This window comes from Salmo trutta, chromosome 4, assembly GCF_901001165.1.
Source record: "Salmo trutta chromosome 4, fSalTru1.1, whole genome shotgun sequence".
NCBI lineage: Eukaryota > Metazoa > Chordata > Actinopteri > Salmoniformes > Salmonidae > Salmo > Salmo trutta.
Genome location: NC_042960.1, coordinates 61,722,294 through 61,866,472, shown reverse-complemented (window position 1 = coordinate 61,866,472; position 144,179 = coordinate 61,722,294). Strand labels below are relative to the sequence as shown.

The window sequence follows — 144,179 nt, the reverse complement described above, 5'->3', positions numbered from 1 at the left end:
TATTTTTATTGACTTGGCCAAAGCTTTTGATACGGTAAACCATTCCATTCTTGTGGGCCGGCTAAGGAGTATTGGTGTCTCTGAGGGGTCTTTGGCCTGGTTTGCTAACTACCTCTCTCAAAGAGTGCACTGTATGAAGTCAGAACATCTGCTGTCTTAGCTGTCTTAGCCACTGCCTGAACACCTCCAAAACAAAGGTCATATAGTTTGGCAAGAAGAATGCCCCTCTCCCCACAGGTGTGATTACTACCTCTGAGAGTTTAGAGCTTGAGGTAGTCACCTCATACAAGTACTTGGGAGTATGGCTAGACGGTACACTGTCCTTCTCTCAGCACATATCAAAGCTGCAGACTAAAGTTAAATCTAGACTTGGTTTCCTCCATCATAATCGCTCCTCTTTCACCCCAGCTGCCAAACTTACCTTGATTCAGATGACCATCCTAACCATGCTAGATTTCGGAGACGTTATTTATACATAGGAAGGTTTGGGTGCTCTCGAGCGGCTAAATGTTCTTTACCATTCGGCCATCAGATTTGCCACCAATGCTTCTTATAGGAAACATCACTGCACTCTATACTCCTCAGTAAACTGGTCATCTCTGTATACCCGTCGCATGACCCACTGGTTGATGCTTATTTATAAAACCCTCTTAGGCCTCACTCCCCCCTATCTGATATATCTACTGCAGCCCTCATCCTCTACATACAACAACGTTCTGCCAGTCACATTCTGTTAAAGGTCCCCAAAGCACACACATCCCTGGGTCGCTCATCTTTTCAGTTCACTGCAGCTAGTGACTGGAATGAGCTGCAAAAAACACACAAACTGGACAGTTTTATCTCAATCTCTTCATTCAAAGACTCAATCATAGACACTCTTACTGACAGTTGTGGGTCCTTTGCGTGATGTATTATTGTCTCTACCTTCTTGCCCTTTGTGCTGTTGTCTGTGCCCAAAAATGTTTGTACCATGCTTTGTGCTGCTACCATGTTGTGTTGCTACCATGCTGTGTTGTCATGTGTTGTTGCCTTGCTATGTTGTTGTCTTAGGTCTCTCTTCATGTACTGTAATGTTGTGTTGTCTCTCTTGTCGTGATCTGTGTTTTGTCCTATATTTTTTATTTTCTATCCCAGCCCCCATCCCCGTAGGAGGCCTTTTGGTAGGCCGTCATTGGAAATAAGAATTTGTTCTTAACCGACTTGCCTAGTTAAATAAAGGTTAAAAAAAATTCAGAATATTAGTATATCAAAGTGGCGATAAATACACATTCTAAAGGCTTTACATTATAGCATCATCTAACAATAGCTTTCAGTGGAATTAAAATATGTCAGATGAGGAAATCAAATGCATCTTATTAAACGTTTAATTTATAAAGTCAACATTTGCCAGAAAACATATGCTGTGCGACTCCCAATTGAAATCTGAGCCTGAATTTTTGTGATGGAACTCTGTGAGAACAAGGTTGAGAACAAAGTGATTGAGACACAAGAAACAGCTTTGAGATGTGGACTCTGGATAATGCCTCTGTACTGTCAATGTAAAAACAACCAATTTAGAACATACATTTAATCTTATAATAAAGGTTATACCATGTTATGTCTCTTGATGTACAGTACCAGTCAAAAGTTTGAACACACCTACTCATTCCAGGGTTTTTCTTTATTTTTCTACATTGTAGAATAATAGTGAAGACATCAAAACTATGAAATAACACATATGGAATCAAATCTTCAAAGTAGCCACCTTGACGACAGCTTTGCACACTCTTGGCATTCTCTCAACCAGCTTTGTGAGGTAGTCACCTGGAATGCATTTCAATTAACAGGTGTGCCTTGTTAAAAGTTAATTTGTGTAATTTCATTCCTTCTTAATGCGTTTGAGCCAAGCAGTTGTGTTATGACAAGGTAGGGGGGTATACAGAAGATAGCCCTATTTGGTAAAATACCAAGTCCATATTATGGCAAGAACAGCTCAAATAATCAAAGAGAAATGACAGTCAATCATTACTTTAAGACATGAAGGTCAGTCAATACGGAAAATTTCAAGAACTTTAAAAGTTTCTTCAAGTACAGTCGCAAAAACCATCAAGCGCTATGATGAAACTGGCTCTCATGAGGACCGCCACAGGAAAGGAAGACCCAGAGTTACCTCTGCCGCAGAGGATAAGCTCATTAGAGTTACCAGCCTCAGAAATTGTCAATTAACTGCCCCTCAGATTGCACCTCACAGAGTTCAAGTAACAAACACATCTCAACATCAACTGTTCAGAGGAGGCTGCATGAATCAGGCCTTGGTTGAATCGCTTCAAAGAAACCACTACCAAAAGACACCAATAAGAAGAAGAGACTTGCTTGGGCCAAGAAACACTAGCAATGGACATTAGACCGGTGGAAATCTGTCCTTTGATCTAATGAGTCCAAATGTTTTATTTTTTGTTTCCAACCGCCGTGTCATCCGTTCATGCAGAGTAGGTCAACGGATGATCTCTGCATGTGTGGCTCCCACCATGAAGCATGGAGGAGGAGGTGTGGGCGTGCTTTGCTGGTGACACTGTCGGTGATTTATTTTGAATTCAAGGCACACTTAACCAGCATGGCTACCACAGGATTCTGCAGCGATACGCCATTTCATCTGGGTTGTGCTTAGTGGGACTATCATTTGTTTTTCAACAGGACAATGACCCAACACACCTCCAGGCTGTGTAAGGGCTATTTGACCAAGAAGGAGAGTGATGAGTGCTGCATCAGATGACCTGGCCTTCACAATCACCCGCACCAATTGAGATGGTTTGGGATGAGTTGGACCGCAGAGTGAAGAAAAAGCAGCCAACAAGTGCTCAGCATATGTGAGAACTCCTTCAAGACTGTATGAAAAGCATTCCAGGTGACTACCTCATGAAGCTAGTTGAGAGAATGCAAAGCTGTCATCAAGGCATGGCTACTTTGAAGAATCTAAAATATTAAATATATTTTGATTTGTTTAACACTTTTTGGTTACTACATGATTCCATATGTGTTATTTCATAGTTTTGATGTCTTCACTGTTATTCTACAATGTAGAAAATAGTACAAAATTAAGAAAAATCTTGAATGAGTAGTGTCCAAACTTTTGACTGGTACAGTATCTAAATGTCAACTGACTGGTATTTAGTGAGGGTCGCTATGAGATGATTGTAAAACATGATGGTTCATAACTGCGTCATAATTTATCAAAACAATGATTATCTTTGTAAAAATGGAAAGTGCATGTCAGTCACTGAGCTAAAACAGACACCTCATGTAACACTGCAACAACATACATTGATGTTTATTACATTAAAACACCATGAGGTTCACCTGCCCATGCCTCTGTCTGTGTATCTGTCTGTATCAGACACAATAGCTTCTGCTGTGTTGCATCAGGCATGGGAGGTAGGAGGATAATTAGGACCCCAGAGATGCCTCTCTACCACGCAAGAAGCGATAGCAGCAGACATGCTGCAATCCCCTGCAATCCTTTCACCACTCTGCCATGAGCCGCCGTTGCCTGCCGTTGCCTAGAAACAGGGGTCAAAGACCACCATGGCTACAGATACCCTGAAAGAGTGATGCATGGGAGGTAGGAGGATAAGAGCCAGAGATGCTGAGGAAAAGAGAGAGAGATGCTGAGGAAAAGAGAGATGCTGAGGAAAAGAGAGAGAGATGCTGAGGAAAGAGAGTGGTGCTGATTGAGAAACAACAAGAGAGGGAGAGAGAATGAAAGAGAGGGACAATGTCATTATCTATCCTCTCTGTCATTCTCTCTCCCACTCTTGTTGTTTCTCACTCAGCATCACTCTCTTTTCCTCAGCATCACTCACATGAGAATGGCAGCGGGGGACTACATATCTTCATCACGATCTGCTACCCAAAACAACACCTCACTGCAACAATAGATAAAAGGTTCATTTAAGTGACTAGTTGACTTAAGGTAGGATAGAATAGAATTGAGCATTCATTAGTGACATACAAGGAAGCCTATCCTCTAATCTGATGGATCTGTAGCTCCTTAAAAGCTTCTCAGCAGAACTGCATCTAAGAGCAACGGGGGATACATTAGGCAGTACGACTGGGTTTGGTGTGGTGCTGACTGAGTGCAACACATCAAAACACTCAACAGGAAAACATTTCACCGAAGCATCGGTCACATGAGTCACCTGCTGGGAAGCATTGCAAAGTCATGTCAGCAATTGCACACCTTTACACCATCCTGCTGGTGGCTTCATGTAGTGTGAGTGTGTGTGTCAAGGGGACATGCTAATTGATTTCTTCTCCAGGGAAGTAATTTCATCATACTTTTGTTTTTAACTCTTGTCTTACACAATGCTTGCAGTACAGTCTCTCTGAGGGTGGATGCCGTCTCAAAGGTATTTTCCCTGGAAATGAGAGTGAGTAAATCTAGGAGCGAGTGGGCAGGAGGGGGAAATGTGTGTACATAAAATAAAGTGAATAAAGGTATGAATGAGAGGGAAAGGGGAAAATACACTAAATATACAAAAGTATTTAAGTAATCTTAAAATTTGTGGATTTGGCTATTTCAGCCCAGCCGTTGCTGACGTGTATAAAATCGAACACAGAAGCCATGCAACCTCCATAGACAAACTTTGGCAATAGAATGGCCTTACTGAAGAGATCAGTGACTTTCAATGTGGCACTGTCATAGGATGCCACCTTTCTAACAAGTCAGTTCATCAAATTTCTACCCTGCTAGAGCTGCCCCGGTCAACTGTGCTGTTATTGTTATTTTGATGTGGAAATGTTTAGGAGCAAAAATGGCTCAGCTGCGAAGTGGTAGGCCACACAGCTCACAGAACGGGACCACCGAGTGCTGAAGTGGGTAACGCGTAAAAATCATCTGTCCTCGGTTGCAACACTCACTACCGAGTTCCAACTGCCTCTGGAAGCAATGTCAGCACATGAAATGGGTTTCCATGGCTGAGCAGCCGTACACAAGCCTAAGATCACCATGCGCATTGCCAAGCGTTGGCTGGAGTGGTGTAAAGCTAGCCGCCAGTGGAAATGCGTTCTCTGGAGTGATGAATCACTCTTGACCATCTGGCAGTCCAACGGACAAATCTGGGTTTGGCGGATGCCAGGATAACGCTACCTGCCCGAATGCATAGTGTCAACTGTAAGGTTAGGTGGAGGAGGAATAATGGTCTGGGGCTGTTTTTCATGGTTCGGGCTAGGCCCTTTAGTTCCAGTGAAGGGAAATCTTAACGCTACAATGTTAATGACATTCTAGATGATTCTGTGCTTCTGACTTTGTGGCAACTGTTTGGGGAAGGCCCTTTCCTGACAATGCCCCTGTGCACAAAGCGAGGTCCATATAGAAATGGTTGTTCGAGATTGGTGTGGAAGAACTTGACTGGCCTGCACAGAGCCCTGAGCTCAACCCCATCGAACACCTTTGGAATGAATTGGAATGCCGATTGCGAGCCAGGCCTAATTGCCAAACATCAGTGCCCAACCTCACTAATGCTCGAGGCTGAATGGAAGCAAGTCCCGCAGCAATGGTCCAACATCTAGGGGAAAGCCTTCCCAAAAGAGTGGAGGCTGTTATAGCAGAAAAGGGGGGACCAACTCCATATTAATTCCCATGATTTTGGAATGAGATGTTCGACAAGCAGGTGTCCACATACTTTTGGTCATGTAGTGTAGATAGGTGACTAGGTTTATGATGTGAATTGTGGACAATTTTTAAGGGAGTACAGTGAGTTATTCAGGAAGGTGCAACATTATACAGAAAATACAGACATCCTGGTATGGTGTAGGTTAAAACAGACATGATTCTCTGTCACTGACTCATGCGAGTTCTATAAATTGCATTTTTATCTCCAGCGTTGTGAACTTTCACTCCACTGAACACACCCCAGGTGACCACACCGTGCCTGCTTTGTAAGCACTTCGCCACAATGCTAAGGCGGAGACAGAAAGCCTAATAGTTTTACATGTAATGGCTGTGCCAACAAAAGGCATTGAATCTAAATGTGACAAAGGGCTGGACTCAATCTGTATCGCTGAAGCGTTATAGATTGCATGATCGAAATTTAAAAGCAATTTCTGATTGAGCCAACATATGCAGCGTTTACCGTGAATGCAGTCTCCGCTAACAGAGGAACGTTGCCTTTAAATTTCAATCACGCTTAAACGCTGAACTTCAGAGATACAGATTGAATCCAACCCAAAGTCCATATCATTAGTCATTGAAGTTATTGACATGAACTGACTTCTGTGTAATACAATGACAGACATATAGGTTTGGTTGACCCCACACAAGAGAGTCAAAGTATATACTCTTAATATTGTAGCTACACAGCAAATTGGCCAGTGTTACCTAGTGTTGATTTTCAGTGTTATACTTCTAGTGTTCATTCAGGTGTTAAATTAACCCCATTGTTGGTGTTAATAACCAGAGTTGAACCAAAACCACACCCATCATTAACATATTACCCAGCATGCTCTATTGCAGGTTGATTTTTAGTTGTTTTTGCATGTACATTGTTTGATGAATTAATCTTCTACAACTCAAATATAAATAACATACATTTTTCTAAACTAATCCAATCTGTTACTTGGATTTATTGCACCCGTTACTGAAATAGTTGTACCAGTTTAGATGCTTTAGGTAGTCTCATAACATTTTCTTCACAAAAGTTTAGTGATGTGCATTTTAAAAGTATTTTGGATGAGTTGCATCATTTGACTCGGCTCATCATTAACCACCTAGAACCATAGAATACATAAAACAGTAATAGGATCTAACTCATAATTCTATGACAAGATTCATGACCAAATTGAAAAGCTCAATATAATGGCCAAAAAGTAAGCCACCATTGTGTCAGATCATGAAATGCACGATCAAATCCATTTTTACCTTGTCAAATGATTAGATTGCCTGCAAAAAAATGTAAGGTTGTTTTTTACGTACTGCAAAAATGAGCTTGGACCAGAATGAAGTGCTCTCCCTCTATTTACTGTCTCTGCAGTGAGGATTCACAATCTTCAGATAATTAATTTGTAACTTTTTTGCAGATAATGGTTGTTTGAAACTCAAAAAGCAATAGTAGCAGTATGGAAATCAGGGATCCAAATGAACGGCTCTTTCACCGATGCGATTCGGTTCCCAACGTTCACCAAAAAGGGCCCCTCAAAGTCCCATTCGTTCGTGAACAATCCATCACTGCTTCCCAACCCGGAGGTCAGTCGTCCTGAATCCAGGATGCTGGTGAATAAAAATACATATTTGATATCCCCACTCAGGCTGGATTCCAATAGGAATTACCCATCATTTTGCAAGCCATCATAATGCAACCATCAGTTTCAGGCTACTGTATAAGGGCAAAACTAGGCTCTCAAATAAGGCCATATTACTTGTTGCATTGTGTTTAAGAATTTAATTTGAATAATAACATATTTGCTAAGGATCTCACTTGGTGAAGGGCACAGGACTGAAAATGGATGAATGCAACTAAGGCTCTGTCACTAACAAATAGTCACAGTGGGGTAAATACAACTTACTTGTGGCAAGGTACTCTTGGAAATATGCAAATAAGGCTTTACACAAACCAATGATTTACTTTAAACACTGGAAAATTTGCTGTGTAATCTAACATTTGCCGTTATAGCTAGAATGTTGAATTATGCAAGGGAGAGAGACTTTGTGACAAGGAAGTCACCGCTGGTCGAGTCACGAGTCATCAAAAACATGACTTGAATCCAAGTCTAGTCCCAGTGCTACAACACTGCTTTCCAGTAAAATAACCACACCAACAGGAGTTATCCTGACTCTTCACGGAATTGACATGGAAAAGCAGATGCTTAGTTGTGGCTTTTCCAAAGTCCTAATCATGTTAAAGTCAAGATTCAGTCTTTGAATGTTACACTGCTCAGAGATGCACAAAATCTATATAACATTCAAAGTGGGTGAATCCTTCCTTTAACCTGCTTAGGAACATTCAGAATGTGTTAAGATGAATATAGACAGTCCATTATGATTATGGTGTGAAACAAGGTTTTGTTTATTAACTACGGTATGATCACAAATACCATCGGCTAACAATAATTAGTTCTAAATACACCATGAACATTTCAAAACTGATACAATTCAAACACTTAAAACATTCACAATAAAAACAAGCTCCATAGGGCATGAATAAATTACATTGCTGGGTCAGTAAGTAAGGAATACAAAAGTACATTACATACAAGTTTAAAAACTATAATAAATATAAAATCAGTGCAACAGTCACTTGAGTGTTGAGATACAGTGCGGGTAAAATTTGATGCCAAATCCTATTGGCCTAGGACCACCTTTGTTCTAATTGACATAAAAACATGTTGCATTGCAACCAGTCAAAAGTCTAATGGAAAAACATTTATGTTCAGAGCTCATGGACCAGAGGTGTGGCTGATGTTGAAATGCTTAGCAGATTGGCCCAGATCTTCTCTCTGTGAGACTGACTGAAGCAGTAGCCAATGGTCTGCTCTGCTTCCTGGATCCTCCTTTGGAACCGGCCTCTGTCTCGGGCTAGCTCCTCCCAGGGTCCTTTGCGAGACACCTGCCGAGCGAAGGGCCAAGTACGCATCACGTGGACCTGAACAAGTAGTGAGAACCGCACCTAAAACATACAAAACAGGTGTCAGAGTAAGATAAGGTCTTCTTCAATCTCACATTATTGTAGTGAAGAATTTAACAGAATGGGCAGATTTAGTTCCATTTAAATATTATAATCCAGTTGTGTTAAAAGAGCATTTGACTGGAGTGTCAGCAGACTGACTCGCACAACACCAATTAACTAGAACTGAACTCTCTGCTGACTCGTATCACATGACAGGGTTAGTCATGACAACCTCTGTTGTCGCTAACCAACCATAAACAAGGGCTTGGGTGCGTGCTTATGAGGCAAAAGTGTCATACTGACTGACCTCACCATAAACAATACTATAAGTGGCATGACCTTTTTGTAATCACATACATTGGTTGTTAATACCAAGTTTTTCTGAGTAAATAAGTGGTTCTACCATCCTAACATTCAGTTTCTAATATTAAAGTATTGTGAACTGGATTTGTTATGTGTTCATGTTTAGCTAATACATCAAGTTTGAGCTGTAACTAGCCCATGTTTAGTTGTGTGTGTTTATATGGATGATGTGATAGGGGTATATTATGTTTAAGGTGGTAACAGAACTAGGACTATAGACTGAGGGATGTAGAACATGGAGAACTATAATAACCTTTTTTAGAGGATGGATGTCCTTGTCTTTCTGTGTTACTTTAGCTTCAGGTCTCCTCCAGGGCACCAGTGTAGTAGCTGGGTGGCAATGTTGCTTCAGCTGTCTCTTGGGTAGACAAGGCTTTGTGGGCCTGGTTGTTTGGGGGCTTTTGGTCCCTCTCTGCTTAGCCTGGCCGGGTGGTGTCTGTGTGGGGCAGCTGTGTGGAGTGAGTGGGTCTTTAGTGCTGAAGGCAGGTGGTTCTGTGGTTTTAGGGGATCTCTGGAGGCAGTTCAGAGGGTGGTAAACGTTGTTTTGGGAGAGGGACATCCATAGATGCTGCTCCTCATCATCCTCAGAAGAGGAATGGCCCACGCTCTCCCTCTCTGTGTCAGAAGAATATGAGGTCATGACTGAGGCCCTTTCAGCCTCCTGGGAGCGTGTAAGTGTTTTGTCTGTGTGAGGGACTGAGCTGACTACAGATGCCGTGAAGCACAGGGGGTTATATGGGTCAGTGGGGCTGGTGAAGAGCTCCCAGAGCCTCTCACTCTCCTCTTTGTCCAGGTCTGCTGCGCACGAACCTTCAGAACTGCCCCAGCTGCTTTCACTATCTGAACGGCTGCTCCAGAAGTTCACGCCACCGCAGGTATCTTGAAGTTCTTCGCCGGGCCTGCTGGATAAGTTACATTCGAGGCGGCTCCTAACACAATCTTCATTTTTTGTTTCCCCCATATTGGAGCAGCTTGAAATGCAGGCGGAGAAAGATAAAGGGTTGTAGGGGTCGCTGGAGATGGACAAGGACTCCCAAAGTGCTTTATTGTCCTCGCTCTCAAACTCACCCATGTTTTGGTCAACCTCCTTTCCCCAGTTAAGATCCATATCATCTTCAGTGGTGTCATGTCTGGGTTTGAAGTCAAACACTTTCTCCTTGTTCTTGCAACACATTTCATCTGAGCTGGAGCTGCTGTCAGTGCTGCTCATAAACAGGTTCCAGTCACCTGGAAAGCCCAGTTTCCAGCTGGGGTGGAGTCCAAGGCAAAGTCCATCTTCGCTATCCATTGCGGCACGGGACACAAAGTCGTCCACCAATCCGCAGCACAGCTCCTCAGCCCTTAGGCTGGACAGAAGGGACCCTGCGTGGGAATTCCCAGAGAAAGAATCACCCACGTCCCCACAGAAATTCGATAGGGGGTTAGAGCCAGCAAGCATGACACTTTCTTCACTGTCAAACAATGAGGAGAAGAGGAAGGATTCGGCTGGATTTGATGCCGTGGTCATGTGCTGGACGTGTTGACCAGTTTCATCCGTGATTCTCAGGTGGACTTCAAACCTGAACATTTGGAAAACTGAAAAGAATGAAACAAAAGATTAGGCTCACAATATCAAATTCCCCAAAAATGTCCCCTCTTTTTGCCTGATTTAACCAGACTATGGATTTAACAATTAACAAAAAATATGCCAATATTATGGCAACAATAGTTCCATATCCGGCATTTGTTACTTTGTAACGTCACTAGTATATTCTGCCCGTGTTCTAAAACGTAAGCTACCGATATATTGTTACCAAAGATAGTACAGTTGGGTTTAGAAACTGGGTCTGTTACTGTCGCACTGTATCAGGACACAACACAAGTTAGCAGTCTGACCAAGGCCACATTTCCCACACATACAAAATAAACAGTGAGGTTTCTGTTGCATCAAATTACCTGCCAAGAAGCTGTAGTAAATGACATGGACCAACACCCGTAGTTGTTCCCACAGTACGGTCAGTACGTGCTTGGTCCACGGTAGAAGCGCCATACCCCCGTCGCCAAACCTCTCCATCGCAGATCGATGAGAACCCTTCCTAAAATCAACACTTGATGCCATTTTTTCTTGAGCGATGTCCATGATTCTAGGAATTATCCTCACGTATTCTGATATTCCTCGTCTAAAACAAATAGATTATTCTCCGTCGTCAGTTTTCGTACTGTACGAAAAGGCTTCATTTTCACCAGAATGTATTTCTTTCGACCTATATAAAATCTCAAATGTTTACTAGTGGCGCCATACTTTCAGTCGTTCTTGTTGTAGCTAGTAGAGTGAATGTCAAATGATTGCGACACTGCCCTGCTATAAACAAGTCGTGTCGTCATAACATGATGTGATTGGACAAACAAGTCGTGTCGTAAAACATGTCATTGGACAAAGTAAGTGTCAGTTACACCCAAGTACCTCATTGTAGACACGCCCTCTGTTTCAGTGACGCACTGAAAGTGCCCGTAAATTCCCTTTACCTCTTTCGGTCAGTGTGAATTTAAATTTAAGACAGCACAATAACAAAGACAGAAGCTTTCACTATCCATTTCATGCCTTAGTATTATTCAATGGTGGGCTTCATAAAGCCAAACAAACTATTCTCAAACATTTCCTCTTCAAATAAAGACAAATTAATAATTGAATCCAAATTCTTTATTTCTCCAAAATGTGATGATTATGCCACCAGAGCAGAAGCTGTTGATGACTCACTGTAGAACAGAAACAGATGGAAATGATTAGAAAAACACAATTCTACTTTAATAAACCAAAAGTTTAACACCAAATAACCATGAGGAGAACACAACTGCTTTGCATTTCAATACCCAACATAAATCCAGTAAAGCACATTTTCATTTCAAGGCTTTACTTTAAAATCCTAAATAATGACTTTCACTTTCTAATCATTTATATCTGACCCCAGATCAGTCTATGTGAATCAAATGAATAGAGTACTGGAAATACCAGGAACTAAACCATTGGTTGGAGTGTTTATACCATACTGTTTGAAGGTGACTGGTAGAGTTGACACATTGCAGTCACTCTGCTAATTGACCTCCAATGTTCCTCTGGCACAAAATAAATCTAATCTCTTACAGAGCAGGACAATGAATTGTGCAGGATGAATGGCATAGACAGAGGCTTGATACAGTAATATAACGGGATTTATCAGGGGTAAAACATTTCCCTGACAGAGGTTTTGGGTACATACTACTTCCAGTTGGGAGCAAGTACTCTCCGGGTCTTATAGTAACGGGCCAGCCTGTGGATCCTGCTCTCGGTGAGGATCAGGCGGAACTTGGCATCCTTGTCCTGCAAAGAACACCGGTACAGATATTAGCATATCTAGAAACAAAAACCTTGACAATCGATTCTTGAAGAGTGTGAACATGACTCCTCCCCACATGCAGTACAAAAACACCCAGCCAAGAAGGGAGTGTGCTGTCCATGTGGCTCAAAATATGCTGTAATCAACATACTTTTGTGTGTGTGTATAATATATTTATATATATATATAGTGTATGTGGACACCCTTTCAAATTAGTGGATTCAGCCACAACCGTTGCTGACAGGTGTATAACATTGAGCACACAGCCATGCAATCTCCATAGACAAACATTGGCAGTAAATTGGCCTTACCGGAGAGCTCAGTGACTTTCAACGTGGCACCATCATAGGATACCACCTTTCTAACAAGTTAGTTCATTACATTTTTGCCCTGTTAGAGCTACCCGGTCAACTGTAAGCTCACAAAAAATGTCTGTCCTCAGTTGCAACACTCACTAACAAGTTCCAAACTGCCTCTGGAAGCAACATCAGCACAATAACGGTTCATCGGGAGCTTCGTATAATGGGTTTCCATGGTTGAGCAGCCGCACACAAGCCTAAGATCATGCGCAATGCCAAGCAATGGGTTTGGAGGATGCCAGGAGAACGCTACCTGCTCGAATGTATAGTGCCCACTGTAAAGTTTGGTGGAGGAGGAATACCGTTTTTTCCATTGGTCGGGCTAGGCCTTAGTTCCAGTGAAGGGAAATCTTAACGCTACAGCATACAGTGACATTCTAGATGACTAACTTTGTGGCAACATTTCAGGGAAGGCCCTTTCCTGTTTCAGCATGACAATGCCCCTATGCACAAAGCGAGGTCCATACAGAAATGGTTTGTCGAGATCGGTGTGGAAGAACTTGACTGGCCTGCACAGAGCCCTGACCTCAACCCCATCAAACACCTTTGGGATGAATTGGAACGCTGACTGCGAGCCAGGTCTAATCGACCAACACCTTACTAATGCTCGTGGCTGAATGGAAGCAAGTCCCCGCAGCGACGTTCCAATATCTAGGGCAGAATGTTCTAGTGACCAACTCCATATTAATGCTCATGATTTTGGAATGAGATATTTGACGAGCAGGTGTCTACATACACTACATGAACAAAAGTATCTTGTGACAGAAAAACGTTTACATCTGTTGGCCTACTTTGATGATTGTGAGATGTGGGTCACGTTGACTATCGGATGTTAGAGTAGCTAGCGCAACACACAATATTTGGTTCAAAGAAAAAGTTATGTATAAAATACATTACAGTAACCTGGGTATTGTTTATTAGACTCGAAATGGGGCAAATCGTTTGGAACAGAAAATGAAAATTGGGCATTCTTGTTGGACAAGCTTCGGTAGTACCCGTTTCGTTTCAAAATGTATGCTATGTTTGTGTGTGTAATGAACACAACACATGCATTCTGGTTCTTTCAAAACCTGCCTGACATCTGGTTACATGTCTTGTGTAGCTCATTCCCAAAAATGTGTCCCCTTTTCTCTTCCATAGACGTAGGCAAGAGCACCGTCTAGTAGTTTCTACCCCATAACGTTCACTTCTAGCAGATCGATGGAGTGACTTCAGGGCCTGAAGGGACAGCTTTCTGAATACAATGCAGCATAAGTAAACAAACCTCCAAAACCTTGAAGTAAAAACTCATCGGTCATGACTAGATTTCACCCATCAAATCAAACTTTTTCAAATACAACAAGTGTAGACCTTACTGTGAAATCAAGCCATATTTGATCAGCCATTAGCCTACAAGGAAGGACACATTTTTTTAATGTTATGTGAGCCTGCTCACCTTTCTGTTCCTCTCCAGATGCTTCCTGACAGCCACAGCCTTCTTGATGAGGTGATACAGGTCCTCTGGGAGGTCTGGGGCCAGGCCCTTGGTCTTGAGGATCCTCAAAATCTTGTTGCCGGTGACAAAGCGCACCTGGGCCACACCGTGGGAGTCCCTCAGAATGACACCTGGACACAGAGGGGGAGGAAGGAAAGGTCAGAGTCAACTGGGCAGTCAAAAGAAAATGACCTAAATCAAGGCTGGATGCCTGTCTGTTTGGCATGACAACAACACAGTCTGCCTATGAAGAAACGGACAGGCACCGGAGCTAGCCAAAACCCAGCTCAACAACTAGACTTTATATTGAACAAAGATATAAAACGCAACATGCATGTTTCATGAGATGCCATTTTTTATTTTTAAATACGCATAAAAGGTTTTGCATATCAAGAATCTGATTAGACAGCAGGATCATTACACAGGTGCACCTTGTGCTGAGGACAATAAAAGGCCACTAAAATGTGCAGTTTTGACACAACTCAATGCCACAGATGTCTCAAGTTTTGAGGTAGTGTGCAATTGGCAAGCTGACTGCAGAGCTACTGCCAGAGAATTGAATAATAATTTCTCTACCATAAGCTGCCTCCAACGTCATTTTAAAGAATTTGGCAGTACATCCAACCGGAGACTACGTGTAACCATGCCAGCTAAAGACCTCCACATCCAGCTTCTTCACCTGTGGGATCATCTGAGACCAGCCACCCGGACAGCTACTGAAATTATGGCTTTGCACAACTAAATAATTTCTTTACAAATTGTCAGAAACTGACTCAAGGAAGCTTATCTGCGTTTTCGTCATCCACACTGACTGCAGTTTGGCGTCGTAACAGACTTCAGTAGACAAATGCTCACCTTCGATGGCCACTGGCATGCGGGAGAAGTGTGCTCTTCATGGATGAATCCCGGTTTCAACTGTACCAGGAAGATGGCAGACCGTGTATGGCGTCATGTGGTTTGCAGATGTCAATGATTGGACAGAGTGCCCCATGGTGGTGGTGGTGGGGTTATGCAATGGGCAGGCATAAGCTATGGACAACAAACAATTGTATTTCATCGACGGCAATTTGAATGCAGAGATACCGTGATGAGATCCTGAGGCCCATTGTCGTGCCCTTCATCCCCCGCCACCACTTCAGTTCAGCATGATAATACACGGCCTCATGTCGCAAGGATCTGTACACAATTCCTGGAGGTTGAAAATGTCCCATTCCTGCATACTCACCTGACATGTCACCCATTGAGCATGTGTGGGATGCCCTGGATCGACATGTACAACAGCATGTTCTAGTTCCCACCAATATCCAGCAACTTCGTACAGCCATTGAAGAGGAGTGCTACAACATTCCACACGCCAGAATCAACATCCCGATCAACTTTATGTGAAGGAGATGTGTCGTGCTGCATGAGGCAAATGGTGGTCATATACCAGATATTGACTGGTTTTCTGACCCAGGCATCTGTAACCAACAGATGCAAATCTGTATATTCCCAGTCATGTGAAATCCATAGATTAGGGCCTAATGAATTTATTTCAATTGACTGATTTCCGTATATGAACTGTAACTCGGCAAAATCTTGTTGCGTTTATATATTTTTGTTCAGTGTATTTGCTAGTAAAAAAAAGTAACATTTTAAAAACATGACAGGGATATCACAAAAACGTCTGACGTATTTCCAGTGTGGTCCCAGAACTGGATTAGACCGTTTTTTATTTTAATGAGTCCCATAGGGCGGCGCACGTTGGCCGTCATTGTAAATAACAATTTGTTCTTAAACTGACTTGCCTAGTTAAATACAGGTAAAAAAAATAAAAACGATAAAAAATTATATATTTGTAACTACGTTATGGTCAACATGGGCTTTGAGTTGATGTGATCATTTGTTCCACTCAACAGCGCCGGTATATAAAAAGGTCTTAGCAGATACTCTTAAATATATTAAGAGTCTCTGGTGCTGTATTGGTAGACATCTCTAATATTAGTCAAATAATAATAGTACCTGGGGGCTAAGTCAGTAATAACTCTATAGAACAGACAATTCTCTACAGATAACCAGCCTAGCTGATATTCAGTTAAAGACCCACTATGCAGAAATCGCTCCAGCATTTCCTGCCTGCTACAATTCTAATAGTTTGTGACAAAATAAGCAAGTATAGTGTTGAGAATCATTGTACCATCGAAACCGCTGTGAAATATATTATCCATTACCAAAAATATTGTATTTTCAGCTGTTTGAAGCCAATGTACAAAACCAAAAGACGCTAAATCGAAACTTAACGGGAAGAATAGAAATTGCGCACTTGGAACCGATCTACTGCTTCTTAAGACTTGCTTTCAATTACAGATCTGTAACTCATTTCTATATGAATTTGGTCATGTCCCCCAAAAAGTTATATACTGCAGCTTTAAGAGTGATTAACACAATGCTTAGCATATTTACACATTTCCCCTTTCTGTATGCATGATTTCCAGTGTTCTTACTGTAAGTTGCTCTAGATAAGAGCATCTGCTAAATGACTTGAACGTAAATGTTTAGAGAACATTTTGTACAATCTAATTACAATATAAAGCACCTGTCTCCAAGAGCCCAGTTAAACATTTTATGTAATTCTGTGCTGGAGGTGTTCTCCTTGATTTAAACCAGATTGATAATATCAATACAAAAATCAATGTCAGCTCTACTTTTGTGTTAATTCCTATTACACTGTGGAGTACTTAACCTTACCAATCTGAGAGGGGGTCAATCCCTTCTTGGCCAGCTTGAAGATCTGTTCCTTGACATCATCAGAGGCCAGCTTCAGCCACTGGAAGAGAAGACCATAAGAGTATTATGGCCGATGATCACCTCACGCAACCCAAAACGGATATGAAAATGTTCCTCAATCTAGGACTTGAGTCGGAATAGGCTATTCCCGATTATCCGTCAACTCAGAGGCAAATCAAATGTATCAAAATACGTTTAGTTTATTCATAAATAACAGCTTTCCATCTCCAAGCTAATGCTAAAGCAGGCCAATGGAATCCAAAGTGTTTGTTGGGATGAAAAGCTGCCGTAGGAGTCTTGGAATAGAATGATCTGGCTGCTTTAGCGTTAGCCACCTAGCTTGCAGTTGGAAATGGTCTGGCTGCTTTAGCTACCTAGCTTGGAGTTGGAAAGCAGCGTTTAATTAAAGAACTAGGCATATTTTTTATAATTTTCATTTGCCGCACCGTACTAAAGCATAAAGCAACAATGTGCGACTAATGAATACCTCCCGGGACTGAGGAACCTTTTCATATCCGTTTGGAGTCAGTGTCCAGCGAGCAGACCCGTTACATATTGCTATTGGCTCCATACTCACCAAATACAGAAGCATTTCAATTAAACTTAACTTGTCGATACTTCATTCTAGTTTTGGAAAGTGGCTTATAAACTCCTGTGGCTAGTTGCCCATGATAACCAGGCAGTCAGAAAATGCGCCGAGTCATTTCATTTATTTTTTTGCACCATGCACAAATGACATTAGTAATTTAGCAGATGGGCTTATCCAGAGCGACTTACAGAAGCAATTAGGGTTAAGTGTCTTGCTCAAGGGCACAATGACAGATCTTTCACCTAGTCGGGCCAGAGATTCCAACCAGCAACCTTTCAGTTTCTGGCCTAACGCCAGAAACTAACCACTAGACTACCTGCTGCCCCAAATAAACATACTGCCATCGTCTTTTCCAATATCATCTCATTGATCAAGAGGAGCAGGTAACGACTCATAATCCAAGTTGCACTGTGACATGCAGTACTTTGGGGCGGACTCATTTGTGGCGGAATAATTTGTGGCACACCATAGAGAAACGTTTTGTCAAGAAAAACATTTACCCCTAACGCTTTGCAACTTGACATAAAAGCGGTTGAGTTGCGTTATGTTCTTAAACAGTAGTTGTAGTTAAATCGTCATCGCTCTGCTGCCCTGCTTCAAAATAATTATATTCCCAAAATATGCCAAGAAACGGAACTAAAACCTTTTTACGTCATGTTTCAAAGCAATTGGAGTAAACGGTTTCCGTTGCAAAACGTTTTGCTACGGTGTGCCACGAATGAATACACCCACCTTGATCTATGAGAAGAGATCCGAGAGAGATCAGATTGAAATCTGATTAAATTGGACTGCAACAGGTAGGTGTCCAGTCACCTTCTTACTTACCCGTCTTATGTAGATAGTAGACACTAGTTGCCTACATCCACTCGTATAGTAAACAGCAGACCAATATTGACCCAACAATATTGATGAACCGTTATACTTACAGTGGGGACACTTCGCCTGTAAGGCAACGCCGACTGGGACAAGCCCTTTCTGCAACAATAATTATATTACATTTATAAGTAAACTGTGTCTGTAAAAAAGTTGCAAAAAGTTAAGTGCGGTGCAATTCATTGGCTACAAAATAAATGAACCAACTGAGCTGGCAATAGCGAGATAGCTAAATCTGTCAAATACTAACTAGCCAATGGCTCTATTTTAGACAATACGACAAGAAAATGTAACCAGGGCGTAGGCCTGACTAACTCATTAATAAGCCAGTGATAAAAATTGCGTTGTGGATCCTTTAGCTTGTCGACTTTACATCCGACATGATTATGAATGCAGTGAAGTTTGTTGGCTAACTAACATTAGCTAGCGGCAACTAGCTTATTGCTGGGTAGCATGTTCAAACCAATGAATTGGAACTGGGGCAATTTCGACGTTTCAATGTGGATGTCATTTGTACACAATATATTCCCATTGTATAAATGGTAAATACATGGAATTTAGAAAATAAAGCTTACCCTGGAGCATGCATGCGACCCATGATGGCGGTAGAGGAAGAGAGGACTTCCACCCGACTGAAAGGACTTTGTGTCTGTGTGGGGAAATGACGTCAGATGTTCTTGAGTGGATAGCCACAATCCTGAGTTTTCTAATAGACATTGGATTTCAAGTAAAAATATATTGCATTTAGGGACAGATTAAAAATATTTATTTTTGTCAATAACAAAAAACAAACACTGTATTCTTACAACTCTATCATAAGTTTATACAACTGTAACCCCTGGCTTTTTATCCTTATTTTTTTTGAATTTTCTTTTAGGAACTTTATCTTTTGAAAGTCAATTCTTGTGATTATTATTATTTTTTTACTTTTAACGCTATTTTATGTTTATTCAGAAAAATATACACGTAGTGATGTCTTATCTTAAAAAATATAATTAAAAAAAGATACTTAAAAAAAAAAAAGTATTCCTGAATTTCTTTCTCAGCTAAATGAACCGCAGCCCTGCAACTTGTTTAGCTGTCAAGCTGAGGGATGGAGCTGGTGATATATCCACTCTCAAATCAACCCTATTTTTGGTCAGATGAGTAGTATAATTGTATTTTTGGGCTGTAACATGGAAAGAATGCTTGTCCATCTACACTCAAAAATATAAACAACATATTTCATGAGCTGAAATAAAAGATCCCAGAAATTTCCCATAAGCCAAAAAAGCTTATTTCTCTCAAATGTTGTGCACAAATTTGTTTTAAATCCCTGTTATTGAGCATTTCACCTTTCCCAAGATAGGTGTGGCATATCAGGTGACAGGTGTGGCATATCAAGAAGCTGATTAAACAGCATGAGTATTACACATGTGCACCTTGTGCTGGGGACAATAAAAGGCCACTCTAAAATGTGCAGTTTTGTCACACAACACAATGTCACAGATGTCTCGAGGGAGCGTGCGATTGACATGCTGACTGCAGAAATGTCCAGCAGAACGGTTGCCAGGCAATTTAATGTTAATTTCACTACCATAAGCCGCCTCCAACGTCGTTTTAGAGAATTTGTCAGTCCGTCCAACCGGCCTCACAACCGCAGACCACATGTAACCACGCCAGTCCAGGAATTCCACATCCAGCTTCTTCTCATCCGGGATTGTCTGAGACCAGCCACCGGACATCTGATCAAACTGTGGGTTTGCACAACCGAAGAATTTCTGCACAAACTGTCAGAAACCATCTCAGGGAAGCTCATCAGATTTCTGTACACAATTCCTGGAAGCTTAAAATGTCCCAGTTCTTCCATGGCCTGCATACTCACCAGACATGTTGCCACCCATTGAGCACGTTTGGGATGCCCTGGGTTGACGTGAACAACAGCGTGTTTCAGTTCCCGCCAATATCCAGCAACTTTACACAGCCATTGAAGGAGTGGGACAACATTCCACAGGCCACAATCAACATCCTGGTCAACTCTATGTGGAGATGTATCACGCTGCATGAGGCAAATGGTGGTCACAGCAGATACTGGTTTTCTTATCCACGCCGCTACTTTAAAAAAAGGTATCTGTGACCAACAAATGCATATCTTTATTCCCAGTCATGTGAAATCCATAGATTTGAACCTAAGGAATTTATGTCAATTGACTTTCCTTATAAATCTTTCAAATTGTTGCATTATTGCATTTATATTTTTGTTCAGTTTAATAAAATGTTTTTTTAGGCCAGTGGGCCTGTCTAATTTGGGTTTTTACTGCAAAATGATAATTGTCTGGCTAATAATGGGGGCAAAGGAAAGATAATTGTCCGATGTGTTAAATGCCGGGGCCGATTTCTGGTCCCAGTCTGCCCGACTCCAATGCATTTCATTGATTGATTGGAGTCATTGGACCCCTCTTGGATTACCTGAGGGGAATTGATCAAAGCTTTAAACAATTGACTGGAGTAAATTGTATCCAAAAACAATTGATCCTTGATTACAATAGTTTTGGAAACCTTGAACACGCAACTTAAATATAATTTAAAGATAATTTTACAAATACAAAAAAGGTACTTACTGTTAGCTGTTTTAGCACCGATTTCCACTGAGGTTTTGTGGAACAGCTTCGAGCCAACGTTCTTTCTGAGTTCCCTCCTAAGTTTCCATAGTTCAGGTAAATGTGCCATGCCTCTGTGGGAATCTTAAAACGACACACATTAAGGCTGCATTTAGACAGGCAGCCCAATTCTTCTGATCTAAGAGTGTCAGGACTATAGTACACATTGGCCGCACTGTGGTTACTGCTTCGAATGAGAACCCAAGGGTTGCCTGGCCCTTTGGATCCTCGAGAGATAATCAGGTGCATGGAAATACTAGCCCAACGTAGCAGGCGTTAAAGAAATGGCTGAAAATACAGGGGGCGCAGATCAGGGCGCCTATATGAGAATTCATCATCGACTGGGTAACCCTACCATCCGTTCTATTGGCCAATGTGCAATCACCGGAGAATAAACTGGATGAGCTCCGTTCAAGACTATCCTACCAACGGGACAATAAAAACGGTAATATCTTATGTGTCACAGAGTCGTGGCTGAACGACGACACGGATAATAAACATCGTCAGGACAGAACAGCTACGTCCGGTAAGACGATGGGTGGGGGTGTGTGTTTATTTGCAAATAACAGGTGGTGCACGATGTCTAATATTAAATGAGTCTTGGTGTATTGCACGCCTGAGTACCTCAAGATAAGCTGTAGATCACACTATATTTTTCGTAGCCATCTATTTACCACCACAAACCGACGCTGGCACTCAATGAGCGGTATATCGCCGTTTTATCTATGCATAGTCGTTTTACCCTTACCTACAGCTGAAGTTGGAAGTTTACATACACATACAAAAACTCATTTTTCAACCACTCCACAAATTTCTTGTTAACAAACTATAGTTTTGGCAAGTCGGTTAGGATATCTATTTTGTGCACGACACAAGTAATTTTTCCAACAATTGTTTACAGACAGATTATTTCACTGTATCACAATTCCAGTGGGTCAGAAGTTTACATACACTAAGTTGACTGTGCCTTTAAACAGCTTGGAAAATTCCAGAAAATTATGTCATGGCTTTAGAAGCTTCTGGTAGGCTAATTGACATAATTTGAGTCAATTGGAGGTGTACCTGCAGATGTATTTCAAGGCCTACCTTCAAACTCAGTGCCTCTTTGCTTGACATCATGGGAAAAATCAAAAGAAATCAGCCAAGACCTCAGGAAAAAAATTGTAGACCTCCAAAAGTCTGGTTCATCCTTGGGAGCAATTAACAAATGCCTGAAGGCACCGCGTTCATCTATACAAACAATAGTACGCAATTGTAAACACCATGGGACCACGCAGCCGCCATACCGCTCAGGAAGGAGACGCGTTGTCTCCTAGAGATGAACGTACTTTGTGCAAAAAGTGCAAATCAATCCGAGAACAACAGCAAAGGATCTTGTGAAGATGCTGGAGGAAACAGGTACAAAAGTATCTATAGCCACAGTAAAACGAGTCCTATATCGACCTGAAAAGGCCACTCAACAAGGAAGAAGCCACTGCTCCAAAACCGCCATAAAAAAGCCAGGCTACGGTTTGCAACTGCACATGGGGACAAAGATCGTACTTTTTGGAAAAATGTCCTCTGGTCCGATGAAACAAAAATAGAAACATAATAACCATCGTTATGTTTGGTGGAAAAAGGGGGAGGCTTGCAAGCCGAAGAACACCATCCCAACCGTGAAGCACGGGGGTGGCAGTATCATGTTGTGGCGGTGCTTTGCTGCAGGAGGGACTGGTGCACTTCACAAAATCGATGGCATCATGATAGAAAATGATGTGGATATATTTAAACAACACCTCAAGACATCAGTCAGGAAGTTAAAGCTTGGTCGCAAATGGGTCTTCCAAATGGACAATGACCCCAAGCATTCTTCCAAAGTTGTGGCAAAATGGCTTAAGGACAACAAAGTCAAGGTATTGGAGTGGACATCACAAAGCCCTGACCTCAATCCTATAGGAAATTTGTGGGCAGAACTGAAAAAGCGTGTGCGAGCAAGGAGGCCTACAAACCTGACTCAGTTACACCAGCTCTGGTCAGGAGGAATGGGCCAAAATGCACCCAACTTATTGTGGGAGCTTTTGGAAGGCTACCCGAAACATTTGACCCAAGTTGAACAATTTAAAAGGCAATGCTACCAAATACTAATTGAGTGTATGTAAACTTCTGACCCACTGGGAATGTGATGAAAGAAATAAAAGCTGAAATAAATCATTCTCTCTACTATTATTCTGACATTTCACATTCTTAAAAATAAAGTGGTGATCCTAACTGACCTAAAACAGGGAATTTCTACTTAGATTAAATGTCAGGAATTGTGAAAAACTGAATGTGGAGGAGTTAAAATTGAGTGCTACCTTGCTGACATCTAAAAGTGGAAGTCGCAGGCTTTTTTAATTTCCCCTGAAAAACGGAACATCCGGTTGTTGGGATATGGAAATATAGACCTCTCTCTAAATGAGAGTCAATATCACAGATTATATTGGCCCTTATCATAAAAAACTGTGTCACAATCTTTGTTCAAAAAACATTTAATTTGCTTTAGGAAAGAGGGATTACAGTACACACCGATTCATTCGGGTTAAGGTAACCAATTAAGAATAAATAACTGGCCATGTTAATAGAAACTCATACAGTCATTAAAATAGAAGATCAAGTCACTATTCATAGCGTGAGTGATGCTTATCATAATTGTCTTTGTTGACATTCTCTTAAAACCCCTCCTGGATGAATTCATTATTTCATCTTTAGGTTTGTAGGCAGCTCAGAGGAAGCAGTGCATCTCCTGCCCTGGATGTCTTCCCTTTTTGTGTCCAGATAGCTCCAGGTCAGAGTTACCGCTTGAGCACAAATCTAGGATCAGCTTACCCCACTCCAAATTCTACCCTTAAAACCAATAGGAGGTGAAATAGAAAAAAAACTGGCATTGGATCAGCATTGAGGCAACTTGTCTTCCCCAAAAGTGTGCAGTGAAAAGTCAAGTATTTACCATAATAAATATATGGTAGTGTGCATACAAGTGGGAGCCGACCGTTCCAACACCTTCTGATGCTTGTCCAGCACCCTGCTCACACTGAGAACTGTTGACATTTTTTCACAGAATAGATGTATTTTTTCAATTGGGATATCATAATTTGTTTTATAAAATACATTGCAATAAGGCTAAAGTGGAGTGTATAAGAGATTGTGAACACAAACAAGGCACCATGATCGGTTCCCCTTTGGAAGAGTGGTTTGCCATCATCAGTTCTTTTGGCATGTGATTGGGAAACACAAGAACACTCTCTTTCCTGGAGTCTGGTTTGTGATGGGCACGTTCCCAGACGTTCTCAGCTAGCTTAGCAGGAAACCAGACACTTCCTATTTGTTTACGTAGAAGAAAAAAAAAAAAGTAAAAATGAGTCACTATATATATATAAAAAAAAAAAAAGAAGTGTCAATCTATATATACTCTTCTGAAGGTAAGATGTTTTGGTCCTCGAATGTCAAAATGTACAAAACATTACAGCTCTCGTGTTATAGTTTAGGACAAACTAAATAAGTGGAGATTGTTTGCTACAATGAGAAAAAAACCTTGATTAGTGAGGGAGAGAATGGCCCCACCCAGAATAAACCCCTAGCCTCCATTTATCTAGGCACTTGTGTAGAGCTGAAAGGTCGGTGCTACAACCATATTGCTTAGAATTCTTTGAGATCTACATGAAGTGCCAAAAGGGGTAAGAGGCGGTTTCTGGACAGGGCCTTAAGGTGTAAGGGGCTAGGGGCGGTTTCTGGACAGGGCCTTAAGGTGTAAGGGGCTGGGGGCGGTTTCTGGACAGGGCCTTAAGGTGTAAGGGGCTGGGGGCGGTTTCTGGACAGGGCCTTAAGGTGTAAGGGGCTGGGGGCGGTTTCTGGACAGGGCCTTAAGGTGTAAGGGGCTGGGGGCGGTTTCTGGACAGGGCCTTAAGGTGTAAGGGGCTGGGGGCGGTTTCTGGACAGGGCCTTAAGGTGTAAGGGGCTAGGGGCGGTTTCTGGACAGGGCCTTAAGGTGTAAGGGGCTAGGGGCGGTTTCTGGACAGGGCCTTAAGGTGTAAGGGGCTGGGGGCGGTTTCTGGACAGGGCCTTAAGGTGTAAGGGGCTGGGGGCGGTTTCTGGACAGGGCCTTAAGGTGTAAGGGGCTGGGGGCGGTTTCTGGACAGGGCCTTAAGGTGTAAGGGGCTAGGGGCGGTTTCTGGACAGGGCCTTAAGGTGTAAGGGGCTGGGGGCGGTTTCTGGACAGGGCCTTAAGGTGTAAGGGGCTGGGGGCGGTTTCTGGACAGGGCCTTAAGGTGTAAGGGGCTGGGGGCGGTTTCTGGACAGGGCCTTAAGGTGTAAGGGGCTAGGGGCGGTTTCTGGACAGGGCCTTAAGGTGTAAGGGGCTGGGGGCGGTTTCTGGACAGGGCCTTAAGGTGTAAGGGGCTAGGGGCGGTTTCTGGACAGGGCCTTAAGGTGTAAGGGGCTGGGGGCGGTTTCTGGACAGGGCCTTAAGGTGTAAGGGGCTGGGGGCGGTTTCTGGACAGGGCCTTAAGGTGTAAGGGGCTGGGGGCGGTTTCTGGACAGGGCCTTAAGGTGTAAGGGGCTGGGGGCGGTTTCTGGACAGGGCCTTAAGGTGTAAGGGGCTGGGGGCGGTTTCTGGACAGGGCCTTAAGGTGTAAGGGGCTAGGGGGCGGTTTCTGGACAGGGCCTTAAGGTGTAAGGGGCTAGGGGCGGTTTCTGGACAGGGCCTTAAGGTGTAAGGGGCTAGGGGCGGTTTCTGGACAGGGCCTTAAGGTGTAAGGGGCTAGGGGCGGTTTCTGGACAGGGCCTTAAGGTGTAAGGGGCTGGGGGCGGTTTCTGGACAGGGCCTTAAGGTGTAAGGGGCTGGGGGCGGTTTCTGGACAGGGCCTTAAGGTGTAAGGGGCTGGGGGCGGTTTCTGGACAGGGCCTTAAGGTGTAAGGGGCTGGGGCGGTTTCTGGACAGGGCCTTAAGGTGTAAGGGGCTAGGGGCGGTTTCTGGACAGGGCCTTAAGGTGTAAGGGGCTAGGGGCGGTTTCTGGACAGGGCCTTAAGGTGTAAGGGGCTAGGGGCGGTTTCTGGACAGGGCCTTAAGGTGTAAGGGGCTAGGGGCGGTTTCTGGACAGGGCCTTAAGCTTGAGGAGGAAGGGGGAGGATTTCAGGCACCACCCTGGGGTGTTCCGCTGCCCTTAAATAGGTGTATCTCGGGAGTTTTCTTGATAAGCAGCGTTTCTCTCAGGTGGAGTCATCTAGAAGTAGGGCACGGCGGTCAGCTTGTACCACTTGATCGTCTCCTTGCTGAGGTCGAAGTCTTTGAGTGTGAGCGTGACGCCGCCTAGGTAGCAGTTCTCTCTGAGCGACTCGGCACTGAGCACGCTCAGTTGTAGCTCCCGCAGCCCCAGGGTCTCCTTGCTGTAGCCACTGTACACCAGCTGAGGAGGTAGTCAGACTAGTTAGCACATGCTAGCAGCAGGTGGCCTGAGTTAGCAGCAGTTTGTATAAGTTAGATCAGTCACACAAGCAGATCAGGAGAACAGTTACAAAGTGACACAGCAGGTCAGGACACAAAGCCGTTAACTATGACAATTTGCTACAGGGCCCTAATGGAAATGACCAACATGCTACACCGATTTCACTCACCATTTCGTTGAAAGTGGGGTTCCTGGTCTTCCTGGATATCTTTGTTTTGCGCTTGGAGGTTTTGTGGGGGTCTGGGAGCAGGTAGGTTTTCACATAGGGGTTAGGGTCTGTCCCCTCCTCAGATACCTATGAGCAGGCGGATGTTAGTTAATGGAGCATTAGCTAAGGCCAAACTGAGGATTCACGTTCGTAATTCAATCCAATACAACTTTATTCATCCCATCAGGGGCAAATAAATGTCCCTTGAGATATGTTTAATGGTAAATGAACCACCACGCTGCCTTTGCCCAATCTGTAAGGCTGAGGATAAGAAATTTAAATTCATTATAAAAATGCCAAAAGTTTTGAGTGGTGCGCTAGTTAGGATTGGGCCCTGTGAGCCACCGTACTCACCAGGTCCCGGATGTGCATGACCATGATAAAGAGTGTGCTGTTCCTGTAGGACACAGACAGCTTCACCTCCCCCTCCACTCTGCCGGAGGTGGGACTCAACGGTGGCGAATCTGCAGAACAAATCACTCTTTAAAAACTCTAGTGGCGACAATGGTCATACATAGAGTGGGCTCAGGTTTACCTGGTGCTCTGGCCGTCGCCTCCAATCCTTCCGTCTTGTCGTCTCTCGCGATCGGATGGAAGAATGTATAGATAAGATCACACTGATAAAGAGAAAATGATCAGTAAAAATGAAGTGCTTTGGGCTTTTTACTTGTGTGTGGATGGATAGGTGGATGTGGTGGTTAGGTGTGTGGATGGATAGGTGGATGTGGTGGTTAGGTGTGTGGATGGATAGATGGATGTGGTGGTTAGGTGTGTGGATGGATAGGTGGATGTGGTGGTTAGGTGTGTGGATGGATAGATGGATGTGGTGGTTAGGTGTGTGGATGGATAGGTGGATGTGGTGGTTAGGTGTGTGGATGGATAGGTGGATGTGGTGGTTAGGTGTGTGGATGGATAGATGGATGTGGTGGTTAGGTGTGTGGATGGATAGATGGATGTGGTGGTTAGGTGTGTGGATGGATAGGTGGATGTGGTGGTTAGGTGTGTGGATGGATAGGTGGATGTGGTGGTTAGGTGTGTGGATGGATAGATGGATGTGGTGGTTAGGTGTGTGGATGGATAGATGGATGTGGTGGTTAGGTGTGTGGATGGATAGGTGGATGTGGTGGTTAGGTGTGTGGATGGATAGATGGATGTGGTGGTTAGGTGTGTGGATGGATAGGTGGATGTGGTGGTTAGGTGTGTGGATGGATAGGTGGATGTGGTGGTTAGGTGTGTGGATGGATAGATGGATGTGGTGGTTAGGTGTGTGGATGGATAGATGGATGTGGTGGTTAGGTGTGTGGATGGATAGGTGGATGTGGTGGTTAGGTGTGTGGATGGATAGGTGGATGTGGTGGTTAGGTGTGTGGATGGATAGGTGGATGTGGTGGTTAGGTGTGTGGATGGATAGATGGATGTGGTGGTTAGGTGTATGGATGGATAGATGGATGTGGTGGTTAGGTGTGTGGATGGATAGGTGGATGGGGTGGTTAGGTGTGTGGATGGATAGGTGGATGTGGTGGTTAGGTGTGTGGATGGATAGATGGATGTGGTGGTTAGGTGTGTGGATGGATAGGTGGATGTGGTGGTTAGGTGGGTGGGTGTGTGTGTGTGTGTAAGTCACCTGTGTGACCTCTGTGGAACTCCTCAACAGGTTTTGAACATAACCGTTGAGCTCAATCTTCCTCTTGGCCGCCACGTCCTTGATGTGGGTACGGCCCAGCACCATCCTATTAGGGAACCTAGGGAGGGGATGGGGAAAGATTAGTGCACTAACCAGAAGGGTGCATCTGTGGTACAAGTGGGAGCTACCTTTGGTGTATCTCCCACTTTGGCTTTCTAAGGTCCAATAAGGCAGACTTTCAACCTTTACCACGTATTTTTGGGAACAGAGTAATGCTATGCCACTTCCAGACAGCCTCAGGTTCTAGGTTCTCCACACGTGTCTGTCTGTGTGTGTGTGTGTCTGTGTGTACCCTGGCAGCTTCCACAGAGGGAAGAGGATGCACAGCTTGTTGTGGAGCTCCTGGAACTCATCGAAGGTGCGGAAGAGAAACTGGGCCTCACTCTGCCCCTCTCGCAGGAGCCTCACCACGTACGTCTACAGGAGGTGGAAGAGAAGGAGGAGTTTTAGCTCATCTTAGTCAGAATTCCATTAATGTTGTGACTTCTCTATATAATCTGATTTACACAAAGAACTGTGTATGCCAGACTTGTGTTCTTCTGGCATCCTATGGGAAAGCTAGGCCCTGTCAGTGAAGGAACGGTGAGACCATGGTGTATGAAAACACATCAGTAGACATGAATATATGTACGTCTCTGGTTGGAGACTCACGTAGTGCTTGTCGGGGTTGTATCTCTTCTGGAAGGAGAAGATGGAGGCATCGCGGATGCGTCCCTCCTGCTTCAGCGTGTAGGTCTTGGGGGAGAAGGAGAGGATGGGTTCGTCATTGGACGGCAAGCCAGAGAAGCGCAGCTGGGCCAGGTTGTGGATGAAGAAGTTGAACTTGGTGGCCACGCTGCCCAGGCTGGATTCGATCAACCTGGAGGGAGGGAAAGAAGGTTCAACTTCAGACAAAAGGGAGTATGTTGTTGAATTAATCTATTACACAGAGGGAAAAGAGAGACAGGAGGTAAATGGTAGATAATATGGCTAATAGCAGCATTTCACATCAATGTTTTAGGCTAGTAACTGGGAGTTCTAAGGTGTTCATGATGTTATGCTGTGGTGATGTATACACACACACACACACACACACACACACACACACACACACACACGGGAGGCCCAGACACACACACACACACACACACACACACACTAGATTACTAACAGGGGGTGCTGTTTTGAAGCCACTGTAAATCCATCTTGGTACTCCACCACCATTGTAAAAACTATTTGGGAAGCTATAAAAATACATTCGTTTTTGCCACGTTTATTCTTAAGGAATCAAAAAAATATAAAACATTTTTGGGATGAAACATTGAATTTCACATTACTGCTATAGAAACACATTGAATAACAGATTCACTACATGGAATAAACAGTACCAAAAAAAATCCAAAGGAAGTTTGTTCTGAAGTGTCTGTCCTCTCAGAGATATAAGAATGATCAGGAAACATTATTTATCCCTTATTTTAGGTACTAAACTTTCTCCATATATACACTCCCATTCATTTTTCAAACTGGCACTGGGGATATTCAGGTGGGTCTTGTGGGCGTCCCATCATGTCTGAGAGAGTCTCAGCTTTCCATAGACTGGTCATATTAGTGTGTAGCCCAAACCGATCAGACAGAAGTCATACAAGTCTTGTCAGTGTCCTAGAGCAAAACGGAGAACACCATTGTGTTCGTAAGTCTCAGCTTTCAATAGATGATAGTTTGTAGGCCAAACCATTCGGACGCTACAGACATTTTCGTGAGAGACTGAATATCGGGATGTCTCATGGTCTGACAAACACCGCTCTAGCTCTGCCACCTTTCACCGCAGATGCGGAAGGGCGATATCGGCGGATTGATACACAGCCCATGCAAAAAAACACAGATCTCTAGCTTAGACAGATTTGTATGGGGATTTTTTTATTATGTTCGATTTCTAAGGGGGCGCAACCATGAAAGGCCAAGGGTTAAAGTAACACTTTTTAGAAAGTACTAATGTTACTGTCCTCACTACAACAAAAAAAGTATTTATATACACATGTAATTTTGTCCTTGAAGCATTTAAATGAAATAATATAGAATTCAATTAATTCCTATGGGGACTGCTTTACTGGCTTCAAAGCCTCTCATTAGCCAATACATAGTATCAGCAATCCAGGTATCATTACATTTTTCTTTTATAAAACCATTTTTAACAAAACAGAACATACAAAGACATCACACCTGCCCAGACCCTGTGGTGGTTATTTCTGTATTATCAAATGAGGAGAGGACAAACTTATCACACAAGTCAGAGTTATACTTAAACTAAATCTTTATTCACTTATTAATAAGGGAGCAGGTCAATACAACACACACATACAAGGTGAATTGAGTGCTTGAATAATACAGAGACCCAAGAACTGCTTAGTCTTGGTTGGTTCCACCCCTCCCCAGCAAATCAAGGCATCATAAGCTTCCCTGTTTTCTTCTTGTGGCCAGGTGTATCGGGTGATAGCGGACAAACAAGTGATAAGGGCAGTTTCGTTTACTCCCTTCTCCAAGCTAGCCTTCGTTCTCTTCTACAGTGAGGGAAAAAAGTATTTGATCCCCTGCTGATTTTGTATGTTTGCCCACTAAATGCAAATCAATTTTTTACATTTTTGACATGCGTTTTTCTGGATTTTTTGTTGTTATTCTGTCTCTCACTGTTCAAATAAACCTACCATTAAAATTATAGACTGATCATTTCTTTGTCAGTGGGCAAACGCACAAAATCAGCAGGGGATCAAATATTTTTTTCCCCCTCACTGTATCTCCCCACAGCTGTGCCCTTGGAAGATAGTAAATGAAAAAGGATGGGCTGAAGAACTGTGGTCACTTCTCAGAGGCTCTTTGTCATTTGCCGTGTGATCAGGTTACTCAGAAGCAGAGAGACATTGAAACAATACAGGTCTATCTGTTCCTCAAGCTTCTCTCTATCTCATGTCCTTGACCTCAAGACCAGCTGCGGGGAGTGAACGTGGATGAGAAGAACCATCCTCTCTCAGAAGCACAGCATTGGCACTAAAGAAATGTCTTTACAATTTGTTAAGCATATTAAATTGTAAACTATTAATATTAAACAAATCAGGTAAATAGTGATTTCTCTCACAACCCTTCTCCAGGGCCCACATTACTCTCTGCCACATGTCAAAACGCACCATAATGTTTCTATCCATCACCCACACACTTCCAACACTTAGATAAAGCATTTGACCTTTCCATTGTGTTAATGACGGAGGATTGGTTGCAGTCCAGGGTTTATATACATCATTGTTATGCTGCCACCAGCTGGGCATTGTGGGGAAAGTCGACAGTTTCTCACTATTCCATTTCAGCCAAGTTATATTTTATTTGAAACTTCCGATTGCCTTTTTCAAGTGAAACTAATTCAAGCTACTAAACAGAGTAAGAGTTAAGGATGTCTTCTTGTGCATTTAGCACCGTAAGGCAGAACAATGACTGTGACAGAGGCTCAAAGTGGAGCAGTGCACCTTGTTTCAAGATATTCATCAGAGAGTTTGTGGGAAAACAAACACTTGACAGACAGTACCTGGTGAAGATGATGGCCTCTAATATAATATATTTTGTTGAAGGTAGATTGCACTTCCTATTTGGCCTTCTTTTGAAGACTGCTCATTAAGAAATGCTAGCGGCCATGACTCAAGCCAAACGAGTTGTGTTGAGGTTGTGTTACGTTTGCATTTCGTACCCTGGGAGGTACTGTCGTTTGTCCCTCCTGAGTAGTGTTGCAAAATTCCTGGAACTTTCAAGAAATTCGCTGGTTTTCCCGAGATCCTGGTTGGAGGATTCCCAGAATCAGGAGGGAATAAGCAACCCTAAGTCACCGTCGCAACTTTCAGAAAATAGTCACTTAAAATAGTTAGAACTACGATAAATCAAAAAAATCTGTAATTAATTGATACATTTTTGAAGAGGTCTTAGTCGTGCAATTTTACATCTAGCTAATGTTTTTGGTGCAGTATTTCCCAAGTGAAAACATTTGCAGGAAAAACTAGACGGTGCACTGCATATAGTCAGTCGAGTCGGGAAAGTCTGGCTGCACGCTCAAGACTGATTGCTGAGAACAATAACATGTCTACAACTTCCTCATCAGCAGTCAAAGTATCGTAAATAAAGCACAAGCTACATGATGTTTATCAGTGCCCAAAATCACTAGCTGGCAAGCTAAGTTCCAACTCCCTGTCTGTCAATGAAGCTAGCAAATAGTAGCTAGCAAGCATATTGAGCAGCCAGACCACAATCAGCTTATCAAGTCCCTGGCGAGTGGCGACGTGTGCTTTAGTGCCATTTTGTTTTTTACAACTTTCTCACTATCTATTAATAACAGAGTATGCGTCTGTCTGGCAGTGTTTCATATCAGGTCGGGGGAAAAACAAGATGCTCGCAAATGGGTTTTGGAATATTGACAAGTTGCAGTTAGGTGTGTTCTGATTGTTTCAATCAGCCAGTGGCCAACCCATGAAGGGTTTAGGGCCAAGGGATATTTCAACATAAAATTGGCGACGTGTTGTCGTATGTAAACAAGTCAGAGGGGCTGCGTAATGGGCAGGTCTGTCTCACTCTCAGGAGGTTCTGTCTGCTATATGATTGGATAGAGCACATGCAGCTGATTGCACGAGAGAAGCAGCTGTTACTGGGCATGATCGTAATCCATTGTGACACAGTCACTCAAAAAGTGTTTTGTGCGAGAGACTTTATGACCAAAACAATCCTATTAACACTAGAATGAATGTTTCTGACCAGGGGTTGGAACCAGAATTATTTTCCAATCATTTAGTTCTGAACAGAACCACTTTTTTTCGTTCTGTTCCACAGCAAAAAAGTTCTGAACCGGTTCAACCCCCCTCCCCCCCAAAAGTAACGGTTAATATCCTTCCTTTCTGTTCCTTTTTGTTTTTTGGGGGGGGGCTTGACATTAAGTTACTTAACCAAACTTTGTGGATAGAGCAGCTTTCTATGGCGTGGGCACGTTATGCATTATCTGAATAAGGTAATGCATTATCTGCATTATCTGAATAAGGCCCACAGAATTATACCTACGGAGGACCGGCTTCTATGGAGGAACGTTGAATGTCTTTGTTGGACCAAAACTAGCTAGCTAGCAAGCTTGTCTGTAGAGAGGCACCAGAATAATAAAAGAAAAACTCATCTTACCTTTTTGTAGTTAATAAATCCAATGTGAAATGTGATAACTTTAGTATCCTTAACTAGCTTTGAAAAAGTTAATCCATTCTTCTCTAATTAAAAATATCTCTTCCCAATTTCTGAGTCACACTTGTAATATCAGTAATAGTCTAGTAGAGGGGGAGGGGCAGGAAGCTCACAGAGGCAAAGATTTTCAACTGGCAGGCAGACACTGGATTAAGTTTGAGTGACAGATTGAAGTCTTTGCATAGGCGCTTTGTTGCATTTTTTGTGTGACTGTAAACGTAAAATAACATTAATGACCGGTTCCCATGCTTTTAAAATAATGCTTCTGTTCCGAAACAGTATAGATCACATTCGTTCCCGGTTTTGATTCTGTTCCTCAAAATATTACGTTATTTTCCGGTTTGGTTCCTTGTACCAGTTCCAACCCCTGTTTCTAACTATATCTATGCCACATAGGCTGTTTAAAACCAGATAAGTTGGTTCATAAGGGTCAGTTGATCTTTAATATATGGTAATATGTGTCTCTATGTACCTCGTGAAGAAGATGGTGGCCTCTGCGTCGGTGGTCTGGGGCTGCAGAGCGTCGTATACATACTTCAGGTCCTGATTTCCCGTCAGCTCTGGTAGGCCTGACAATGTCATCTGTCAATCACACACACAATAATTTGTTTTGCTTTGAGACAGTAAAAAAGGGTTTTATAATTGCAAATGCAATACTAAATCATTTTGTTGTACATTATAATGTAACAAAAGACTATAAGAACCAATGATTTGAGGAAGGTAATACTTTAGCCAGCAAGGTTTGATTGGAGGCTAGAGTAGAGCATTTGAATCACTAAGGTACACTCAAGAAATTCCTTAGACCAAGAAGAGGGCTCAAAATGACCCAGGCAACAGGAGAGTAACCATTACCAGTTATTGACTGGGCTGGCATCACACTATTAAAAACACTTATTTCATGAAGCAGTCTCTGTGACCCATCCATCCGTCAGTGGTCCTGTGACTGATCCATCTTTCAGCTGTCCTGTGTACCTTGGCCTCCATTGGTGTGAATTATTTATCATGCAAACTCAAGAAATGCCAGGTAAATTCCTATAAAAGGCCAATGTAGTTGTACGACTTGAACTTGGTCTTAACTAGTCTGGTCCCAGATGTGTTTTTGTTCCATTTCCGACTCCTTTGGTCGTTGTCACGTTAAATGTTTGGCATGAAAACAACCATAGGAGTAGGCTACAGAGTACATGCTGATATGGGACCAGGCTAGAACTGGAACTTGCAGCAGAGTTTTAGTTATTACCAGGGAGAGCAGGTTGAGGATGAGGCCTGAGTGTTTGCGGATGAGGTTGTAGGCCTGGGAGCACAGGTCCACAAACAGCTGGAAGCGACTGGTGGGCCTCTCTCCCCCATTGATCACGTAGGCCATGTCAGAGGTAAGCACGAATGGAGCACGGTCCCTGGGAGAAGGGGAGGGAGAGAAAGGCTCAATAAAACATGGGACACATGTAACCTGGTTAAATGGTGAGCATAGCATTCAGTCTGGTTTAAAGCTGGAATCCTTAAATGGTGAAATTGCCACATCTGTTTGCAATATTACAACAGCTAAGTTACTACAAACAACAAACTAAGTTTTCTTCCCTCAGACATTGACGTGCGATAGAACAGCAGAATATCTACTGCACATGTTTATACCACGACACTCCTCACCTTCACTTCGTCAACAAAACAAAAACAACAGCGGTGGGGCGGACAGTGCCACTGTTTCCACCCACTGCAGAGTCCATCTTGAACCAAGCTAGGCCTACATGTCATTTTGTATGGACAGCTGAGAACAACATGCAACCTACTTTCTGTTTTGCCTCTTACTTTCTGGTTTCCCAGGTCTAAGTCAGAGAAAGAACACTCAGGCCCCATCTTGAGTACAAATGGTTCTCAGAGCACATGTCCTTGTTGTCAATAAACCTTTACTTCTAGTATTTTAACTAAGCACACAATTGACTTTTACTAAGGAGTGGGAAGAAACAGTAAAAGTTAGGGGGGAGGGAGTGTGCTAGAAGAGTAGTGGGTCAGATTTCAACCCATACTAGCACTGTTGCATGTGTTCTGGAGGAAGCAGCTTACCCATGCTAATACTGTTACAACGTGTGTTCTGGAGGAAGCAGCTTACCCATGCTAACACTGTTACATGTGTTCTGGAGGAAGCAGCTTACCCATGCTAACACTGTTACATGTGTTCTGGAGGAAGCAGCTTACCCATGCTAACACTGTTACATGTGTTCTGGAGGAAGCAGCTTACCCATGCTAACACTGTTATATGTGTTCTGAAGGAAGCAGCTTACCCATGCTAATACTGTTACATGTGTTCTGAAGGAAGCAGCTTACCCATGCTAATACTGTTACGTGTGTTCTGGAGGAAGCAGCTTACCCATGCTAATACTGTTACAACGTGTGTTCTGGAGGAAGCAGCTTACCCATGCTAATACTGTTACATGTGTTCTGAAGGAAGCAGCTTACCCATGCTAATACTGTTACGTGTGTTCTGGAGGAAGCAGCTTACCCATGTTAGCACTGTTACATGTGTTCTGAAGGAAGCAGCTTACCCATGCTAATACTGTTACAACGTGTGTTCTGGAGGAAGCAGCTTACCCATGCTAACACTGTTACAACGTGTGTTCTGGAGGAAGCAGCTTACCCATGCTAACACTGTTACAACGTGTGTTCTGGAGGAAGCAGCTTACCCATGCTAATACTGTTACATGTGTTCTGAAGGAAGCAGCTTACCCATGCTAACACTGTTACATGTGTTCTGAAGGAAGCAGCTTACCCATGCTAACACTGTTACATGTGTTCTGAAGGAAGCAGCTTACCCATGCTAATACTGTTACATGTGTTCTGGAGGAAGCAGCTTACCCATGCTAACACTGTTACAACGTGTGTTCTGAAGGAAGCAGCTTACCCATGCTAACACTGTTACATGTGTTCTGAAGGAAGCAGCTTAGACCCCCGCAGGTAACATTCTTACCTTTTGAAGCTGCCGAACATCTGGGCGTGGCCCAGAAACTTGCCAAAGTCGATGTGGAACATGTGACCGGTGGAGCGCAGCATGATGTTGTCGTTGTGGCGGTCGCAGATACCCAGCACGTAGGTGGCCACGCAGCAGCCCGCACACGAGTAGATGAAGTTCTCCGAAGCCTGGACACACACAGAGAGGGGCAGAGAGTCTTCGTCAGATACACTATCATGCCGAGCCAAACCAAACTGTGCTGGATTGGATTTCTTTGGTTCACATTGCCCTCTTCAGCACTGTTCCAGCAACTATGATGGATGTGTAACCAGGGCAGCTCAGAACAGCTTGACTTGGCGCCATTCAGCTCAGTGTGAAAAGCCTTACAGTATCTTGTTCTCAATCTAAAAGGAACTCGGAACTCTGAGCTAATGCTCAGTAGAGATCTGCATATATAAATTGGGACTTTCTGCTGAATCATGCATTGATATCAAGGACAAATCAGTGTGGAACATATGCATAATGAATACAGACAAGAAATAAAGAGTACAAGTCATATCATCAGTTATTCATCTTCACAACCTTACCCTCTGTAGGAGTCTGTGTTAGGGTTCAAAGGTTAGAGGGTAAAGTTTTGGGGTCAGACAGTTACCTTGTCGTACTCGTCCTCAGCAGGGTTGTACTTGCGGAGCCACTCCGCCAGGGGCTTGTCCTTAAAGGAGCCCGTCACTCCGTACTCCGCCTGTATTTTCCTCAGGGTGTCAGAGGACGGCACCAGCTCCACCATTCCTGGCAACACACATACAGAACCACGTCAAAACTGCAGGCATGGCATGAGTACACATTTAATTATAAATTAGTAAACCCGGATGTAATATGACGCAGAGCACCAAGTTCATCAGCAATCATCTAACAATCACCCATTGAAATATGGCCGTGACGGTGCTGTGGCATCCACTTTGAAGCTAGTTTTATAATGGCCAGAATGGTAGAATCAGAGCCACAGAGGTTGTGTTGTCATGGGGACAAACAGGTTTCAGTAAGTTTCCTTCAAATCAGAATGATTTAGCTGGTGATTTGAGTGTGAGTTCTAGTCTGTGTGTAGTACCGTTGTCTTTCCCGGTGGAGATGCATTTGAAGTTGACGATGCGCAAGTCCAGTCCCTCCTGAAGCCAGATGCGGTCCATGACCCGGATCATCTGCAGAGCCAGCATGTCCTGCCTCAGGTCTTCTCCCACCTAGTAGACCACACACACACACACACATTAGTTACCATTCACAGAGACTTATTCTAATATTCTCATTAAGGAGTTTCATTCCATCTGTGTGTCTGCAAGTCTGGTCAAACAAAGACTCCATACACATTCTATCGTCAGGGTCTGGTGTTATATTATGCCAGCAGGTGGTGCCGTTTCAACTATGAAAGACAATGCAAACGAGTAGTAACTGATCTCTTCCCTATGGGGAAGATAATGTACAAAGCAGCGTTGATATTAAGCTGTTATAGCATCAAAACACAAAGGGATCTCTTTAGAATGTATTCCTGCATTCCTTCAAGCTTCAAATACTCCAGAAGGAATGGTGAAGTCTGCTGTAAGTCATGCAGAGAATGTGTTCTAGAACGTGTCAAGGTATTTCATGGATTACTTAGTATTACATTTGTGATAAATTGCTTGTCTATGGAACTTTGCATCTTTTCAGAGACTCTGGCTCCATAGAAATAGGATCTAGTCATCTAATCTTATAGCTATTCTATTTGTATGTGTGGGCCCCCATTCACAAAACGTGGCCAGAATAGGAGTGTTAATATTGGATCAGCTATTTACAAGGCAAAACTGGTCCTAGGTCAGCACTCTCAATATATCCCAGGTGTGTTTAAAGTAGGAATGCTGATCTAGGATCAGCGTGTCCCAGCCACCCACCTTGAACATGACGTTGATCTCCTCTCCCAGAGGGTCGGAGTTCACCAGGGCCAGCTTCAAGGGCACCGCGTTGGAGTTGAAAAAGGAGCACGACTGTACATACACACGTGCGCAAACACACAAAGAGAGAGCCCCTGTGGTTAGTTATACAAGCCTTCCTTGGCCCCTGGGAGCACTAGCCTGCTTCAGGGAGACAACGGGTGGATTTTATTCAATGAGGGGGCATCGCCTTGGCTTGTCTGGTATGAGATTGTGGTCAGATACACCGCTGGGCAAAACATACTCCAACAACAAATACACACCCTCTCATATACAAACACACTTGCCCAGCGGTGAGAAACGTGGCCGTGCGGATGGAGCAAAACACTCAGACAGGAAAAGAGGAGCAATCGGGGACAGGGAAGAGCGCACACACACACACATACACATACACACACAGGCCCAGATATTGTATCCTAGTCAATGGCCTCTTACAATAGAGGTGGTGGGGGTAACTGATGTGACCTGTAGATGAAGTGCCAGTCAGCATTTGGATGGTAGAGGTTATGGTGACATCACCAGTCACTAGGACGACTACAGTATGTGTCAGGGTTTCCGTCAGGATGTACATTTACCGGACATCCATATGCATTTGGTGCGAAACACATTAGGGCGGCTACCCACAGGGCTCAAAATCAGATTTACATGATTGTAATTAGTCTTAACAGAAGAGAAATTAGCTTAAGCAAAACATTGCCCGTTGCGTCTTGGATAGAACTAACATGGTCTAGAGATTCCATGTCTAAGCAAAACATTGCGTCTTGATCCCTGCTATAAATTATAAATGAATATAATTAAAAAATAAAACATAATTTAGCCTAGAATAACAAGTCACCTACACAGTAATAAAAACAACTTCAAAATATAGGTGTATAAAATCATTTGAGAACAACCTGTCTTACAGGCTATTTGTATGAATATTTTCATGAATAAATAACACACAGCTGTTTACAAATACAATCTAGGCCTCTCTAATTTAATCTCTATGTAATTTAGCATCTAATTTAATTTAGCCTAGGCATTAACATTTTAATTAGGCCTAACAAATAACAAAACATGGCTGTCTACGAACACAAGGGCTGGCCAGTCATGGCTAGAATGGATCCAGCTTTTTTTCAAATTAATGTCAGATTTGACTTTTTGTAGCAGGTTAGGAGAATTAACGTAGCCGGTTAGGAGACTGAGGTTAGGAAAAGGGTTAGTGTTAGCTAAAATGCAACAAACAAAAAAATACTTTTGATGTTAATTTGACAAAAGCTGGATGCCTTCATCACCACAGCAGTGGAAAGAGGACACTTACGCGGCAATAAAATTAAGAAACTATATGTAAATGTATTAAGGCTGGTTCATTGAGCGAAAGCTTATTTTTGTGAAATGAGGCCATGCATTTATGAGAGCACTTGATTCCAAAGTTCAAATTTTATCTCACCCTTTACAGTTCTACTTGACGTTAATACATTATGCTTACTGTAATTTGAACTATCGTGTGGTCGTGACTCGTGTCATGTGGCTTATTGATAACAACTCTGTTTCCTACTATAGGCAGATGGCTGCCAAGTGATTGCAACATTGTAACTCCGCTGTGAATAGTTGGCAACAATGTTTTGTTTCCAAGTGCTACTGAATAAGCTCAACTGAAATACAACAATTGCGCATGACACAGATCATTACTCTAGTCCAGGGCTGCCCGAACCTCTTCTTGGAGATCTACCGTCCTGTGGGTTTTCAGTCCAACCCTCTTCCTGGAGATCTACCGTCCTGTGGGTTTTCAGTCCAACCCTCTTCCTGGAGATCTACCGTCCTGTGGGTTTTCAGTCCAACTCTCTTCCTAGAGATCTACCGTCCTGTGGGTTTTCAGTCCAACCCTCTTCCTAGAGATCTACCGTCCTGTGGGTTTTCAGTCCAACCCTCTTCCTAGAGATCTACCGTCCTGTGGGTTTTCAGTCCAACCCTCTTCCTGGAGATCTACCGTCCTGTGGGTTTTCAGTCCAACCCTCTTCCTGGAGATCTACCGTCCTGTGGGTTTTCAGTCCAACCCTCTTCCTGGAGATCTACCGTCCTGTGGGTTTTCAGTCCAACCCTCTTCCTGGAGATCTACCGTCCTGTGGGTTTTCAGTCCAACCCTTATTTAACACACCTGATTCTACTAATTAGCTGCTCAACAAGACCTTAACTAGCTGAATCAGATATGCTAAATTAGGGTTGGACTGAAAACCTACAGGACGGTAGATCTCCAGGAAGAGGGTTGGGCAGCCCTGCTCTAGTCTATCAATCCATTCCAAATCTTTATACTATACATGACACAGGGGTGGCATATGTTGGTCTTGCCTAAGGCGGCAGCAGAACTGCTAGAAAAGGGCCTGAGGAACACAATTTGCCTGAAATGTACTTGCGTTTGCAGAGGACATTGGCCTGCTCAAAGTGAGCTGCTGCTGTTGGACAGTTTTGACTTCCCAACTCCTTGGAGCAGCTTGATGCACACCAGCCTTGTTACCTTGTCCTCAAGAAGGAGCGATCTGGAGGCTGTCTTTACTCTGTTTTGAAGAAAGAATCCCCTCTCGGCGGACACACAATTGCAATGTATTTTTTCGGGCAATTTGACGGGCAACAATTTTATTTATCCGCTTTTAATAGATTTTTTCAAATAATAATTGGATTTATTTTTATTTAAAATCGTCCAAAAGCTGGCTAACAGACACCCTGGTATGAGTCATAGCCCATATGTTGTTGAGATGGTAAAAATTATTTTGATGGTCAAATGGGCATTTGCAGAGTGAATGGTCAAGCTTTTGGTCACTGTTTCCATTGGTGGACAATGGACTTACCTTGATGTTGAGTTGTTTGGCCTCTAGGCTGGGGCTGAGGGGCAGCCTGCAGCTGTTCCTCTGGAAGAATGACTGCACCCTCTCCAGACCCTCCTGGAGCACCACCTAGACACACACACACACACACACACACACACAGTTGAATTACTGTCAAGCAATTAACGTTTCGCAACACTTTATTTAATCGTTTAGCTGATATTTACAACGGAATTACAAGGTAAAAATGGAAACTTAAACATAATTGGTAAATAACTGGTACCAAATGAAATAAATGTGATTTTAACCCCTTCAGTCCCGAGACCCCAGCAAAAATCCTATTTTCATGAATCTGACTTTCATTTAGCTGCATGTCCAGCCCTTATATTTAGCTTCACAATTAAGTGTTTTATCATTTTCCTTTCAGGACAACCAACCAGGGATAAAAGTAGAACAACACAACACTATTTGACAAACAGTTGCATTCATGAGTTTTATTGAAAAATAAAGTCTGCTCAAAATGAATATACATGAATGCTGTAAGCACAGAAATGGTTTGCTCAGTGGGAAAATAATATCCAACTAGTCAGTGACAACTCTGTGGAGTTTGTGACAGCAACTGTGAACTTATTAAAGTATTAGACACTATGTCCAGGGATTTCCTTTGATCTTCTACGTAGAATAACCCCGTACCTTCTAACAACTCTTGTGTAGCGTCATAGAGCAAAACATGTTACATGTGCATGTTCATTGGAGTCTCAGCTTTTCATAGATAGCTTTTAGGGGTTTGTAATTGGAACCATTCTGTTTTACAAAAACATCTGTAGAGTCAAAGACCTGGCCCCGGGCCCCATCCGAGATCCGCCTTTGTCTCACAAACACCGCTCTAGCTCAGCCCCGGTAAATTACACAGACGGTTGGTTGGTACCAACGGATGCAGAAGAAATAGACAAAGTCTATAGCTCAAACTCACAATGTTTAAAAGGGGTTTGAGGTCCTAAATCACACAGGCAGGACTCATTGGGTTAACAAGACATCCCTACCATAAGTAAATACAAGATGAACAGCTGTCTGTACAATAAAGTGTTACCAAGCCCTTGTAGAGGCTCCCTGAGATATAGGTTGGACATTCTAGTAGTGTTTCTTAGCCCCATCACCTGTCGTGTGGAGCCCCCGGCCTGCCGGACCTTCTCAGCCAGCGCCCCCAGCAGAGTGACCAGGCGGGTCTGTTTGTCCAGCTCATCCCGGAGGCCGGCCCCACACAGACACAGCAGGGACCCCAGCACTTGGTCGTACCTCCGGCCAAACGCTGGGTCTAGCACTGCATCTCTCAGTAGCCTGGTGAGGGAGAGAGGATCAGAGTACAATGGGATCGGACAAAGCAGTTGATATCGCTAATAGCTCCGTATAGATTACTGTGGCTTTTTAGATACAATATTCTTACTACATGTAGTCCTACGACTGTTCCCAGCCTAGATACTGACTTATAATTCTCTGTTTTGGGTGTCCGGGACAAGCACACTACCTCCTGTTCCATAAAGGTCCAGACTACTTAGCAGAGGCCATGTATATCTATATACTATGCACTATACTACACAATATATTATGCTATATATTATACTTAATAAATAAGGCCCGTGGGGGTGTGGTATATGGCCAATATACCACGGCTAAGGGCTGTTCTTATGCACGACGCAACGCAGAGTGCCTGGACACAGCCCTTAGCCGTGGTATATTGGCCATTTATCACAAACCCCTGAGGTGCCTTATTGCTATTATAAACTGTTTACCAATGTAATAAAAGCAGTAAAAATAAGTGTTTTGTCATACCCATGGTATACAGTCTGATATACCACAGCTGTCAGCCAATCAGCATTCAGGACTTGAACCACCCAGTTTATAATATGCTATGTTATATACACTATGTTATATACTATGCTACTAGTTCAGTGGGTGGAGGCTCACCAGTACAGGTAGTGGGCGATACTGACGTTGCCCTGTGCTCTGGATAGTAGGAACATGACCAAGGCATTCTTTAGGTGACACTCAAACTTCAGGGCCTGAGAGAGCCAAAAGTACATGGACAAGGAGATGGGGTGAGAAAAGCATTCAGAGTCACTAACAAACTGATTTCCTGTGTGTGTGTATGTACACTACAGACTGTTTACCTGCACTAGCTGAGGCAGGTAGTCGGCCAACTCGTCATCACTGGTGGATTCGATCCAGCTGACAGCCACACTCCTCACCTCTGTGTCAGCAAACCTGCAGGACAGAAACAAAGACCGACAGAGTGACCTTCAACCCCTGTTCCTTACAGTAAAGTACAATCTGACTGTCTACCATTTATTGAACTATAGTCAAACAGGTGATTTAATTAGTATAGGTTACATTATCTTAGATCTCAAGCTAACACACACACAGAAATATAAAGACTCCTGTGATATCAACTTGCACCTCCCATTTTACAAATCAAACTTTTTTCTATTGACCATAAATCAAACTCGAGTTCTCTCAACGTCTCAAAAAAGTGTATCAAGTGTTCAAGAGAATCTGTCTGTCTGTGTGTCTGTGTGTCTGTGTGTCTGCCACACGTACTTAGAGTCAAGCAGCTCCAGGGCACAGACTGGTTGGAGCGAGGGCCAGTGATGGAGGAGGGAGTGGATCTCAGCCATGCTGCCCCAGTCCCAGCTGGGGGCGCTGGCCAGCACCTTGGGCAGGCTGTGTGTGTGGGCCCGGCAGTGGTGCCGCTGATCCCACAGCAGCTGGCGGTCGGCCCGCGTCAACCTGTGAGAGGAAGAGGGAGAGGCATAAACAATAAAATCAATCTTTTAGTTATTTGTATTTTTTTTAAACTTTTTTCCTCCCCAATTTCATGGTATCCAATTGGTAGTTACAGTCTTGTCTCATCGCTGCAACTCCCGTACGGACTCAGGAGAGGCGAAGGTCAAGAGCCATGCATCCTCAGAAACACAACCCAACCAAGCCGCACTGCTTCTTGACACAATGCCTACTTAACCCGGAAGCCAGCTGCACCAATGTGTCGGAGGAAACGCCGTACACCTGGTGACTGTGTCAGCGTGCACTGCACCCGGCCTGCCACAGGAGTCGCTAGTGCGCGATGGGACAAGGACATCCCTGCCGGCCAAACCCTCCCCTAACCCGGACAACGCTGGTCCAAATGTGTGCCGCCCTATGAGTCTCCCGGTCGTGACAGAGTCTGGACTCGAACCCAGAATCTCTAGTGGCACAGCTAGTACGGCGATGCAGTGTCTTAGACCACTGCGCTACTCGGGAGGCCCCCACAATCCATCTTTATTGATTGGTCATATAGAGACAATGAAAAAGGTTAATTTCGCTATTACAGCACCCCTCATACTGTACATACACATGACCGGCTGGGAGCAGCACAGGGTCCACAACAGAGCAGCGCCCCTGGAGCAAGTTTGGGGTTAAGTGCCTTGCTCAACGGCAGTAGGTGAGTCATAGGATGGGTCAAAACAGACCACTGCTGACAGGGTCATCACTATCTGGCAATACGATGGACAGCAGTGTGACATTATCGCTACCAATGCCAAAATGCTTCAACCTTACCCAGTCTAAAGCCACCCACTAGTTGGCAACGTACCCTCTGATGGTATACCCTTTATTGCACATGTTAGTACATCCTTTGTAACTTGGTCATCTAGAGACCATCCTGGGCGGCATGGGCTAGTGGGAGACCAGGCATGGGCTAGTGGGAGACCAGGCATGGGCTAGTGGGAGACCAGGCATGGGCTAGTGGGAGACCAGGCATGGGCTAGTGGGAGACCAGGCATGGGCTAGTTGGAGACCAGGCATGGGCTAGTTGGAGTCTTATACCAGCCATTTCCTTTCAAATCAGTGAAGGGAACTGAACAAGTGCACACTAGCTGAAGTCTCTTGTCCTAAGAGAATCTTAATGATTCGAAAATACACCCCAACAAAACAGACGGCAAAAGAAGAAGTTCAAACCACAGAAGGTTAACATGGGAGTAAAAGAGAGAACGCTCAGAGAAAGTTAAAGGGATTCGTGCCTCAGAAGAAATGGCTCTCTGTGGAGGCTGAACAAGACTAATGGATCTGGCTGGCAGCCTGGCAGAGGTTGGCAGTGGGTGTAAGTGGGCATTTATATGTCCACAGTTAAACGTCTGGGGGAACAGACACACTGGAATGAGAACAGATAGACGTCTATGGTCTGGGAGGACTGGAGAGTCATTTGGGGATGAAGCCTTGAAACTTCCATCATAACATCCTACATAAGAGTGTTATAATATGAAATTCGTTGCTATAAACCTGGACTTGGAACTACTCTCTGGGTGCAGGACAGGTACAGGGCACCAGCCTGCAAGAAAAACACAACTACACAATCATTTGTGCCAGGTGTGATATCTCTCCTAAACAGCTGGGGTTAATGTCCCCATCCACCCAGTAAGGTGTGATATCTCTCCTAAACAGCTGGGGATAATGTCCCCATCCACCCAGTAAGGTGTGATATCTCTCCTAAACAGCTGGGGTTAATGTCCCCATCCACCCAGTAAGGTGTGATATCTCTCCTAAACAGCTGGGGTTAATGTCCCCATCCACCCAGTAAGGTCAGTAGGCTGCTCTTTAACTTCATTGGTATATACTGTATATAACGGTCCTGAATTTGTTGTCTACTGTGGAACGTAGAACATAAAGCCAGTAAAGGAAAGGTAAAGATGCGTCACGGCAGCAGGAAAGGTAAAGATGCGTCACGGCAGCAGGAAAGGTAAAGATGCGTCACGGCAGCAGGTATCAGCTTATGACAACAGACGCAACAGTTATGATGACAAACTGTTATGAGACATCCATCATAAGGCCCTACATAACACTACTAGAATTGTAACAGTTGTCATGGCAGCTAGTATCAGCTTATGAAATCAGACCCATCTAAGATACAAACTGTTATGTAGGTAAGCTAACTTCCTTGCATAATGCCTAGCCAACTAGCTAGGGTCTTTGCCTAGACGTTGATTCATGAGTATATTTGGTGTCAGTAGTCACCACAGTCAGTGCCACCTTAATTTGTCCTCCTGTTGTAGCCTGTGTTTACTTTGGCTTAGCACCTAATTCACCAAACCTGCCCTTGATAAACAAATGCCCTACTGATGGGACATAACGTTATCTTTGTGTATTAAGCCTTATGCATAGGAACATTTGCATGTGCCCAATTTTTGGGGAATACCTTAATACCTTGGCTGGATCTCATTAGAAAGTAAAGAGAGGTTTACATCATCACTAAAACAAAGAAAAAAGCTACACAGTACAATATTGTGTCTTTAAAACTTAGCTGTTACCTTGTAGACAGGCCAATCCCCAAATAAGAACTCTAAGCAACAGTCCAACAGCGGAACAGTCCAACAGCGGAACAGTCCAACAGCGGAACAGTCCAACAGCGGAACAGTCCAACAGCGGAACAGTCCAACACAAAATCATTATGCGATACACACACCTGTAAGTCGAAATTCTTCTCCAATTGATATCGATCAGGATTTAGGTAAAGTTCTAGCCTGTTACATAAGTGGATGTCAAGCTAGGGGGGGGTTGGCCCTTACTGAAGTGCCCCAGTAACAAATACGTACCCGAAGGTGGAGGCGCGGCTGCAGAGTTTGTCCACCTGGCGGCGCAGGTCAGGGTCTAGCTCCTCCAGGGTGTTTGGATCAGGGCTGGGTCTCTCCTGGGGTCCCACGTACATCACATCCACCGCTGGGCTGGGGAAGTCCACCTGAACGGGGTCAGAGGCCATGGAATGGTAAAGGAATCCGCACACTAGGTTTGGTTTGTTCCTAGCAGAATTTGACTAGGCGAAGCGAATGTCTGTGCCTCGCTAACTCCCTTAAAAATACATTTGGTTGAAACATTTGAAGAAAGCAGTAATATTACTGTTTGTCACCTTTTTGAGATGCCATAGCAACAACATATAGTAACATTTCCTCAAATAGGTAGAATCAATCTAAGCTAAATCAAGAAATCTGTCATAAATGTGTACGTTTTTGCATCTAGCTAAGATGCTTAGTGCCGTGTTTCTCAAATGAAAAAATGTACATGAAAAGTCATCTCTCATTGGACAACAAACCCTTAATTGAAGAATCCCTACTGTTAACGAATAATCAATGAGTGGATGCATAGACATCAGCTACAGAATTTCAGGTGCCTCAAGAAAAAGTGTTGTGTGCTCGAACAGCCGGAAAAAACATACTGAATACTGCTGAACACCCAAACTAACAATAACGTCACAAAATATTGTCATAATATATGCGCAAACTGTTTGGACTGGAAAGCATACGGTAAGCTCTAGGTAGACACACACACACACACACACACTTATTAGGTCGCCACAGAAGAGGAAATATGTTTGCGTAAGGGGAGTGTGAGAGCAAGACCTTGGTCCGGTTTGAAATACTTATCAATAACAAATAAATAATAACAAATAAGCACCTTCCATTTTGTTGAGGTAAAAACAGATCTAACATGACTGAACAGGTGCTTGCTTTCCAATGGCTGAATCACTGATTGCTTTGAGGAAGCGTGCATTTAAACAGTGCCTGTACATTACTACATTGCAGAAGATCGACTTAAATGGTAAAGGCCGTTCCAGTAATTCCCAATTTTATTGTTTGTAAAATTTCACATTTATATGGGTATTCCCATGTGTGTAGAGTGGTGTTTGTGTATTTTATTTATTTAACTAGGCAAGTAATGTGTGTGTGTTTGTGTAGAGTGGTGTCTGTGTGTGGTGTGCATAGAGTGGTGTGTGTGTGTGTGTGTGTATAGAGTGGTGTGTGTGTGTAGAGTGGTGTGTGTGTAGAGTGGTGTGTGTGTGTGTGTATGTAGAGTGGGGTGTGTGTGTGTGTGTGTGTATGTAGAGTGGTGTGTGTGTGGAGTGGTGTGTGTGTAGAGTGGTGTGTGTGTAGAGTGGTGTGTGTGTGTATGTAGAGTGGGGTGTGTGTGTGTGTGTGTATGTAGAGTGGTGTGTGTGTGAAGTGGTGTGTGTGTATGTAGAGTGGGGTGTGTGTGTGTGTGTGTGTGTGTGTGTGTATGTAGAGTGGTGTGTGTGTGGAGTGGTGTGTGTGTGGAGTGGTGTGTGTGTGGAGTGGTGTGTGTGTGTGTATGTAGAGTGGGGTGTGTGTGTGTGTGTATGTAGAGTGGTGTGTGTGTGTGTATGTAGAGTGGGGTGTGTGTGTGTGTGTGTGTGTGTGTGTATGTAGAGTGGTGTGTGTGTGTGTGTGTATGTAGAGTGGTGTGTGTGTGTGGAGTGGTGTGTGCGCGTGCACATGTGGAGTGGTGTGGTCACCTGCAGTATGATCCTCTCAGCCAGGTTCTTCCTCCGGCTCCCGGCTGCAGCAGAGGAAGCCTGAGGAGACGTCCACAGACAGAGCAGCTTGGTCCCACTCATCAGCACCCTGAAACACACACCTAAGTATTAACACACACACACACACACACACAATATTCACACAAACACACCACCCTACAACACACACACCACCCTACCACCCTACCACACACACACACACACACACACACACACACACACACACACACACACACACACACACACACACACACACACACACACACACACAATTCTGAATCCCCAATAGACAGCTATTACACACAATTAACTCTTGTAATAGACCACAAGACTATGCCATAAAACACAACAGACACACAGAAATTGCACAACCACACTACTAAAATGTATGTGGTTGTGCATTACCGTCGAAAGTCAAATAGAGGCAGAGAGACTTTGCCCAGCAGCTCTGGTCCCTTGCGTTGTTTGTTGGAGTCTGGGGAGCCGCTGGCGTTCTGGTTCAGAACCCCGAAGAGAGAGAGAGTCAGCATGGACTCCAATGGAAGCAGGGCCACCGCCATTGGGAAGTTGATCCTGGAGAGAGAGAGATCAGTTTGAGAAAAGCAAGGCGCAGCATCGCTTATCTTGATCACATATTGAGTAGTTATTTGGGACGTAAGGTAATTTTTGTAGATGAGTGATTCTGCGCAGTCTGACTGCATATAGTTCCTCTCAAACACACAATAGCTTAAGTATGAATGTGCATCGTCTGTGATATAGAACGGTAGTGTGTGTTCCAGCTGGTAAGAGGGTTTAACGATCACATACTAAACATGTATGCACTGACTGTACCCTTAAGTTTCTTTGGATAAAAAGTGTATGCTATGTGGAATCTGTTATTATTACTAGGAACTGTATCCAGCGGTTGACCAAATGATACATGTATTACAAGGTAACAATCCTTTAAAATGTTGTCATGTCTTATCCGTTTGTATTATTATCCTGCTATGTTCGTGGTGTTGGTGACTGGGCCTGTGTAATAGATGCCAAGGAAATTTGACCCTAGTTGACATCTGACCCTAAATGGGAAACTCAATATTGGTATAGGCAAAGTTCAATACAACAATATTATAGATTAGATAAACACAATTAAAATTAGATCAGCCATTATTGATTTGGTCATTTGTTTCATGATCATGTACACATAAAAACAGAACAATATACAATTCAATTGATTGTGTTATGTATAATGTCTTGTCTAACGGTATTGTATTTCTATGGGTGGAGGGCAGTAGTGACGTACAGTTCGTCCCATTTGATGTGGTAGAAGAAGCTCTTGTAGGTGCCGACTTTCTTGGACTGGATGGGCTTGAACAGGTTCCGGCCATTGTGTGTCAGAGCACACATCAGGTAGTACTTCTCATAGCTGCAAAAGGAGGGAGGAAGGAAAGAGAGTAAGGAAAGAAAGGAAGGAAATTAACTAATTATTCTGGAGTTAAAATCCATCTTTGTACAGAGAGAAAAAAAAAAAGGTGTTAAGTTGGCTCTGTTTATTTTCACAGTTCATATTTTTTATGTAAGACATTTCTGACATTCCATAAGCTCCAATGAGAAAACCAGGCAGTGAACCATTTAGGATTCAAAAAGATTTCCTATTGCTCAACGCCATCTGTCTTGTGCTTCAACACAGCATGGTATGCATGCGTTCACTGTTGCTGGTGACATGATGCATCACTGTGCCGACAGATGGTGTGTGTGTGTGTGTGTGTGTGAGTGATAATACGCTAGCCACAACAGAGCAGAACAGTCAAACCTTAATGATGAGACAATTCCAGCCATGCCATAACGCTGGAGTAACTGTTAGTTCAAGACTAAATATTTCCAGGCAGCGTTTCTCGTTGTGTTACGGGATAAATATTTTCAGTTCCATTGATATGGAGCTCAGAAAGGTTTTCCATGCCTCCTAAAAAATGCACTATACATACAAAAGTATGTGGACACCCCTTCAAATTAGTGGATTCGGCTACTTCACCCACACCCGTTGCTGACAGGTGAATAAAATCAAGCACACAGCCATGCAATCTCCATAGACAAATATTGGCAGTAGAATGGCCATACTGAAGAGCTCAGTGACTTTCAACGTGACACCGTCATAGGATGCCACCTTACCAACAAGTCAGTTTATTAAATTTCTGCCCTGCAAGAGCTGCCCCGGTCAACTGTAAGTGCTGTTATTGTGAATTGGACACATCTAGGAGCAACAGCGTCTCAGCCGGGAAGTGGTAGGCCAAACAAGCTCACAGAACGGGACTGCTGAAGTGCGAAAAAAATAGTCAGTCCTTGGTTGCAACACTCACTACAGAGTTCCAAACTGCCTCTGGAAGCAACGTCAGCACAAAAACTGTTCGTTGAGAGAGTGTCATGAAATGGGTTTCCATGGTCGAGCAGCTGCACACAAGCCTAAGATCACCATACGCAATGCCAAGTGTCAGCTGGAGTGGTGTAAAGCTCGCCGCCACTGGAGCAGTGGAAAAGCGTTGTCTGGAGTGATGAATCACGCTTCACCATCTGGCAGTCTGACGGACGAATCTGGGTTTGGCGGATGCCAGGAGAACGCTACTTGTCCCAATGCATAGTGCCAACTGTAAAGTTTGGTGGAGGATAAAAAATGGTCTGGGGCTGTTTCATGGTTCAGGCCCCTTAGTTCCAGTGAAGGGAAATCTTAACGCCACAGCATACAATGCCATTCTAGATGATTTTATACTTCCAACATGGTGACAACAGTTTGGGGAAGGCCCTTTCCTGTTCAGCATGACAAACAGGTGTCCACATACTTTTGGTCATGTAGTGCAAGCTCTTGGACAATGCCCTATGGATGACGGGCAGAAGGAAATAGCCTGTTATTACCAGTGCCTCTCATTTTTAAACCCTCGTTGGCCAAGCAAAGACACTTGCGTCCCGGAACACATTTTGGACCTGCCTCCCTCCCACCAAGCCTGGGTTGTGGTCATTAGGCATCAAAAGGAAGAAAAGTGACCGAAACTGTCAGGGACTGCCAGTGTTTTCAAACATTTTCCACTGTGTGCCATAATGAACACAACCCTTGAGTGAGACAGTCAAAATGTGCCACTCCAAGTCTCCACTGTCATGCAAGATTGTGCTAACTGAATGGAAAAGGTTGGCTCAAGTCTGTTCCAGGAAGAAAGATGGATATAGATACAATAGAGCCGCGAAGGAATTGGATACGGTTGTGGAAAATGAGACGCGGAGAGAAACAAGAGGTGCAAGAGATCAAAAGTATCAGTTCTAGGGCTAAGTCCTTAAAGGTGGAAACTATAGTTTCTAGTGTCTTCCTTACTGCAATTAAGTCCACTTCAAATGATAGCACTTTTTTTTTTATATTGAACTAAAATATGTTCAAAAGAATTGCCAGGCCAATAAAGGTGTAATGCAAAAAGTGAAAGTTATACCAAATGACAGGCACTGACAAGTCCATTCAGAAATGGGCAAACAAAGTGATTATTAGGATGGGACTGGTCAGTAACGGTGTAAAGATTTTTATTTTTTTATTGGGGTTCTCTTTCTTGGCTCAGTTCATAACATACGTTCCTGGATGAGCAACTGTGCACATCTGCAACAGCAGAAGAGTCACTGTCCAATTATCGAGCAACAGCACCTAGCAGACATTCCAGCCTCCCGCAACAGTCACCAAATTTCATGACTTGAGACTCGACTTGATAGAAAATAAAATAATGAAACTTGACTCGGAGCCTCAAGACTCAACTTTGACTTGAGAAATTATCTGGCCATGTTTTCTAATGCTTTGTCACTCATTTTGTGGCACAGAGTCTACGTGGATTACTCTACACGCACCCAGAGACCATAGCGTCGCCCTTGCAAAAACACCTGCAACAGTTTGGCTAGTGAACCACACACTCAGCACTATGATTGTACCAGCAAACTGACAAACAGGTCGGGTGGTGAGCTAGCGTACAAATTGCTGATTTGCTGTACCGCTATAGGGTGCAGCACAATCAAATTATAGGAAGAGACGATTATTTATTATGGAAGATATGGAGCTCCAAAAATTGTTTGGTGATCAACAATACTTTGCAAGCTCATCAGCAATGGGGCAACAATTACTACCATAGACCTACTGGTATTTTGGTATGTAACAATTGCTTGACATGTTTAATTTAGTTATGCATTTTGCATTTGGAATTTGTTTAAAATGAATTATTACTGTGGTGAAGATGCACCATAGGCATGGCTCTTCACTTGCCCTCTCCAATTCTCTTGTTGAAATATTTACTGTTGTTTTCACATGTTTAAATGCATAGGCCCTGTGGTAAATCTATATTCCATCTAATACTACAATAACTGATAGCGTTTCATCATTCCATCCCCGTACCTTTCATAGCAACACGTAGACATTTGTTTCACGTTTGATAGGCTTACGATACATTTTCATTTAGCCAACCATTTCTTACCCTCCGAGTGGCGTGATGTTTATAGTGCACATGCACGTTAACAAAACCCATGAGGTAGAAGTTCTGTTCATTTATTTTTATTCAATTGTATGGGGTTTTTTTGTTCCCATTTCCCGGGTTATGTCCGAGTTCCATGTGTCTGTGTCCTCTGTCTCTGTCATTCTGGTTGTGCATAATAGGAACGTGCGCGCCTCAGTGCGCATGGAAATAGGCTACGTGGCCTGAGCTCTAGGCTTTGGAGTCAGAAGGTTGAATAAGATAAAATTGTTGTTCCATGTATGGATGTGTTGAAATCTCAATAATAATTAAGTCTGATTAAGACAAATGTACCAATGTGTGTGGAAATAAAGTTTTACACTGTAGAACCAGTTGATTGGCTGTAATTGCCAAGTTGGTAATTGTATGGTCCTGGAGGCCAAGTGCTTGTATTATGTAGGCCTACCTTTTAGAGCGCCTGTTAGACAGATTCCATTTGGTTTCTCAAGGGGAGGCTATACAGTCTTGCCCTCTACCGGTGTCCATTCAGATGGGACAGGTTAAAGGGATTCTCAGGTACATTTGTTTACATTTTAGCCAGTAGTCACAAAGGTACCGGAGCATGTCTTTAAGCCTGATACAGATGCTATTTCTTTTGGGCTATTGCCAGTGTACAGTGCATTCAGAAAGAATTTAGACCCCTTGACTTTTTCCATATTTTGTTACGTTACAGCCTTATTTTAAAATTGATTTAAAACAAAATATATAAAATCTAAGCACAATAACCCATAATGGCAAAGCTAAAACTGGTTGTTAGAAATGTTTGCAAATTTATACAAAATAAAAAACATAAGTATTCAGACCCTTCGCTATGAGACTTGAAATTGAGCTCAGGTGCATCCTGTTTCCATTGATCATCCTTGAGATGTTTCTACAACTTCATTGGAGACTGCCTATGGTAAATTCAATTGATTGGACATGATTTGGAAAGGCACACACCTGTCTATATAAGGTCCTACAGTTGACAATGCATGTCAGAGAAAAAACCAAGACATGAGGTCGAAGGAATTGTCCATAGAGTTCTGAGATAGGATTGTCTCGAAGCACAGATCTGGGGAAGTTTACCAAAAAATGTCTGCAGCATTGAAGGGCCCCAAAAACACAGTAGTCTCCTTCATTCTTAAATGGGAGAAGTTTGGAATCAGAGACTCTTCCCAGAGCTGGCCGCCTGGCCAAACGGAGCAATCGCGGGAGAAGGGCCTTGGTCAGGGAGTTAACCAAGAACCCAATGGTCAATCCTCTGTGGAGATGGGAGAACCTTCCAGAAGGACAACTCAGTAAAAAGGCACATAACAGTCCGCTTGGAGTTGACCAAAAGGCACTTAAAGGACTCGCAGACCACGAGAAACAAGATTCTCTGGCTTGATGAAACCAAGATTTAACTCTGTGGCCTGAACGCCAAGCGTCACGTCTGGAGGAAACCTGGCACCATCCCTACGGTGAAGCATGGTGGTGGCAGCAGCAGCATCATGCTGTGGGGGTGATTTTCAGGGACTGGGAGACTCGTCAGGATCGAGGGAAAGACGAACAGAGCAAAGTACAGAGAGATCCTTCATGAAAACCTGCTCCAGAGGGCTCAGGACCTCAAACTGGTGCAAAGGTTCACCTTCCAACATAACGACCTTAAGCACACACCCAGGAGTGGCTTTGGGACGTCTCTGAATGTCCTTGAGTGGCCCAGCCAGAGTCCGGACTTAAACCCGATCTAACATCTCTGAAGAGACTTGGAAAATAGCTGTGCAGCGACACTCCCCATCTAACCTGACATATTTGATTTGACAGGATCGGCAGAGAAGAATGGGAGAAACTCGCCAAATACAGGTCTGCCAAGCTTGGGGCGTCACACCCAAGAAGACTCGAGGCTGTAATTACTGCCAAAGGTGCTTCAACAAAGTACAGAGTAAAGGGTCTGAATACTTATGTAAATGTAATATTTCCGTTAATTTTTTATTTTTAATACATTTACAAACATTTCATAAAACCTGTTTTTGCTTTGTCATTATAAGGTAGTGTATAGATCGATGAGAATAAAAAGTAATCCATTTTAGAATAAGGCTGTAGCATAACAAAATGTTGAAGTCAAGGGGTCTGAATACTTTCCGAATACACTGTATATTTGGTAAATGCACTGGTATATTTTGGATGATATGGTGCTTTCACCATTGGATCACCAAGACCTGTAAATAAATCTACACTCTGAGCACATCAACTTGCTGATGTCATGTCCTTACGACTGCTACATGGTCCCCATTTTACAATTACATCATCAAAATGTGTTGTAGACAAAATCATGAAAAGGGTTGTCTATGTAGACTCAATGAACAGACAAAGATTTGTAACTGAACAAGTCGTTGCATGGATAGATTTTTTTGTTGTTGACTTGAGACTTGACTTGCTCTTAGAATGCACGACTTGGACTTGACAATAGTCTTGACCCGTTGTACTTGGGACTCGAACCTTGTGACTTGCTTCTGACTGGAATAATAGTGACTTGGTCCTACCTCTGACATTCACTACCAAACCTGGTTGAGGATAAATAAGACAGATGTGCAGCATAGCATCCAGACTTTGTAAAGTGCATATTGTATTTAGTTAATTATTGGACTGCTAGGTGAGTATGGGGCAAAGGTGGGAGGGTTATTTCCTGTTTGTTATTTTTATTATCAAACCCTCCCCAAAAAGTAGCTAGTAGCAAAACAATATGTTAGTAAACCGCTAGCTTGCTGCACTACCATGTCAAGCCAATAGGTGGTGCCTGGTACACTCACCTGCTGACCCAAGCGGCAGGGATGCCATGCATGGCGAACAGGGTGAACTGCAGGTGGTCAGTTGTGCCCGAGGCCTCCTTACTGCTACGCCCCTCCACAGGAGACTCCCCCTCGGCATGCTGGGAGATGGATGAGGAAGGGTCAGGGGAGGAGCTAGAGGAAGAGTAGGCGGGGCAGAAGGAGCGCAGGTAGAGCTTGGCCAGGTCGTAGACGGCATCCGTCAGGAAGCCCATGCTCTCCTCTACGGGGCCGAGGTGACCTGGAGGAGTCAAAGGGTATGGAGAGGGTCATGTTAACTCAAACGATTTGAACTATTTTTGTTGATTTCTGTAAGCAGGAAGTTGCGCCACTGTGTGTGATGATATTCTGATCATAGTCTTGCAAAGTCAAACTTTTAACGTGTGAAAAATGTGACTGTTGTAGCACTCACCATTTGCCGAGCCACCTGAGGATTTGGAGCCCACCTGAGACAGAAACGTAAACAGATATGAATGACAGGACTGGAATTCTACGCCCATCCCTTCAGAGAGCTGTTAGTTTAGTTTATTAGGATCCCCATTACCAACCGCACATACGGCAGCAACTTTTTATGCGTTCCATAAAACATAAACACATGACAAAGTACAGAACAGTTAGACAAAATAAATAAAAGAGTGATATATTGGAATAAGAACAGAATTACTATTTACACATTTCACATGTACATATTCTTATATACAGTAGAGTTAAATCAGATCTTAAGAGAAGGGGGAGGTGCTGTGAGAATATCTTTTATCCGTTTTTTTAAAGCTAAACTTTCTTTCCTCTGGTGGCAGAGCCTTCCACGATTACATGGCTCTATACATAACTGTGACGCATTAAATCTGTTTTTGGTTTGGGTACTTTGAAGAAACCCATAGTGGCATGTCTGGTGGGGTATGTATGTCTGCTTGAAGTGTATGCAAATAGATTATACAAGTGGTTAGGCATTTTTCTATGGGAGGCGCATAGTACTACATAGAGCTATGACTACATCAAGTAACTGATGCAAGCAGTAGAATCAGATTAAAAAAATAAATCTTATGGAACAGCAGGGTCTGTGACGACACACACACACAAACGCTAGCACTCTACACACGTACATTGAAATAATGTTGTAAGGTGGTATTATACATGTTGTATTGTAGATATGCAGTGCTGTAATAATATTACATGATTATAACATTAACTTCATGAACCCCATGAAGAGTAGCTGCTGCCTTGGCAAGAACTAATGGGGATCCCTAATAAACCCCAGGAAGAGTAGCTGCTGCCTTGGCAGGAACTAATAGGGATCCCTAATAAACCCCAGGAAGAGTAGCTGCTGCCTTGGCAGGAACTAATAGGGATCCCTAATAAACCCCAGGAAGAGTAGCTGCTGCCTTGGCAGGAACTAATAGGGATCCCTAAGAAACACCAGGAAGAGTAGCTGCTGCCATGGCAGGAACTAATAGGGATCCCTAATAAACACCAAGAAGAGTAGCTGCTGCCATGGCAGGAACTAATAGGGATCCCTAATAAACACCAAGAAGAGTAGCTGCTGCCATGGCAGGAACTCATAGGGATCCCTAATAAACACCAAGAAGAGTAGCTGCTGCCATGGCAGGAACTAATAGGGATCCCTAATAAACACCAAGAAGAGTAGCTGCTGCCATGGCAGGAACTAATAGGGATCCCTAATAAACACCAAGAAGAGTAGCTGCTGCCATGGCAGGAACTAATAGGGATCCCTAATAAACACCAAGAAGAGTAGCTGCTGCCTTGGCAGGAACTAATAGGGATCCCTAATAAACACCAAGAAGAGTAGCTGCTGCCATGGCAGGAACTAATAGGGCTCCCTAATAAACACCAAGAAGAGTAGCTGCTGCTATGGCAGGAACTAATAGGGATCCCTAATAAACACCAAGAAGAGTAGCTGCTGCCTTGGCAGGAACTAATAGGGATCCCTAAGAAACACCAAGAAGAGTAGCTGCTGCCATGGCAGGAACTAATAGGGCTCCCTAATAAACACCAAGAAGAGTAGCTGCTGCCTTGGCAGGAACTAATAGGGATCCCTAAGAAACACCAAGAAGAGTAGCTGCTGCCATGGCAGGAACTAATAGGGATCCCTAATAAACACCAAGAAGAGTAGCTGCTGCCTTGGCAGGAACTAATAGGGATCCCTAAGAAACACCAAGAAGAGTAGCTGCTGCCATGGCAGGAACTAATAGGGCTCCCTAATAAACACCAAGAAGAGTAGCTGCTGCCTTGGCAGGAACTAATAGGGATCCCTAAGAAACACCAAGAAGAGTAGCTGCTGCCATGGCAGGAACTAATAGGGCTCCCTAATAAACACCAAGAAGAGTAGCTGCTGCCATGGCAGGAACTAATAGGGATCCCTAATAAACACAAAGAAGAGTAGCTGCTGCCATGGCAGGAACTAATAGGGCTCCCTAATAAACACCAAGAAGAGTAGCTGCTGCCATGGCAGGAACTAATAGAGATCCCTAATAAACACCAAGAAGAGTAGCTGCTGCCATGGCAGGAACTAATAGGGCTCCCTAATAAACCCCAGGAAGAGTAGCTGCTGCCTTGGCAGGAACTAATAGGATCCCTAATAAACCCCAGGAAGAGTAGCTGCTGCCTTGGCAGGAACTAATAGGGATCCCTAATAAACCCCAGGAAGAGTAGCTGCTGCCATGGCAGGAACTAATAGGGATCCCTAATAAACACCAAGAAGAGTAGCTGCTGCCTTGGCAGGAACTAATAGGGATCCCTAATAAACACCAAGAAGAGTAGCTGCTGCCTTGGCAGGAACTAATAGGGATCCCTAAGAAACACCAAGAAGAGTAGCTGCTGCCATGGCAGGAACTAATAGGGATCCCTAATAAACACCAAGAAGAGTAGCTGCTGCCATGGCAGGAACTAATAGGGATCCCTAAGAAACCCCAAGAAGAGTAGCTGCTGCCATGGCAGGAACTAATAGGGATCCATAATAAACCCCAGGAAGAGTAGCTGCTGCCTTGGCAGGAACTAATGGGGATCCCTAATAAACACCAAGAAGAGTAGCTGCTGCCTTGGCAGGAACTAATAGGGATCCCTAATAAACACCAAGAAGAGTAGCTGCTGCCATGGCAGGAACTAATAGGGCTCCCTAATAAACCCCAGGAAGAGTAGCTGCTGCCTTGGCAGGAACTAATAGGATCCCTAATAAACCCCAGGAAGAGTAGCTGCTGCCTTGGCAGGAACTAATAGGGATCCATAATAAACCCCAGGAAGAGTAGCTGCTGCCATGGCAGGAACTAATAGGGATCCCTAATAAACACCAAGAAGAGTAGCTGCTGCCTTGGCAGGAACTAATAGGGATCCCTAATAAACACCAGGAAGAGTAGCTGCTGCCATGGCAGGAACTAATAGGGATCCCTAATAAACACCAAGAAGAGTAGCTGCTGCCTTGGCAGGAACTAATAGGGATCCCTAATAAACACCAAGAAGAGTAGCTGCTGCCTTGGCAGGAACTAATAGGGATCCCTAAGAAACACCAAGAAGAGTAGCTGCTGCCATGGCAGGAACTAATAGGGATCCCTAATAAACACCAAGAAGAGTAGCTGCTGCCATGGCAGGAACTAATAGGGATCCCTAAGAAACCCCAAGAAGAGTAGCTGCTGCCATGGCAGGAACTAATAGGGATCCATAATAAACCCCAGGAAGAGTAGCTGCTGCCTTGGCAGGAACTAATGGGGATCCCTAATAAACACCAAGAAGAGTAGCTGCTGCCTTGGCAGGAACTAATAGGGATCCCTAATAAACACCAAGAAGAGTAGCTGCTGCCTTGGCAGGAACTAATAGGGATCCCTAAGAAACCCCAAGAAGAGTAGCTGCTGCCATGGCAGGAACTAATAGGGATCCCTAAGAAACACCAGGAAGAGTAGCTGCTGCCATGGCAGGAACTAATAGGGATCCCTAAGAAACCCCAAGAAGAGTAGCTGCTGCCATGGCAGGAACTAATAGGGCTCCCTAAGAAACCCCAGGAAGAGTAGCTGCTGCCATGGCAGGAACTAATAGGATCCATAATAAACACCAAGAAGAGTAGCTGCTGCCATGGCAGGAACTAATAGGGATCCCTAATAAACACCAAGAAGAGTAGCTGCTGCCTTGGCAGGAACTAATAGGGCTCCCTAATAAACACCAAGAAGAGTAGCTGCTGCCATGGCAGGAACTAATAGGGCTCCCTAATAAACACCAAGAAGAGTAGCTGCTGCCTTGGCAGGAACTAATAGGGATCCCTAATAAACACCAAGAAGAGTAGCTGCTGCCTTGGCAGGAACTAATAGGGATCCCTAATAAACACCAAGAAGAGTAGCTGCTGCCTTGGCAGGAACTAATAGGGATCCCTAATAAACCCCAGGAAGAGTAGCTGCTGCCATGGCAGGAACGAATAGGGATCCCTAATAAACACCAGGAAGAGGATACAAATATTTCTTAAAAAGACTAGAAGAGAAGTAGTGAATTTCTCCTCAACTCTCAACCAAGGCTGCTCTGTTTTGAGTCAGCTGTAGCTTTGCTCGGACTTTCTTTGTTTTACCTGTCCATATTACCGAACATTAATCAAGATCGGACAAGATCAGAGCCTGAACAACTAGTAAAGTTGATGTGTCAAAAACGCAGAACATCATTTTATAACAGACATACCTCTCCCCAACTTTGTCAATATGACATGACCATAATAACTGATCATCCAATGTTACTCCTAGGAGTTCAGCTCCTTCAACCCCAGTTGAGGTTTAGGTCTAAGAGAATGCTTTGAACCAAATACAATGCTTTTGGTTTTGGATGCATTTAATTAATTACCCATTCTGACACTGACTAACGCCTTGCTAAGAGTCTCAGTGAGCTCACTGGATGTAGGTGCTGATGTGTAGAGTGTGCAATCATCAGCATACAGTCATTTTACCTTCTTACAAGACAAGTGGCAAATAATTAGTAACTGCCTTGAGGGGCACCACACTGTAAATATCTGATGTTAGAGAAGCATCCATTGAAGAGTACTTTGAGTTATATTGGACAAGTAACTCTCAAACCATGTGACGGCAGGTGACAAAGTCATAACCAGTAAAAAAAAAGAAAAAATAAGATTATCAATAACCAACTGTACTGAAATCTAACAATAAAGTTCCAACTAACATCTTATCCATTTATTTTAGCCAATCATCAGTCATCTGAGTCAGTGCAGTACAAGTTGAGAACCTTTCCCTATATGCATGCTGAAAGTCAGTAGTTAACTTAGTTAAAATAGCATTGTATTTGTTCAACACTGTTCTCCATCCATTTACTAAGAACAGTCAGCAAATTGATTGGATGGCTGTTAGAGCCAGCAAATGGTGCTTTACTATATTCAGGTAGTGGAATTACTTTAGCTTCTTTCCACACCTGCGAACACACACACACACACACACACACACACACACACACACACACACACACACACTCCTTTAGGCTTTGGTTAAAGACACGGCAAATAGGGTGGCAATATAGTCTGCTACCATTCTCAATAGTTTCCCCATCAAGGTTGTCTATACCTGGTGGCTTACCATTATTGATGGATAATAGTTTTTCCACCTCTTCTAAACTTGACCAAATTCAAAACAGCAATCTTTCTATTTCATTATTAGATTACTAGACTAAAATGTAAATCTTCTATAGACAAATATAATGGTTCACTGTTGTCACTTCACTTCTCATTTTGTACACTTTACTAGGTGAAAGTCATCGAAATGAGTGGCTACATCAAAAGGTTTTGTTAGTCGGTGCCCGGTAGTAGAGACGTGACCAACCCGTAGAGACGTGACCAACCCATAGAGACACACACACACACACATCATTGAACGTACCTCTGGCGAGCGTGTCCTGGGGAGGTTGACTGAGCGCTTGACTTTCTTGACTGCCTCCGTGATGGCCTGGGTCTCTACCTCATCCAGGGCACAGCACAGGTTCTTCACCATCTGAACCACCCCCTCCACAGTCTTATACTGGGTACTCTGTGGAGGAACAAAGTAATTGTTTAGAGTGTGTGTGAGAGCAATCTCTATTGAGGTACTCAACAATGCAAGTGACTCTTGAAACAGCACATTTCTTCCAGGAATCTATAGGCCTTTCGCAATTGTGTGTGAACTATCCATGCAATGCACAACACCCATTCAACACCTGATAGCAATTCTGCACCACAACCCCACCACACATGTTTAAGGCCTTCAATGAAGCATGAAAGAGGTGAATTAACTTAATAAATTACCTCATTCTGCAGGCAGATGTTGACTTGATTGTGATAGCCTTCCAGATAGTCGGCCAGGCCTTGTCTGGGGGGTGGGGAGCGAGACAGCGCGAGAATCAACAGATAGTTCTTGGGAATTCCAGATGGCCTTATTTGGCTCCAGACAATGGTTAAGATGATGCGATAAGAAGCCGAAAAAAGTTCCTACCTGGTGACCTTTTCCTTAAACAGCCTCTCCACTTGGCTCAGGTGCCTCTCCAAGTCCACCGGAGAGGAGTCATCTTCCGCCTGCGTGCACACAAACCATGAAACAATGAGATCTCACTGTGCTCTCACTCCAGTCTCACTAGGTTCTCAATGGCTGCAGTCCAAACACGTTATTATTACCCCCTCAGCCCTCGGGCTAGCCACTTTCCCTTGGGGGAATCCCCATTGTAACCGGATGGGGTTTGATTGCCATCTTAAATGGAGGTCCAATTCAATAACGTAGCCACCCTCGGGCCTCGATTTAGCTCAAGGGAGCAAGTGAAGAACTCTGATCACTTGTGGGGTTGACATGACCCACAATTCAACACAAACTGTAGTCACGTGTCATACACCGGTGACCGCGAAGTGTCATATTTAATCAACACATCTGCATTTTCGGCTATACAAAATGATGACACGAGCTTGCTAAAAAATATATATAGATGAATTTAGCATAGGCAAATTGGCTTAGTCTTGTAGTGAGGAGCCTATAAAAAAGTGTAAAGCTTCATTAACATATTTTTAGCAATTCTGAAATGAATTGGAATAAATTACCAAACTATACAACTAGCTGGCCAGCTATGGGTACCTGTAACTAGCAAGCTACCTGACAGGAGTTCTAGCTAGCTACGTCAGCTTCCTAGGTACATTAATAGCTTTAGGTTGGTTGTTTTTAAGCTCAACTTCAAGATTTCCACCAAGAACGTTGCCTCTCCGATCATCACTTTCCCTCGCTTGGGCAAGGCACATTTAAGGGCTGAGGACCGAGTTTGGACTGCAGTTTCTCTAGCTATTGATGTGAGATCTCTCTCTCCCTCCACAAGTCTGCCCGTCGATCTCTCTCTGCAAGTCTGAAAGTTTGTCTTTCTGGACGTCTGTCTGTTTCATTGACCTTCCTCCAGGCCTCTGACCTCTAGCTGGTATTTCTATGTGACAAACACACACACACCAAAGTGATACGTCGCTGATTGATTGGTTTGTTGGTTTGGGTCTTACCGATCGTGCGAGATCCCTTCTCATGGTGCTCTGGGAGAGCAGCTGGAGCTTGATCTCTGCCTCCCACTTCCTGCAGTTCTGTACATACTCGTGGCTGCCCAGGCTGTGCTTACTATGGAGAGGACACAGGACCATAGGACCAAAGGTCAATATGATATCATGGTCATTAAACACCAATCGGAAGAAAACATCATCAGGGACTACCTTGGTCCAAAAAGAAACGCTCATGTTCTTTTGCCTTTTCAATACGTTTTTAAATGTTTCCTGTTGCCTGCCCAAATGAACAACACCGGCAATAATATCCTTATGCTCAAAGAATTGTGAGGCACGGGCCCAGTTCCATTTTAGCCTTTAGGCCCTAGCCACCTCTCCTTTTGATATTTATAGATCTCAAAAAATGGAATGATGTCAGCAAAATGATGGCGGATCCACCTAGACATCCTATAGGCTATGGTGGGACTTCCAGCATCTTGTTTAAACTTAGCCAGTGGCTAAGCACAATGGTGTTCAATGGTGGTGACCTAGACCAAATGGAACTAGGCCATGGTCACTGACTTATCGGTACAGGCCAGTGGTGTATACGAGGACATTAAACCAAAGTTTAACATAGAACTGGGGCTGTGAAGGTCATAGAGTTTTGGATGACAATAATTGCCCCCAAAAAACAAAATGTATCTCCTCCACTCCTGACTGTATGTGCTGCCATGGAAATATCATTCTATTTTTAGGTGTGCTGCTGCATTGTAGGGGGCGTTGCATAGATCAGTGGTTCCCAAACTGTGGGGCGCGCCCTCTAGGGGAAGGGGTTGGCGGAGGGGGGGGGGGGGGGTGAGTGGCCCTCATGTCTTCAGTCAGCTGCTTGTTCCATCAACAAAAACGGTTACGGTTATTTCATTTTCTTGACCCATAACCGTCAGTTACACGGTTATACGGTAATTGTGCCAGCCCTATTTAGAACTAAACACTTAACACCCACTTAAAAGATAAAGAGTTCCCATGAATCTAAAGAGTGAGAGGGGGACCCGAATTGAGATGCTATGCTTAGCGGGGGCCGGGAGCAATGGAAACATCGGCTGAGTCTAATTCCAGCACCTTCTGAGGGCTTGCCAAGACCAGACAAGGCTGGGAGAGTATAGATAAACACACACACACACACACACACACAGAGGGGAATTTGTAGCTAGACACAAGGCGAAAAATATGTGTGCACGTATAAGTAGACACACAATGTGCCTAAGAAATCTTTAAAAGGGGAGACCTGCTATTGCTCAACCCCTCCGTTGTTTATTAGTAAAAGCATCCCCTGCAAAATGGTCAAAAGGAAACATTTTCCTAACACAATTAAAAGACAAATAGCTCCCTGCTTGTGGAATGTTGGCAGTGATCTCGATATCCTCCTTTTATCTCAATCCTCTCTCTCTGCCAGGGGACATTGAGGCAGGATTGTGGGAAACGCAGGGGTCAGTGAGGTTTCTGAGTATGTACAGGACTCACTTTTGCAGCACCTCCTCCTGGCCGCAGACCTTGAGGACGTAGCTGCTGATGTCCACCTGGTTGAGGTCGTCATGAACCCAACATAGGGCCTGCATGATGAGGAGTTCCACAGGAGAACTCACTATGGGGTAGGACGTGGTGGGTGGGAGAGAGCGAGAGGAGAGCGAGAAGAGAGAAGGGCGAGAGAGAGAAAAAGGGGGGAGAGAGGAAGGGTGGTTAAAGAATAATTGCATACACAGTCCTGTAAAGTGTATCCTTCCTTTTTGCCTTCTTTGAAGTAATCACTGATTAGACATGATGGGTGAGCGCCAGCCCTCCACCACAGGGCTTTCAACGGTCCACTCATTTGTAATCAGTGAACACAAGAAAGGAAGAATGCACATGTAAAGAATTTGAACAGGGCCATAGGCTGCATCTCACACTACTAAGGGGCATCAGGTATAAAGCAAGGTGGCCTTTGTCCATGTCTAGTCACAGGTAGGAGGGGAGCAGATTTTAATTAAAGGAGGGGTTTAGATCTAGTGATCCACGCAATAAGTAAGGATTCCAAGTCCAAGAGGCTCAATGGAATTATGTCCGAAACGATCACTCATGTAAAAACAGTCAATAATTGGCCCGACAGAAGTTTCATTTAAAAAAATACCGTGGAGGGCCTCTCGGATGGATTATACTCATACTTAACCTGGTCCCAGACCTGTATGTGCCGTCTTGCAAACTCCTATAGTCATGATAATGACCGTATAGGAGTTGGCAAGACATCATAAACAGATCTAGGACCAGGCTAATTCATATTTGTTTACCAAATTCATTTCATATTCCCTTATTCAATAAAAACAGTTAACCTAATCCAGATCTCAAGATGCTACAGTACTCTGTTATTGGAAAAGACTCATGTCAGCATGTCTCCTTCTAGAAAATGTGTGTGTGTGTGTGAGAGAGAGAGAAACCTGACACACAACAGATCTGCCACTTCTGGGGGGGTTACTGCCTTCTCCGTTTGATGCCAACACACACACACACACACACACACACACACACACACACACACACACGAGAAAGATCACCCCAGGACCCCAGGCTCTCCAGCAATAACAACCCCACACCCTACTGAGGAATGGACCGGATTAAGGCACCAATACTAGAGGGATTCAGAGCGTGTTCTGATTGGTCACGCCTCGGTAGTGGGTGGGTGCTGTGAGGTGGCTTTCTAGGGATCCTTGGGAGGCTAAAATCGTCAACGACCGAAGAGGGGGGCCTTTTGGTAGCCAGTTCCCAGATCTGCTGGTGCTGCCTTGGCTCCTGGTCATGGGAGGAGGCAAGACAGCACAAACAGATCTGGGACCAGGCAGGCATTTTGGAGGGTGTGTGTTGGAAAAAAAGACATCTTGTGTGTCTCTACAAACTCACACATTGTGCTGGAATGTTTGAGACTTGCGAGGTCACACACGCACACCAACATGGGTGTTGGGGGATTGGTCTGGTCTAAAGCAGGATTGGTGTCTATGATTACAGTACTAGTCTAGCAACACAGCAGGATGCTAGGGAAAAGGAGAACATAACAAGTGAGAGAAATAACATACCAGAAGATGAGAGAGTATGATGGCCAGTGCATTTCATAGAACTGCAGCAGAGTTAAAAAGAGATGGTTTGATTAAGGTGCCATCCAACACGCTCAAATCCACAAGACATCCACCTCAGCCAGTTCCCAGGGTTTCCCCCTCTCCCCACGCCAGGGTATCACTAACCTAAATCTTGCTGTTGGAGATTCTAGCCTAAGGAAGAAGTCATTTTCTCCCCGGTAACAGAAGCCAGCTCGGCTCTGATTGGCTGTTAAATACAGTAAGAGTGTCAGAGGAGAGCAGAGAAGCTGCAACAGTAGTAGTTGGGGAAAGAGTCATCTGGGAATGGGTTTTTTCCCCCGGTTGACTTTTCCACACGTCACATTTAGTGAGCTGGTAAAACGCTGGTGGAAGTGGAAGAAAGGGGCCCGGCCTACCTGACGACAAAGAGAGGAACGCCATAGATTAGAGAAGCAAGAGAGAGGGAAAGAAAACAACTTTCAGCCTGCTCTCCTTCCCTCCGCACACCTCTCTCTTCCTAGAATAGAGAACCGAAGGCCATTGTTCCTGTGTGCCGATATATATGACCTTGGCTTTTCCATTGTGGCCAATCAGGGGAATCTAAACACAACAAAGTGGGTCAGCACAATTGGGTAGGAAACCAGGAAGTGAACTGAGGAGCAGGCGGTGTAGCCAGCGAATCAGGCCTGGCTGTACAGTACAGGGGAAGGAAGAGGAAGTGGGACCAGTTAGTGAGGTACAGAGAGAGACTGGGTCAGCAGGACTGGGCATGCACGCACTCTCGGACACACACAACACGAAATAGCAAACGATACCAGTTTGTTTGGCACAGAGGGTTAAAAAAAAGGCAATTAGGACAGATGAAACACAGACATCATGTGAGGAAAGGGAGAGACACCATTTATGGCTTCACAGCTAGAGTCCTCAGTGGGGACAGACAGCGCCTAAGCTCATAACACAGTCAGTATTATCCACACACAAAAGGTTGGTGTTGATACGCTGCCAGGGCCCAGGGAGTCCAGGACAGACTCCATCAGAGAACTTGGTCACAGTGTGCGGGCCAAGAGAGATCAGTGACTGGCTTTGGAGGGGTTGCCTCGGGGGCAGAGCTACAAACCAGGGGTCAGCCAATGACAACGCACCCCCAGAGAGCGAACCAAAAGCCCTTTGGATGAATGAGAAGATAATATAGAGAGTAACTACTGCAGGACAGGGCTATAGAGAAGGTAGGGACAGGGGTATACAGAGAAGGCCTTTTGAGCGACACAGGGACAAGGGTATAGAGAGAAGGCCTTTTGGGCGACACAGGGACAGGGGTATACAGAGAAGGCCTTTTGGGCGACACAGGGACAGGGGTATACAGAGAAGGCCTTTTGGGCGACACAGGGACAGGGGTATACAGAGAAGGCCTTTTGGGCGACACAGGGACAGGGGTATACAGAGAAGGCCTTTTGGGCGACACAGGGACATACAGAGAAGGCCTTTTGGGCGACACAGGGACATACAGAGAAGGCCTTTTGGGCGACACAGGGACAGGGACATACAGAGAAGGCCTTTTGGGCGACACAGGGACAGGGGTATACAGAGAAGGCCTTTTGGGCGACACAGGGACAGGGGTATACAGAGAAGGCCTTTTGGGCGACACAGGGACAGGGGTATACAGAGAAGGCCTTTTGGGCGACACAGGGACAGGGGTATACAGAGAAGGCCTTTTGGGCGACACAGGGACATACAGAGAAGGCCTTTTGGGCGACACAGGGACAGGGACATACAGAGAAGGCCTTTTGGGCGACACAGGGACAGGGGTATACAGAGAAGGCCTTTTGGGCGACACAGGGACAGGGGTATAGAGAAGGCCTTTGGGGCAGGGGCACAACCTTTATGTGAGGAGAGGGAATGTGGCATATTACCACAACAACAAAACATATTTTAAAAAATGATAATAATACACTGGCTGTTCCGAATGCTGCTTCCTCCTTCAGACCTCTCATCCAGTGTTCTTATCTTCTATCTGAAGCTAAGTCTTAAAAAGGGAAATGCCTCAGATACAAATAGAAAAGTAAAATAAATTGGAGTTGGGCTATTGAAACCTGGAAGAGCTCCATTAAAAAAAAAAAAAATAGAGGCTAATTGATGTCATTGCATATAGTAATAACCTACTTTTATGGGTATAAAAAGGTGTCTTACCACGAAGCCTGCACACTCAGGGTCGCGGACCACTGAGCACCTATGTTTGGGTCAGGGTTGCAAAGAAACTTTCCTAAAATTACCAGGTTTTCCAGAAATCCCATTTGGAGGATTCCGTTTCCCCTCCTGATTCCCGGGAACTCTCCTATCGGGATTTCTGAAAAACCTGGGAATTTTGAGAACGTTTATGGGATTTAGCAATGCTAGTAGGTGCATTGTGTTATTGTCCTTACCATCGCAGGTGAAGGTGACAGGCTCCTGGGACTCGGAGATCTCGATGGACACCTTGACGCTGCAGCCATTGTCCCCACCCCCGTCCCTCTGAGGGATGACTGCACTCAGCACGTACCCCGGGTTGGTGTGGAGGTCATCATGGGCGAACTTTGACCTCAGGCTGAAAAAAATAAAAAAGCCAGTATGTCATGTTTACCGTTCATAAACTTCATATCCTTAATTCTCCTATTTGTATTTCCTTAAATTAGCTAAATCTAGAAGTTATACATCCATAAATTAGTAGATAATCCATTAATGATTCATTATCCTACTTAACTTCCCATAAAAAAATAAAACATGTATTATCACATACACTAGATAGGTGCAGTGAAATGTGTTGTTTTACAGGGTCAGACAGACATATGCCGCCCCTGGAGCAGATTAAAGTTAAGTGCCTTGCTTAAGGACACATCAGCAGATTTTCACCATGTTGGCTCAGGTATTCGAACCAGGGACCTTTCGGTTACTGGCCCAACGCGCAAACCACTAGGCTACCTGCCGCGCTTTTACTGCCCTGTACTTCCTTATGGGATCCAAAGAACTTCAAAAACGCTTCTGCTTTGCTGATATTTGTTGCACATCTGTGTTTATCGAATAGTGTGTGTAGTGTAATGCAGGTGTTCTCATCATGTCAGAGTGATTCCCAGAGCACATCACTGCACCCTGAAAGGACTGGAGTGAGGCTGCATACCGAATCATACAAACATTACAGCACACACACACACGGTGGCTTACGTTTCTACGTCTTCACAGAAGGCTACAACTTCTAGGTTCTGGGCTTCCTTCTCCTCCAGGGCGGTGTACAGTACTCTCCCAGGTCTCTTATCGTGCTGCGAGACAACATGGCGGACAAAACAGTAAACAACCAGAAAAACAGTGCATGGGCCAAAACACACATTTCAACCTCCATTGAGATAGTGTATAGGTTTACTGGTGTTCATTTCATATGGAATTAAATTGGTGTTCGGGTAGTCATGCATGTATTGTAAACAGATTGAAACACAAAAACTTGCACTAAAGACAGGAAATACAAATGAGCACCAACACTAAATTGGACCAATCCAGGAATACATTTACAAATGATACAAACTGACTGAGGCTCTATTCATTTAGTTTTGTGCATTTTTCCCAAAGTAACGGAGGTGTTTAGGAGTGGTGTATGCTGACGGCTCAAATAATGACACATTTTGATATATGAACGCATTGAATCCCATCGAGTGAATAAACATCAAGTCAGGAAGGGCAGAGACTGGGGCAAAAAGCTACACACACTAAAAGGACCACCCTAGGAATTGAGTTCTGGGATTCCTGGATGTAGTGTGAAAGCTGCCGGGAACAGGCAGGAAGTACGCCACATAATTTTACAAACTAGCCGTCTGACTGGTCAAGGCTAAGAATGCACAGGAAAGGAAACGTAACAGGAAATTACCAGTGAAAGTCCCGCCTCCTCTTCCTGGTCTGTCTTCCTGCTATGAGTTGGCACAACCGCACAAGAGGTGTGTTGGAATTTAGTGACATCACGATGCACACAGAGGATCGCTGGAATTTAGTGACATCACGATGCACACAGAGGATCGCTGGAATTTAGTGACATCACGATGCATGAAAGAGAAAGACTGATTCTGCTCAGAGGGAATTGGGGAGGGTTACAAAAATGCCTGGTACGCAGAGTCCCTTTCGTGTGTTGTTCCATGTGTGTTACATTTTAAACCAAAAACACAAATGTGTGATTTCTAGGACACTGACTAAAAGTTGCATCAGAGCACAGCTTTGCACTGAACAACATTCCACTATCAAAGTAATTGCACCTGGAGAGCCAATCACACTCTCCGTAGCCGATGGAAGACCTTTAAACAAGTTAACATTCAGAAGACCACAGGGCCAGACGAATTACCAAAGACGCATACTCCGAGCTGGCAACATTTTCAACCCATCCTCACCCCAGTCTGTAATACCTACATGTTTCAAGAAGACCACCATAGTCCCTGTGCCCAAGAACGCTAAGGTAACCTGTTTAAAATGACTATCGCCCCAGAGCACTCACATCTGGGTTGTTCGCCAATGGTGGAAGGGGGGCCATCCCCCAGAGTGAAAAAGTTTGGGAACCCCTGCGCTAGAGAACGTTGCCAGGTGGTGCTCAAACATAAGCACCAACACTTGATTAAACAGTGCGTAAACTATTGTAGAGGATTCATTGCATGAAGAAAAATCTGTTTTTTTTTGTCCTATAGCCTATTTTAGTTTCCCTTACAATAAAAATGTAGTCCTAAAGCCTATTTTAGTTTCCTTTACAATAAAAACTCTAATGTAATCCATTTTATCAACTTTATATGTAGATTGGATTAGTAATAGAGTTAATAGGAAAAGTCCAGTTACAGCTCCGTTTGACAAAGTAAAAATTAAAATGATGATAATAAATAATAAAACCAGCCAGGTGCACAGGTGAAATGAATTGCCTAAACAAAAGCACCAGCGTATGAACAATCGTAAAGGAGGAATTACATAAAAATATATTTGTGGAAATATATTCATGACAAGATATAAAAGCAATTTGTTGATCGTATCGTAAACTATTGTGGCCTTACACGCGTGCCTTTTCACATGAATCAATCTAGTCTTCTCTTTATGCTTTGGGTCCACAGTCAGCACACATTTTCGGGGCTTTGTGTGAGCAAGCCCCACAAACAAAATTGATTGAATGTCACAGTTTATGGGCCTTGTTTTGTGTGCACCTGCCGCACGCGTAGCATGGTCTCTCTGAAGAGGTTGCGTGGCATGGTCTCTCTGAAGAGGTTGCGTGGCATGGTCTCTCTGAAGAGGTTGCGTGGCATGGTCTCTCTGAAGAGGTTGCGTGGCATGGTCTCTCTGAAGAGGTTGCGTGGCATGGTCTCTCTGAAGAGGTTGCGTGGCATGGTCTCTGGGGAAAAAGGTCCACCCCATACCTATCATACCAAAATTACTCCACATTCCACGGACATACAAGATTGCAATAAATGCATTGAGTTCATCCATAAAACATGTCTCATGTACAGTTTCCTTTTCTGTGCGCATGAGCAACAGTACAATCTGATATGCTGCAACATCTGCATGTCAAACACGTCACTCCTTTCTACCCAAACCGTGCCATCCCTCCCAGACTCCCGTCTCGCCGTGCCGTGCCGTCCCTCCCAGACTCCCGTCTCGCCGTGCCGTGCCGTCCCTCCCAGACTCCCGTCTCGCCGTGCCGCCCCTCCCAGACTCCCGTCTCGCCGTGCCGCCCCTCCCAGACTCCCGTCTCGCCGTGCCGCCCCTCCCAGACTCCCGTCTCGCCGTGCCGCCCCTCCCAGACTCCCGTCTCGCCGTGCCGCCCCTCCCAGACTCCCGTCTCGCCGTGCCGCCCCTCCCAGACTCCCGTCTCGCCGTGCCGTCCCTCCCAGACTCCCGTCTCGCCGTGCCGTGTCGTCCCTCCCAGACTCCCGGCTCGCCGTAGCAGTTGGGATCACCGTCTGTTGGCTCGGTTGTTTTTCTGCGGCGAGACTCAGGCATCGGAGGCAGAGGCTCGAAGTAAACATCAGAATCAGATTACTTTTCATCGGCAACGTCGATTTCAAGCTCAATAGCCAATCCGCCATCCAACTCATCTAAATTCTGCAGCATTTGCAATGCTGTCAGTGTATCGATTTGTTTGGTTGGGCTTGCTATTGTATGGTTGTACTCAGCGTCTATAAATGGTATATAATTTCCTGAGTCAAATCAATCTTTCATAATAAAATAAGACCGCCCACAACTCTTCATCATTCTAAATTCAATCATCCTCTTCACCCTCATAATTCAGATCAAATTCAAATCACCCTCTTCATCATTCAGTTCATTGAAGTCACATGCACCATTATCAGTTTGTCAGGTTTCTATCGCGCATTCATTCATCGATGACAGAATAGCATATTTTAAATTGTATGTTTATTATGTTACTAGTTTTTGCTTTTATGTTACTAGTAGCCAGAGCAATGCTGCCGCGCGAGTGGTCATGTTCTGAATGCATGGACAGCACGGATATTCCTGGAAAAACTGACACTTGGAAATAGAGCTGCACCTCTTCAATTGAGAGAGTTATATGACAAAGATAAAGTCAGAGAACCAGCAGAACATGCTCTTTCTGATACTATATAGAAATCCTAACGTTTTACCTGCATGTGACTCTGAAGGAGGATTTGATAAAGTGATGCTCCTTTCCCTGCATCTGTAAATGACATCTCTTCATGTACAAACTGATAGGCCTAATAGTCACTCAGATGATTGTACATTTAAATCTTGTCTATAGGGTAACTCTTATGTGTGAAATGATTTTAGGCATAGTTTCGATGGGCCTGACCGGCATTGTTTATTTCCCGCTGATCAACTTGGATCGAGTCAAGGATGAGTGTTGCATTATTCTAAAGGCCTACTGCAACACACAGCATGTTTTCGTTTCCCTTACAATACATTCGATTAGTAATAGCGTTACAGTAAATAACGGTCCTGTAAGAGCTTCTTTTTACAAAAGAAAAACATAAGAGAATGGCATCAACCCGCAAGGCACACGGTCAAATTATTAACATGAGCGCCAATGCAGATAAAGAGGCATAACAAACATTACACTATTGTTGTTCTAAATTAAATCAACATCTTATGGCCCATTCCATCCATGTCATTCATTCAGTGGGCTGGTATCATTGGTGCATTCAGACCCCTTGACTTTTCCCACATTGTTATGTTACAGCCTTATTCTAAAATTGATTAAATCGTTAGGGTTAGGGTATCCCTATCCAACCTGACAAAGCTTGAGAGGCTCTGCAGAGAATGTGAGAAACTCCCCAAATACAGGTGTGCCAAGCTTGTATCATCATAACCAAGAAGACTCAAGGATGTAATCGCTGCCAAAGGTGCTTCAACAAAGTACTGAGTAAAGGGTCTGAATACTTACGTAAATGTGATATTTCCGGTTTCTAAAAACCTGTTTTTGCTTTGTCATTATGGGGTAGTGTGTGTAGATTGATAAGGGATTATTTTGTTTTAAATCCATTTTAGAATAAGGCTGTAACGTAACAAAATGTGGAAAAAGTCAAGGGGTCTGAATAATTTCAGAATGCACTGTATATTGTTTTTTAAAATCATTTATTGTTTTTATTTCGTGTCCCAATACCTGGGTGTATGTAGTAATGAATGAAACAAACTGATTAAGAACATTTGAGGTAAACAAAAAAAGAGAAACCTGTAATGGTTTTATCGGAGCCCCTGGCGAGACTGGTTAAGATGGTGCCCGACAGAGGCATAGTTGAGATGGTGCTACCACACACACACACACACACACACGCACACACGCACACACACGCTGCTGCTACTGTATATTATCTATCCTGTTGCCTAGTAACTTTACCCCTACCTATATGTACAGTACATCGCTACCACAATTACCTCATACCCCTGCACACCGACTTGGTACTGGTACTTCCTGTATATAGTCATGTTATTTTCTACTCCCTACATTCTACTCGCTGTTGTCTACAAAGAATGTGAAATAACATTTGATTCTACACTTCCATGTTAAGAGATCTATGCAAAATCTAAACACACACACTTAATGGCCAGCAAGGTAATGTCAGGTTTGTTTATAGAGGAAATCCCATCTTTCCAGTTCTTTATAATAACAGGATGTCATGGCTGTCTATCTGTAATTGATTAAATGAGCAGTACAATGGTAATGCTGTATTGCAACATAAGAGTCTTGTTCGTCATTCAGCGGGTGAGAACACAGCAGATTGAGCATTATTTTATGAGCTACTTTGCTCAGCAGTTCTTAACTTCAAACTGGACTTGTCCAATAAGAAAATGCTTATTTTAGTTTTCCGTTGAAAAGCATTTTTTTTTTAAGTGTCTGTTGCGGAGAACTTTTACAGAGACAAAAAATTTTTGACCTCAAAATAGTATTAAAGTGAAACATATTTACAAAGCAGTGTGCTAGTAGCGTCGATTTGGCTGAGACCCCAATCTCTCGTTCTCACCAAGCACCTTGTACATCCCATCTAGCCAGGCAAGCAAGGAGTGAGGGATTAGCAGTGTTTGTGTTTTTATACACAATCCATTCATTGAAAACAAACACGCAAAGATAATCCAATGAGGCAGGATGAGCGGTGTGTTCACTCACACCCCCCCACAGGACAGACACCGGGGTGTACAGTTAGACAGGCCTGTCTTTGTTTTCTCTGTTTCATTGTCTGACAGGGGTGGGTGGGTGGGTGAGAGAGTGAGAGAGTGTGAGAGAGGACGGGTAAGGCCCATGTGACTCACAGATCATTCATCTGATGTGGTTTGCTTTAGTCCACCCTACTGTTCTGAGTCAGGTCCGGTCTGCTGTACAGCTCCTCCGTCTTAGGTCAGTCTTAAGATAGTACAGTAAACCACTCCATTGTCCCAGGCTTGTCCAGTTCTGCTGCCTGTAGCAGTCCTAGAATGGTACCTACTTCACTAGCCCAGGTTATTAGTGGTTTAGTAATACTGTAGACTTCCACTGGCAGGAGTCTATGCTACTTTCTTCAACCTCTTCACTTTTCTTAGTTGGCCCTGGTTAACTATGTCAAGAGAACCAGCTGACCAAATTAAGTTTGACTTCTTCTTTCAAATCAGGAAGTTAATGATTTCTCTCTAGTTTAACTTCTACTGTGGCATTATAGAAATCTCATTTTTCAACAAAGGTTGCAGTTGTTGTCTAGCTAGGACTTCACCAGCTGATTCAGAGGATGCCATTGGTGTTTCCCTCTCAACCACAATTTTTACCCACAATGCACTTCCTGTTTGTTGAAAGTAAAACCGGGTGAGAGGTGAAGACAGTTCACTTGTATCCATCGTCACTCTGTAGGCCCATCGATACACCACCACACAGGGCGTATGGAAGAGAACAGTATGCAGAAGGAGAATTATACTTTGGTCATAACTGCGCCGCCATTTCCTGGTTTCTAAAATTCGAATAGTTCGCCTAATTTCAGTTTATATGTCACAAAATAAGCCAGTATAGTGTAGCGAATCATTGTGCCATTTAAAATTGCTGTGAAATATGTTTTCCATAACCAAAAATATTGTATTTTCAGCTGGTGTACAAAACAAAGTAAAAGATACTAAAACAAAACTTAAAAGAATGGGAACAATAGAAATAGCACACACAGAACCAATCTACTGCTTCTTAGACTTGCTTTCAATGAGAATAACAGATATATAACTCAAATGTCTTTGTGAATGTGGTCGGGTCACCCCAAAAAGTTTTTATTGGGAAAGGGATATACCTAGTCAGTTGTACAACTGAAATGTGTCTTCCGTATTTAACCCTAACTCTAAATCAGAGAGGTGCAGGGGGCTGCTTTAATCGACATCCACGTCATCGGTTAACTGCCTTGCTCAGGGGCAGAACGACAGATTTTTACCTTGTCAGCTCGAGGATTCGATCCAGAAACCTTTGTTACTGGCCCGACGCTCCTACCCGCCAGGCTATTGCCGCTTTAATGAGAGATTCTGGCAGAGGCGTGCGGAGATGTGAAAAGCTGTTAAAATGGAGGAAGACAGAGCTGAGGTGGCCTTTGGTTACATAAACACACATGCTCTAATTTTAAAAACGCCCATTGATCAACAGTCCCCACACACAGAAACAAGCACCATAGCCTGTCGTAACAGGCAAGTCCTAGCAGGTACTCTGCTGTGACGACACAGGCGTTCTGTGCGTACAAAAGTCATGACTTCGCAATGACTGAACTCTACGGTGCACTTCAGTGCTCTGTTGCAGATGGTGATGTCCCCTGGGCTTACTGCATGCTGGGAAGTCCTCTCGGCTTTCCAATACAAACTGCAGGGGTAGCTGGCCTGACTAAATGTTTTTTTAATTTTTTTAATCTGAGACATAACTGCTCGAACAACGGATAATGCTGGTTTGCTTGACTTTGCTTCTTCAATACAAGGGCCCGGCCCTGGGCTTAGCTACCACAGGTTGTCAAAAAAAAAAAAGAGAAAAAAACATGTGAGAAGAGACAGATGTAAATACAATTGTTACCTCCTGAACTAAGCTCACTTGTTTCATTTAATACAAGAGCAAACATTTCCACAGAAACAAACTCCACCTGCTTTGCAACATCTGATGCCAGCCCTTGAAGTGTTAGCAACAACAGTTTACTTATACCCAACCGCCGACATCCAATCTGTTAATCTGGAGGGTATGACAATAACAAAACAGCACTCTGGCTAGAGTAGGGAGTTGACTGCGATAGGCTGTGGGCCAGATTACTATGGGTCTGGAAACCGATAAGGGGTGTCTTGGTCTGAAGAAGGTAACACTACACCACTGTGCCATGCTGGTTGAGAGTTGTGCTTTGCCCACCAGCACTCTCACACACAGTCTTACACACTCGGCCTACATGAGAGCGCCTGCTGCCATGGCAACACTGGGCCGCTCTGGGGCTTGTCAAATGAATCTGCAGTGGGGCATGATGGGGAGATGTATGGGCTTGTCCCTGTTCAGGCTATAGCAACATTATTCCTGCCTGGCAGCTAGGCTAGCAAACTAGGGAGACACACAGTTAAGGAGACAGACAGACAGACAGACAGACAGACAGACAGACAGACAGACAGACAGACAGACAACACGTTATGTAACAGTAGTATGTCTAACACACAGACATAAGACAGGCAGCCATAAACAAACCATAAACATTCACAGAAAAACAGACATTCCACAACCAGACACAGCAGAGTGAACTGGACATAGTTCTCAACTAATGGTATATAGTCGGTGACAGACACATTGAAAAGGTTTTAGGTCAAATCTGATACATTCAAATTTCACAGATATTTGTTAAATCAAATTTTATTTGTCACATGTGCCGAATACAAAAAGTGTAGACTTTACAGTGAAATGCTTACTTACACACTAATAGATGAAAAGATAATAGTAACAAAATTAAACAACAATTAGCTATATACAAGGAGTAACGGTACCGAGTCAGTGTACTGGGGTACGAGGTAGTTGCAGTGATTGATCGAGGTAATATGTACATGTAGGTTTGGTTAGGTGATTGATTGAAGTACTAACTTCATCAAAAAAATAAACGTCCTCTCACGTCAACTGTGTAAATTTTCAGCAAACTTAACGTGTAAATATTTGTATGAACATAACAAGATTCAACAACTGAGACATAAGTTCCACAGACATGTGACTAACAGAAATGGTATAATGTGTCCCTGAACAAAGGGGGGGGGGGGTCAAAATCAAAAGTAACAGTCAGTATCTGGTGCATTAAATACTGCTCATGGACCGCACCAGATTTGCCAGTTCTTGCTGTGAGATGTTACCCCACTCTTCCACCAAGGCACCTGCAAGTTCCCAGACATTTCTGGGGGGGGGGGGGGGGGGGGGGGGGGGGGCTAGCCCTCTCCCTCTGATCCAACAGGTCCCAAATGTGCTCAATGGGATTGAGATCCGGGCTCGTCGCTGGCCATGGCAGAACACTGACATTCCTGTCTTGCAGGAAATCATGCACAGAACGAGCAGTATGGCTGGTGGCATTGTCATGCTGGAGGGTCATGTCAGGATGAGCCTGCAAGAAGGGTACCACATGAGGGAGGAGGATGTCTTCCCTGTAACGCACAGCGTTGAGATTGCCTGCAATGACAACAAGCTCAGTCCGATGATGCTGTGACACGTCGCCCCAGACCATGACGGACCCTCCACCTCCAAATCGATCCCGCTCCAGAGTACAGGCCTCGGTGTAACGCTCATTCCTTCGACGATAAACGCAAATCCAACAATCACCCCTGGTGAGACAAAACCACGACTCGTCAGTGAAGAGCACTTTTTGCCAGTCCTGTCTGGTCCAGCGACGGTGGCTTTGTGCACATAGGTGACGTTGTTGCCGGTGATGTCTGGTGAGGACCTGCCTTACAAGAGGCCTACAAGCCCTCAGTCCAGCCGCTCTCATCCTATTGCGGACAGTCTGAGCACTGATGGAGGGATTGGGCATTCCTGGCGTAACTCTGGCAGTTGTTGTTGCCATCCTGTACCTGTCCAGCAGGTGTGATGTTCGGATGTACTGATCCTGTGCAGGTGTTACACGATCAGCTGTCCGTCCTGTCTCCCTGTAGCGTTGTCTTAAACGTCTCACAGTACGGACATTGCAATTTATTGCCCTGGCCACATTTGCGGTCCTCATGCCTCCTTGCAGCATGCCTAAGGCACATTCACGCAGATGAACAGGGACCCTGGGCATCTTTCTTTTGGTGTTTTTCCAGAGTTAGTAGAAATGCGTCTTTAGTGTCCTAAGTTTTCATAACCTTAATTGCCTACCGTCTGTAAGCTGTTAGTGTCTTGACTGTTCCACAGGTGTATGTTCATTGAACAAGCATGGGAAAAAGTGTTTAAACCATTTACAAAGAAGATCTGTGAAGTTATTTGGATTTTTGTGAATTATCTTTGAAAGACAGGGTCCTGAAAAAGGGACGTTTTTTGTTGTTGCGGAGTTTATGTACATGTAGGTAAAGGTAAGCAGAAAGTCCGGGTTGCCGTTTAACTGTTCAGCATGGCTTTTGGGTAGAAGCTGTTCAGGAGCCTTTTGGTCCTAGAACTGCTACAGCTTGCCATGTGGTAGCAGAAAGAACAGACTGACTCGGGTGGCTGGAATCTGACAATATTTAGGGCCTTCCTCTGACACCACCTGGTATAGAGGTCCTGGATGGCAGGGAGCTCTGCCCCAGTGATGTACTGGGCCATACACACTGCCCTCTAACGCTTTGCCGTCAAATGCCGAGCAGGTGCCATACCAAGCAGTGATGCAACCAGTCAAGATCCTCTCAGTGGTGCAGTTGTAGAACCGAGGATCTGAGGGCACATGCCAAATATTTTTAGTCTCCAGAGGGGGAAGAGGCGTTGTCGTGCCCTCTTCACAACTGTGTTGGTGTGTTTTACTCACATTGTCCAGAACAGCTGGTGTGCTCATGCAAGGTTCAGTGTTCCTTGTCTCGAAGAGAGCTTAGAAGGCATTCAGCTTGTCTTGTAGGCCTGCATCACTGGGCAGCTCGTGGCTGGGTCTCTCTTTGTAATCCGTGATAGTTTGCAAGCCCTGCCACATCTGACGAGCGTCAGAGCCAGTGTAGTAGGATTTGATCTGCGTCCTGTATTGATGCTTTGTCTGTTTGATGGTTCGTCGGAGAGCGTAGCGGGATTTTATTTATTTTGATAAGCGTCCAGATTTGTGCCCCGCTCTTTGAAAGCAGCAGCTCTAGCCTTTAGCTCAGTACAGATGTTGTCTGTAATCCATGGCTTCTGGTTAGGATACGTACGTATGGCCACTGTGGGGACTACATCATCCATGCACTTAACCTCTTGGGTAGGGGGCAGTATTTTCACGTCCGGATAAAAAAACGTACCCGATTTAATCTGGTTATTACTCCTGCCCAGAAACTAGAATATGCATATAAATTGTTTGATTTGGATAGAAAACACCCTAACGTTTCTAAAACTGTTTGAATGGTGTCTGTGAGTATAACAGAACTCATATGGCAGGCCAAAACCTGAGAAGATTCTATACAGGAAGTGCCCTCTCTGACCATTTCTTGGCCTTCTATAGCCTCTTTATCGAAAACAGAGGATCTCTGCTGTAACGTGACATTTTCTAAGGCTCCCATAGGCTCTCAGAAGGCGCCAGAACGGGGAATGATGACTCTGCAGTCCCTGGGCGAAAAACAGTAGGGGGTTTGGATAGTGGTCGATCTGAGAACAATGACACGGGTGCACGCGAAGACACCATTTTCTTCTTTCAGTCTTTGAACGAAAACAACATCTCCCGGTCGGAATATTATCGCTATTTTACGAGAAAAAAAAATCGGATAAAAATTGATTTTAAACAGCGTTTGACATGCTTCGAAGTACAGTAATGGATTATTTTGAAAAATTTTGTCACGACATGCGTCCGCGGGTCACCGTTCGGATAGGGACCTGAACGCACGGACAAAACAGAGGATATTTGAACATAACTATGGATTATTTTGAACCAAAACATTTGTGGTTGAAGTAGAAGTCCTGGGAGTGCATTCTGACGAAGAACAACAAAGGTAATCCAATTTTTCTTATAGTAATTCTGAGTTTAGTGAACGCCAAACTTGGTGGGTGTCAAATTAGCTAGCCCGTGATGGCGAGCTATCTACTCAGAATATTGCAAAATGTGCTTTTGTCGAAAAGCTATTTTATAATCTGACACCGCGATTGCATAAAGGAGTTCTGTATCTATAATTCTTAAAATAATTATGTTTTTTGTGAACATTTATCGTGAGTAATTTAGTAAATTCACCGGAAGTTTTCTGTATGTTTGCTAGTTCTGAACATCACATGCTAATGTAAAAAGCTGGTTTTTGATATAAATATGAACTTGATTGAACAAAACATGCATGTATTGTATAACATAATGTCCTAGGAGTGTCATCTGACGAAGATCATCAAAGGTTAGTGCTGCATTTAGCTGTGGTTTTGGTTTTTGTGACATTATATGCTAGCTTGAAAAATGGGTGTGTGATTATTTCTGGCTGGGTACTCTCCTGACATAATCTAATGTTTTGCTTTCGTTGTAAAGCCTTTTTGAAATCGGACAATGTAGTTAGATTAACGAGAGTCTTGTCTTTAAAATGGTGTAAAATAGTCATATGTTTGAGAAATTGAAGTTATAGCATTTAAGGTTTTTGAATTTCGCACCACTCGATTCCACTGGCTGTTGACTAGGTGGGACGATTTCGTCCCACATACCCGAGAGAGGTTAATGAAGCCGGTGACTAATGTCGTAAACTCCTCAATGCCATGGGATGAGTCATGGAATATATTCCAATCTGTGCTAGCGAAACTGTCCTGTAGCTTTGCATCCGCCTTATTGGACCACTTCTATATTGAAAGCATCACTGGTACTTCCTGTTTGAGTTTTTGCTTGTAAGCAGGAATTAATAGGATGGAGTAAGTCAGATTTGCCAAATGGAGGGTGAGATTTGCATGTGTCTCTGTGTGTAGAGGTGATCTAGAGTTTTTTTCTCTAGTTGCACAGGAGATGCTGGTAGAATTAAGTTGAAACGGATTTCAGTTTCCCTGCATTAAAATCCCCGGCCACTTGGAGCGCCGCATCTGGATGAGCATTTTCTTCTTTGCTTATGGCCCTATACAGCTCATTGAGTGCGGTCTTAGTGCCAGCATCGGTTTGTGGTGGTAAATAGACATCAAGAGGCTCATAAAGGTGGTATCCCAAATGGCCCCCTATTCACTTCATAGTACACTACTTTGGACCATCATAGTCAACGTAAAGTAAACAAAATAGCACAATTGGTCAGGTGTCCTGCTTACTATGCCTCCGAGACAGTGGGGGGAAATAAACAAATGACGCCGTTTATATTTAAAGACAATCATCTCATGCAGAACGGAAATTATGGTCTTTCTGTGGGAAGAATGCGACAGCAGCCAATTGTCCTGTTCCGACACAGAGAAACACAATGAGACAGGAAGTGGGCTTTCTGGGAACGCCACACACACACAGGCTAGGCCTTTATTCCTTATTACTCATTCATTCTCTCATTACGAAATCTCTTTTCTGACTAAACCAGACTAAAAGGGAAGAGACACGGTAAATAAAAAGTGATAGAGTCATTGTGTATATAGAGAAGTTAAAACAATTCTGTGACCTCCCTTCAGTTGAGCTCAAACCCACTGACAAATGCTTTAGACAGATGGTTGCTCACTTATAGGAAAATGATGGAGGCGAATGGTATTTTGCGCCACATGCCTTCGGTCCTGTCCCAAATCTCAGAAATGTTTATTAAAAACAGACAGATTTAGAGTAGAAAGCGCATCTTTCCTCTCAAAAAGGATTAAAAAAGTGGAAGTATAGAGCTCAAGCCTTCACAAAGTGTGGGCAACCATACCAGACTACATGCTTTGGGAACCAAAATTGATGTTTTGGCAGTGCTGGTATGATGTGGGACTTGTTACCCAGTTGTTTTGGCTGGGCTTTGTTGAACCCCTTTAAATAATTTTATTGTGCTACAATCTTACCCATTTGTTTTGGCTTGTCACAAGGGCTACGTTTAGACAGTCAGCCCAATTCTGATATTTTTTTCCACTTATTGGCCTTTTGACAAATCACAGACCTTTTCACATCAGATCTTTTTCAGAGTTGATCTGATTGGTCAAGAGACACAATAAGTGAAAACAATTGAATTGGGCTGCCTGTCTAAATGCAGCCATCGTGTGGGCAATGGGCATTGCAACCATTACTGATTGCTTAGCTAGTGGTATTTGCTTTAGGGACAAACATTTAGGTTTCAGCAGTGCCGGTATGATGTAATTGATGTGGGACTTGGCCTTGCTGTTTTGGCTCGGCTTTTGATGAACGGACCCTTTAATATTTTGGTTGCGCTAAAGTGCTTGAACTACATTGGGTTATTTTGACTGAGCAATGCTAGAACTTGGTTATTTTGGCTGTGTTATGACTGCCTGTTTAGGCTGTGGTGTGGTTGTGTACAGAGTTGTTTTGGAGAGAGTTTGTATGATCGTCTTATGCAAGTACAGTACTAGACATACCTGATTGTTTGGCTTGTGCTGGGAAGAGGATTCTGGGATGGCGAGGGAGTGGCTCCTGGTGACCCCCGCCCCCACCGACAACTGCCGAGGCTGAGAGCGACCTGTGAGATGACCTTTCACCTCAGTTGGTGGACTGCTGCCGCCAGCCCCTCCCTCCGTCTCATCTAGGAGCACGGCATCCCAGGGGTCCCCGCCGGCTGGCCCTCCCACTACAGTCACGGTGCCGCTTGGTGCCGGTGAGGTGCCATCCTTACCCTCAGCTTTGCACCTGTTGAGCGGGTCCAGGTCCAGCCACTCGAAGTGGGTGACGGCAAGCGGTTCCACGGCAGGTGGCGGTGGGTTGGGCGCCAGCGACGCGGCACTGGTCGGGGTGGCATCCAGGTCAGTACTGGCTGACCTGCCGTTCTTCAAGTATTCCGAGGTGCTGTGGATTTTGTGGAAGAGCTTGGCCATCTCCGGGGTGACGGTGGGCTGCTGGAACACCATGGCTCCGGGCTGCTGGATAGGAGTGAAGGACATGAAGGAGGTCTGCGGGCCAGGCAAGCCCATGTAGGGCGGCATGGCTGGAGAAAAGCCATTCTGGAAGGAGCAGGTCTGGGGCTTGGGGAACGGAGCAGAGGGGAACATGGGAGCCTGATGGTGGGTTGGCGTGGACACGCCGGAGCCGGAGGGGGTGGAGAGGATGGAAGGCGTCCATTGGCCGTTGGGGAAGGGAGAGGGGCTGCAGGTGGCTTGGCCCCCCGGGTAGGAGGCGCTGAGGTTGAATCCCAGCAGCGAGGAGGGCCGCGAGGCCTTGCCACTGTTGGCCCCGAAGCTGTCGTCCAGCAGGAGCTTCTCCAGCTCCTCATTGGTCAGCTTGTCCACGTCGATGTCCTGGAACTTGTCCTTCTCCCCCTGCTTCTTGGCATCGGGGAAGACTATGAGGTCCTTCTCTGGTCGGCTGCTGGAGGAAGGAGTGGGCCTTGGAGCGGCAGTAGTGGTGGTCGCCGGGAGCGTGTGTCTCTTCTCCCTTTGTAGTTTCGCTAAGGCCTCCGCCTCCATACGAAGGGCCTCCTCCTTACCCACAACCCCCATGGGCTGGGCCACGTCCAGCTTGAACCCATTACCACTGGATATCTGGGCCATGATGTCAATTTGAGGGTGCCATATAAGTCGAGTTTGTAGTCAGCACTGGTGACACTGTGTCAGACGGGAGAATTGTTTCTTCAAACACCTGGGAAAGGACGGGAAAAGAGTGCATGTCACAATACAGACATCACCAGGAACAGTCTACAACCACGACAGGGTCCGACAGAGGCATCTGTTCTGCATTTAGTGAGCCATTTCCATAGCCAATAGTAAAGTCTGCAAGACAAAAAAACTAGCTGATCCTAATGCCGTTACATTGTTCCCTTACAGCTAGGCTATTTAAAATGCATTACCAAGATTTATCAGCTATAATCACACAGGACCTTTCTGACTGTGACTTGTAAAAACATCAGAGCAAGAGGCTTACTGACATCCTGAAGTATCGAAGTTGTTCAACATGTAGAGACAGCAGAGAGAAAATCCCTGACAGCCCCACATACACCATGATGCAGTCAGGGTCAAGGTGGAGACCATAAAAGGCCTGTTAAAGTTTACTGCGCCTGACTAGCACAAGGACTGTCACATGGGTTTCACACTACAGTACAATGTGCTTCAAAATAAACCATATTCCTTACTGATTTCACTGAGTGTAGCTACAGTACGGATCAATGTAATAAGTGACTGTTACTTGGCTTGTGTGTTTTATTGGAGTGAAGAGTTGAGAATCTGGCCAACACACATCTACTGCATGCCCTTTTCATTGAAATTGATTGTCTGTCTCATACAACAGCAAGTAACAGCCATGTTATCAGAGGCTTACTTCTTCCCGAAAATTGACAACGCAGTGGTTTATGATCATAACAACCATGATACGGGTAGGTAGTTAATCAAATGATGATGTCGTATAAAATGTTTTATAGACAGGCTAAATGATAATACCATGATATTACAGTGCCTGTTTTTTTTATTTATTTGTTGTCTTCTGTAACAAATCTCAGCAGTATGGTGCAGAACATTAACAGGCCTACGTGTTGTGATAAAAACCTCTCCCTGGCTGCAACGTGTGCATTCATTGAGTTCCTCAAAACGACACGGCGCTCTTATTCTCCTCCTCACTACCCAGGCCCTCAGAGTTCTCCCCCCAGGCAGCACAGCCCTTTCCTGAGCTTCCCTCTCATAGTGGTGAAGGCTAGCTGTGCATGGGATCTCCAGCTAGCCTAGCGCCATTGTACATGAGGAATTTGGCATGAAAGGCAGCCAGACAGGTCTCTTGCTCTCTGTATAATTTTGTATGCTACGGCCCAAGAGTGTCTTATCAGCTGTACTAATATCAGATCCTGGGCAGAGATTCCAGCGGTGGCAAACCAATGGAGGGAGCAGCACTCGAACATTTGTCTAGCAGCTTTGTGAAGCCACATTCTGCCAGACAGATGTCGACCGAGTTTGATCTGGGTAAAGAAAACAGGAAGGCAGACTGGTGGTACTGGATGATTTTAATATTTTTGACTCAACATCATGTAGCCTAGAATTTGCAGTTTGTTAAGTTTTGCCCTCAGTCTTCCTTTTAAAAAGTAGCCTATACTTGGAGTAGATGCAGTGGGCTATGGCATCTGTTAATGCTATAGGCTAGGCCAGTGGTTTTCAAACATTTGACCGTTTTTGTTGTAGCATTAAAATAGCTCACCTCAATCAAGGGCTTGACAGTTAGTTGACAAGTTGAATTAGTGTGCTAGCTCTGGAAGAGTTCAAATATATGGAACAGCTGGGGGTCCCTGAGGAGAGGTTTAAATTGACAGTTGGTAGTCGCATTACATTACTGTTGCGATATGGAAAGGTGTTTTAAAATGCCTAAATAAGAAGTTACCAATAGGTTTAGCTTCCTAAGAATCTTCCTGCATGTTTATGCACCAAGAAAGCTGTAGATCAGCGCTTGTGTGTGCGTTCACCCTTCTCAAACTATGGGCAGATTTGAGTCATTCAGACAGAACGTGCATCGTCGCTTCATATTCTTTCCTAACCTCGCTCTCCTTGTCAGATATTAAGCACATTTATGGCTTGGTAGCAAAAGTTAACGCCATTGAGCTAGTTCTCATAGTAACAGTAAACTGCAGCAAGTGATATGCACGATGGAGAGAGAGAGATATGAAAGGGAGCAGAGTTACAGCCTCGCTCTATCCAATCGTAGCAGAAGGATCAAGTTACAGTGCATTCAAAGAGTATTCATGTTAAATTAGAACATTCTTCAAAAATTGATTAAATTACTTTTTTCCTTCGGCAATCTACACACAAGACCCCATAATGACAAAGCGAGAACAGGATCAGAAATGTTTGCAAATTTATTTAAAAAAATATGAACAGAAAAAAAAAAAAAAAAAAAAAAAAAAAACTTTATTTAAGTATTCAGACCCCTTGCTATGAGACTCGAAATTGAGCTCAGGTGCATCCTGTTTCCATTGATCATCCTTGAGACGTTTCGACAAATTATGTCGAGGCACATATCTGGGGAAGGGTATCAAAACATTTCTGCAGCATTGAAGGTCCCAAAGAACACACAGGCCTCTATCATTCTTAAATAGAATAAGTTTAGAACCAAGATTCTTCTTAGAGCTGGCCGCCCGGCCAAACTGAGCAATCGAGGGAGAAGAGTCTGTCAGGGAGGTGACCAAGAACCCGTTGGTCACTGAAAGAGCTCCAAAGTTCCTCTGTGGAGATGGGAGAACCTTCCAGAAGGACAACCATCTTAGCAGCACTCCACCAATCAGGCCATTATGGTAGAGTGGCCAGACAGAAGCCATTCCTCAGTAAAAGGCACATGACAGTCTGCTTGGAGTTTGTCAAAAAGGCACCTAAAGGACTCGTAGACCATGAGAAACAAGATTCTCTGGTCTGATGAAACCAAGATTGAATGCCAAGCGTCACATCTGGAGGAAACCTTGCACCACCCCTACGGTGAAGCAACGTGGTGGCACCATCAAGCTATGGGGATATTTTTCAGCAGCAGGGACTGGGAGACTAGTCAGGATCGAGGGAAAGATGAACGGAGCAAAGTACAGAGAGATCCTTCATGAAAACCTACTCCAGAGTGGTCAGGACTTCAGACTGGGGCGAAGGTTCACCTTCCAACAAGACAATGACCCTAAGTACACAGCCAAGACAACGCAGGAGTGGCTTCGGGACAAGTCTCTGAATGTCCTTGAGTGGCCCAGCCAGAGCCCAGACTTGAACACAATCTAACATCTCTGAAGAGAACTGAAAATAGCTGTGCAGCGACACTCCCCATCCAACCTGACAGAGCTTGAGAGGATCTGCAGAGAAGAATGTGAGAAACTCCCCAAATACGTGTGTGCCAAGCTTGTAGCGTCATACCCAAGAAGACTGCCAAAGGTGCTTAAACAAAGTATTTTTTAATTTTTTTAATACATTTGCAAAAAAAACTGAAACCCCATAATGACAAAGCAAAAACAGGTTGTGTGTAGATTGACAAGGGAATAATAATAAAATAAAAAAGTAATTTTAAAGTAAGGCTCTAACGTAACAAAATGTGGGAAAAGGGGTCTGAATACTTTCAGAAAACAATGTTCAACCCGCCCATTTCTTGACAGATAGCTGAACTAGCCAATTCAGTCATTTCATCCTGGCAGCCAAGTTGTTTAGAGGTGCGTCCTAACAGAAACACATATCTATATCTCCCTCTCTCCAGAGCACGGAATATGGTTTATCTCAGCTCACTGGTCACCATAGCAACACCCACCCGTAGCACGTGCTCCAGCAGGTATATTTCACTGGTCATCCCCAAAGCCAACACTTACTTTGGCCGCCTTTCCTTCCAGTTCTATGCTGCCAATGACTGGAACGAATTGCAAATATCACTGAAGCTGGAATCTTACATCTCCCTCTAACTTCAAGCATCAGCTGTCAGAGCAGCTTACCGATCACTGTACACAGCCAATCAGGCACACCCAACTACCTCATCCCCATATTATTACTTACCCTCTTGCACCCCAGTATCTCTACTTGCACATCATCATCTGCACATCTATCACTCCAGTGTTAATGCTAAATTGTAAATATTTCGCCTCTATATTGCCTTACCTCCCTACTCTTCTACATTTGCACACACTGTACATAGATGTTTCTATTTGTGTTATTGACTGTACGTTTGTTGATGTGGAACTGGGTTGTTTTTGTCGCACTGCTTTGTTTTATCTTGGCCAGGTCGCAGTTGTAAATGTGAACTTGTTCTCAACTGGCCTACCTGGTTAAGTAAAAGGTGAAATAAAAAAATGAAATAATCATCCATGATCACAAATCATGACATTACGTTGAAAGCATCTGCATTGAATAGATGTTATTTTATATTCTCAAACTAACAGCAGTGCCTACAGTAAATGATGTCCTTCCACACAGGGGTGAAATGCTAGGGTGATGCTTCTATGTAAATGTTGTTGATCAGTAGCCTAATGGAAGTCCAATGGAAGGCAAACAGATTGTTTATCATCTGTGGCATCATAGACTCCACTGATCAGCCAAAACAAGCTCAATAACTCAATGCATGCACACACTCCTATTGAATACGCATTCACCTGTATTGTAGGCCAATGCCATCTTAATTTACGCAGTTTATCAAGACATTTACCATTCATATACAATTATGTAGTTTGATAAAAAAAAAAAAAAACCTAAGTCCAATTTATTGTTTGATTTTAAAATTGATGCAGTAATGCATACATGGCTGTCTGGAAAATTGTCATCAACATTTTCTAATTCAATGATAAGCCCCCTAAAAAATACACATTGGACATTCTCTAATCTAAATGGATGGACATGACTCACCAAAAGAGTTTAAAACAAAATGTACCCAAATGTCTCTTACATTTAGCCTCCACATTAGGCTACTATGTGGGGGTGCAGGAAGGCAGGCTAAACCTACAGCCACAGAACTAAAAAGGTCCTGACCTGAGATGGGCATCATGTTTTAGAAGGACTTAAAAGGGAAAGGGTGAAATTAAAATAAAAAAGTAGTTGGAGAATAGGCTCAAAGTAAAAAATATCTGTGGTGCTGTAAACGATGTTGGGCTAAATTCCCTAATGACCTATTAAAATATAAAGTGTTAAAAAGACGAACGATACTCAAAGCTACCTACTATGGAAATGTCTGTTTGACTAGAATCATTTATTAAGGATGGAGGGGTCACGACACCAAATTACATTCTGAGTTTCCAGAAATCATTTGTTCACTCGATTGAGTAGAATAGCCTCTTTTGCATTTCAAATTGCCTAATAAAAATGTAAGCTAACAATCTACTGGGCAGCAGATCAAAGTACAAAACAACATATTTAAGAAAGGAATGAGTAACCAGGTCAGTTTGTACAGTGATGGCCATTGGCTGGGCTAAATCTAAAATGCTGAGCTTCCTGCTGCTTTGGGTCCAACCTGAGAGCTGGTGCAAAACGAACGAAACACATTCTGACATGACTTTAGTGTCCATGCTTGAAAGTAGAGTCCCAATACACAACTACAATGTCACATTTTGTTGACATCGATGAGATTTGAGAGGTAAAAGTATGCAACAAAGTGGCAATAGCTCAACTCAAAATGTCAGTTCATAACCTCAGTACATGTGCACTTCAATACTCATGGTTCCCACATGCAGACTGTCACAAACAACGTTTCCATCCACAGTTACGCGAATAAAGTCATACCGTATATAAAAATTTTAAAAAACATCACAACTGATGGAAACAGGTAGTGTCGCTACAATTTTATAAATGCAGACAATCTATTCGTTCGACACGGTGGGTACTTTTTGTGTCTTAAAGTTTATTACGCAAGAAATGGTGGTGGAAATGCCTTTATGCTCAAATATTAATATAGTAACCACCACATGACTTAAGAAAGCATGCAGTTTACTAGGCTACAGATTAAATACGTTATGATGAACTTCACTGGGTGGTGAAAGTGCACAGTGATCTTGATGCTCTTTTCCAATAAATATTATTCTGGTGACATGATCGATTCTGGTGACATGATCGATGCTTGACTGCCATTTGACAAATAAAAATATGAATCACTCTTATCCATAATCTCATCACATAGACTAGCCTACCCACACTGTATCTGCAAGCTGTTGGCTAGAGAGCACGTGCCAGAGTAGGCATATTTGCTATCCAACACAACAGTTTGTGACAAAACTATTGGAAGAGTTGAAAATGTGATGGAAACACATTGAACTTTAGATTTGTATTCGGTACATGAAAACTTAAGTGAAAAAGTACATTGGGTGTACTATGTCATCATGCACTGATTGCGTGGTCTGTTGCGTGGAAGTCTGTTGCGTGGAAACACCACTGGTGGGAAAATGCGCATATTGTCTTTATGCAGATTTTTTAAATATTCGCATGAAAATCTGTCGCCAAGTGGATGGAAAACTAGCTAGACACAGATCCTGCCTTTCCTTCTGGGAAACATTTCTGATGACTGGGCAAATAGTTATTGGACACACAAAGGAGCACCTGCTTCTCCAGTCTTTCTGTAGTAACATTACCAACTGTTCTGCAGTAACTAGGCCAAGTTTAACAAAACCATAAATATCATCTTTAACACTAAGATACTTGTTAGGCAGTGGAACAACGATGATTTTAATTTTAAAATCCTTCTGCTCCTTATAGGAAACATCACTGCACTCTATACTCCTCCGGAAACTGGTCATCTCTGTCGCAAGACCCAGTGGTTGATGCTTATTTATAAAACCCTCTTAGGCCTCACTCCCCCCTATATCAGATATCTACTACAGCCCTCATCCTCTACATACAACACCCGTTCTGCCAGTCACATTCTGTTAAAGGTCCCCAAAGCACACACATCCCTGGGTCGCTCGTCTTTTCAGTTCACTGCAGCTAGTAACTGGAACGAGCTGCAAACAAACTCAAACTGGACAGTCTTCATTCAAAGACTCAATCATGGACACTCTTACTGACAGTTGTGGCTGCTTTGTGTGATGTATTGTTGTCTCTACCTTCTTGCCCTTTGTGCTGTTGTCTGTACCGCTACCATGTGCTTCTGCCATGTTGCTGTCATGTTGTGTTGCTGTCATGCTGTGTTAGATCTCTTTATTTATTTAAAAAATGTTTATTTCACCTTTATTTAACCAGGTAAGCTAGTTGAAACCAAGTTCTCAATTACAACTGCAACCTGGCCAAGAAAGCATAGCAGTGCGACACAAACAACAGAGTTACATGGAATAAACAAGTGTTCAATCAATAACACAATAGAAAAAAAGCAAGTCTATATACAGTGTGTGCAAATGGCTGAGGAGGTAAGGCAATAAATAGGCCGTAGTAGCGAAGTAATTACAATTTAGCTAATTAACACTGGAGTGATAGATGAGCAGATGATGATGTGCAAGTAGAAATACTGGTGTGCAAAAGAGCAGAAAAGTAAATAAAAACAGTATGGTGATGAGGTAGGTAGATTGGGTGGCCTATTTACAGATGGACTATGTACAGCTGCAGCGATCGGTTAGCTGATGTTTAAAGTTGCTGTAGTGTTGTCTCTCGTCGTGATGTGTTTTGTCCTATATTTACACACACACACACGCGCACGCACACACGCACACACACACACACACTTTTATCCCAGCAGGAGGCCTTTTGCCTTTTTGTAGGCCGTCATTGTAAATAAGAATTTGTTCTTAACAGACTTGCCAAGGTAAATAAAGATTTAAAAAAAAAAATGTAACACCTGACTCGAGCTGAACTTTGAAGCCGAGCCTATTACTGTAGCTACTAGTTCCACTGCCACAAATACAATTCGCACTTTGATATACGTGTCAAGTAGGATTTTACAAATTGAAAATAATAATTTAGAGTTGATTAACTAGTTAGAGATAATTCAGTGAATAAACTTGTCAATATAGTTTGGCTACAGTGACTAACTTCAAATAGCCAGACAGAGAACGAGATAAATCAATTTCAACATCGAATCCATGTTGGTACGCGACGGTGGCATAACTACGTGACATTTGTCTAGGAACAATGTGCTCTGGAGGCGTCAAACGCTTATCTTCGTTGATCTGAATTTTGCACAACACTGATTCAATAATTTAAAGCACTCCGTGACGTGCCAACAAAGTTAAACAACAAGGAAGAAACGCAGGAATTTGAGTGCGAGCAAAACCCGAATACCTGACCGATTTTGGCCAACTATAGTTATCGGTATCTTAACTTTTCCATACATATAATGATCGGTAAATAAATATAATTTCTCACCTTTTAGCGGTACGATGTTTGTATCCATTTTCCTGAAGCTGCAATTTTTATCCATCCACTCGCTCGCGCAGACACAACGTCAGTTCCTGTTGAGGTGGTTTGGTTTGATCACGTTTCACCAAAATCAAACAAAACTGGGAAACAGCGTCACCATGTGGCACAAAACAGAAAGACGATAAGGAAAAATAATCCTGGAAAATCTTTGGACAATGTTGATGTTATCTGAATCTCTGATGATCATTTGTGTATTTATGCGTGATGGGCTATCACTGTCCTCAGGTTCACAAACAATATGAACAGCTAGTCATTTTATTTTGTATGCTCCATTTGTAGTCAGATGTTTTTACTTAGCTTGAGAGTTGACTACTATGAGAAAATAACAAACAGAACGGGTTATTCAAATAAAATAAAAATAAACAATAGCTGTATCATCTTAACCTCAAGACATGAGAAATTCTAAGACATTTACATTATAAGAGCTGTGCATTGCATTCAAATTACTATTGTAATTCTTGATTCCCAGAATGACTGAAATACAGGCAACAGCTGAGACTGGAATGGGTTGGATCACGTCCCAATTCAGCATCTCTTTGGCTCTGATGTAACTCCGCCCTCTTGGTTTACACAGGTTTGTAAAACGCCACGTACATCTTGCTTCACAGCACCTTGACCAACAATGTTAAGCAAACCCTTTGACTGACTACTTGAGCCCGACTGGCTGCCAACGCGACTATTTCACACAGCGAAAGAGAACATTTCTACCCAATGAGGATGGTTGGGGGCGGGGCGTTACCATGGCAATTAGCCGTTCGGTTGGTCTGACTAGGAAGAGGCTGACCGGTGTAAAGTGCATGACATCTGTAAACAGACTTCAGTCTTTTCCAGTTGTCTCCAGGGTTGGATGAATTATAGCAAACGTTTTAAATTTTTTTTAAAAAATAACTGAAAAGGGGGGCACTGTCAAAGTAAGTTTCTGTTTCTTTTAGCTTTTCAATTAAATGTAGTATCATACTATTATGGACAAATTACATTTCAGTAGTTGGAGATCGTGCGTGCCTGTGATCTATCCACACCCTACTTGTTCAACACTTCAGTACCTAGCTAGATAGTTATTATGCTGCTACCTGTATATCTTACACAGATATCCAGAGCTCATTAGAATATTATCAAAAAATAACCCCAATATGAACCTGGTAAAATTAGATGGCTAGATAACAGATGTAACAGAACAAGTGCAACACTATTGACTGCTGCTGCTGATGTGGTCATGATGTTACACCTAAACAGGTTGACACGGTTCTCTTTCAGGTGTCAAAGCCCAAGAGAACTGGGCTACGTTCAGTTGCTAAACGTTGTCGAACGCTGCAGATAGAAAAGCAACCAACATGATTTCTTGTTCTACATGTCGGAGAGGCACTTTTGTTCTGCATAACATATCTGAACGTTCCAAAACGTGTCCTGCTGAACATCCCTTTTATCCCATAGACAAGGCAGTGGCACAGTCACCACAGTTTTATTCTGGTCGAGGTTACTGTGGGGATTAAGATTAAACTAGTTTAACTTGTCAACATATTGGTCAATAGGGAGGAGCGGTTGTGGGTTCACTGGTTCCTAAAGCATCAGCCACATTTCCCAGGCCAGTGAGCTTACTGTAAGAGGGTGATGTTTACTGAAGAACAGTTCAGTATAACCCTGTTTCTTCATGTTACCTATGAAACATTTAGGAATTGAATATGCCCTATATACATAAAGAGATCGTTTGGCAACATACAATATCAATGATTTACCTGTAGGCTCAAATAGATGCTTTATATCTTGCCATTCTGTCTGTGAAATAGTAGATTAGTGTCAGTTCATTTAACCAACTGTGAAATGTGTCTATTTGACCATTAGCCATTTCTCATAGTTTCTCTTGAAGCAGCTGTTTATGTAGTCAACGATTAACCTCAGCTAGGTGATGTTCTCCTGTGTACACAGATGTTGTGGAGTAAAGCCTTCTGCCACTACACTGTGCTCCTCCTGAGCCTGTGGTTCTGTGTGGAAGCAGTGCCCATCGCTGTGGACAGGACTAAAGTGGAAACCCCAGAGGAGAAACTGGAGGCACCACAGAATGTGGTGAGTGGATAGTGGTGTGTGTGTGTGTGTGTGTGTGTGTGTGTGTGTGTGTGTGTGTGTGTGTGTGTGTGTGTGTTTGTGTTGCAGTACCTACATTGCCTTCGGAAAGTATTCAGACCCCTTGATTTTCCCCAAATTTTGCTACGTTAAACCCTTATTCTAAAATGAATTCAATGTACACATTACCCCATAATGACAAAGGGAGAACAGGTTTTGAGATTCTTTTTGCAAATGTATAATAACAAAACAACAACAAACGTATTTACTTAAGTGTTCAGACCCTTGGTCCACCCAATTCTTTATGGACTAAAACCAACAGGTCTGACCATTCTCTGGTCCACCCAATCCTTTACACACTGAAACCAACAGGTCTGACCATTCTCTGGTCCACCCAATCCTTTACACACTGAAACCAACAAGTCTGACCATTCTCTGATCCACCCAATCCTTTACACACTGAAACCAACAGGTCTGACCATTCTCTGGTCCACCAAATCCTTCACACACTGAAACCAACAGGTCTGACCATTCTCTGGTCCACCCAATCCTTTACAGACTGAAACCAACAGGTCTAGCCATTCTCTGGTCCACCCAATCCTTTACATACTGAAACCAACAGGTCTAGCCATTCTCTGGTCCACCCAATACTTTACAGACTGAAACCAACAGGTCTAGCCATTCTCTGGTCCACCCAATCCTTTACATACTGAAACCAACAGGTCTGACCATTCTCTGGTCCACCCAATCCTTTACACACTGAAACCAACAGGTCTGACCATTCTCTGGTCCACCCAATCCTTTACACACTGAAACCAACAGGTCTGACCATTCTCTGGTCCACCCAATCCTTTACACACTGAAACCAACAAGTCTGACCATTCTCTGATCCACCCAATCCTTTACACACTGAAACCAACAGGTCTGACCATTCTCTGGTCCACCAAATCCTTCACACACTGAAACCAACAGGTCTGACCATTCTCTGGTCCACCCAATCCTTTACAGACTGAAACCAACAGGTCTAGCCATTCTCTGGTCCACCCAATCCTTTACATACTGAAACCAACAGGTCTAGCCATTCTCTGGTCCACCCAATACTTTACAGACTGAAACCAACAGGTCTAGCCATTCTCTGGTCCACCCAATCCTTTACATACTGAAACCAACAGGTCTGGCCATTCTCTGGTCCACCCAATCCTTTACAGACTGAAACCAACAGGTCTAGCCATTCTCTGGTCCACCCAATCCTTTACAGACTGAAACCAACAGGTCTAGCCATTCTCTGGTCCACCCAATCCTTTACATACTGAAACCAACAGGTCTAGCCATTCTCTGGTCCACCCAATACTTTACATACTGAAACCAACAGGTCTAGCCATTCTCTGGTCCACCCAATCCTTTACAGACTGAAACCAACAGGTCTAGCCATTCTCTGGTCCACCCAATCCTTTACAGACTGAAACCAACTAACACAACTGAAACTAACACAATACCCATCATTACACCCAGAGCCATACTGTATATAGCAGTGCATTCGGATAGTATTCAGACGCTTAACATTTTCCACATTTTGTAACATTACAGCCTTATTCTAAAATTGATGAAATTATATTTTTTCTTCATCAATCTACACAAAATAATCCATAATGACAAAGTGACAATAGGTTTTAGAAATGATTGCAATTATTTTTTTTTTTAATACCTTATTTACATAGTATTCAGACCCTATGCTATGAGACTTGAAATTGAGCTCAGGTGCATCCTGTTTCCATTGATCATCCTTGAGATGTTTCTACAACTTGATTGGAGTCCACCTGTGGTAAATTCAATTGATTGGCCATGATTTGGAAAGGCACACACCTGCCTATATAAGGTCCCACAGTTGACAGTGCGTGTCAGAGCAAAAACCAAACCATGAGCTCCGAGACAGGATTGTGTCGAGCCTCAGATCTGCGGAAGTGTACCAAAAATGTCTGCAGCATTGAAGGACCCTAAGAACACAGTGGTCTCCATCATTCTTAAATGGAAGAAGTTTGGAACCACCTAGACTCTTCCTACAGCTGGCCACCTGGCCAAACTGAGCAATCGGGGGAGAAGGGCCTTGGTCAGGGTGGTGACCAAGAACCTGTTGGTCACTCTGATCGAGTTCTAGAGATCCTCTGTGGAGATAAGAGAACCTTCCAGAAGGACAATCATCTTTGCAGCACTCTACCAATCAGGCCTTTATGGTAGAGTGGCCAGACGAAAGCCAATCCTCTGTAAAGGCACATGACAGCCCGCTTGGAGTTTGCCAAAAGGCACCTAAAGACTCTCAGACCATGAGAAACAAGATTCTCTGGTCTGATGTAACCAAGATTGAACTCTTTGGCCTGAATGCCAAGCGTCACGTCTGAAGGAAACCTGGCACCATCCCTATGATGAAGCATGATGGTGGCAGCACCATGCTGTGTGGATGTTTTTCAGAGACTGGGAGACTAGTCAGGATCGAGGGAAAGATAAACGGAGCAAAGTGCAAAGAGATCCTTGATGAAAATCTGCTCCAGAGGACCTCAGACTGGGGTCAAGGTTCACCTTCCAACAGGACAACGACCCTTAGCACGCAGCCAAGACAACGCAGGAGTGGCTTCGGGACAAGTCTCTGAATGTCCTTGAGTGGCCCAGCCAGAGCCTGGACTTGAACCCGATCGAACGGCTCTGGAAAGACCTGAAAATAGCTGTGCAGCAACGCTCCCCATCCAACCTGACAGAGCTTGAGAGGATCTGCAGAGAAGAATAGGAGAAGAATGGGAGAAATTTCCCAAATACCTGGTTTACCAGGTTGTTACTACTTATGTAAAGGGGATATTTCTGTTTTCTTATTTTTTTTTGCTAAAATTGCTAAAAACTTGTTTTTGTTTTGTTGTTATGGTGCATTGTGTGTAGATTGATGATTTTTATTTTTTGTGAAGTTCATCATAATTTATTACAGTTGTAGAGGGAGGACCACACACCATGTTATTGCATGACTCCAAGTTTACTTTGATAGGATGGTTATTATATTAATATTTGTGCATAAAGGCGTTCCCACCGCCATTTGTCGCATAATACATTTTACCGACACAAAAAGATCCCACCATGTTGAACGAACAAATCATCTGTCGGCATTTATAAAATTGTACCGAAACTACCTGTTTCCGTCACAGCTGTCGTGATTTGTTTTTGTACGCACTTGGAGCATGAATAATGAGTCAGAAAGAGGAAAGGCTCTTAAAGAAATACATCACTGCAGAAAATGGAAGGAGGTCTAGACATACCATAGGCCATATGTGAATCCAATGTAAACTTCTCCCCTTTCCACTTACGTACTGCAATGTGGATTTGGAATTTGGGTTTTTGTTTCAGGACACCGGGCTTCACTATGACCGCTACCTCAGGGAAGTCATTGATTTCCTGGAGAAGGACCAGCATTTCAGAGAGAAGCTCCACAATACAGACATGGAGGACATTAAGGTACCCCAGCAGCTATAGCATTTGCAGGGCCGTGTTCATTAGACACCAAACAGGTAAAAAAAAAACGTACTGAAACAGGGATGGGCTACCTGTACTCGTCCTATAAGAAATGCTCATTTTATTTTCCCGTTGCAATACGTTTTCAGCTGTTTGTTCCGTGCCCTAATGAACACGACCCAGCTGGCCTGGTCAGTTTCCTTTGATTTTTATTGGCCCTCAAATCTCTGGCTGCTTTTGTTTTTGAGCAGCAAGGCAAACTGGCCAAAGAGTTGGACTTTGTCGGCCATCACGTGAGGACCAAACTGGACGAGCTGAAGAGGCAGGAGGTGAACAGGCTAAGGACGCTCATCAAAGCCAAACAAGACGCTGAGGGAGGGCATGGTACGCTGGTGTATCTGTTATTCAAATATGTCATTTCCTGTCTAAATGGCTGCCATCCTATGAGCAGGAATGTTTGTCCAGTTGACAGGACATGATGCAGTGCACCACCAACATCCTAAGATTGATATAGTGTGTCACATAGGAAAGTGGAAGTGCCTTGAGGCTATTGTGCAAGTAAATAGGAAAGTCACATGTTGTGAAATGTCTAAATTGACACATTTGGGCAGAGGGGTTGAGGTTCTACTACCGAGCATGGTCTTGCACTCAACCAAGACCGTGCTTACATTGGAACTGCCAGAAATACTTGGTTGTGGTCACTGCCAAAGCTAACGTGCAGTCGAGTCGGTCATCAAAACACTCTCAAATGCCTGTGAAATGTTAGCACATTCTTTTAGCGTTGCACTACAAATGTCCACAATGTCAGTAACTGCTTGGTGTCATCAGTCAACATGGTGTGACTAGTTAATTGTTAAGAGGGGATTTTAATATGGAACATTTCAGAGTAAAGGTCACTATCATTAATTACAATGATTTGAATTGTGGATAAACGTCAGCTGTAACTACACAATTACCTTATCATATACAGCCTCCATTTTGTCAGCAGTTTTCAGCAAGGGACTTGTAACCACTTAACTCGTATAGTATTAGTGTTCCTCCTAATTAGAGCCTTCTCTCCTCTTTCCCCTCAGAAATGAACCACAAGGTGCTACTCAAGCAATTTGAGTACATGAACCACATGAACCCACACACCTTTGAAGTGGAGGACCTGGATAAGCTTATTCAATCGGTAGGGATGTTGTCCATACACAGTACACCAGGGATCATCAACTAGATTCAGCCTTGGGACAATTTTTTTTCTTGAGTGGATGGTCGAGGGACCGGAACACAATTACATATAATTTGTAGACTGCAAATTGACCGCAAGAAGCCCATATATATATATATATATATAATTTGACTAAAACATAATAATTTCAAACCTTGCTTACATTTGTATACAATCATGTCTCTCTATTATGCGTGTGAATACTTGGGAACAGATTTCCCAAATGAAAATCCCTTGGAGCTGATTTCGCCAGTTGGGGAACCCTGCACTACACCATGATACAATGATTAAAATGGCCGCACAACAGTTCTTAAAACCACTGTGCTCAGAACTTGTGGTGCATGTACCAAAATTAAACCAGGGTCTATACTGAAAAATAGTTTTAAAAGTTCATACACTGACAATGGCCTTACAACCAAAATGTTTGCTCTGCACTTGTCTCTTGAATGAATAAGCAACTCTCTGGTGAACGAGGACATCCATTTTGAGCCAACAGCCCAATTTATTTATTTAAATTCCAGATTGTAATGGGAATTTTCAGGTGAACAAAAAGGAGAGCAGTCATTGAGGAAGTAAATCCAGTTTAATACAATAATTCAGGGAGACACCTCCAGAACATAAGCATAGAAAATATCTAACGGTCCTTCTCTGAGAAGGCACCTATATTAATCAGACCGTCCCAAATATTCTGTAAACATAAGCCCGAGAGACTTGTACAAAGTCACAACATCAGCGACTACAGGATCACACTGTGTCATAGATATATTTTCAGTGTACCTTCTGCAGCTCTGGCATCAATCACTATCAAACATTCAACACTGACATACATTTGATACAGCCAGTTAACAGGTCAAAGGTAAAAACATACATACTTAGTTACAACAGATAATTGTAGACTCACAAGTGAAAACGACCTAATTTAAATATGGTACTTAAATGTACATGGTTAAGTCCTGTTTCCCTCCCCAAGAGAATGTGTCTGTATGCATTTCCCCGAACATAAAATCATGTTTATTACATAGGAGGCTGTGGAGGGGAGAACGACTCTTACTAATGTCTGGAATGGAGTAAATGGAATGCTATCAAACACATAGAAACCATGTGTTCGAGTTCAATACCATTCCATTTGTTCCGTTCTAGCCGTTACTATGAGCCCGTCCTCCCCAATTAAGGTGCCACCGGTCCGTTAAGGTTTATTACATATCAATCCAGATCCCAGTAAATCAAATACTGGAAAATAATTTATCAAATCATTTCTCATTACACAGATTTATCAAAATGTTCACTTACCTAGTAAAATTAGGGTTGCTATAGGAAGAATAAGAATCGCATGCTTTCTTTTTTCTGGTTGATATATAGGCTACCAATGACTTGGAGAACTATGACCAGAAGCGTCACGAGGAGTTTAAGAGGTACGAGATGATGAAGGAGCACGAGAGGAAGGAGCACCTGAAGAACCTCGACGAGGAGCATCGCAAAGACGAGGAGCAGCACTATGAAGAGCTGAGGAAGAAACACGCAGACCATCCTAAAATCAACCACCCTGTAAGACGTTTGCCTTGATACTGTAACTAAACCCAAAATCCACCACCCTGTGAGGCATTTACCTTGATAATCAACCCCCCCTAAGACATTTCAGTGACATTAAGCCCCAAATTCACTAGCCTGGTCTCAGATCTTTTTGTGCTGTAGACCTCTAGCCAACCATAAGAGTTGGCTTCACAGCACAAACAGATCTGGGATCAGGCTACAAAGTGTGTGTGTGTGTGTGTGTGTGTGTGTGTGTGTGTGTGTGTGTGTAGGGCAGTCAGGACCAGCTGAAAGAGGTCTGGAAGGAGTCAGATGGTTTGGACCCAAATGACTTTGACCCCAAGACCTTCTTCAAACTCCATGGTAAGTTCACACCAGAAGCTATTCACAGCTTGAAAACACAGAACAAAAGTCAAATAAAATAATATTGTTTCACATTCTCAAATTACACACCAACCACAATGAAGCCTATTGAGAAATGATGTCTTGCAGACACCAACGGAGACGGCTACATTGATGAGCAGGAGCTTGAAGCCCTGTTCACTAAAGAGGTGTGTGTGGCTGGAGTAGGCCTAGTTTTGAAATGTGTGTGTGTGTGTGTGTGGCTGGAGTAGGCCTAGTTTTGAAATATATGTGTGTGTGTTTTGTAGCTGGAGAAGATGTACAGACCCAATCTAGATGAGGATGACATGACAGAGATGGAGGAGGAGAGACTGCGCATGAGGGAACACGTCATGAATGAGGTGAGCTGGCACGAGGGGTGGGGTATGATGGGGTCACTGAGTCATACACACAGCCAACTGTTTTCAGGATTTTGCCCCACTGCTTCTTCAGTCAACCTACTTGCTGACATTGACTTCCTTTCGTCTGTACTCAGGTAGACACCAACAAGGACAGACTGGTCTCCCTGGATGAGTTCCTGATGTCCACAAACAAGAAAGAGTTCTTAGAGCCAGACAGCTGGGAGGTAAGAGACAGGCCGCCACCACCTGCTGCCACGTGACGTGGTCAAGAGTACAGACATGTTGTTGATCCTAACTCTGAGAGGCTATGCAGTAATGGAGCTTCTACCCTCTCATCTCGTCTCCTCCTCAGACTCTGGAGCAGGCTCCCGCGTACACCGACGAGGAGATGAAGTTGTTTGAGGAGCAGCTGGCCCAGGAGGAGAGCAACCTCAACCAGAAGACCTCAGATCTGCAGAAACAGAAGGAGGAGCTGGAGAGGCAGCAGGAGAAGCTCAACGCCCAGAAAGCTGAGCTGCAGCAGGTAACATAATACAGTAGCACATAGCAATGTTATCATTTACAAAATGTTAGCATAGACAGCTAACAATCAATTAACAGCTAACGTACCCGTTTGACACAAAATGCATCTGCAGCACACAGCAGCAGAGCTTTGACACAGTAGAATCAAGTACCTTCAGTATTAGAGGGGTAACCAACTTAATAAATAAGTGACTTGTAATTTGACTGTTTATTGTGTGACATTGGCTCACCCTCAACAAAAGAGAGCACCGTTTCATCTACAATTTTGTTAATTGTAAACACTTTTGAACTGGGTCATCACTCTCCCATGTTGTTGGTGGATAACATCTCCTTCTCTTGTCTGTCTTCTCCTCAGGCTGTGGAACACATGCAGATAATAAAATTGGAAAAAGCAAACGCCGCCATTGAGGTTAAAGGTTAGTTCATGTTGCCTTCAGTTATAATATCCTCTTTCATAGACTGGTATTACCATCATTAATAATAACTATTGGTCGAATCCTAACTTCCACTTAAGTAGTCATGCATTGATGTCAATGGGAGACCAACTCAACATTTGACTGAAGAGGAAGTTAGGATTTGCCCCTATCTGTTTCAAACCCGGTGATGATGTGTTAACTTGTCTTTAGATGGAGGCGCTACAGTAGCAGTACCCCCTGGAGGTCAAGCATTGCCAGTACTACCAGGAGACAGCCTACCTCTACCCCCCGGTCACCAGCAACACTTACCTGCACGCTCTTAGCAGGCCGGCAGCTTTTTATGTGTGCGTGTTTGTGTGTGTGTGTGTGTGTGTGTGTGTGTATATAAATCTTTCAGTGAATCAGTTTTAATGTGTTGTCAGGCCTCTGGATTTCCCACCACACACCTGAATGCACACATACAGTTCAACAATTTCCGGACACTAGCTAAACCAATTAGAATGTAGCCTTTGATTTTGACCCACTTCTAGTTGTGGCATTCTGTAGCTGGCAGGAGCAGCCAGCACAACCGACAAGACTTGAAGGAATCTGAACCAGACATTCTGTGGACAATCCACTCTTCGTTATTAGTTCATTATAACCTATTGACAACCACTGCACAGTTCTAGATGAAGTGGGAGAAGTGGGAAGAGTTTTTGTTCCTGAATATTAGCAGAATGTGTGCAGTATTTCATTTTCTATCTAGTTAGGTAGGCTACCCAGTGGCATCGTTTCTTTGGAGAAACATGTTTAAAATACATAGTTGAATAGTTTACAGAGGTGGGAAAAGGAAGGTCAAATGAATGTCTATTTTGACATGCTGCTTGGTAGTATGTCAACCTCAATAAGTTAAAATTTACCTTGATAATAAATAGCCTTGCTGATTCATTCCTGACATTAATAATTGCCCATATACAGATAAACTCCTATTGGCTTCACATCAATGACAATGAAGGCATAAATAGTTATTTTTAGTATTACATTGGTTTTAATTGGACTTTGTTAATTAAGAAACTATTATGGTACTGTAACTCAATATTGGCCACCTTTTTTTAACCTGCCATAAACTGCCATTCTTCGTCTTTGAACAAGAACACCCTGTTGATGTGGACTGTGAATGTTGTTAGTTGTTCCATTGTGGTTGATACTGACAATAGTAGTAGTGGTATTTCATTTATCTTAGTGGTGACTGTCTGTTTACTGCATTTGTGTGTGAGAGCTTGTCTTTGTGTGAAAGTATGAGGATCACAGGTTAGGAACAAAATGCATGGATTTGTGGGGTAATACCATGGATATTCAACATTAATACCACAGATATTGTTCTATACTTAATAACATGGGTATTCTACTAAACTCAATACCAGTGGTGTAAAGTACTTAAGTATAAATACTTTAAAGTACTACTTAAGTAGCTTTTTCTGGTATCTTTACTCTACTTTAAAAACATTTTTTTTACAACTTTTACTTCACTACATTCCTAAAGGAAATAATGTACTTTTTACTCCATACATTTTCCCTGACACCCAAAAGTACTATTACATTTTGAATACTTAGCAGGACAGGAAAATGGTCCAATTCACACACTTATCAAGAGAACATCCCTACTGCCTGATCTGGCGGACTCACTCGACACAAATGCTTCATTTGTAAATTGTGTTGGAGCGTGCCCCTGGCTATCCGTAAATTTAAAAAAACAAGTAGAACGTGCTGTCTGATTTGCTTAATAAGGAATTTGAAATTATTTATACTTTTACTTTTGATGCTTAAGTACATTTTATCAATTGCATTTACTTTTGATACTTAAGTATGTTTAAAACCAAATACTTGTAGACTTTTACTCAACTGTTATTTTACTTGGGGACTTTCACTTTTGAGTCATTTTATATTAATTTATCTTTACTTTTACTCAAGTATTACAATTGGGTTCGTTTTCCACCACTGCTTAATACCATGGTTCCGTTCCACAAGAAGAGCAGTAAAACAAATATAGGAAACTACAGGCCTGTGACGATCCTCAGCACCTTATCCAAAGTTGTTGAGAGATTAAAAACGAATCATCTTGAGGGATAACTTCTCGAGCACAAACTTCTTTATGAACTCCAATCTGGCTTTAGAACAGCTTATCCACCTTTTTGACCACATCAAGCAGGAAGTGAGAAGGGGAACTATACAGGTATGGTCATGTTAGAATTGCAGTAAGCTTTCTCCTGATGAAACTGAAATGCATGGGTCTAAATGTAGCAGTGAATTGGTTTAGGTCTTCTCTGACCAACAGAACACAAGTATGTAATATTGGTGATGTTCTGTCAGAGGCCACAGAAATATCCTGTGGAGCACCGCAGGGATCAATTTTAGGGCCCCTCTTATTTCTTATATACGTTAATGATATGCCAGATACAGTAAATTGCAAACTCCTGCTTTATGCTGACGACTCAGCCATACTGGTATCAGGGAAGGATACAATTTACATAGAGGAGACCATCATGAAGGAATTGCATTTTGTTAGAGATTGGTTGACTGTCAACAAATTGTCGCTACATTTGGGAAAAACTGAATCGATTTTGTTTGGAACAAAACTTAGATTGCTTAGGGCTAACAAGATAAAGGTAAACTGTGCAGGCAAGGAGATTGAATCTAAAACAAGTGTGACTTATCTTGGTGTGTCCCTAGATCAATCCCTTTCTGGAGACCTGATTGCTGCTAAAATGGCAAACACATTTTAATTGTTATATTGTAACACCAGATATTTTAACATCAAAGTCAAGAAACTGCTTGTCTCAACCTTCATTCAGTGTCATTTTTATTATGCCTGCTCTGCTTGGTATAGTGGGCTATCAAAAAAGCTGAAAAAGAGAATGCAGGTCATGCAAAATAATGTTATCAGGTATATGCTGAATGTCCCCCCCTAGGACCCACATAGGGGTACAGCAGTTCCGGGAGGTGGGCTTGTTGCCTTTGGAGTCCAGAGTGGACCAACTTAATCATATGTTTGACATCTTAAATGACCGTGCCCCAGGTTATATGAAAAACCACATTGATATGGTCTATAATCAATACAGTAACAATACCAGAGTTGTTGTTATGTCTTGTAAAATTGTCTAAGAGAAACCACTCCACTGCCCCTTGTGCCCCCTACTGCTGGCCGGGTGTATTTATTTGAATGATAGGTATGAAAAGATTGTTTTAATGTGAAATTAAAATGGTTGATTTTTAAAGTTAGAGGAAAATGCATTTGAGTAGTGCCACTTCTTAGGATGTCAATATAAATGTATGTATTTATGGCTGTTCATAATTTTGTACAATAATTTTGTACATAATTATATGTGTTATTGTTTTACCATCGAGGACCACTTTGGAAACAAGCGTTTTAATTAATACTTTCAAGTAATATCCTCTCGGTCCACATTGTACATTTTGTTGTATATGTCTGTTACCCAAAATAAATTCAATTCAATGGATTTTCTTCTATATGTAATACCATGGATATTCTACTATACTTAATACAATGGATATTCTACTATACTTAATACCATGTATATTCTACTATACTTAAACCATGTATATTCTACTATACTTAATACCATGGATATACTTAATACCATGCATATTCTTCTATACTTAATACCATGGATTTACTTAATACCACGGATATTCTATTATACTTAATACCATGGATATTCTTCTATACTTAATACCATCGATATTCTGCTATGCTTAATACCATGGATATTCTTCTATACTTAATACCATGGATATTCTTCTATGCTTAATACTATGGATATTCTTCTATACTTAATACCATGGATATTTTCTACTATACCAAATACCGTGGATATTCTTCTACATTATTCCTAGTTGCATGTCTGACTACAGTAGCTTCTGTCCATAGGTCTGGCCATTATCTGGTCCACCCAATCCTTTACAGACTGAAACCAACAGGTCTGACCATTCTCTGATCCACCCAATCCTTTACAGACTGAAACCAACAGGTCTGACCATTCTCTGATCCACCCAATCCTTTACAGACTGAAACCAACAGGTCTGACCATTCTCTGGTCCACCCAATCATTTACAGACTGAAACCAACAGGTCTGACCATTCTCTGGTCCACCCAATCATTTACAGACTGAAACCAACAGGTCTGGCCATTCTCTGATCCACCCAATCCTTTACAGTCTGAAACCAACAGGTCTGACCATTCTCTGATCCACCCAATCCTTTACATACTGAAACCAACACAATACCCATCATTACACCCAGAGCCATACTGTATATAGCAGTGCATTTTGAAAGTATTCAGACACCTTAACGTTTTCCACATTTTGTTACATTACAGCCTTATTCTAAAATTGATTAAATTATATTTTTTCTTCATCAATCTACACAAAATACCCCATAATGACAAAGTGAAAACAGGTTTAAGCAATGTTTGCTAATTTATATATATTTTTTAAAATGTATTTACATAGTATTCAGACCCTTTTGCTATGAGACTCGAAATTGAGCTCAGGTGAATCCTGTTTCCATTGATCATCCTTGAGATGTTTCTACAACTTGATTGGAGCCCACCTGTGGTAAATTCAATTGATTGGACATGATTTGGAAAGGCACACACCTGTCTATATAAGGTCCCACAGTTGACAGTGCATGTCAGAGCAAAAACCAAGCTATGAGGTCGAAGGAATTGTCCGTAGAGCTCAGAGACAGGATTGTGTTGAGGCACAGATCTGGGGAAAAAAAATTCTGCAGCATCGAAGGTCCCAAGAACACAGTGACCTCCATCATTCTGAAATCGGAAAAAGTTTAGAATCAACAAGACTCTTCCTAGAGCTGGCTGCCCGGCCAAACTGAGCAATCGGGGGAGAAGGGCCTTGGTCAGGGAGGTGACTAAGAACCCGATGGTCACTCTGACAGAGCTCTAGAGTTCCTCTGTGGAGATGTGAGAACCTTCCAGAAGGACAACCATCTCTGCAGCACTCCACCACTCAGGCATTTATGCTGGAGTGGCCAGACAGAAGCAACTCCTCAGTAAAAAGCACATGACAGGCCCGCTTGGAATTTGCCAATAGGCACCTAAAGGACTCTCAAAACATGAGAAACAAGATTTTCTGGTCTGATAAAACTAACATTGAACTCTTTGGCCTGAATGCCAAGCGTCACGTCTGAAGGAAACCTGGCACCATCCCTATGATGAAGCTTGATGGTGGCAGCACCATGCTGTGGGGATTATTTTCAGCGGCAGGGACTGGGAGACTAGTCAGGATCAAGGGAAAGATGAACAGAGCAAAGTGCAGAGAGATCCTAAGCACACAGCCAAGACAACATAGGAGTGGCTTCTGGACAAGTCCCTGAAATTCCTTGAGTGGCACAGCCAGAGCCCGGACTTGAACCCAATCCAACATCTCTGGAGAGACCTGAAAATGAATGTCAATGAAGCAAGTCAGATGAAGCAGATGCTAAGCTACAGGACTGTTTTGCTAGCACAGACTGGAATATGTTCCATGATTCTTCTGATGGCATTGAGGAGTACACCGCATCAGTCACTGGCTTCAATAAGTGCACTGATGACGTCGTCCCCACAGTGACTGCACGTACATACCCCAACCAGAAGCCATGGATTACAGGCAACATTCGCACTGAGCTAAAGGGTAGAGCTGCCACTTTCAAAAACAGGCAAAGCATCAATACAGGACAAAGATCGAATCGTACAACACCGTCTCTGACGCTCGTCGGATGTGGTAGGGCTTGCAAGCTAATTACAGACTACAAAGGGAAGCACAGCCGAGCCTACCAGTGACACGAGCCTACCAGACAAGCTAAAGTACTTCTATGCTTGCTTCGAGGCAAGTAACACTGAAACATGCATGAGAACACCAACTGTTCCGGATGACTGTGTGATCACGCTCTTCGCAGCTGATGTGAGTAAGATGTTTAAACAGGTCAACATTCACAAGGCGGCAGGGCCAGACGGATTACCAGGACGTGTACTCTGAGCATGCGCTGACCAACTGGCAAGTGTCTTCACTAACATTTTCAACCTCTCCCTGTCTGAGTCTGTAATACCAACATGTTTCAAGCAGACCACCATAGTCCCTGTGCCCAAGAACACTAAGGTAACCTGCCTAAATGACTACCGACCCGTAGCAGTCACGTCTGTAGCCATGAAGTGCTTTGAAAGGCTGGTCATACCTCATATCAACACCCTTATCCCAGAAACCCTAGACCCACTCCGATTTGCATACCGCCCTAACAAATCCACAGATGACGCAATCTCTATTGCACTCCGCACTGCCCTTTCTCACCTGGACAAAAGGAACACCTATGTGAGAATGCTATTCATTGACTACAGCTCAGCATTCAACACCATAGTGCCCTCAAAGCTCATCACTAAGCTAAGGACCCTAGGACTAAACACCTCCCTCTGCAAATTGATCCAACTGGATCCTCCAGGTGGTAAGGGTAACAACACATCTGCCATGCTGATCCTCAAGACGGGGGCCCCTCAGGGGTGCAGGCTCAGTTCCCTCCTGTACTCCCTATTCACTTATGACTGCACGGCCAGGCACGACTCCAACACCGTCATTAAGTTTGCAGATGACACAACAGGTGTAGGCCTGATCACCAACAACGACGAGACAGTCTATAGGGAGGAGGTCAGAGACCTGGCCATGTGGTGCCAGGACAACAACCTCTCCCTCAACATGATCAAGACAAAGGAGATGATTGTGGACTACAGGAAAAGGAGGACCGACCACGTCCCCATTCTCATCAACAGGGCTGTAGTGGAGCAGGTTGAGAGCTTCAAGTTCCTTGGAGTGCACATCACCAACAAACTAACATGGTCCAAGCACACCAAGACAGTTGTGAAGAGGGCACGACAAAACCTATTCCCCCTCAGGAAACTGAAAAGATTTGGCATGGGTCCTCAGATCCTCAAAAGTTCCTACAGCTGCATAATCGAGAGCATCCTGACTGGTTGCATCACTGCCTGGTATGGCAACTGCTTGGTTTCCGACCGCAAGGCACTACAGAGGGTAACGCGTACGGCCCAGTACATCACTGGGGTCAAGCTTCCTGCCATCCAGGACCTCTATACCAGGCGACATCAGTGGAAGGCCCTAAAAATTGTCAAAGACTCCAGCCATCCTAGTCATAGACTGTTCTCTCTGCTACCGTAAGGCAAGCGGTATCGGAGCGCCAAGTCTAGGTCTAAGAGGCTTCTAAACAGCTTCTACACCAAGCCATAAGACTCCAGAACATCTAATCAAATGGTTACCCATTTGCATTGACCCCCCCTCTTTTACACTGCTGCTACTCTCTGTTATTATCTATGCATAGTCACTTTAATAACTCTACCTACATGTACATTTTACCTCAAATACCTCGACTAACCGGTGCCCCCACATTGACTCTGTACCAGTACCCCCTGTATATAGTCTCGCTATTGTTATTTTACTGCTGCTCTTTAAGGATTTGTTACTTTTATTTCTTACTCTTAATTTTTATTTTATTTTCAATTTTTTTTAACTGCCTTGTTGGGCAGGGCTTGTAAGTAAGCATTGTCGGCGTATGTGACAAATAAGATTTTATTTGATTTAAAAATATCTGTGCAGCAACGTTCCCCATCCAACTTGACAGAGCTTGAGAGGATCTGCAGAGAAGAATGGGAGAAACTCCACAAATACATTTTTTTTTACATTTTAGTCATTTAGCAGACACTCTTATCCAGAGCGACTTACAGTAGTGAATGCATACATTTCATACATTATTTCCATACTGGTCCCCCGTGGGAATTGAACCCACAACCCTGGCGTTGCAAACACCATGCTCTACCAACTGAGCCACACGGGACCGTGCCAAGCTTGTAGCATCATACCCAAGAAGACTCAAGGCTGTAATCGCTGCCAAAGGTGCTTCAACAAAGTACTGAGTAAAGGGTCTGAATACTTATGTAAATGTGATATTTCATTTTACATTTTTTATAAATTAGCAAAAAATATATATACTGTTCTTGCTTTGTCATAATGGGGTATTGTATGTAGATTGAAAAAAACCCAGCTTTGATCCAGTTTAGAATAAAGCTGTAACGTAACAAAATGTGGAAAAAGTCAAGGTGTCTGAATACTTTCTGAATGCACTGTAGATGTGTCCCAGAGCCATATAAAGAGATGTATCTGTTACGCTGGTTAGGCAGCCTTAGTTGTGGAGCACAGCAGTGTCTTATCTTTGAGTCAGGCACCAAACCACCATTTCTAATTGAACATTGAAAACCGGATCGGAAGTAATATGTAGAAATTATAATGGACCTATATATTTGTTAATAACTGTCCTTTTTATGGCCCGCAAACCGGTCCAAAAAGAATCTGTACGGCTCTGGGACACATCTACAGTGCATTCAGAAAGTATTCAGACAAAATTTGACTTTTTCCACGTTTTGTTACGTTACAGCTTTATTCTAAAATTTATTAAATCGTTTTTTTTTTTTCAATCCACACACTACCCCATTACGACGAAGCAAAAACAGGTTTTCATTTTTAAGTCTCTGGTTTTGAATCTGAATATAGATATCTGAATGCATCCGAGAAGTTGAATATATGAAACTTTGATAAACTTGAATAGTTGTTTGTAAAGTTGATACACAGACAATGAATGCAATATCTACCATACTGAAACAGAATATATAAATATTAAATTACATTGAAATTGAATTTTAAAACTGAATGAAATATTAATTCAATTCAGTTTCAAATCATGAAATACAAGTTCAAATTATGAATTCTATGATTAAATTTGTGCATTACAAATTCTAAAATATGAAATTCAAATTCTATATTCTAACGCAAAATTATAGAATTCAAATACAATTTCTGTTAAATATGCTTTGGTATTTTTCAGCTTCTTTTCTCTCCCTGTTTCTTCGTCTTACTTTGGCCATTAAAACCACTGTTAGGGATTTTCACTGTGTCCGTGTTAACCACATGGCTGCAAAGTGAGAGGAATTGGATTCCACTCTCAAAGCCTCCTGTACTATTTCATCCTAATGAAAACGTTGGTCTACTACCCCCACAATAGCCGTTTTGATAACAGGTTTCAAACCTGCCATCAAAGCAGACGTACACATTCTATCAATGTACTCACATGTACCTAGTCTTTTTTCCCCCCCTGAGTACATCTATTAATTTAGGTTTTATCGGTTTTGCTTTTTTGTTGAGAGAACGCTGCTTGTCGATCCACATCAACACGCATGCGTATTTAGGTTTAGATTTTTTTCTTTCATGTCATTGTGCCAACTCACAATAGCATCTCGGAATTCTTTATTAGATTGGAATTTTCTGTCAGCAGGGAAATGCTGACCAATTTTATCCAGTCTGCTCCAAATTTATTTTTTATTTGAGCCAAATTGGTAGAATGCTTTTGCACTTCTTTCAGCACATCTATGGCTTTGCTATATTTCCTCTCCTATTCCCCCTTTTACGGGAGTTTCAGAAACCACAGATGCCATCTCAATGGTGGCTATACAGGTGACCTAATGTCTTATACCAGTGTCATGCTTACACACTTAACCACACTTATTCACAGTTCACAAACTCTCTCCTTATTGCTACTGCTAATACACACAAATCACGTTCAAACAACGTAAGAATATCTTTTTGCTTTTCTAACCATGAATGTGGCTCTCCTCGAGAACTTATAGGTAACCTTCTTATCACCATACACATTCCCTCCTGTTGTCCTTCTCCATGGACTACCTCCTCTACAACCTACCATACTAGTACACAAGCATAACAATTTATCCATACACACACACACACACACTCTACGGCCTTACAGCCACCGCGGCTGGGGTCTAGTAGGGAACCAACCCCACTCGGGATTTACCCCTTATGAATTATCCTCTGCAGGTACCAGGCTGCTCTGACTTACCTTCCGGGACTTACCCTGTTCTTTATGTTACTCGCTGGAACCAACCCAATCAGGATTTACCCCCTCGGACTTACCCTCTGAGGGACTACCCTGCTCAGGCTTACCTTTTGGTGGCTAAAGCCCCCTAGGGGCCCCAGTCTACCGGTAGTATTTACAGTGGGCCAACTGAATAAACTCAGGATTTTCAGATCTGTATCCAGTAGTTTGTATTCAGCTTACGACTCTAGTCTAGGAACTTTACCTACCTTGTTTTTTATGTGCCGGCTCCTGTTTCACTGACTCAGACTCTCCAGTTTGACTATAAATCGTGGTGAATCATGCTGACAACACCAACTGTTAGGTTCTGACAATCAGAGTTAAAAACTCAAACGGATGACTGGAAAAAGCTCAAACCAAGCTTATTCACCCACTTTGTCAAACAGCTGAAAAGGCAAAGACATGTTTCCACAAGTACATATATTTATACCTTCTACTGGTCATGGTCAAGTCCTTGCACATCTAGACAGCCAATACATCTCTGTTTTGCTGCTAGGCATGAACTTAAGTGGTTCCTCTCATTGGTGTAGTCATGGCCCTGCCTCCTATGTGTGTATGTCATAGGACTGTTCCTCCTCACAATATCTGACCTTACTTCGGCCCACATTCCTCACTCCTTCCTAACTCGCGTCTGTCCTACCTTATCAGTGACTGAAACCAGACCGTTGCCCCTCTCCTCTCCATAGGATACATGAAGTTTAACCATAACATGTTCTGACAGAATGTAAACTTTCTGCACTCCCCTTTATCACTCAGTAGATTTGCATACACCCAGTTCTAATATGTTAACTTGAAATTATTTCAAGTTAGAACCCAGCACTAGGAACAAAACTGTCTCTCTCGACGTTGCATGCAGTTCTCTCTCTCTCTCTCTAACCCCTCCCTCTCTCCCTCCCTCTAACCCCACCCCTCTGGCAGAACCAGGAAGTCCCTCCCCCTCCCACAAACTCTCTTCTGAGAAAACGAAACTTATCTGAGTCTCTCTGTCGTCTGTCTGTGTGAGAGTGAACGACCGTCCAAATGGCTCAACAGGCAGTTCTGCTGGACCAGGACCAGTTCTGTTGTTCTGTCTGTCTGGATCTACTGAAGGAACCAATCACCATCCCCTGTGGACACAGTTACTGTAGGAGCTGTATTGAGGGCTGCTGGGATCAGGATGTTCTGAAAGGCTATAGCTGTCCTCAGTGCAGACAGACCTTCACTCCAAGGCCTACTCTGAGGAAAAATAACATGTTGGCTGAGGTGGTGGAGAAACTGAAGAAGACAGGAATCCAGGCTGCTCCCCCTCCTACTCTGTGCTATGCTGAATCTGTAGATGTGGTGTGTGATTCCTGCACTGGGACCAGAAAGCAGAAAGCCCTCATGTCCTGTCTGGCATGTCTGGCCTCTTACTGTGATACTCACCTCCAACCTCACTATGAATCTCCTGCTTTCAAGAAGCACAAGCTGGTCAAAGCCACCGCACAACTACAGGAGAAGATCTGCTCTCATCATGACAAACTGCTGGAGGTTTACTGTCGTACCGATCAGCAGTGTATCTGTATGCTGTGTACAATGGATGAACATAAAGGCCATGATACAGTGTCAGCTGCAGCAGAGAGGACTGAGAAACAGGTAAGACCAGAACAACTTGTTGGTGACTGTCTGATAAACAAATAATTGAAGATACAGTAGGAACTAAGGCTGTTTGAATATGAGAGAATTCAAATGAAATTGATCCATGGCAGAAGAAATATGAACACAAACCTTGAGGATATAGATTTTCTTAACTTAGATGCTCCAAATGTATCACCATTGTAATGTTTAGCTTAAACTCATTGATACATGTAGGTCTCCTGTAAAACTGTAATCATTCACATAGCAACAAATAAATATCATATTGGAAAGGGACTATATCAATATTTTAGACCTTCCTCTCTATGTCACATTACTATTGTCGTGTCTTTGGGCACCATTAACTTGAAGACATGTTTATCAATTAACTCCCTGTAATTATTATTACGCGATTAAACTGATTAATCGTTTAACTGTAATTAACTAAGAGATCAGGGCACCAAGGAAAATATTCAGATTACAAAGTTATAATTTTCCTAATATAACTTTCCTATATTATAACATTATATATTATATTATAGTATCTGACCGATTATCTTCTGGTTTAAATGGTGTATTCTTTACCTCGCGTCAGTCTCATTCCAAATGTCGTAAATTGTTGTATCTGCACGAACCCAGTCTTTACTAAGTCATCCATACATCAACTGTCTTAAAATCATTTATTTACTAAACAAAGTAATTCACAGAAGGCATACAACAGTAATTATCGTCACAAAGAATTGGTAGAGTAATGTGCCCTAGTGGGCTAAACCGGCATGGCGGCTTTTTAAACAAAGGGTCATAAAGGGCAGCTGAGTTCATTAATGTTAACAATTGATATGCTAATCCCTTGCACATGAACGCTCACTCATTCGGAAACAATTGCAATCAATATATATTTACGCCCAGTGTGTCGTCGTGATCCTTGTTGGAGAGTTTTTGTCCTATTGGAGAGTTCCCTCTCTCTCTCTCTCTCTCTCTCTCTCTCTCTCTCCTCTCTCTCTCTCTCTCTCTCTCTCTCTCTCTCTCTCTCTCTCTCTCTCTCTCTCTCTCTCTCTCTCTCTCTCGGTTAGAATGGATCTTTCAAAGCGACATTCATTCATGTCGTTATAGAATGGATGTTTCGTCGGTCTTCGCATTCAATGATACCGAATTCTAGCTGCAGACTAGTACTTAATATCAAAGACTTGTTCTTATTCTGTATCGATAGTTTAACCACGTGGTCTGGTTAAAGTTCAGTAGAGGAATGTATGGTCAAACCTATTGGCCAACTCGTAATGGAGTGGAGGCCTGGTCTGAAGAAAGTAACCCTGGGTGGGGGTTTTATTCGGAATGACAGAAAAAGGCTGTCTCATGACGCCAGGTCTTGTCTGTGTCCCTGGGGGCGTGCCGATGACTGAGTTAAGCTTTGAACAGAAATACAATTCTATCACATTAACATCAGTACATAGCCTCTCAACATATTCCAAATAGCTTTAATCTTATTAAATCATTGTATACAACCATTTAGATGCAAGTCCCATAGCTGAGGCTATTATATAAACCTTAGTATGGTAATATGGTACTATTGTCTCCAATGAGTATCACAAAATTGTACCAAGCGGACCAGTTCATAGCTGGATTCTTCACCAATCTTTTATACCTCCTCCAGAACATAAATGTCATTCGGTTCTCCAATTCTGTGAGTTGGAAGAATTTCCTTTGTCTCTCTATGAAACCCCGCTCTGTCTCAAAACTGGGCCATGCGGCAGGACATTCTCCTTTAGAATTTTTCGACCCCTCTCACCACATCAGTGTCAGAAGTATAGAGGTCGGGGGATGGTGCATAGAAAAGGCCTGGTGCAGAGGGAGGGGGGTCAACTGTGCTCGCTGTACCCAAAGAGAGGGCAACGTCATGACACTATACTATTGATCTACTGGACAAATAAAGCTTGATAGCTCATTGAAGAGTGATTCTCTACAGAGGCAGCTGGGGATGAGTCAGCAGAAGATCCAGCAGAGATTCCAGGAGAGAGAGAAGGAGCTGAAGGAGCTCCAACAGGCTGTGGAGTCTCTCAAGGTGAGTATTGTTGACCAGAGGAGACACACCATTTCACTTCTCTCCTCCAGTGAGTGAGAAAGTGAGATTTGCTCTAGGGCACTAGAACAGTCTGCAGCCCTTGGCCTCACCCTACTAGATTCTGAAGTCAAATATCTACTATTTGCTGATGATCTGGTTGCTCTGTCACCAAACAAGGAGGGGGTCAAATACTTATTTCCCTCATTAAAATGCAAATCAATTTTTAACATTTTTGACATGCGTTTTTCTGGATATTTTTGTTGTTATTCTGTCTCTCACTGTTCAAATAAAGCTACCATTAAAATTATAGACTGATCCTTTCTTTATCAGTGGGCAAACCTACAAAATCAGCAGGGGATCAAATACTTTTTCCCCCCACTGTACAAATTCTGTCTAGACAACGTTGCCCTACAGCACACAAAAAACATACATACCTCGGTCTAAACATCAGCGCCCTAGGTAACTTCCACAAAGCTCAAATCAAATCATTTTTTATTTGTCACATACACATGGTTAGCAGATGTTAATGTGAATGTAGCGAAATGCTTGTGCTTCTAGTTCCGACCATGCAGTAATATCTAACAAGTAATCTGACCTAGCAATTCCACAACAACTACCTGATACACACAAGTGTAAAGGAATGAATACGAATATGTACATAAAAATATATGAATGAGTGATGGCCAAACGGTATAGGCCAGATGCAGTAGATGGTATAGAGTACAGTATATACATATGAGATGAGTAATGTAAGGTATGTAAACATTATAAAAAGTGGCATTGTTTAAACTGGATAGTGATAAATTGATTACATCAAGATGGCAAGATGCAGTAGATGGTATAGAGTACAGTATATACATATGAGATGAGTAATGTAGGGTATGTAAACATTATATAAAGTGCCATTGTTTAAAGTGGCTAGTGATACATTTATTACATCAATTTTTCCATTATTAAAGTGGCTAGAGTTGAGTCAGTATGTTGGCAGCAGCCACTCAATGTTAGTGATGGCTGTTTAACTATGTCCTGTTTAACTGTGTCCTGGAGGGCAGGTAGTTTGCACCCGGTGATGCGCTGTGCAGACCTCACTACCCTCTGGAGAGCCTTACGGTTATGGGCGGAGTAGCTGCCATACCAGGTGGTGATACAGCCCGACAGGATGCTCTCGATTGTGCATCTGTAAAAGTTTGTGAGTGTTTTTGGTGACAAGCCGAATTTCTGCGCCTTCTTCTCCACGCTGTCTGTGTGGGTGGCCATTTCAGTTTGTCTGTGATGTGTACACCGAGGAACTTAAAACTTTCCACCCTCTCCACCACTGTCCCGTCAATGTAGATAGGGGGCTGCTCCCTCTGCTGTTTCCTGAAGTCCACGATCATCACCTTTGTTTTGTTGACATTGAGTGTGAGGTTATTTTCCTGACACCACACTCAGAGGGCCCTCACCTCCTCCCTGTAGGCCGTCTCGTTGTTGTTGGTTATCAAGCCTACCACTGTAGTGTCGTCTGCAAGCTGTGAACGATCTGAGACACAAGGCAAGAAGGGCCTTCTATGCCATCAAAAGGAACATAACATTTGACATACCAATTAGGATCTGGCAAAAAAATCTTGAATCAGTTACAGAACCCATTGTCCTTTATGGTTGTGAGGTCTGGGGTCCGCTCACCAACCAATAATTCACAAAATGGGACAAAACCAAAAATATCCTCTGTGTACATTGTAAAACACCAAATAATGCATGCAGAGCAGAAGTAGGCCGATACCCGCTGATTATCAAAATCCAGAAAAGAGGAAGCGATTCCCAAACCATCCATAACAAAGCCATCACCTACAGGAAGATGAACCTTGAGAAGAATCCCCTAAGCAAGCTGGTCCTGGGGCTCTGTTCACAAACAGACCACACAGAGCCCCAGGGCAGCAACACAATTTGACCCAACCAAATCATGAGAAAACAAAAAGATAATTACTTGACACATTGGAATGAACAAACAAAATAACTGAGCAAACTAGAATGCTATTTGGCCCTAAACAGAGAGTACACAGTGGCAGAATACCTGACCATTGTGACTGACCCAAACTTAAGGAAAGCTTTGACTATATAGAGACTCAGTGAGCATAGCTTTGCTATTGAGAGAGGCCACCCTAGGCAGACCTGGCTCTCAATAGAAGACAGGCATTGTGCACTCTGCCCACAAAATGAGGTGGAAACTGAGATACACTTCCCAACCTCCTGCCAAATGTTTGACCATAGAGACACATATTTCCCTCATATTACACAGACCCACAAAGAATTTGAAAACCAATCCAATTTTGATAAACTCCCATATCTATTTGGTAAAATAGTGTGTCACGTTCGTCGTATGAAGGAGACCAAGGTGCAGCGTGGTTGGCAAATTTTTTTTCCTTTTATTAAAATGAACACCGTCAAAATAACAAAATACAAAAACGTAAAGTTTTGCAGGCTTCTAAGCAGCTATACAAAAACAACATCCCACAATCACAGGTGGGAAAAGGGCTGCCTAAGTATGATCCCCAATCAGAGACAACGATAGCCTCTGATTGGGAATCATACCCGGAGAAACAAAGAAATAGAACATCTAGAATGTTCCCACCCGAGTCACACCTTGACCTAACCAAACATAGAGAATAATAAGGATCTCTACGGTCAGGGCGTGACAGTACCCCCCCCCCCCCCCAAAAAAAGGTGCGGACTCTGGCCGCAAACTTGAACCTATAGGGAAGGGTCTGGGTGGGCATCTCCTCTTGGTGGAAGCTCCGGTGCGGGACGCAGATCCCCCTCCGCTTGGGGCTCCCCCCACTTTCGTGGAACCGGACCGTGGATCGTTGCCGGAGGCTCCGGACTGGGGACCGTCGCCGGAGGCTCCGGACAGGGGACCGTCGCTGGAGGCTCCGGGCCATAGATCATCACTGGAGGCATCGTGCCATGGATTATCACTGGAGGCTCCGGGCCATGGATCATCACTGGAGGCTTCGTGCCATGAGTCATCACTGCAGGCTTCGGGCCATGGATCATCACTGGAGGCTTCGTGCCATGGATCATCACTGGAGGCTTCGTGCCATGGATCAATTCTGGAGGCTTGGTACATGGAGCCGGAACAGGTCTCACCTGACTGGGGAGACGCACTGGAGGCCGGGTGCGTGGAGCAGGCACAGGATATACTGGGCCGTGGAGGCGCACTGGCGACACAGTGCGTAGAGCTGGCGCATGATATCCTGGAACGAGGAGGCGTACTGGAGACCAGGAGCGCTGAGCCGGCACAATCCGTCCTGGCTGAATGCTCACTTTAGCCCGGCAAATGCGGGGCGCAGGCAACGAGCGCACCGGGCTGTGAATGCGCACTGGAGACACAATGCGCATCACCGCATAACACGGTGCCTGACTGGTCACACGCTCCCCACGATAGGCACGGGGAGTTGGCTCAGGTCTCAACCCTGACTCCGCCAATCTCCCCGTGTGCCCCCCCACCCCCTTAATTTTTGGGGGGAGCTGCCTCTCGGGCTTCCGTCGTTGCCGTGACTCCCAATCTCATCGCCATTCATCTCTCGCTGCCTCCATCTGCTCCCTTGACCGGCGATATTCCCCAATCCGGGTCCAGGGTCCTTTGCTTTCCAGGATCTCCTCCCATGTCCAACTATCCTGGCCACGCTGCTTGGTCCGTTTTTGGTGGGATGTTCTGTCACGTACAGATACGAAACAGAAAACAACTAACCACAAAACACAGGTGGAAAAAGGCTGCCTAAGTATGATTCCCAATCAGAGACAACGATAGACAGCTGCCTCTGATTAGGAACCATACTCGGCCAAAACCAAAGAAATAGACAACATAGAATGCCCACCCCACATCACACCCTGACCTAACCAAATAGAGAAATAAAATGGCTCTAAGGTCAGGGTGTGACACAGTGTGCCATCACAGCAGCAATATATGTGACCTGTTGCCACAAGAAAAGGGCAACCAGTGAAGAACAAACACTATTGTAAATACAACCCATATTTATTTTCCCTTTTGTACTTGAACTATTTGCACATCGTTACAACACTGTATATAGACATAATGACATTTGAAGTGTCTTTATTATTTTGGAACTTTTGTGAGTGTAATATTTACTGTTCATTTGTTTTATTGTTTTTTTTCACTTTTGTGTATTATCTATTTCACTTGCTTTGGCAATGTAAACAAACATATGTTTCCCATGCCAATAAAGCCCTGAATTGAATTGAGAGAGAGACCTCTCCAATCACGTTGAGCCCCACTCTGAGGAACAGGCTATCTGGGCTTTCAGTTAGAGAGAGAATAGACTGCTTAACATGGAGCCTCTCTCTCTCTTAACAGCACTCTGCACAGGCAGCAGTGGAGGACAGTGATAAGATCTTTACTGAGCTGATCCGCTCCATTGAGAGAAGGCGCTCTGAGGTGAAGGAGCTGATCAGAGCCCATGAGAAGGCTCAAGTGAGTCAAGCTGAAGGACTTCTGGAACAAGTGGAACAGGAGATAGCTGAGCTGAAGAAGAGAAGCACTGAGCTGGAGCAGCTCTCACACACAGAGGATCACGTCCATTTCCTCCAGGTAACTAAACTGCCTTGTTACATGTGATATGAAAATGAACTTATTGTGAAACTTTTAAATCATTCTGTTCTGTCTGTGTGTGTCTCTCTCTCGCCAGAGTTATCCGTCTCTCTCCAGTATCAGTGTATCTTCAGACTTACCAAGCATCGTTGTCCGTCCGCTTCAGTACTTTGGAGATGTGAGTAAGACTGTGTCTGAACTGCGAGAGAAACTAGAAGACTTCCTTAAAGGAGAATGGAACAAGATCTCCACTACAGGTGTGTTGAAAACAATAACAACATCAACTTTAGACCATTGAAAGTTCCCTACTTGTCATATACATGTGGAATATGGTATGATGATAACATTCCCTCTCTCTGTCAATGTGTTTGTGTGTCTGTAGTGAATATAGTGGATGTTGTACTGCCTCAAGAGGCCAAGACCAGAGAACAGTTCTTACAATGTGAGTCTCTTTATTCTGAAGTAACTAACAGTCTCTTTTTACTGACACACACCTATAGAAATATATATATACACTGCTCAAAAAAATAAAGGGAACATTTAAACAACACAATGTAACTCCAAGTCAATCACACTTCTGTGAAATCAAACTGTCCACTTAGGAAGCAACACTGATTGACAATACATTTCACATGCTGTTGTGCAAATGGAATAGACAACAGGTGGAAATTATAGGCAATTAGCAAGACACCCCCAATCAAATCAAATTTATTTATATAGCCCTTCGTATATCAGCTGAAATCTCAAAGTGCTGTACAGAAACCCAGCCTAAAACCCCAAACAGCAAGCAATGCATGTGAAAGAGGCACGGTGGCTAGGAAAAACTCCCTAGGAAAAACTCCCTAGAAAGGCCAAAAACCTAGGAAGAAACCTAGAGAGGAACCAGGCTATGAGGGGTGGCCAGTCCTCTTCTGGCTGTGCCGGGTGGATATTATAACAGAACATGGTCAAGATGTTAAAATGTTCATAAATGACCAGCATGGTCAAATAATAATAATCATTGTAGTTGTCGAGGGTGCAACAAGCACGTCCGGTGAACAGGTCAGGGTTCCGTAGCCGCAGGCAGAACAGTTGAAACTGGAGCAGCAGCATGGCCAGGTGGACTGGGGACAGCAAGGAGTCATCATGCCAGGTAGTCCCGAGGCATGGTCCTAGGGCTCAGGTCCTCCGAGAGAAAGAAAGAAAGAGAGAAAGAGAGAATTAGAGAGAGCATATTTAAATTCACACAGGACACCGGATAAGACAAGAGAATACTCCAGATGAAACAGACTGACCCTAGCCCCCCGGCACATAAACTACTGCCGCATAAATACTGGAGGCTGAGACAGGAGGGATCAGAAGACACTGTGGCCCCATCCGATGATACCCCCGGACAGGGCCAAACAGGCCCTGTCCCAATAAAGGAGTGGTTCTGCAGGTGGTGACCACAGACCACTTCTCAGTTCCTATGCTTCCTGGCTGATGTTTTGGTCACTTTTGAATGCTGGCGGTGCTTTCACTCTAGTGGTAGCATGAGACGGAGTCTACAACCCACACAAGTGGTTCAGGTAGTGCAGCTCATCCAGGATGGCACATCAATGCGAGCTGTGGCAAGAAGGTTTGCTGTGTCTGTCAGCGTAGTGTCCAGAGCATGGAGGCACTACCAGGAGACAGGCCAGTACATCAGGAGACGTGGAGGAGGCCGTAGGAGGGCAACAACCCAGCAGCAGGACCGCTACCTCCGCCTTTGTGCAAGGAGGAGCAGGAGGAGCACTGTCCGAGCCCTGCAAAATGACCTCCAGCAGGCCACAAATGTGCATGTGTCTGCTCAAACGGTCAGAAACAGACTCCATGAGGGTGGTATGAGGGCCCGACGTCCACAGGTGGGGGTTGTGCTTACAGCCCAACACCGTGCAGGACGTTTGGCATTTGCCAGAGAACACCAAGATTGGCAAATTCGCCACTGGCGCCCTGTGCTCTTCACAGATGAAAGCAGGTTCACACTGAGCACATGTGACAGACGTGACAGAGTCTGGAGACGCTGTGGAGAACGTTCTGCTGCCTGCAACATCCTCCTGCATGACCGGTTTGGCGGTGGGTCAGTCATGGTGTGGGGTGGCATTTCTTTGGGGGGCCGCACAGCCCTCCATGTGCTCGCCAGAGGTAGCCTGACTGCCATTAGGTACCGAGATGAGATTCTCAGACCCCTTGTGAGACCATATGCTGGTGCGGTTGGCCCTGGGTTCCTCCTAATGCAAGACAATGCTAGACCTCATGTGGCTGGAGTATGTCAGCAGTTCCTGCAAGAGGAAAGCATTGATGCTATGGACTGGCCCGCCCGTTCCCCAGACCTGAATCCAATTGAGCACATCTGGGACATCATGTCTCGCTCCATCCACCAACGCCACTTTGCACCACAGACTGTCCAGGAGTTGGCGGATGATTTAGTCCAGGTCTGGGAGGAGATCCCTCAGGAGACCATCCGCCACCTCATCAGGAGCATGCCCAGGCATTGTAGGGAGGTCATACAGGCACGTGGAGGCCACACACACTACTGAGACTCATTTTGACTTGTTTTATGGACATTACATCAGAGTTGGATCAGCCTGTAGTGTGGTTTTCCACTTTAATTTTGAGTGTGACTCCAAATCCAGACCTCCATGGGTTGATAAATTGGATTTCCATTGATTATTTTTGTGTGATTTTGTTGTCAGCACATTCAACTATGTAAAGAAACAAGTATTTAATAAGATTATTTAATTCATTCAGATCTAGGATGTGTTATTTTAGTGTTCCCTTTATTTTTTTGAGCAGTATATATATATAGATATAGATAGATAGATATAGATAGCAATAGTAGATCTAATCAAAGCCTGGGTATCTATCTGACTCCTCATATTTCTCTGATTGTAACGGTCGTAGTATATAGTGGACCAAGGCGCAGCGGGTTGAGTGCTCATATTAACTTTTATTAGAACACTTACAAAAGAAAACGAACAGTAATGCAGGCTACACACACAGCAGTGCAAAAACAACTTCCCACAAAGGACAGGTGAAAACAGGGCTACCTAAGTATGACTCCGAATCAGCAACAACAATGTACAGCTGTTCCTGATTGAGAGCCATACCAGGCCAACACAAAGAAATACACAACATAGACAGAGCATAGAAATACAAAACCTAGAACATAACCAAAAAACCCGGAATACTCTAAACAAACACCCCTCTACATAAACACATATCCCAACAAACCCCGAACCACATAAAACAAACACCCCCCTGCCACGTCCTGACCAAACTATAATAACAAATAACCCCTTTACTGGTCAGGACGTGACACTGATTTGATCTCTGCTGTGCTCTAATCAAAGACAGGGTAGATACAGTATCTGACATAACTTATTGTTCTAACTGCCCTCATTGGTCTCTGCTCTGCTCTTGTTCCAGATTCCTGTCAGCTCACACTGGACCTAAACACAGCACACACACACCTCTCTCTGTCTGCAGGGAACAGAAAGGTGACCTATACAAGCCAAGTCCAACCATATCCTGACCATCCAGACAGATTCACAAATGACTTGATGGTGCTGTGTAGAGAGGGTCTGTCTGGACGCTGTTACTGGGAGGTGGAGTGGAGTGGACGGTGGGTTATTATAGCAGTCTCATATAAAGACATCAGGAGAACAGGGAGAGGTAATGCATTTGGATTGAATGACAAGTCCTGGAGTTTACAGTGCTCTAGTGGTAGTTATTGTTTCAGACACAATCATGTTGTGACTAAAGTATCAGGCCCTCAGTCCTCCAGAGTAGGAGTGTACCTGGATCACAAGGCAGGTACTCTGTCCTTCTACAGTGTCTCTGACACAATGACCCTCCTCCACAGAGTCCAGACCACATTCACTCAGCCCCTCTATCCTGGGGTTTGGCTCAATAGTGATAATGGTTCTGCTGAGCTGGTTAAACTGTAGTAGGGTCCACATAGATACTAGTCATGCTGGTGTAGTCTATAGCTGAGCTGGTTAAACTGTAGTAGGGTCCACATAGACACTAGTCATGCTGGTGTAGTCTATAGCTGAGCTGGTTAAACTGTAGTAGGGTCCACATAGATACTAGTCATGCTGGTGTAGTCTATAGCTGAGCTGGTTAAACTGTAGTAGGGTCCACATAGATACTAGTCATGCTGGTGTAATGTATAGCTGAGCTGGTTAAGTTGTAGTAGGTTCCACATAGATAGTAGCCATGCTGGTGTTGATGGTCCTCAGATGTTATGATCAGTGGCGATTTTAGCATGTAAATCTTGGTGGGGCAAAAAAAATAAAACACAGACTAAAAAATACATTAATAGCACTATAATGGTGACCAACAGTGACAACAAACTGTTAGGGCCGACATAAAGCTGTCCCAACAGCAGTCCAAACACCTTACAGAGGAGACTTGTCTGGCAGCAAAACAGTTTATTCAGCCTCATTTACTGCCTTTATAAAAACATTGCTGACGTGGCTGACTTGTTTAAACAAATGTGGTTTCTGTTGAGATTTACAAACTATGGCATAAGGGAACGACGAGCGAATAAGAGGCAATCCGTAGTTTCGATTATGACATTAATGAGCAAGGACGCTCTGTATTTTCTGCTGGCTTGCCCCACCACCACAGAAAGGACTGAGCTAGGCTGAAACACCTGCAATTTGTTTTTATATATAATATTTTTTTTCTGACTAATTTGGTCTTCTGTGATGTAATTCATGAAATTGCAATGTATTCATATTTTATCAAATGCAATGTTTTAGTCTTGTACATTTCCATGAATCATGATGTATGGTGTTGATGTATATTGGTTGTCATTCAGAACCATTGATATGTTTTCTCAGTTGGTTCTCTGTCTCTATGTAATTCTCCTCAGTATCATTGAACAGGTAGTATCACTAACTAACTAACTAACTAACTAACTAACTAACTAACTAACTAACTAACTAACTAACTAACTAACTAACTAACTAACATGGAACAGGTAGTATCACTAACTAACTAAACTATATAGAACAGGTAGTATCACTAACTAAACTAAACTATATAGAACAGGTAGTATCACTAACTAAACTAAACTATATGGAACAGGTAGTATCACTAACTAACTAAACTATATGGAACAGGTAGTATCACTAACTAAACTAAACTACATGGAACAGGTAGTATCACTAACTAAACTAAACTATATGGAACAGGTAGTATCACTAACTAACTAAACTATATGGAACAGGTAGTATCACTAACTAACTAAACTATATGGAACAGGTAGTATCACTAACTAACTAAACTATATGGAACAGGTAGTATCACTAACTAACTAAACTATATGGAACAGGTAGTATCACTAACTAACTAAACTATATGGAACAGGTAGTATCACTAACTAAACTAAACTATATGGAACAGGTAGTATCACTTACTTGCTAACTAAACTATATGGGACAGACACAGGTTAAAAGCCTAGTCCTAAACTACAAAGTATGTCCAATGGAGATGTCCAGGAAACCGGCCCTGAGTTTGGCATCTTTCATCCTCCCATACTGCTCAGTCAAGCAACATTAAACCTGTCCAGCAGGTGGTGCTATTGACCAAACAATAAAAACAGGAGATATCTTGACCTTTCACTCAGTACATCAGTAATGTTCAGAATAGTACTTTAATATCATTGGAAATTGATGGTCTTTTTAATCCACTATCCAGAGTCAGGAACAGATGAAGTGTGTCAATATCTCAAAAGTAGTCTGAAATCAAGATGACTGCAGGTCTCAATCCCAAACAAATGGGAGAAATGATGACATTTAGAGATATGGATAAAACATTTTTGCCAATCCTTTTAACATACATTGTGATATTTTCTTTTTACATTGTCCTTTCAAAGATGGTTCCAGAACTATGGTGGATGCATAACCAGACCGGCCCAGTTTGGCCCTGCTTGACTGTTTAACACTCTCTATTGTGTTAAACAGGGATGAGTGTGTTTTTGTGGGTCAGAAAGCACTGAATTACTGATCTGGATCACTTAGTGAGTCATTACTTGGGATGAAAGGTGATTTGTAGATGATTGATTCTGCTCAGTTGACTGCAACGAAGTTGATCTCTAACATGCACAATGTCATGAAGACCACTACTACTCCATAGAATGAAACCATCCCCTATGCCAGGGTTGGCTGGCCTTCTCTAGTCAATCATAGACTCAGTCACTGATATATTTTTATTTACAAGGCCATTTTGGGTTTACTACCATTTTATTTGGGCATTTTTATTGTTCAGAAATGTGGTGGGTACTCTCTTTGTTCGCAGGACTTTATCCTGCTAACTGTTCCAAATGTCCGAACTGAATTTGGTAAAAGGGCTTTTATGTACTCGGCTTGGAACGCCTTACAAAATACTTTTAAACTGGAAGAACGTGTCCCGATTGGTGTTTTTAAATCATTGATGAAGGTTTTTGAGACTGATTCCCTGACCTGTCAATGTTTTAATTTCCTGTTTTATGGTTTTGTTATACTCCTGTGATTTCTATGGTTTTTACTAGATTACCTGTAGTTTTTCATGTTGTATGTCTGTAATTGTCTAATGACTTGGGGCTGCATATCTTGGCCAGGGCACTCTTGAAAAACAGATTTCAAATCTCAATGAGCCCTTCCAGGTTAAATAAATCAAATTAAAACGAGGACTAATGACCAACTCTGAACCTCACCACACTATTCTGTACTGACAGCATCATCATCACACTAGTATTAATGTTCACACTCTGGGTCTCATTGGTCCACATTTAAACTGGTCTTGGTCTCCTTACAGGTGAGACACATTTAAACTGGTCTTGGTCTCATTACAGGTGAGACACATTTAAACTGGTCTTGGTCTCATTACAGGTGAGACACATTTAAACTGGTCTTGGTCTCATTACAGGTGAGACACATTTAAACTGGTCTTGGTCTCCTTACAGGTGAGACACATTTAAACTGGTCTTGGTCTCATTACAGGTGAGACACATTTAAACTGGTCTTGGTCTCATTACAGGTGAGACACATTTAAACTGGTCTTGGTCTCATTACAGGTGAGACACATTTAAACTGGTCTTGGTCTCCTTACAGGTGAGACACATTTAAACTGGTCTTGGTCTCATTACAGGTGAGACACATTTAAACTGGTCTTGGTCTCATTACAGGTGAGACACATTTAAACTGGTCTTGGTCTCATTACAGGTGAGACACATTTAAACTGGTCTTGGTCTCCTTACAGGTGAGACACATGTAAACTGGTCTTGGTCTCATTACAGGTGAGACACATTTAAACTGGTCTTGGTCTCATTACAGATGAGACACATGGGTCTAGAGATCTCTAGTGGTTGATTTTTGGTCTGGGTCTCACTGGTTCTGTTCCAATCTGTCCTGTCTCCATCTCTGGTACATTCAGTACCAAAACACCAACATCATCCGCTCCTGACCTGGGTTCAAATACTATTAGAAATCTTTCAAATACATTGAGCGTTTGCTTTTGCCTGCCTGGAGTGTCAGGTGGTCAGAGTTTTGCATGTTTATAATTTTTCTGTTGCTTCCATTGTACCAGCCAAGTTTAATCAAACACACAATGTTTTTGAAATGATTTCAAACCGCAAAATTGTAAAAGAAGGTTCAGGATGGTAACTTAATTCTCTTCAATTATATTAATTGCTGAAGTGTTTCCCAGCAGCTTCTTCATCAAAGTACTATTATAACACAGTGTTATTACAAATCCACATTGACATGGAAAGGAACCATGATTAATGTCTATGTAACAGTCTGACACTGTGATAGATCACTCTGTTACATTGACATGGAAAGGAACCATGATTAATGTCTATGTAACAGTCTGACACTGATAGATCACTCTGTTACATTGACATGGAAAGGAACCATGATTAACGTCTGTGTGACAGTCTGACACTGTGATAGATCACTCTGTTATATTGACATGGAAAGGAACCATGATTAACGTCTGTGTGACAGTCTGACACTGTGTGATAGATCACTCTGTTACTTTGTTTCTTCAACGGTCAAAAGAAAAGTGGAACACATTGAAGTGTAGAACAACAGCTCAAATAAGACAGAAACATTGAGAGTATTTGTTGTTTGTTTTATAGACAGAAAGAAGATGTTTGATCACCTTTTGGTGCTCCCAAAATGAAATGTTTAAGTGATACAATAACTTTATTAACAACATGGATACTTCTAAATTCTTATCTTACAGAATTCATACAGTATGGAACACCTGTAATGGGAATTTTAAGGTTTGTGCTTTTCTTTTATTCTGTGTTCCATTCATGTGCTGTTCTATAAACCAATTTCTGTGTTCATGCAAGTGGTTGACTGAATAAATCCTCCTCTTATCAGTAACTGCAATTTGGCAGTACGCCCAGACCTTGTTTTGAGAACAAACGAAAGATATCTCAGTTTCAAGGTCTCAGCTTATAGAGGAGAAGCCTTATGAGTTGTTGGTCTGTCACATGTTATGAAACAGTATTGGTCAGTCACATGAATGAAACAAAATGGTAATGATTCATTAATTATGCTAAATCATGCAAATATAACTTGTCTGTGTATAGCCATATATAAGACAACCGCTGGGTCTGCCCAGGGAGAGGTCCTGATTGACATGTGTACTATGGTGCATTAAATTGGTTGGAACCTCTCCAGCTCGCTGATAATAAACAATGATTCATTTAAGATTGACTTTGAGTGTCCCTGTGTAAGAATTTCCACAACACACCATGTAGAAGACAGACATCTCATCACATACAGTATGGAACACCACGTAGAAGACACAGACATACAGTTGAAGTTGTAAGTTTACATACGCCTCAGACAAATACATTTAAACTCAGTTTTTCACAATTCCTGACATTTAATCCTAGTAAAAATGCCCTGTCTTAGGTCAGTTAGGATGACCACTTAAAACCTCTTTGGGCTAGGGGGCAGTATTTTTACGTCCGGATGAAAAGCGTGCCCAAAGTAAACTGCCTGCTACTCAGGCCCAGAAGCTAGGATATGCATAGTATTAGTAGATTTGGATAAAAAACACTGAAGTTTCTAAAACTGTTTGAATAATGTCTGTGAGTATAACAGAACTGATTTGGCAGGCAAAACCCTGAGCACAATCCATCCAGGGATGTTTTTTTTGAGGTCAATCTGTTTTCCATTAGTTTATGGTAAGCCCTTTTTAATAGAAATATGCTTGCAGTTCCTATGGCTTCCACTAGATGTCAACAGTCTTTAGAAATTGGTTGATGTTTTTCTTTTAGGAAATGAAGAAGGAGCCCTGTTCTTTCCATGTGTCACTCCAGGTGGACTATAGTCTTTTGGTGTGCACGAGCTGGAACGCACTTCACTTTGTTTTCGTCCGGTATTGAACACAGTTTATCCAGTCTTAAATTTGATCCATTATTTACGTTTCAGAATACCTAACGTTGAATTAGGAATGTTGTTTGAAATGTTTGGACCAAGTTTAATATTTAAGTCTAATATTAGATACTTTGTAGTCATGTTGGGCGAGTTGGAACCGGTGTATTTTCTGAATCAAACGTGCCAAATAAATGGACATTTTGGGGATATAAAGAAAGAATTTATTGAACAAAAGGACCATTTGTGATGTTTCTGGGACATTTTGGAGTGCCAACAGAAGAAGATCTTCAAAGGTAAGGGATGAATTATATCGTTATTTCTGACTTTGTGTCACACCTGGCTGTTGAAAAATGATTTTCATGTGTTTGTATGCGGGGTGCTGTCCTCAGATAATCGCATGGTTTGCTTTCGCCGTAAAGCCTTTTTGAAATCTGACACTGCGGCTGGATTAACAATACGTTAAGCTTTATTTTGATGTATTACACATGTATGTTTTGTGAATTATTATTATGAGTATTTCTGTTTTTGGCGCTCTGCAATTTCGCTCTGCAATTTCACTGGATGTTGTCAAATCGATCTCGCTAAAGGGATTGGCGCGCGAAGGGATCACTAAGAGGTTTTAAGAATGTGAAATGTCAGAATAATAGTAGAGAGAGTGATTTTTTCAGCTATTATTTATTTCATCACGTTCCCAGTAGGTCAGAAGTTTACATACACTCAAGTAGTACTTGGTAGCATTGCCTTTTAAATTGTTTAACTTGGGTCAAACGTTTCAGGTAGCCTTCCAGAAGCTTCCCACAATAAGTTGGGTAAATCTTGGCCCATTCCTCCTGACAAAGCTGGTGTAACTGAGTCAGGTCAGTAGGCCTCCTTGCTCGCACACACTTTTTCAGTTCTGCCCACAAATATTCTATAGGATTGAGGTCAGGGCTTTGGGATGGCCACTCCAATACCTCGACTTTGTTGTCCTTAAGCCATTTGCCACAACTTTGGAAGTATGCTTAGGGTCATTGTCCATGTGGAAGACCCATTTGCGACCAAGCTTTAACTTCCTGACTGATGTCTTGAGATGTTGCTTCAATATATCCACATAATTTTCCTTCTCATGATGCCATCTATTTTGTGAAGTGCACCAGTCCCTCCTGCAGCAAAGCACCCTGACAACATGATGCTGCCATCCCCATGCTTCACAATTGGGATGGTGTTCTTCGGCTTGTAAGCCTCCCCCTTTTTCCTCCAAACATAACGATGGTTATTATGGCCAAACAGTTCTATTTTTGTTTCATCAGACCTGAGGACATTTCTCCAAAAAGTACGACCTTTGTCCCCATGTGTAGTTGCAAACCGTAGTCTGACTTTTTTATTGTGGTTTTGGAGCAGTGGCTTCTTCCTTGCTGAGCGGCCTTTCAGGTTATGTCGATATAGGACTCGTTTTTACTGTGGATATAGATACTTGTGTACCTGTTTCCTCCAGCATCTTCACAAGATCCTTTGCCATTGTTCTGGGATTGATTTGCACTTTTCGCACCAAAGTACGTTCATCTCTAGAAGACAGAACGCATCTCCTTCCTGAGCGGTATGACGGCTGCATGGTCCCATGGTGTTTATACTTGCATACTATTGTTTGTACAGACTGTACAATTTCTACAATGCAGAAAATAGTAAAAATAAAGAAAACCCCTTAAATGAGTAGGTGTGTCCAAACTTTTGACTGGTACTGTATACACTCTGCATCCAGAATGAACAAGGCGGTGGTTGTGTTAATGAAAAGTCTTGTTGTCTGGCTAGTTGCGAGTGGGGTGTGTTGGTGCCGATTTGGCCTCTTTCAACCCCGCTAACAAGAGTTGTGGTGGCTAATCTGCCTCCGTTTATTACGTACAAACAGATCCCCTAAGGAATGGGTACATTTTGGTAAGTTTGCAAGTGGTTTTCTTGTGCTCTCGGCTGGGTGTCAACCCTAATTCGTAGGCAATAATTTGTAATTTCATAGGCAAGTATTTGTTTCTTAACAACGTAGAACAGCAGGTAAATGTCCACTCCAAGGTTAAGCAGGGGGTACACAGGGTTTGCTAACACAGATAGTTTGTGGTGTTTTGAGTGTGGAGACTTAGGGCATAATGCTAGTGCAGAAAAGCACGACCTTCCGGCAGCTGGGGCTAGGACTCAGGGGGCAGAGGCTGGGTCTCTCTCTGCTACTGGAGGGAGGAGAGTAGAGCAGGGTGAAATGGTGGGGCGCAGGCCGTGGAGAAAGATGGGGGTGCTGGTGGAGGTGAGGAGGGTTGCTATCGTAACGGAGACTCCGGTGGGCAAAGTCTTGGTGGGCTCATCCCAGGAAATATTGCCTGTCATTGGGGAGGAGGCATTGATCAGGGAGGTAGACAGGGGAGGAGGAGGACGGTACTGTGCCATTGGAGGAGAAGAGGGCGGTGGGTCAGCAGGAGAGGAGGAGGCCTCATTTTCAAATGGCTCATTGGATCCAGAGCTGACAGCCAGTCAGGTGGAGGGCCCAGTATATACGACGAGATAACTTTCTAGGTTCCTGATGGAGAGTAAAGAGGGAAAAGAAGGTTCTGCTGGAGTCTTATTTTATTGATCCTGGAAGGTTTGTAATGTCAGTACAACACGCAATGAAGAATGAGTGGTTTGGAGTCCTCTCACTCAGGAAGTGGGCTCAGCAGGGGTGTTGAATAATGTTCTGAATCAGGTCCATCTAGTGGACACATGGAGAATGAAGTATCCCACCTCAAAGCAGTATACGTGGGTAAAGAGGTTTGGGGTAGGGTGAGCACAGCTCTCCTGGATCGTATCTATACATTCAAGCATCAGCAATAGGCTATTGAGGGCCTCCATTCTCCCAGTTGAGTTTTCAGACCATCATATTGCCATGGCTCAGTTCTTTGTTCACCAGGGCCCAGGCAGGTGTCCTATTGGAAATTCAATGTAAAGCTCTTACAAGGTACCACTTTTTGCTCAAGCTTCCATGGCTTTTGGGAAAGGTAGGGACAGCAGAAGGGGGAGTTTGAGTCTCTCAGTCAGTGGTGGGATGTAGGGAAAGCCCAGATTCAGGTTTTCTGTTAGCAGTATACAGCTTTATCCTCTTCAGAGGCCAGGAGAGTCCTGGGGGAGCTTGAAAGGTTCATTAGTGAGGTGGCGGCTGAGCTGGTGGGTCAAGGTAGGGTGGGGCTGCAAGATAGATTATCTGAACTACTCAGGGACCTAGGGGCTTTCTTTTCAGATGAAAGAAAAAGGAGGACTTGTAAGAGCTAGATTTTCCATGTTGAGAGAGATGGATGCACCCAGCACTTTTGGGATAGAAAAACAGAGTGGGGAAACTAAGAAAATCCATTGTTTACGTTTGACTGATGGGCATGTAATTTCTGTTGTGGGGGAGATGAGGGAGTCTGATGGATGGGTAACTTCTGTTGTGGGGGAGATGAGGGAGCCTGATGGGTGGATAACTTCTGTTGTGGGGAGATGAGGGAGTCTGATGGATTGGTAACTTCTGTTGTGGGGAGATGAGGTGGGTAACTTCTGTTGTGGGGAGATGAGGTGGGTAACTTCTGTTGTGGGGAGATGAGGGAGCCTGATGGGTGGGTAACTTCTGTTGTGGGGAGACGAGGCATCGGACTGTGGAGTTGTACTCTGATTTATAGAGGGCAGAACTCTGTGATCCTGGGTGTTCTCAGGTTCTGCTCATAGACCTTTCCAAACTCTCTCTGTCACAGAGAAATCAAGTTGTCATTTCCCTGGCCTTTCACAAACTCTCAGCTGCCGTCTCTCAAAAGGTCTGCCTGTCCAATTTTATAAAAAGTTCTGGGGAATTATTAGACAGGACTTGTGCTGCGTGAGTCCGTCAGGGTGGGGGAGCTGCCACTAAGATGTAGACGGGCGGCTTTGACTCACCTGCCCAAAAAAAGGTATTTGAGCGACTTAGCGTCCCACGTAGCCCATAGAAGTTATCTGCGGGACACAGCCAGTGAAATATCAGGGCGGCAAATTCAAAAACAACAAAATGTCATAATTCAACTTTCTCAAACATACAACTATTTTACACCATTTTAATGATACACTTCTCCTTGATGTAACCACATTGTCCGATTTCAAAAAGGCTTTACAGCGAAAGCAAAACATTAGATTATGTTAGGAGAGTACATAGACAAAAATAATCAAACAGCCATTTTCTAAGCAAGGACATGTGTCAATAAAACCCAAAACACAGCTAACTGAAGCACTAACCTTTTACAATCTTCATCAGATGACACTCCTAGGACATTATGTTACACAATACATGTATGTTTTGTTCGATAAAGTTCATATTTATATCCAAAAACAGCATTTTACATTGGCGTGTGATGTTCAGAAAATGTATTCCCACCAAAACCACCGGTGAATGTGCACATCAATTTACAAAAATACTCATCATAAACGTTGACAAAATATATAACAATTATTTAAAGAATTATAGATAGACTACTCCTGGATGCAACCGCTTTGTCAGATTTTAAAATAGCTTTACGGAGAAAGCACATTTTTCAATATTCTGAGTACATAGCTCAGCCATCACAGAGAGCTATACAGACACCCGCCAAGTTCGGGGCAACCTAAACTCAGAATTAGTATTATAAATATTCTCTTACCTTTGCTGATCTTCGTCAGAATACACTCCCAGGACTGCTACTTCCACAAGAAATGTTGTTTTTGTTCGAAATAATACATATTTATGTCCAAATTCCTCTGTTTTGTTCGTGCGTTCAGAGCACTATCCAAAGGCTTAACGCGCGAGCGCGGTACCAGAGACGAAAAGTCAAAAATGTTCCATTACCGTACTTAGAAGCATGTCAAACGCTGTTTTAAAATCAATCTTCATGGTATTTTTAACGTAAAATTGCGATAATATTCCAACCGGACAATAGCGTATTCATTCAAGGAGAAAAAGAAGGAACGGCGTGCTCGCGTGACTGCGCATATCCAATCCCTTTGTCCCCAGGCAGTCCACTCAGTAACTGAGCTCTTATTATCTGCACAGTAACAGGAGAAGGCTGAAACAACTTTCTGAAGGCTTTTGACAGCCAATGGAAGCCTTAGGAAGTGCAATGTAACCCCACAGATACTGTAGTTTCGAAAGGGACTAGAAAGAAGAACTACAATTCTCAGATCCTCCACTTCCTGGTTGACCTTTTCTCAGGTTTTTGCCTGCCATATGAGTTCTGTTAGACTCACAGACACCATTCAAACAGTTTTAGAAACTTCAGAGTGTTTTCTATCCAAATCTACTAATAATATGCATATTCTAGTTTCTGGGCCAGAGTAGTAACCTGTTTAAATTAGGTACGTTTTTCATCCGGCCGTGAAAATACTGTTCCCTAGCCCAGACAGGTTAAAGAACTGGTGGCCTGTGGAATTGCTCTGTGTGGACAATAAGGTCTTTGCCAAGGTCCTTGCTAACAGACTGAAGTCCCACCTGGACTCTACGTACACAAGGACCAAACGTACCGTTTGCTCCGCAGGAGGCTACAGGGAGTGTGAGAGCCAGGCGTAGGGTTGGGGACAGACATAGCAGTGTCAGCATATGCTGATGACGTCTGTGTTGGTTAGGGATGAGCAGGACCTACGGGCCCTGGAGAATAGTTTAAGGGTGGACGAGGGGGTGTCTTCTGCTTAGGTAAACTGGGGCAGAGTGAGGCTCTTATGTGGGGCATGGAGGGACAGGGCACCTCCACAGCATCCAGGGGTGTTGCAATGGGGCTGTGAGAGGCTCAATATGCTTGGGGGTGTATCTAGGCTTTTTTCTGGTCGGGGCATCACTGGCTGAGGGCGGAGGTGCTGTACCTGCCTATCCAGGAGTGGGAACAAGGCCTGGTGGACCTGGAGAGCAGGGTGGCAGCATTCTGACTCAAAGCGGTGCAGAGGCTACTGTACCGTACGTACGGAGGTGGGCTGGAGGGAACCAGCATGTGCTCTGTTGAGGAGGGCTGGTGTATTGGGGCTGGATCAGCAGCTCTTCATCATGCGGCTGGAGAGACTCAATACAGCAGGGGTCTCTGATTTCTATGCTGCAGTACTGAGGGCCTGGCAGCTGCTGAGGCCCACACGAGAGGGAGGTGTGGTGCCTGGGCCGTGGGTATGGGAGGAGACCATCTTCCACAGCTCACTGATCCCGTTGAGGTCTGCTCATTCAGGGCTCCCGAGTGGCACAGCGGTCTAAGGCACTGCATCGCAGTGCTTGAGGTGTCACTACAGACACCCTGGTTTGAATCCAGGCTGTATCACAACCGGCTGTGATTGGGAGTCCCATAGGGTGGCGCACAATTTGCCCAGCGTCGTCCGTGTTTGGCCGGTGTAGGCTGTCATTATAAATAAGAATTTGTTCTTAGTTAAATAAAGGTTAAATTCAGCCATCCTGCAGGGACCTTTAATGGCAGCAGGCATCAAGAGACTAGCAGACCTGCAGCTGCCGGGGGGTGGGGGGTTGGCACAGCAGATGGGACTAAAGTCTCTTAGGCTACTGGAGAAAGTCATGAGGTTAGTCCAGGAGGCTCTGCCTGATCTAGTGAGGAGGGGACTGGAGAAACCTGAGGAGGGGCCTCCACTGTTTCCATTACTGCAAGTGACAGCAGAGACTGGGGACTGGCAGGAGTCCAGAGGACTTACTGACTTTTAACACTCTGAGCCTGGGGGAGTTTTCAGAGGTGGGGGGGCAAGGTGCTGTACACCCTCAGTGTCAAGGTTAAACACATCAGGAGCCTAGCGGGAGGGATGGGGCATCAGTGGCAGGGGGTTGTGGGGGCTGAGAGCATGGCAGGGTATAGGTGGAGGGTGCTCTATAAGCTCCCAGTGCTGGAGAGGTCAGGGGTCATCCAGTGGAGGGTATTACATGGAGCCCTGGACACCAATAGCTGGTTGGCTCGGGTTGACCTGGTTGTTGGGGAGGGGTGTCCATTTTCTGCAATGACAGACTGTTCATCATGTTTTTTCTGTGTTGCCAGGGTAATGCCATTACTGTTGACGCCTTAGGGTTGAGGTTGAGGTTTACAAAATGATCAACAGTATGGAGATGTTTCGGGAGGTATGGGGGCTCAGGGGGTCTGTCTGTACGGCTGGAGAGGAGGGGTTGGATGTACGGTTGGAATGTGGTGCTGGATGGTGTATTGTACTGTGGCGTTGGGTACTGTATAATGTGATTGTGTGGAGGTTGTGGTGGCACGCAATGTATTTTTAGGGGGGGGGGTGTTAGTGTAATGAGGATGGCTCATTAAAGTAAGACAAGTCAGTCTCATGCTCTCCCTGTCCCCCCTCTGTCTCCTTATTTCTCTCTCTTCTCCTCCCTCTTTCTCCCTTTCTCTCTCAACAGCACTCTACACAGGTAGCAGTGGAGGACAGTGAGAAGATCTTTACTGAGCTGATCCGCTCCATTGAGAGAAGGCGCTCTGAGGTGAAGGAGCTGATCAGAGCCCAAGAGAAGGCTCAAGTGAGTCAAGCTGAAGGACTCCTGGAGCAACTGAAGCAGGAGATAGCTGAGCTGAGGAAGAGAAGCACTGAGCTGGAGCAGCTCTCACACACAGAGGATCACATCCATTTCCTCCAGGTAACTAAACTGCTGTCGTGTCTTTGGCATCACTAAACTGAAGACTGTTAGTTTATCAAATCAATTCTCTGTAATTATTATTACATGATTATTCTAATCATGTAAATGTAATTAACTAGGAAGTCGGGACACCAAGGAAAATCTTCAGATTACAAAGTTATAATTTTCCTAATACAACTTTTCAGATTTTTTTTATATCTGATCAATTAGTCTTCTAATTAATTAATTATTCTTTACCTCACGTTAGTCTCATTCCAAACGTTGTAAATTGTTGGTTATCTGCACTCATTACAGTCTTCACTATGAGTCATCCATACATCAATTGTCTCAATCATTTAGTTATTAACTAACTAAATAATCACAGAAATGCACATACAAACAAACAAAGTAGATATGGTTACAAGGAAATGATAGGGGATGTGTCCTAGTGGGCTAAACCGGCATGGCGGCTTGGTAGACAAAAGGGAAGTGGGTGTAGACTGAGGAAGGCGGGAATTACGCAAATGAATCACTACACACTTGATAATTCTAACAATTGAAATGCTAATCCTTTTTTTTGCACATGAACGCTCACTCATTCGGGAATAATTGCAATCAATATATATATTTACGCTCAGTGTGTCGTCGTGATCTCTGTTGGAAAGTTTGTTTCTGTTGTAGAGTTTGTCTGCCCTCTCTCTCTCTGCCGTGGTTAGAATGGATAGTTCAGAGTAACATTCAGCAATGTTGTTATAGGATAGATGTTTCAGCGGTTGTCGGTCCTCGCATTCATGGGTACATCATTTCTAGCCGCAGACTAGTAATTAGTATCAAAGAGTAGCTCTTATTCTGTCGGATCAATAGTCTCAGAGTTTAACCACGTGGTATGGTTAAACGATTCAGCAATCTACTCAAACCTTAACTCCCTCTGTGATGAGGTACTAGTCTGAAGGGAATTGCTCCCAGTGGGGGTTATATTCGTAACAGTAGAAAAAGGCTGTCCCATGACGCCAGATCAATATCTGTGCTCATGGGGCGGGCCAATGATTTAGTTAAACTCCAAAGGGAATTGGAGTTTCTTTCATTAAAACAGTTTAAAATCACATTACATAATTTCACAAATAGTTTCATCTTTACTTATTGATTTTATACAACAATTAGATGCAAGCCTCATAACTGAGACTCTTGTATAAACAGAGTTATGGTAATGTGGCTGTATTGTCTTTCCTGAGGTCACCAAATTGTACAAAACGGACCAGTTCGTAGCTGGCTACTTCACCGACCGTTTATACATTCGGGTATTGTATTGTTCAGTTCACAAGATCTGTGATGTGGAAGAAGTTCCTATGAAAACTCACTCTCTCTTATACTCTGGCCATGAGGATGCAACTTCTCTAGGAATTTATGACCTGCCTAACAGAGCCTGTTGGTAGGGGGAAGACAGAGGTGGTGAGAGAGAGAGGGGGATGGTACTCGCTATCCACAGAGGGCAACGTCATGACACTGCCTTGATACATGTGATATGAAATTAAAACTAAAATTGAATTGGTTCTGTTTCTGTGTCTGTATGTCTGTCTGTCTCTCTCCAGAGTTATCAGTCTCTCTCCAGTGCCAGCGTATCTTCAGACTTACCCAGCATCGTTGTCCATCCTCTTCAGTACTTTGGAGATGTAAGACTATGCCAGCATCCCTGAGTCGCCTCTTCACTGTTGACGTTGAGACTGGTGTTTTGTGGGTACTATTTAATGAAGTTGCCAGTTAAGGACTTGCGAGGCGTCTGTTTCTCAAACTAGACACTCTAATGTACTTGTCCTCTTGCTCAGTTGTGCACCGGGGCCTCCCACTCCTCTTTCCATTCTGGTTAGAGCCAATTTGCGCTGTTCTGTGAAGGGAGTAGTACATGGCGTTGTACGAGATCTTCAGTTTCTTGGCAATTTCTCGCATAGAATAGCCTTCATTTCTCAGAACAAGAATAGACTGACGAGTTTCAGAAGAAAGTTCTTTGTTTCTGGACATTTTGAGCCTGTAATCGAACCCACAAATGCCGATGCTCCACATACTTAACTAGTCTAAAGAAGGCCAGTTTTATTGCTTCTTTAAATTAGCACAACAGTTTTCAGCTGTGCTAACAATTGCAAAAGGGTTTTCTCATGATCAATTAGCCTTTCTTTAAATGATAAACTTGGATTAGCCAACTCAACGTGTCTTTGGAACACAGGAGTGATGGTTGCTGATAATGGGCCTCTGTACGCCTGTGTAGATATTCCATAAAAAAATCTGCCGTTTCCAGTTACAATAGTCATTTACAACGTAAACAATGTCTACACTGTATTTCTGATCAATTCAATGTTATTTTAATGGACAAAAGAAATTGCTTTTCTTTAAAAAACAAGGACATTTCTAAGTGACCCCAAACTTTTAAAGTCCTGGAGTTTAAAGTGCTATAGTGGTGGTAATTGGTTCAGACACAATAATGTTGTGACTAAAGTATCAGGCCCTCAGTCCTCCAGAATAGGAGTGTACCTGGATCACAAGGCAGGTACTCTGTCCTTCTACAGTGTCTCTGACTCAATGACCCTCCTCCACAGAGTCCAGACCACATTCACTCAGCCCCTTTATCCTGGGTTTTGGCTCTCTGGTACTGCTGAGCTGGTTAAACTGTAGTAGGTTCCACATAGATACTAGTCATGCTGGTGTAGTCTATAGCTGAGCTTGTTAAACTGTAGTAGGATCCACATAGATACTAGTCATGCTGGTGTAGTCTATAGCTGAGCTGGTTAAACTGTAGTAGAGTCCACATAGATACTAGTCATGCTGGTGTAGTCTATAGCTGAGCTGGTTAAACTGTAGTAGGGTCCACATAGATACTAGTCATGCTGGTGTAGTCTATAGCTGAGCTGGTTAAACTGTAGTAGGGTCCACATAGATACTAGTCATGCTGGTGTAGTCTATAGCTGAGCTGGTTAAACTGTAGTAGGGTCCACATAGATACTAGTCATGCTGGTGTAGTCTATAGCTGAGCTGGTTAAACTGTAGTAGGGTCCACATAGATACTAGTCATGCTGGTGTAGTCTATAGCTGAGCTGGTTAAACTGTAGTAGGGTCCACATAGATACTAGTCATGCTGGTGTAGTCTATAACTGAGCTGGTTAAACTGTAGTAGGGTCCACATAGATACTAGTCATGCTGGTGTAGTCTATAGCTGAGCTGGTTAAACTGTAGTAGTGTCCACATAGATACTAGTCATGCTGGTGTAGTCTATAGCTGAGCTGGTTAAACTGTACTAGGGTCCACATAGATACTAGTCATGCTGGTGTAGTCTATAGCGGAGCTGGTTAAACTGTAGTAGGGTCCACATAGATACTAGTCATGCTGGTGTAGTCTATAGCTGAGCTGGTTAAACTGTAGTAGGGTCCACATAGATACTAGTCATGCTGGTGTAGTCTATAGCGGAGCTGGTTAAACTGTAGTAGGATCCACATAGATACTAGTCATGCTGGTGTAGTCTATAGCGGAGCTGGTTAAACTGTAGTAGGATCCACATAGATACTAGTCATGCTGGTGTAGTCTATAGCGGAGCTGGTTAAACTGTAGTAGGATCCACATAGATACTAGTCATGCTGGTGTAGTCTATAGCTGAGCTGGTTAAACTGTAGTAGGATCCACATAGATACTAGTCATATAAATGGTAAAAAAAAATGTTGAACCTTTATTTAACTTGCCAAGTCAGTTAAGAACAATTTTTTATTTACAATGACAGCCTACCCCGGCCAAACCCTAACCAGGATGACGCTAGGCCAATTGTGCTCAGCCCTATGGTACTCCCAATCATGGCCGGTTGTGATACAGCCTGGAATCGAACCAGGTCTGTAGTGACGCCTCTAGCACTGAGATGCAGTGCCTTAGACCGCTATGCCACTCGGGAGGCCCTAAATGTTAGTAACCACTAACATTACTTCATTACAATATCACACTAATGTTAGTGGTTACTTCATTAGAATATCACACTGTAATGTTAGTGGTTACTTCATTAGAATATCACACTGTAATGTTAGTGGTTGCTTCATTAGAATATCACACTGTAATGTTAGTGGTTACTTCATTAGAATATCACACTGTAATGTTAGTGGTTGCTTCATTAGAATATGACACTAATGTTAGTGGTTGCCTCCCCACTTGTTCTTCTGTTGTGTTTTTCTCCTGTTTGTTGATTGAAAATCAATCAACAATTCATCATTATAAAATAATATTATCTCCACCCACCCACTTCATGTCTGTCATCCCCGAGTTCTGTTAAGACTTCCTCTCATTGAACTGGGCCTCATTCTAAATGCTCACTTTGTATTGATTGTCCATACTGGACTTTACTATGGTTCTACATACAGTACCTGTATTGATAGTCCATACTGGGATTTACTATGGTTCTACATACAGTATCTGTATTGATAGTCCATACTGGGCTTTACTATGGTTCTACATACAGTATCTGTATTGATAGTCCATACTGGACTTTACTATGGTTCTACATACAGTATCTGTATTGATAGTCCATACTGGGCTTTACTATGGTTCTACATACAGTATCTGTATTGATAGTCCATACTGGACTTTACTATGGTTCTACATACAGTACCTGTATTGATAGTCCATACTGGGCTTTACTATGGTTCTTCATACAGTATCTGTATTGATAGTCCATACTGGACTTTACTATGGTTCTACATACAGTATCTGTATTGATAGTCCATACTGGGCTTTACTATGGTTCTACATACAGTATCTGTATTGATAGTCCATACTGGACTTTACTATGGTTCTACATACAGTACCTGTATTGATAGTCCATACTGGACTTTACTATGGTTCTACATACAGTACCTGTATTGATAGTCCATACTGGACTTTACTATGGTTCTACATACAGCATCTGTATTGATAGTCCATACTGGACTTTACTATGGTTCTACATACAGTACCTGTATTGATAGTCCATACTGGACTTTACTATGGTTCTACATACAGTATCTGTACCTGGAGGGTTTCTGCTCACATATTCCTTTATCTCCACAACTTTATCTAATTCTCTCTCTCTCCTTTCTAAGTGTGAACTTGTCCACTTCCCTTCATGGATTTAAAGGAAATGACTGGTATATGTGAACTCCCTCTACCCCATGCCAACACCAATCCAATGATTTACCATTTGTGAGGAGTAGAGAAGGAATGTTACACTTCAGGAGGAAGGAGAGATTATTGGGACGCACCCATGGAGAGATGATAGAGGGATGTGAAAGAGGAGAGAGGTAATGGTTGTACTCCCCCATGGAGAGATGATAGAGGGATGTGAAAGAGGAGAGAGGTAATGGTTGTACTCCCCCATGGAGAGATGATAGAGGGATGTGAAAGAGGAGAGAGGTAATGGTTGTACTCCCCCATGGAGAGATGATAGAGGGATGTGAAAGAGGAGAGAGGTAATGGTTGTACTCCCCCATGGAGAGATGATAGAGGGATGTGAAAGAGGAGAGAGGTAATGGTTGTACTCCCCCATGGAGAGATGATAGAGGGATGTGAAAGAGGAGAGAGGTAATGGTTGTACTCCCCCATGGAGAGATGATAGAGGGATGTGAAAGAGGAGAGAGGTAATGGTTGTACTCCCCCATGGAGAGATGATAGAGGGATGTGAAAGAGGAGAGAGGTAATGGTTGTACTCCCTCATGGAGAGATGATAGAGGGATGTGAAAGAGGAGAGAGGTAATGGTTGTACTCCCCCATGGAGAGATGATAGAGGGACGTGAAAGAGGAGAGAGGTAACGGTTGTACTCCCCCATGGAGAGATGATAGAGGGATGTGAAAGAGGAGAGAGGTAACGGTTGTACTTCCCCATGGAGAGATGATAGAGGGATGTGAAAGAGGAGAGAGGTAATGGTTGTACTCCCCCATGGAGAGATGATAGAGGGATGTGAAAGAGGAGAGAGGTAATGGTTGTACTCCCCCATGGAGAGATGATAGAGGGATGTGAAAGAG

General features: G+C 43.4%; 5 protein-coding genes across 5 annotated transcripts; 2 read left to right on the top strand and 3 right to left on the bottom strand.

Annotated features, from left to right (window-relative positions):
- Positions 1-8,015: 8,015 nt before the first annotated feature.
- On the bottom strand, positions 8,016-11,570 carry LOC115192792 (protein phosphatase 1 regulatory subunit 15A). Its single transcript, XM_029751649.1, has 3 exons — positions 10,938-11,570; positions 9,256-10,577; positions 8,016-8,639 (listed from the first exon to the last, which is right to left on the bottom strand). The coding sequence occupies exons 1-3, from the start codon at positions 11,119-11,121 to the stop codon at positions 8,403-8,405; spliced, it is 1,743 nt and encodes a 580-aa protein (XP_029607509.1). The 5' UTR covers positions 11,122-11,570; the 3' UTR covers positions 8,016-8,402.
- A 94-nt stretch (positions 11,571-11,664) lies between these two features.
- On the bottom strand, positions 11,665-19,123 carry LOC115192793 (40S ribosomal protein S13). Its single transcript, XM_029751650.1, has 6 exons — positions 18,992-19,123; positions 18,470-18,518; positions 16,916-16,994; positions 14,150-14,319; positions 12,239-12,339; positions 11,665-11,738 (listed from the first exon to the last, which is right to left on the bottom strand). The coding sequence occupies exons 1-6, from the start codon at positions 19,012-19,014 to the stop codon at positions 11,705-11,707; spliced, it is 456 nt and encodes a 151-aa protein (XP_029607510.1). The 5' UTR covers positions 19,015-19,123; the 3' UTR covers positions 11,665-11,704.
- Positions 19,124-23,546: 4,423 nt separating this feature from the next.
- LOC115192791 (phosphatidylinositol 4-phosphate 3-kinase C2 domain-containing subunit alpha) lies at positions 23,547-93,051 on the bottom strand. The gene is made up of 33 exons (XM_029751648.1): positions 92,951-93,051; positions 83,615-84,827; positions 69,748-69,842; positions 68,973-69,133; positions 64,973-65,093; positions 63,479-63,590; positions 62,445-62,524; positions 62,258-62,321; positions 61,857-62,003; positions 56,399-56,432; positions 55,969-56,227; positions 49,978-50,100; positions 49,101-49,268; positions 48,675-48,783; positions 46,963-47,105; positions 43,937-44,125; positions 43,510-43,603; positions 43,307-43,401; positions 42,499-42,679; positions 41,366-41,470; positions 38,502-38,594; positions 37,688-37,817; positions 37,232-37,368; positions 36,598-36,767; positions 34,876-35,032; positions 34,111-34,220; positions 29,058-29,265; positions 28,699-28,823; positions 28,347-28,464; positions 27,258-27,339; positions 27,077-27,186; positions 26,684-26,809; positions 23,547-26,475 (listed from the first exon to the last, which is right to left on the bottom strand). The coding sequence occupies exons 2-33, from the start codon at positions 84,737-84,739 to the stop codon at positions 26,293-26,295; spliced, it is 5,154 nt and encodes a 1,717-aa protein (XP_029607508.1). The 5' UTR covers positions 84,740-84,827; positions 92,951-93,051; the 3' UTR covers positions 23,547-26,292.
- Positions 93,052-93,733: 682 nt separating this feature from the next.
- LOC115192790 (nucleobindin-2-like) lies at positions 93,734-104,110 on the top strand. Its single transcript, XM_029751647.1, has 13 exons — positions 93,734-93,915; positions 94,928-95,065; positions 98,447-98,554; positions 98,803-98,935; positions 99,625-99,722; positions 101,121-101,306; positions 101,564-101,654; positions 101,784-101,842; positions 101,942-102,034; positions 102,169-102,258; positions 102,387-102,557; positions 102,912-102,972; positions 103,183-104,110. The coding sequence occupies exons 2-13, from the start codon at positions 94,928-94,930 to the stop codon at positions 103,293-103,295; spliced, it is 1,341 nt and encodes a 446-aa protein (XP_029607507.1). The 5' UTR covers positions 93,734-93,915; the 3' UTR covers positions 103,296-104,110.
- A 9,823-nt stretch (positions 104,111-113,933) lies between these two features.
- On the top strand, positions 113,934-125,232 carry LOC115192789 (tripartite motif-containing protein 16-like). The gene is made up of 6 exons (XM_029751646.1): positions 113,934-114,585; positions 116,528-116,623; positions 120,975-121,208; positions 121,306-121,465; positions 121,591-121,650; positions 124,635-125,232. Exons 1-6 carry the CDS (start codon positions 113,992-113,994, stop codon positions 125,153-125,155), a joined length of 1,665 nt encoding a protein of 554 aa, XP_029607506.1. The 5' UTR covers positions 113,934-113,991; the 3' UTR covers positions 125,156-125,232.
- The last annotated feature ends 18,947 nt before the right edge of the window (positions 125,233-144,179 follow it).

Bases quoted from the DNA above. Each gene is read 5' to 3' on its own strand.
- LOC115192792 (XM_029751649.1), bottom strand. From the start codon at position 11,121: ATGGACATCGCTCAAGAAAAAATGGCATCAAGTGTTGATTTTAGGAAG. The intron at 10,578-10,937 runs GTAATTTGATGC...CATTCTTTTCAG, and splicing joins TTACTACAGCTTCTTGGCAG to TTTTCCAAATGTTCAGGTTT. The intron at 8,640-9,255 runs GTTATTATAGTT...TGTATGTTTTAG, and splicing joins ACATCCATCCTCTAAAAAAG to GTGCGGTTCTCACTACTTGT.
- LOC115192793 (XM_029751650.1), bottom strand. From the start codon at position 19,014: ATGGGTCGCATGCATGCTCCAGG. The intron at 14,320-16,915 runs GTAAGGTTAAGT...CTCTGTGTCCAG, and splicing joins ATTGACCCCCTCTCAGATTG to GTGTCATTCTGAGGGACTCC. The intron at 11,739-12,238 runs GTATGTACCCAA...TCTGTTCTACAG, and splicing joins CTTGCTCCCAACTGGAAGTA to TGAGTCATCAACAGCTTCTG.
- LOC115192791 (XM_029751648.1), bottom strand. From the start codon at position 84,739: ATGGCCCAGATATCCAGTGGTAATGGGTTCAAGCTGGACGTGGCCCAG. The intron at 49,269-49,977 runs GTACGTCACTAC...CTCTCTCTCCAG, and splicing joins CACATCAAATGGGACGAACT to GATCAACTTCCCAATGGCGG. The intron at 47,106-48,674 runs GTGACCACACCA...GACCCCGTTCAG, and splicing joins CTGAGAGGATCATACTGCAG to GTGGACTTCCCCAGCCCAGC.
- LOC115192790 (XM_029751647.1), top strand. From the start codon at position 94,928: ATGTTGTGGAGTAAAGCCTTCTGCCACTACACTGTGCTCCTCCTGAGC. The intron at 98,936-99,624 runs GTACGCTGGTGT...CTTTCCCCTCAG, and splicing joins AGACGCTGAGGGAGGGCATG to AAATGAACCACAAGGTGCTA. The intron at 102,973-103,182 runs GTTAGTTCATGT...ACTTGTCTTTAG, and splicing joins CGCCGCCATTGAGGTTAAAG to ATGGAGGCGCTACAGTAGCA.
- LOC115192789 (XM_029751646.1), top strand. From the start codon at position 113,992: ATGGCTCAACAGGCAGTTCTGCTGGACCAGGACCAGTTCTGTTGTTCT. The intron at 121,209-121,305 runs GTAACTAAACTG...CTCTCTCGCCAG, and splicing joins ATCACGTCCATTTCCTCCAG to AGTTATCCGTCTCTCTCCAG. The intron at 121,651-124,634 runs GTGAGTCTCTTT...CTCTTGTTCCAG, and splicing joins CAGAGAACAGTTCTTACAAT to ATTCCTGTCAGCTCACACTG.